The sequence below is a fragment of the Elgaria multicarinata genome, chromosome 4 (assembly GCF_023053635.1).
Source record: "Elgaria multicarinata webbii isolate HBS135686 ecotype San Diego chromosome 4, rElgMul1.1.pri, whole genome shotgun sequence".
In the NCBI taxonomy this organism is placed as follows: Eukaryota; Metazoa; Chordata; class Lepidosauria; order Squamata; family Anguidae; genus Elgaria; species Elgaria multicarinata.
The window spans coordinates 61,412,770-61,525,970 of record NC_086174.1 but is presented as its reverse complement, the minus strand read 5'-3'; the positions used below and the strand labels follow the sequence as shown (position 1 = coordinate 61,525,970).

The window sequence follows — 113,201 nt, the reverse complement described above, 5'->3', positions numbered from 1 at the left end:
GAGGAGGGCAGGGGGGGGGTTACCGGGCCCTGCCGCTGTCGCCGCATGGGCGACAGCGGCAGGGCCCGGTAAACCCCACTTACCTTTCTGGCGGAGCTCCGGATCGAGGCGACGGATCCGCCTTCACCTCGATCCTCTTCGCCATGCTCCGCTGGCCCCCCAATCCTCTTCGCCTCCGCCTTAAGGGCAGGCGAAGCCCCCTGCTCCGCTTCTAATTCGCCGGTCCGATTAGAAGCGGAGCACATCCCTAGAAAACAGTACAATACATTCTAATTCTCAAAGGCTGCTATCTACAAGAACTCTTAAAGCAAATACTTCCAAGTTGGATCCAAACCAGCATGCTATTAATTCCAAGCTTGATTGGTTGCACTGGACTTCCATTTTTCAAACTCAGCAGCCACTTCCCCACAACAAATAGCAAATCCCTTTGGAAACTAAGGAAGTTTCAAAAGCACTTTGTGAGATGGCATGAGGGTCTGCTGTTCAAAGTGAAAACAATAAACCAACTGAGTGTACTCAACAGCTTGGCCTAGTATCTCTTTGGATCTGTAAAATTAGTTAGCAGATACGTTGCATGAGAGCTGGCTGGCCAAGCAGATCAAGAGGTCTTAGCTGAACTTCATGTACTCTGACCAGATCCAGAGTGTACACAAATATAGAAATTACAGCAAACAGTGCTACATATCTTATCTATAAAGTATTTATTTTCTTAAGTTAAACAAACAGTTTTTTCAAGGATGGTTTCCATCTATAAAATGAACAAAGTACAAGCTCTGTACAGCAGATTTTAAAGAACCAACTGAAATGACAGTTCCAAAATTATATTTAATTTGCAAAATGAAATTCACATGTACCATCATTATTTTTGCTTTGAAGACACTAAGATAAGGTTAGAACAGAAATGACATTGCAATTTGTTTCCACATCTCCTGGCAATTTATTATAAAATGGAGCGGGGGGAGTTGTTTGGCTATTTCTTATACCTAAACCACTGACTGCCACTACATATCCTCAATTTCAAAACATTTTCAAACAGGGCTCCTTAGTATGCCCACGTACAAGAGGATGTGTGCAACAGCAATGCTTCGTGCACTGCACCTGAAATCCATAAACTTTTTAAAAAAAGATGAAGTCACAGTAAATTACTTTGGCACACTGTGTCATGTAAACATAGCTAACATCACATTACCATATTTCTGTTTTGATCCAGGGTCCATACAATACCATCACCCACAGCTTAGCCTCAATATAGAGATTCTTTCTGCATAGCATCTCTAGAATTTAAGAACTGTATTCCCATTTTACAATACATAGCTGACATTTAGGACTTTTTGGAGTGGAGAGACATTGTTAAATCTTACTAGGAAATCTGTTTCGATAACAGCCTTCTACAATTTTAGCAACTGATCTGTCTGCTAACTTCTGAATCACAAGAAAAATACATTTAGCCTGATTTTATTCCTGGGGAGTTTTCACCCCTGAAACATTGGATTATAACCAATGCCGTAATTAGACGTTCAATGCTTATGGCCCCAAATATTAAAGAGATCAAAGAATTGTTGTCTTCACCTCAAGCTTTGGTTCACTGAAAAGAAAATGAAGCCTGAAAAATACAAACCCAAGGCTTCTCTATTTTTGCTGCCAAGGTCATATTTAAATAAAATATACATCGGGGCTTTTAGCAAGGAGGAGGGAAATTTGGGGTGGAAGAGGGTGATATTCACACACAGTCCCCTATCCAAAGAAAAAGCATTGTAGGTTCAAACCGCATAATGTCCATACAACATGTCAAAACAGTATCTGCAGAGATCACAAACATGCCATATAAATCCAAATATTCACCGGCCTATTTGAAGTAGGGTTCTGAGACGTTAAAGTCCTTATATGCATGGGGAGCATTTTGTGGCAAATGCTACAGCTATCAAGGAAAATGCAATTTATGGAATACTCTCAGACCTATATAGCCAGAAGAGAACACTGTCAAGACATGATTGCATAATTTGTCTTTGTCCTTTCATAATCACTTTCAAATCCCTTCATTTTACTTTCTAAAATCTTACATAAGCTGTGTGTGTGTTGAAAAAGTCTAATGCAGGGGTTAAAAACAGTCAAAGATGTCTCCTGACATTACCTTGATAAAAAAAATAGCAGATAGATTGAAATGTCTGCTTCTACTGTACTATTTGCACCCAGATTATTTTCCTACAGCCCTGTTTGAAACACTAAAGGACAGATAAAAAGAAAACGCAAGCCATGACACCCCAAGAGCAGGTGCATAACAGCGGCGATGCTGCTGATATTTAGTAGCTAGCTGCTCATGCTTCCATGAAAAGGCTACTGCGGTCTTGTGCTGTCTGTCATTCTGACAACTTTTTAAAAGGAGAAAAAGGAAAGCAAACCGAAGAACGCAACCTAAAGGCTAAATCCTCATAGCTGCGTTATTTTAAAAAGATCAAACTATTTCTTTTAAGACAAAGTAGTCTAGAACTGCCCAACACAAATACCAAGTTTACGGATATCCAGAGCACACGGCATGTTTTCCCCAACTGGAGGTGACAATGCTGGTGAGATGAAGCGTACAAGGCTCTTTCTGCCATTCCGTCACCCTCTATAGAGGTCCGGCATTTCCCAAGACGATGAAGCGCAAAGAAGTAGGCACACTGTACAAAGCAGAAGCATCCAGTGTTTGCATGAACACCACTCAGCAGCACAAACCTGCTTCTTCACAAAGTTTTGTTCTTCTACAACTGTCCAATCCATTTTCTAGTCAAGTGTTAAAATGCTTTGTTGATAAATTACAGGATGATGAAAAATTGATAGAAAGTTGTAAATTTTGACAATATATATTTTTTTATATATATATATATATAATGTTTATATTTTAGAGTCCTGTCATAGAAAAGTCCACGGTCAAATATACCAAGTACACATGGCAAACCTTTCAAAATGATGCTCTGATTTCTGGAATCCACAAACACCGATTTCTATGTAAATGGAGACTGCCAATGATCTTCTCCAAGCAATTTACTCCCCTCCCAACTATTCCCACCCTTCCCCTCCCTCCCTTTGTGTGTTGAAAGCAGTTTTCTACTGTGCATCTGTTGTTTCTAGGGATGTTAATCATCTGCTGTGTAAATACTAGCTTGAAGCTGAACAGGAACTGGTAAGCCTTTATGGTGGAAGAGAGTGAGCCGCGCTGTAGCTTTATTTGATCAGACAATGGCAAGGTCCCTGGTTCACTTGCTTCCCTTTCGTTCACTTTAGTTGTCATTGCCCTACTTTCAGACAAAGATGGAATACTGAGGTATATAAAGTGTCGGTAACGCAATCAAAATGTTGCCCAAGGTTTAGGAAATGAGACAGTACATCTGTGCAAGCCCTTCTACTGCTGTAGATTAAGTGTGAACTTCCACTGCTGCGACAGCGAAGGATTGCAGATTTCAACAGTCAGACCACCGTTTTTGGCATTTCGGCTGTCTAAACACAGGTTACTGCCCACGTGCCTCAGTTTAGCATTGCTTTCAATTTGTTCCCATTTCTAGAAGGAAAGGAAAGTTACTCAGATTAGATCAATGGCGATAAACAAGTCAACATTTACTAGGGTCAGTCTATTCTACAAGTATTTTTCTATCTTGCATATAATATGGACTCCTTAAAGTTCCAACTTTTATTTAAAAGAAAACAAACTTCAAGCCCTCACGTTTTGGAGAAATTGTTGAAAATAAAACAGCACATAAAATGACACAGCTTATGCATCATCTGCAACTATAACCTGCTCCTCCCTCACCACAAACACAGAAGCTTTTAGTGCTAAATCCCTAGACAAAGACTTTTCCATCCTCTGCCAAGGGGAAAAAAGCCCAAATAAGTTGTAAGTATTGGCCAGAGAATTTACAGACTTCTTACAACATCCTAGAATCTACAGTACAACCTACTGAAGCAAGAATTTGACTTAAAGGCTGACAACGTGAATGTTTACTGGGCATGAGTAAGGGAGAAAGGGTGACTGCTGGTTTAACCTCTCTGCATAGTCTGCCTCCTTTCTGGGGCCTGGTCAGCAGTCTCAAGTGATGGTGGGGAAAAGAAGGCTGTGAAAAACTAGACGAAACTGAATGAATAAAACAATAAAATGTTTTGTTTTAAACTTTAAGCTACCTTGAGCACTGCAAGGAGTAGAGTAACATTAAATGAACAGAAAATGAGGACTTTGAAGTCAACTACGGAGTTGTAGTTCTGTAGTTGACTTGTAGATAGTTTTATAAAGCACGGAAGGACAGATCACCCTAATAGATCTGCTTATTTATGTAACACATTTTTAGCTATTCTTTAGCCAAAAAGGCTCCCATGAGCAGCTTACAAATATCAGCAGAAACACAGTCTCTGACCCAGGCTTACGCAAGGAAAAAAAGAATGGGGAGAGAGGTGGGGCGGGGTGGGGGGGAAGCAAGCTCAGGCATCCGTTCTTAAAAGTTACAGTTCTTATAATGGCTGGCTGGGATGGAAAGTTTAGAAGAATTTTACAGAAGGTAACTTTTCACATTCAAATTATTCGTCCAGGGTTTTGAAACAACTGTATGCAGCTGGGTACGAGAAAAGTGACCATCGACTTATGAGACAGCCTGAGCCCACGGGGCTGAGCCAGTGAAAACCCACTGTGCTACACACACACACACACGGATTTCTCAAACATCCATATCTGGAAATACCATTTCACTTGTCCATGGCACTGAGGAGCATTGCACTGATAAAGCATAAAATAACCAATTTCTTCCCCCTCCACAGACTTAAAACTGTCACATTTCAAGCTTGACTGAAAGAGGATTGGAGCTTTGAAACAGGTGACCTATTTCTATAGAACTTAATCGGAGGGATGAAAAGCCTTGCATATTAGAACCTATATGGACAGTACCCAACAAGAAAGTACTGTTGCCCCTAGTACTATTGCCTCTCTGCACTAGATTTCACTATTTTACATTGAGCTTTGGACTGAAAGCATCTCTCACTCAATCGTGTATTTTAAAAAGAATAACTAAAAGAAACCAATGCTTAACTTACATTTTGCAGGCTCGTCCATTCCTCCCTGGAAGGGGGAATCTCAATCTCAATCTCAATCTCTGGACTAACCTCATATTTCAAAAAACATCTCATGGTGCAGGATGTGTGAGTGCAAAGAGAGAGGTGGCAGGATGTGCTGCTCAAGGAGAATGGGAGAGGGAAGAAAAAAGAGCTCCACCATATATGGCAGCCTGAGCTTGCTTGTGGAAGGACTGGTTCATGGAATCAGCTAATGACTTTGAGGCTTTAAAACAGGGTAACAGAACCATCTTCAGTTGTCAGATAGCCCTTGTTCAATCTTCCCCAACCTGGTATTGTCCCAATGTTTTGGACTTCAACTCCCATTAGCCTTAGCCAGTACGGTCAATGTTCCTGAATCCTGGAAATTGTAGTCCAAAACATGGGGAGGGCACCAAGTTGGGGAAGGCTGCCCTAAGTTCATTCACATATGTTGTTCCTTATCCATCTTCAGTCCAATGTGATTGCGTTTTCGGTAAGTTGGAAAACTACCTTAGTAATTACAGGAAGGTTATGAATTCAATATTCAAGGTTCTTGTAGCTTAAACAGAAAATGACTATATAAAAACAGTAAGCCTAAGATTTATTCACACTAGAGAGCTTGCTATAAGAGATGCCAGCCATCAACTCCACTGCTGTCATCAGCCTCACTATAGCCGACCTAACAGGTAATGGGATTCAGTGACACAAACCATATTGCCAGAAATCCAGCAGACAATCTCCTAGAGAACTACAGATGGCAGAGTACAGTCTGCACAGGCCACAGCCCATGCAGGATGGTACCAGGTAGCTGGAAAGAGAAACAAATATATTTGCGCCTGGCTGCAGGTACTGACCTGCCTGGCATCGTTTTCTCTACAGCCCTGAAGTTTTATGAGTGAGCCGGGAGCTCGGTCTACAACAGTAAGGCACAAATCCATATGTTTCACTGACTTGTCCTTCGTTAAGGCCCATTCCTGGAACATAAAGGAAATGATACATAGTTACACCCATGTACACAATGCTTACAAACATTTATATACTTCAATTTACCCAACAGCTATCCAATATCTATTACCAAAGGAAAGCATTTACAAAGGGAGAAATACTTTAGAAGCAAATGTCTCACTTCAGATGCAAAGTGCTGGTATTTTTCACTCTTTCTACATAGCGAGAAACATTTCTGAACTTTGCCACCTTGTGTGAGCCTTTGGAAACTCATTATTTTATTTATTTATTTTAGGTTTTTTTTATCCCATTATTTAATTATTTATTTTAGCATTTTTATCCCAAAAAGGCTCTCAAGGTGGCTTACAACAATATTTCTTAAGACAATCCCTGCCCACAGGCATACAATCTAAAAAAAAACATGACACAAAAGGAAAGGGGATTGGGAGGGACGTGGGGGGAAAGCAAAGCAAAGCAAATTCAAGCATGTTTTATTTGGAGCTGCACAACGTTTTAAGATTAACACGGGATAGTTGTCTTATACTGCCCTCTGCTGGTTCTACAGCACAACAACATCTAACTAGTTGAAACCATCTTAATAACCATACATTCTGAGAGTATGTAAACCTATGTTATTAATAAGTACACTGTGAAAATGTTTTTACATTTCCCTCCACACACAAATATATATTGAGGATCTCGCACCATCTCTGCCTTGTCTTGAGGCATTTTTTTCCTTTCGCTGGAAATCACATGCTGATTACATCATAATCCTTTTCCCTTTTCCTGAGAATGTCAAATGTGATTCAAAGGGATGGCATTATTTCACTTTCATTGAAAATTGTTCTTTAATTAGGTATTGGCTCTGACCCAACTGAGTAAAAATCTACCTACATTCTGCTAAGTTCTGCTTATGAGTATAAGCAGGAAATACTAATTGATCTTAAAAAAGAAGAAGAAAAGGGTTGCATAGCCTATGCTGGGCAACTGGCACTAAATGAAATGAGACTAGGCCAAAGGCACCCCAGAGGAACTCTGAGAGCGACCGGGCCTGTTCAGATGACACTTCAGGCTCTGTGGTTAGCGAAACTGTGGTTCTCGGGGGTTAGCACTAACCACAAGCTGTGCTGTCACACACAAAAGCCACGGTTAGAGCAGCTAACCCTGCTGCAGATGGTCCAACTGTGATTAGGGAGTGAGCAGGGTTCAGCAAAACACATTGCACAAGACACCTTAAACTCTGCTGCCTAACCAATAGCGTTAACCAATATGTCTTCTGAACAGCCCCTCAATGTTATAAAATGCACAAAGCCAGCTCTGAAAAGCTACATGAAGTATTAAATGTTTAATATTACAACCAAGATCTTTTCCAAAGCATAAAATTGTACATTAAAAAAGACACACATTCTTTAGCTTTTATTCCATCAACCCTGTCTAACTTCTCACATGGTATTTTAATGTATGTATGTATGTATGTATGTATGTATTTATATCCCACCTTTTTTCCTCCAAGGAACCCAAGGCAGCATACATTATCCTCCTTGTGAGGATAAAATTATACATTTTATCCTCACAACAACAACAACAACCCTGTGAGGTAGGCTGGGCTGAGAGTCTGTGACTGGCTCAAAGTCACCCATGGGTTTCCATGGCCGAATGGGGACTAGAACCCGGATCTCCAGTTTCCCAGTCCAACAGTTTAGCCACTACACCACACTGGCTCTCGAGACTTAAATCACAACATCTACGGCACAACAATTAGGGCAGTTTTGTATATTAAAATGTTTCCTAAATGAATTGCTGAAAATTGCCTTCCTCCTGGTTCACTCATGGAAACCTCTGCTGGATTGAAGGGCCTTTCATCAGGGGCACCGATGAAAGATAAAACACTCTGTATTACCAGTATTAGTGAAAGTATTAAGCCTATTACAGATTGCTAAGACATATGCATAAATGAATGGCAACTGTCAGATCTCCAAGGGCTAGCGGAAGTCATTGCTAGTGCAATGAGAAGCTAGCAGTTCCTCAACGTTTCGGAAAGAGCGGAAACATTCATTTCCAGCAAGGGGGGAGGTCAGCTGAGCTCACAGAAAGGAGCTCTGCTGACCTGTCCCAATCCAGAAAGTAGTGTTTCCACTCATTTCTGGGATTGCTTTTGGAAGCACTAGTTTCTGGTGTGCTAGCAGTGAGTACCATGGGTGCAACGTAACTACCATAGACACAACAGCAGTATAGGACACTGCTCAATATTAAAACAAACAAAAATCCATAAAGCCGTTTTTTGCCAACCCCAGAAGCTAAAGGTAGCTTTAAAAAAATCATCCTATAATGGAAGTCCAAATAGACAGGAGGGCTGCAGTAATAAATCTACTTACTTTTGAATGTTATGAAAAATTAAAAATCAGGCTGATTTCTCATTTCAGTTTATGAACTACTGATTACTAACCTGGTTTCCCCCGGCATTATGACATTCATAAACGCCAACAACACCATCTGCAAAATGGCCTAAAGTGTCAAGGCAATTGGTTCCTTGCTGCAAGGCCCCAAAAGCTATATCCTGGTGATCAGGCACCCTGAAAGACAAAAGGCCTTTAGTTCCAGCCAAACTTCTCCTAAATTTGAAGAACAATCACACAAAAGTAGCCAATCGGACAGAAACGGTTCCCCAATCATCAGGTTTTAAGACTAAGGGCACCAACCTACGAAAGAAAAAAATCCTGGCGTGCTGGGATTTACAGGACTTTTTTCATCTCAAGAGGCCTAACATTGTACCAACATGAATTTATAAACACCTGAGTGTGTATATGGAAGAGGGATAGGGGTGGCACATAAAACGAGCTATGCAAACACTGGCCACTATCAGCTGCAGCCTGATGGGGCTTTTCCTGTTGGTCAACAGCCTTTAATGGGGAAAAGTTTCGCCACCCCTGGGATAAGGCAGAGACATCAAGGTCTCAGGATGCACTCACAACATGAATGAGCTATTCTTCAATACCCTTTAACCACCTAAGTGTATCCACAGCCCTGTACAACGGGCAAAATAGAGATTATGTCCACTTTAATAATTATGAGTATGGAATGCTTAATTAACCAATGAAATACTTGAGATGATAATATGTGGCTAAAACCAGGAACTTCATGACTAGGACGTAGGCTGGTAAGCCATCGTCTGGGCATATTCAGTCGTTGGGACCCTCTTTAATTGCATATGGGAATATCGATAATGAACATTGGAACTATTGAGACTGGGAGGCACTAGTAATTGTCTGGAGTGGCTAGGCCTAATCCAAAGTGCAGGAATTCCTACCTATTACGTACATGCCAAGCCCCAGCTCTGATCCTTGCAATAGATTGAAGTTAGCATGCAAACGAAGGGACAACCTTCCACGAAATATATTTGATATTTGATAGACATACCAAGTTGTGAAGATATTAGAGTAGATGAAGTAAAGTCACAGATTAAAAACGACAGCTCAAAAGATAAAGCAAAGATGAGAGAAAGTTTCGCAGCCTATCATGAAAAACGTCAACAAAAACACATGGACTAAGGGACTCACCTTAACTCAGGGTACACATTTTCAAGATACCACTTGAATGGTTTACAGTTAAGTCTCTTTCTCAACTCCATTCGGCTTTGAATACTATTGAGAAAAAGATGTTTGTTTTAAATCTGCATTTTAAAAACTGTCCCAATTTCAGTAGAAGACATCTATGAATTATTTAGACAGAGGTTAAAGATGTGGTTATACGTTCATGTTTATAACATTAATTTCTAATACCCCTCTGCCCCCAAAGACTGCAGTCTCAAAATAGATGAACAGGAGGAAGGCAATGATTAGACTTACTTGCCATAAGGTACATTTCTGGCTGAAGGCACTGCTGCATAATAGAAATTTTTGTATTCATCCATCCAGACTTCTGCTGCTCTACGTGTATTTCTGGAAATAATTCAAGATGCACAGTTAATTTTATTTATTTATTGATTTTTGCTCTTGTTAGTGAGGCAGCTTCCTTATTCCTCTGACTACTGCAGATCTTTCTACATGAAGGATATTGCAGGAACAGAACAAGAAATAATTTTATTATTAATTACATTTTTATTCTAGACCTTCATCACATCTCAAAACAGCTTAAAATAAAAACCAAAGATTACATAGTCTTTTCCTGCCATTCCCAGCAACACTTGTGCTAAGTAACCCCACAAGACTGCTGCAGGAGCTGGGAATGGAAAGGAAGCAGCGTTCTTTGCTTCCTTCGGTATTTTCAGCTATCCAGGCTTGCTCCATACCAAGACATGTATTTTTGACTAGGGTTAACTTGCTAAATCTCCAGATTTCCTTCAACAGCCTTGGGCAAGTATTTACCATACCCCAAACCCTATAAATTAGAATTTATTGTGTAAGTGTTCTCAATTTGTAAGATGCTTAACATTTCTGAAGCTAAGTTTCTTCAGCAGTACAGTTTTAGTAGTCATATGGACTAAATATGGGAGAGATTCACAGAAGACATTTGTAGCGCTTCGAAGACCAGGACATATGCCTTTTTTTTTTAATACGAAGATAAACAAGAAAAATGCATCCCAAAACAACATGCCCCATGTGCGCTCTCATTTTACTGTTTGAAAAGGAGTACATTATTGCCATTTGCTATTCCTCTGGGTAAGGATGCAATCCTTGGTCCCATTATTTTATTTAAAGCAGTCACCCAAAGTTACCTTGCAAAAACAGTACCACTTCCTCCTGGGAAGGTATAAGGATGTTGCTTGCGGAACACATGGCCAACCCTGCTGCATGGGATTATTTCAAGGCTCCCACCACACTGCCACACACGGAATGAAATCTCTGTCATCAGAAAAAACACAGAAATGGTTCATATTCTCTCTCTCTCTCTCTCTCTCTCTCTTCCTGCTACGCCCCAAATTGAGCTTCCCTGCCATTCAGCAGTGCATAATGTTTTTAAAATCCCTGGAAATTTCTCTGGATTTTGGAGTATCCAGGAAAAGGGAGTTCAGAATCAGAGCCATGTTTATCTGTCCTTATAAAAAAAAAACCAACCAGACATTTATGCCATCTATATAATTATTAAATATGTCCTCAAAGAAAGAACACTTTTGCCCTTGCAGTTCAAGAAACTAAAACTGTTTAAAATCCAACAATCAATAGATAACCACGATTAAATGGGCCTGTGTAATTACTTGGCTCTGACATGAACACCTGGAAATAAGAACTAATAATGAAAATGTCAGCAATAAAAAATTGATTTGAGATGCTGTAATAGAGAAATAAAATCACAGTCCATCTTAAACTAAGGTGCCAAGTATCCAGTAGGACTGATAATCAAAATTAATTAGCTCAGCCCTCAAGTAACTACTTTCTAATACATTCTTTAATGTATACACACAAAATGATTAAGCCCATAAACTATGTGTCCTAGTTTTAAATATTTAAAATGTGTGGAACATCTTAAAATCCCTGTTAAATTAGACACTTTGGCAGTGACATTTTAATTAGTTAACACAGAATGTATTTTCAATTTGTGCTTGATTTTTCTTTAAGGCTAAGATGCTTTAACATTTTACTAAATTTTGTTTATTGTTTGTACAAAGACTATTTAACTCAGACTCTTCCCTTTCAGTTCTTATTTTTCAACATAAAGCTTCCATTTTAGAATGGGGTCCTGCTATGCCTGAATGTTTGCCAATAATCCACTTAAAGTATTATTAACTGTCATGTTAATCCACTTCAGACAGAGATCTAAAGACCATGAACTCACAAAAATTAGGTTACATTATAATCTGCTTTTTTCTGAGGAAAGATACATACCTAGATTTTCTCCTCCCCATACATCCATCATCATATCATACTTCCCCAGCTCTTCAAAGTAAAGTTTGTCCATTACAAAGAGTCCACCAGCTATCATTGGTGTTCTAAAGAGACAAGGGCAGAAACTGCACATTATGTACTTGCACAGGATAATCAGATACTAAGACTCCAATTGAGTATTTTCTATCCATACCTTCAATTAAACCATTCTGTTCAATTTTAGTCATCTGCACATGCTGCCACACTGGAACTTTCTATCACAGAACTAATGTAGTCAAGACTGATTCTTGGTTAACTACTTAGAATTCCTTAGAAGTGACTATTGCCAGAAACCTGCAAATGCTAGAACCTAGTCTTAAAGTGAGTAGCTTGATACATTGACCCTGTTCAGTGACATGCTAAGCCATGGTGGTTAAGCATTTTGAGCTAAACATTATGGCTTAGCATGTCATGTGAACCATGGCTTAGTGTGCCATGTGAACTATTCCTAACCATGGTGGCTACATGACCACGGTTTAAACATGCTCACTAACCATTTGCTGCAAATTAGCGTATCATCTCAACAGGGTCACTGAATGCATATTAGGTTCTTTGCCCTCTGAAGCTCTTGTAGTGCTTTCCAAACCAATGTAGAACTCTATACCTATGATCAATTTAAAAACAGGACCATGCATATTCTGTGCTAAACATTCTGCAACGTATATGAATTATGTAAACTGTCCAGAGAACTTCGGCTATGGGGCGGTATATAAATGTAATAAAATAAAATAAATAAATAAATGTACATTTGAATATGTTGGACTATTCTGTTTCTTCGCTTCATGAAGAGGGACAAGGAATTACAAACAGCACACAAGTCCACATCATAACAACTTTCTTTCCAACTTCTAAGATTTACACTTTCAGGGTTAGCTTTTTATGGATTAGATGTGTACATTACATTTAAAATAAGAGCTGTGAGTCTTGGGAAATAGTTCTACAGCCACTACTAGATTTGGCACTTGCATAGAATACATCAGGCTGGTTTGCATAATCAGTTTTACCCATGGTGGCTTAACCTCAGTAGTTTGCGGGCACCCACAGGCACCTGTTCTGTAAACACACACACACACACAGGATGCTTTCATGCAAACCTGGCAAGGATGGGTTGTTACTTGGCATTTCGACGCCAAGTAAAAACATGGCTTTTTAACAAAGCCTTTGATGGTTAAACTCACTGGCACATTGTTTTAACTGCTTTTACTGCTTTTAAATTATATATTGTTTTAACTTGGATCATGGTTTAATTTGTTTTCAACTGTGCATATTTATTGTTTTATACTGTATGTTTTTATCTGTATGCCACTCTGAGAGCTTAATGATATAGGGCGGGATATAAATGTTTTAAATAAATAATAAATAAATAAATAACCAGCCAGTCACGACCCATGGGCTATTTTAGGGTTGTGGGTGGTTTGTTAACCACAGCAACAACCTATCCTCGCTGGGTTCACATAACACGAAGACAACTTATGAGGGGGATTGGTTTACAGAATGGGTGACTGTAAACAGCAATGGCTTACTTAAGCTTAATTAAGCCACTGTGGTAAAACTGATCATGCGAACCTGGTCATATTCCCTTTTATGATGTTGGAGAAATGAAAGCACAGCATATGCACATTCTCCTGGCTACTATACATTGAAACATTTAATAGCAGTAAGAATCAAACTAGGTACACCTTAATAATAATAATTTATGTGCTCATTTTATCTTCAGTTATTCTAGAGATCTCAGCAGAATAGCAACTTAAAGTGAATTAATGTAGTTCTCTATCTACTCTAGCAAGCACCATGCTAATTAGGGAGAGCTGCATTAACTCATTGCCTATACTATCCTGGTATGTTGTGTGCAAGAGGAAAGCAAACCAATCAATGTTCATATAGGTTTCAATTCCTCTATTTCCTCCCTTTTTCCAGGTGATGCATCCTCAGCTTACACACGATGTGCTACCATTTATGTTTTGCAGTGATCCGTTTAATATAATGCACTGCCTTTGTTAACAATGAACACCACTACCACAGCAAATCTAAGTGAGCAAAGATGGAAGTTAGCAATTCTAGTACCAGCCTAATATTTTGAACCAACACTTCAAGTTTGCAATAGTTTCCCCCTGAATTGAGCGTTTCACAATGTGCAAAGTAATTCAAGAGCAATCTGCCAAGAATAACTTGGGAGATGGAAACTCAAAGTTACACTTACTAAGAACAACAACATTGTTTTGTGAGGGGAAGGGTGATGCAGGAACATACTTTATGGGAGCAACTGGGTTTCCTTGCCGTGCTCTTCTTTGCTCAGGCGTCATGTAATCCCACTTGAATACCAAATTCCAATCAAAGCCTAAGAGTTTGGAGGTGGGGAAAAGAAAGAAAGAAAGAAAGAAAGAAAGAAAGAAAGAAAGAAAAGGTGTCAGAATAGCACAGGCCAGATATTGCATACATTTGCTTCCTTCCCCCTCCCCTCTTTTAACTAAGTCTCTCCTGCTCTGAAGTTAAATGAGATGGAAATCATAATGTATACTACTGGGGGAGGGGGGGAACACACACAATCAGTGTAACCCATCTGCACACAACTCCAGTCTTTCTCTTTGCTATTTCTTCAGTGTTCTAGTTCATATAAGATGTAACAGGAGCTATGAAGAACACTTCACTTTACACCTGGATTTCAACAGTGCTAAAGCGATTTCTCTTTGAATATGGAAAATGTTATAATTCCATATTTGCTTCCAATTCATAGTTCCTGTCCATGGATTTGTTTTACGTAACTACAGCAGGCCATACACTGCACAATGACAACCAAAACGGTATGCGGTCTTCTCAGATAGAGCTTGCAGGTTCGTATAGCTTCATGCAAAATAGTATGATCACTTACTGCAGGAATGTAGGCATATACATTTCTGTATAAGAGGTGCGGTGCCTTATTGCCTAGTGCTCAGGACTAGTAACATTTTCTCACACAATCCATGCCAAGAGCAGTTTTGAAGCTGCTTTTATAAAGTTTATTATAAAGGGTTTTTTTTAAGTACAGAGGGATGGGTCATAACCACAAATCCACAAGTGCACTTATATAGCTATTTAAAAACACAGTTCTAAGTTACTACCCTTTGAAGCGAAATTGACTGGACCAGAAAGCTTTTCTCTGATTTGGTATGTGGAAATCAGGTGAAATTAGGAAAACTAGGAATCAGGTGAAATTATGATTTGCCTGCTTACCACAAGCTTCTCAACTGTTCCTGCATTTGTACATTTATAAGCATAGCAATACTAGATCAGGACAGTAGTTGCTCCCTTTGCTCTAAAGAAGTCTGCATCTTTGGCATTGGAACTACAAAGACCAACTACATTACAGAAAACTGCTAATACAGAGTTTAGAGAAGACGCATTCCTAAATAAGAGCCAATGTAGTGTAGTGGTTAGAATGTCAGACTAGGGCTGTGGAGACCAATGTTCAAAACCCACAGACATTGAGTTCACTGATTGAACCTGTTGTGTTATTGAATAATTTGCAGAGCGCGTTGCATAGCTGGAAGCACACACAGTGACTGGCAAGAAAGTCTTACTTGAGGAAGAAATTAAATACTCACTTCACTTTGCCAGTAAGAAACGTTACTGAAACAAAACTTTTCCTTTACATAAGGTCATAGAGATTTACAGCATACTTCACCAACAACGACAATGACTTGACAACAATAACTTGACAACAACTTGACAACAAGATGCCTTCGAACAGGGACATCTTAAATACAGTTTCCCCTTGGCTCAATTAACCAATTGTCTCTATTTCAGGTCTTGCACGTAGACCAAACTCTGGACACCTGCTACATTCCAGAGACAATTCTGCCAAGCACATTTAACTCCATAAAGTCCTTTCTTTCCTCTGTGGGGAAAAAATCACCCCAACACTCTCAACCTAGTCTACCTTACAGTGTTGCTGTGAAGATGGGGTGGGGGACCATGTTTGCCACTTTGATCGTCTGGGAGAAAAAGTGGGATATACATGAAAAAAATGCTAAAGAAGAAACCAAATGATTGTAATAATATTCTGCATATCCCACAATAGTGTATTGCCTAATGACTGAATGATTGCTATCAGATCTTTGAATGCCCTAGAACTGATTTTCCAAAGTTTGTTTTAAAGTGCAATCCTACGGTCCCTTGGACCATAGGATAGTTCAGATTCTGAGGTCAGAGACAGCACTCTGACCTCAGAAGGGGGAGTCGGAGATCCGACCCCCCCTCCCCTTCCCCCTTATAGCCAGTGTGGAGAGAACTGTGCTGGCTGCCTCTCCGTAAAATTGATCTTGGAGAGGGGGAAAGGGGGCGTACTGGTAGGCGGTGCAGTGAGGAGACCAAGGAGGGCAGGATAGATTTATCATGAGCCTCCTCCAGCCTCCTTACCTCCCCCTCTGAAGCACACTCACTAGACAGGCTGAAAAGGATGTCTAGTGAAAAATCAAAGAATGGAGGAAGGGGAGGCAAAGGTTGTCTTAGCCGCTCTTCTTGCCTTCAGCCTGGCAGGGCATAGGAATCTTGGACGCCTCAGAGCTAGTGAAAAAAGATTTTATTCTTTCCAGAAGGCAAAATCAACAGACTCTGAGAATATGCAATACACAAACCATATCTAAGCACTATCCAGAAGCATTTTTTATGCTCTCTAGAACTTGAGCTATTGTGTAAGATGCCATTTTATTCCTCTAAGGACAAGAGATTCAGGCAGTGGAAATTACACTCATTTATTAGAAGAATTCCAGTGGTAAAATTACATTGCACCAAGAGGCTTCTAATTAGCATGACAGCAGAAGCAAGTTCAAGATTTTTTTAGTTTCTTCCACATGTGTGAACATGAATTTGTTCTTATAACTCTGCCTCTGTTTAGCAGAACTACATGCTATCAGAAATTATGTACCACTTGAGATACAACCTTAGTTTTTTGCACTTGGATGTTCCATGTCAAAGGCATGTTGCAAACTAATTATTACACTGCAATAGATAGGAGGGCAACATGCTTTGGTCACTAAAATACCTTTTGAATCAGCAAAATGTACTTTTTATGGTGCAAAACATCATTTATCTAAATGTGAGGTTAAAAGCAACTGTTTCACAGTCATTATTGAGTCAGAAGTGGTGTACACTAGAACAAACATTAGGGGGCTCTTCTGGAGCACAAATAAAAAATAAAGTATAAGATATCCTGAAGTACTCAATGAGATTAAAGAAAGTAAACCAACGTGAATGCAGCAGCCCAATTTAATCAGACATGTTCCATTTACTGTGACGCTAATAGCAAATTGTGCACTAAGAACATTTATATGGCATAGCTCAAAAATGTATGGCACAGTAAAGAAGTCAAGTCAACACAACCTGCTTCTAATAGTTATCTAAAACTCAAAGACATACATGGATTTCAATTTCTCCTCTTTGGTCTGACATTTTACTGCAGGTTCCAAATGTATCATATATTCTGTTTCTATAGGTGCTACTCTTGCATATTGGCTTTAAGATTAAGTTCTGAATTTGAGACATTGCCTGAACATTTTTGTTCTCTTGTTGCCTAAGTATTGTCTTCTAGTTTTGTAAAGATATTGAAAATCGGGCATTGATTATGCACTGTACTTATTTTCAATCTGTCAAATTATGTAAGACATCCATTGTCAATTCAGATTGTTGTGGGGTTTTTTTTATTCAATTCAGACAGTGTTATTCAAAAGCACCAGTACTATCAATTTAAAGGCGCCCATTTGGAAGTCTGAAACATAAAAAGCCAGATTAAACAAGCGCACCCAACTTTCAGAAATTCAACAGTGTGAGGCAAGCTATGAATGCACTATAGCTATCATGTGTTTAACTATTTGGATGCATTCACATTTGCGGATACTAAAAACTTATACTCCAGTACAGGTACATACCGCCTTTTAAATCAGCTGATGCCCCCACATACTGGAAGTTGTCCATATTAATCACATCAATTATAGGAGACACAACGCGGGTCTTGTCCTAAAATAAATATTGAAACAAAAAAGCAATGTAAAATACTCAGACAAGGAAGGCTATTGAGCTTATTGATATGGAGAGGAAATGTGTCACAAAATCCAATGAAAGGCATTTAACTTAGATCATTATTCCCTTCAAATTTACATGGTTTTGAACAGAGATAGTCAGGTCACAGTGGTTCGCAGTGTAGTATCTTCCCAAATGGATTACTGCAGTAGTGGCATGTAGGGCTGTCCTTAAAGACAATGAAGAAGCTTCAGCTAGTGCAAAATGTGGCAGCCAGTTTAGCCAGACTAAATCGTATTACAGTGATTCTGATAGAGCTGCACCTGTGGCTGTCTACTTGCTTCCAAGCTCAATTCACTGCTGCTTACGTTTAAAGCCCTAAATGGCTTGGGACTCAAATATTTACAGGAGCGCCACTCCCCATATCAGCCTGCCCGTGACTTAAGACCATTAGGAGACTCTTCTCCAAGAGCCAGTGTGGATCAATAATCTATGCTGCTTCTTTTTTTTTTAAAAAAAAAAACTAACCTCAGCTACTCTTTCCAGAAGAGGCTCCAGCCAGTGCTCATTGCATTCACAGTGACTGTCCAAGAACGTCAGTACTTTAGCCTGTGCTGCATCTGCCCCTCGAACACGGGAGCGCATCAAACCTGAAAAACAAGACCACACATAAGCTAATTGTTTGCATTTTCACTAAGTGATTCAGTCCAAAAAAAACAGCCTACTGACAAAGGTAAAACAATTAGTTTAACTACTACCCTGCTAGTACTACCTGCTCTTGGAAACAGGGTGAGACGAGTAACTACTTCTTGCTACATCCCACTAGCTTGTTTCCCAAACTTGAATCAGAGATTCACCAGATCAAGACGGAATGCAACAGCTTTACAGACAGACCCCACTCAGTGATAGATATTTTGGGCTTCAAGAATTAATGCATGGGCAATGGTCCCTGAAACTTCTCTCAAGCCAGGCAACACAAATCTGGTGTTAAAGAATACATTTGTATTGCTCAAACAGTCTAAGAGAAGCTTCAGCTAAGATGAGGCAAATTACAAACATTCCTAAATACATCCAAGTTATAATCACTAAAAGTATAATGAAAATAGTAGCAAGCATATTGTTAACATAGTAAAACCTAGATTCCTCTCAATCTAATACTTAATATCTAAATTTCATATTTACCCAAAAGGAAGGCCTGGTGGGCAAAACTAGTCTAAGCATGTATGGCAGGTTTCTCATTCTCCCAAGATCTCTCTCCCCAACAAACCAAACTCTGGTCTTTTATAACCCCCATGATGTTGATGACGTCATCCTTAATTTCGGACCTGGCCCCATTTTTTTCCAATGCAGGCAGGTCTGCCACTAACACCAGTAGCACTTAGATGAAGGTATCCCTGGCCAAGCAAAGCAACGTGCTACTTCCAGTACTTGACCAACCCATTTGTGGTAGTGTTCCTTCAATCCCAAGAACACATTCCATTACTCATAGTGATCTCACAACACACACACATACACACACACACGTGTACAACTAGTAACATCTACAATTCCTCAATCTACAATGCATATTCCGCTACAAGGATTCTGGGCAAGATGATCCATTATGTCTAATCCTAATAAATGTCTCTTGTGACAATGGCTAATGCCATCAAACTCAACTTTGCTATAACAATGTTGCCTAACTTCATAATGGCCAAGTTTGAAATAGGAATTTGGTGTGCTTGTACAGTGTGCCAGTATTCCGAACTAGTCCATCACTCCTCCCAACCCATTCATTTCACCTGGCTGTGACACTGTGAGTGAGCAGCAACCTCCAAGATACTGCAAATGCTGTGAAAAGTAATGTCCCAGCATCCCTGGTGCCTGAGACGTTGCTGCAGCAGTATTCTAACATCTAAGGATCATGGTTTGAGATCTTTCTCTCTCTCTCTCTCTCTTTCTCTGCCATTATTGCTGCACCGAAGCAGCCACTGCAGCCGCCATGTAAGATTCAGACACTTACACATCCAGTGACGTCAGAAGGAGCATAATGGGGCTCAAGCTGGGTTCTGAAAACTATTTTTGGAAAATAGTTCCATTTGCCAAGCCTAGTTCTGAATCAAACTGGGATGAAGGGGCTGTCCATTGTATCTTGCTTAGATGTTGCTAGTATTTCAAGACAGAAACCTCCTCTTTTCTTACAGTACTTCTTAGAACACATTCAAGGCAAGACTTAATCAACACCACCTCACTACCTACCATTAGGTGAGAAAATACTAGCATAACTAATATATTATGGGCCAGCTTAGCCTAGCGGTGCCTTCGAATATATTATGAATACGTGACTACTTGCTTTTTACAACCTTTCATGGATACTATGATGTCAGTGTTTCAAACTGCTTCATAAGAAAAAGTGGTAACCTAGTCAGTATTTTTTCACAAAAAGTACCTATGAGGTAGTTCACCTCAATAGGAACAACTGCGAGGCTCTCTAATGTATGGCAGTTCAATAAAGCAATTAGATTATCATTGAACTTCTAAAGCCTTTGTACAGAGGAAACTCTTGATTTAAAAAGGGCTCCAGCACTGTGAAATGAGAGCATTTAGAAAGCGAGTCAGAAGACAGAATCATAAAGGGCTATCAGATTAAATAGCTTCCTCCTTTGTGCAATTCATTACATTTCATTTCTTCCACATACAGTACTTGCAGCCAGAACAGATTGTTCCCATTGTTAACTAAAGTCACTCTGCCTGGAGTTTTAACCATCGTATTTTTCCAAGTCCATAAGCTCACCTTCCCGGCGATCATTTCGAAGTATTCGCACTTTCTCAATTTTACCTAAGAGAGAACCATCCTCAGCTGGGGAAAAAAAGGAGCAACACATTGGTTAATCATTTATTCATCTGAGCACAAGAAAAGCATCTGAAAAGTTATTCATCCTTGCCAAACCACCTACAATCTCCATGTTTTGGAGCTATAGAACATTTGACTTCTGCTTTTCTGGTCAAAACAGCTTTTCAAGACCAATATCTTCTTACATTGATGAGAATTTCAGCTAAATACAATGTGAAATGATCAACCACTTATGGTCAGAGGTCATTCATAACAGCAGAAAGCAAAAGCTTTTGAAGCTATAGACAAGATATGACCCTAGCAAAACAGAGAAATCAATCAGCCCCAACCAAAAAAGAAAAATCTTCTAAAACACAGGTAGGCAACTTGTAGCCCTCCAGATGTTTTGGCCTAAAACTTCTATCAGCCCTAGCCAGCATATCCAACAGTGATGAATTATGGGAACTGAAAACCAAACTAGCTGGGGTCCCACAAGATGCCCATCCTGTTCTAGAGGGATCCAAAACTATTTTTATATATTATATTTAATATTTTAAGACAGAATCCTGTGATCACAGTACTCACAATCATTACTGAAGTCATCTACCAATATGATTTCCTTGATAAGATGTGGTGGACTTTTTTTGAGAACACTAAGGAAAGAAATCAGATGAGCGTAATTATTCAATTCATATATTACTACATTACACTAGTGCCTTGTATGTGAAGAAATAAGTTTCAGGTATACCTGACAACTGTTCGAAGCAAAGCTGATCGTGCCTCATTGTGAAAAGTGATTACTACGCTAGTAGATGGTAAGTCTATCCGCCACTGTTTCCGCTGACATCTTAAAAGACAGAACAAATGATTTCAAGTGTTAAGACTTCTATGTTCAGCAGTTCCTTCTGTGCAAAGAGCCATATAAAAAGATCCACAGAATACTTCCACATTATATTTTCTAGGAGAGGAGCATTAGCAAAATATTTGAAGAAAAACTACCACTGTAAAAAAGAAATAAATAGCGATTCCATTGAAAGACAGAGGGCCTGGGGGTATATATGGCAGATCTATTTGGGGGAGGTCTGGGCTGCCTTTTGTCAGCATGAGAGGGGTGTGTGTGTTATTTTCGGTATTACTGGCATTTGGGTACACTGCATTTAATGCATGTACCATTTGTTTTATGGAGGTCTGCAGCAGTGTTAGTCTTGTGTTTTAAGAATGTTTTTGAAGCACTCACATAGGTGCAAAGTCTGGTTCTGATCCTGGCACTGTGGGTTTTGACACTCAAATATCTTGCACCATCTTTGTCCACCTGCGATCCATGTTGCATTTAGTTTTATCATTCCAGGGGCGGGGGGTGGGGTTGTTCTGGGAAGGGAGACACTTATTAGGATCAAAATCTTACAAAGTGAAAGATCATCCTATGTGGCCCAACCAGTCCTCACCATGGATAAAATCAGGCTGCAAGTCATCTGCACTATGGTACCTCAACAAACAAAACAGGCAGCCTTTAAAGGTATAACAATCACAAACTATTTGTAGTTCGAGAGTGGTGTAGTGCACCATTCTGGTATATTTAAGTCTAATCCTACCAATAATAATATAATATTCCATCTAAAGCTGATCAAAATGAATTGCTTTAGTCCAAGTTGAATTTAGGCCTTCTAAAGTGAATCAAATCCCCAAATATTTATAAACCTACAGGGCCCATATAAAATTAAGCCGCTTAAAAGTCTCTCTGGCAATAGGACTGAAAAGCCCTGTTAATCCTTTGTTTACTCCCCTCCAGAACGAAGCAGAGCAGGTGAAAGTTTCACGCATTTCTGGACCTCTTCTAAACATATGACGCAGGAGCAAGAGAACTTGCCTTTCTTTCTTTCTCCTCCCATGCATCACCTGCCAGGTACTTCTGCCTTTAGTCTATCCTAACACCACACACAAATAGGCTGAAAACTGAAATACCAGACTCAGTCGAAAAGGCTACATTTCTGATGGCTTCAGTCTCTGTAAATATTTGAAAAATACCTGTTTTAATGAGAAGCAGTAAGTAGCCAAGGAGTGGAGGCAGCAGCAGTGCAGTCCTGCAGCTCCATCTTGGGAAGAGGGAGAGAAGGCTGGCATTTTGTTGTATGTTCAGATATTATCTGAGGAAATATCTGAAGTGGTGGATACTCTAGGGGTGTGTGTGTGTGTGTGTCACAGTCACACCCACACCCACACCCACACGTACGTGTAGGATGACAATGTGACAGCCCTGATAGCTGCTACAAAGGAGGAAGCAGTATTTCTGTGGTGAGCATTGGGGAGGAACAGGCACAGCTACCAGTGCTGTGTGATGCTCCTCTGGGGGCATCCCAGATTGCAGGCAGAAAGTCTGGGTCACCACAGACGTGGAAGATCATGGCTAGTCAAGGGGGACCATTGTGAGGTGCGCGTGGATCCCAGCTACGCTAGCTGTCAGCACGGCATGAAACATCTCTGAGCAAAGAGAAGCTCCTGGGCACCAGACCACAACTAGTTTGCCCCTGCACTTGTGCAGACGCCACCAGTTTGTGCTGCTGAGCCCTAGCAACTAGGAGCAGAGAAGTCAGGCATGAAGGGCAAGAAGGTAGGAGCAGGGCAGAGGGAGAGGAGCCCTCCTTTCACTCTCCGGCTTCCCCCCTTCGACCACGAGAAGCAGCAGCCGCAGCTTAGGCAGGTCACTATCAAGGACATGGGTTGGGGGAAGTATGAGGCCACGAGATGGCAGTTTCCAGCACCACTAGGGGAGATGTTGGCAGTGGACAACCAGCCATTTGCCCTGGCTGAGTCAGTCACGCACTGGTGCCTGATGGAGCTTACGGCCCATTATTTCATGATGCCATCCCAAACCCCCTTCAAGAGGACTGCAATGCTCAGCCAGGGGGAAACTATGGGCACAGCTGGGAGGGCAGAATTAATTCACCTCTGATATTTGAACCAACCAGGGTGAGTTCATGTCTACTTGTTCCTCATGGAGTACTTGTGACAGACTGTAGGGACAGAAGCAGCCAGCACTTGTGGGACTCAAAAGGCAGGTTAAAGGTGGCCCCTCCTTTAGACAATGATTCCGCATTGCCAAAGTGGGGTCCAAACCAAATCCTGAGGTCAGTGCACACCCCTAATTAATATCCATGCTAGCTAGTTCAAACTCAGTCAACATCTTCTATGCTTCACTGTCTTGTATTTTCACAAGAAATATCACAAAACGTGCCTTCCTATCATATTGAAAATCAAGCTAGTCTTGTACAGACTTACAATTCATCCTTTTGTTGCTTTGTATTGTTACAGGGCCATCATTCAGCACTATGAATTAATGTAACTCAGCAGAGAATGGCAGGACAGAAGTATAAATAGAGTGAAAACGTCTATGTGATAGCAGAGATTGAACTCTTGACAGCTGCAGCTGAGCAGTTTGCTATTAGTTATTTGTCAGTACAGACCACACTTTTCAGCTTAGGGAATATAAGCTACAAGAAACCTATTTATACAGCAATTTGGTACTTACTGATCATGTCTAGTATCTTGTACACTTCGGTCCATTCGCAGTTTATCACTCTCCACTTGATTAAACTTATTACGGGCATATGGGTCTTGACCAGCTTTGACCATGGTAACTCCAACATAAGCTTCCTGGTCAAAGTCTTGCCACCTAACTTTTCCTAGAAAGAAAAAAGAAAGAAAGAAAGAAGACTGGTGTTAACAGATGTAAACATAAAACTCTAGTTCTGTTAGAACAATCTGCACTTTATTAAAAAATATATATACAGCAAAACTTTCAAATCCCAAAGAGGCCAGGGTCATATCCTTCTATCAAATTCACTCAAAGGGATATTTTTTAGTCATACAATGAGTCTTTAATGCCAGCACTTTATCATTTATTTATTAGATTTCTAATCTGCCCAATAACAGATTACAGAAAATTACAACAGATTACGTTAAAACGTCCAAGAGTAATGTCCTTGCTTGGCACCAAAAAGTTAACAATGTAGGCACCAAGTAAGCCTCCTTGGGGAGGACACTGCTTAAATGGGTCACCACAACTGAGAAGGCCCCTCTCTCTTAAAGCCAGTTGCCTAACTTCCTTTGTGGTGGGGGCATCTGGAGGATGGCCTCTGAAGAGGCCATAAGGGTCAGATCAGGCATATAAGGGAGGAGACATGTCTTTAGATCAGGGGCGGGCCCCACAGGCTGCATGCATCCCCACCCGAGCCTCTCATGCGGCCCCTGCTTTATGAAATTTGGTGGTGGCAAAAAAAGGAGACACATTTAGCTTGATAATAAGTTACATTTGTCCCTTTTAAGCCTCCATTGCGATTTGCTGCCAAAATTCAGCAGCAAATGGCCATTTTTCCCCACTGAATTTGGGTGGTGTGGGGCAGCAGGAGAACAGCCTACGGGCTTGGACCAGGGGATGGAAAGTGGCTCCTCATACCCCAAAGTTGCCCACGGTTGCTTTAGATACTCTGGTCCCAAGCCGTTTGAGTTCTGGATAGCATTTCCATCCATGATACAACCTGTACGGTGTGCTTCGTTCTAAGAAAAGCATATGCTGAGCAAATGCATTAAGATCTAAATCTCAATGCATTTGCTTGTGAAAAAACAAGCAGAGCCAAATTACATGTTATATTAGATGCATTAGTTAATTTAACATATCTCAAGTTTTAAAAAATATCTTCTGCAATACAGACCAGGACCTCCCCCACCCCAAGCAGCTATTTATCTTGGTGCCAATGGCAATCTCCTTCCAGTGCCCAATGGAGGGAGATCTTTATTGGGATTGTGGTGGGTTGAGATACTCCACCTTCTGTGGCAGTATCAGTCCTGACCCCTTCTCCCCAACGATTTCAATGCTATTTTTGCTTAAAAGACCAGTAATTACAATAATGCATTTATTGTAATGTGTATTTTAGTCCTAAAACAGGCATTTTGCCTGTTTGCCTGCATTTGCCTTCTGCGCATCTGGTGGACTGTCTTTCAGAGGTTATAGCAATACAGATATGCTAACAGTGTAATTGGAAATATTTTACTTAACAGTGAAACTTCTTCAGTACAAACAAACTGTGGGTAAAACTCAATCTGAAAAATATGTCTGCTTCCAGAACACAATTACATTTCAAGTTTTAATGTGGTTTAAGGAGTATTTATCACTTTGCAGGCTCAAGGCAATTACTTAGCAGAATCTCCATTATGTGAAAGTTTGTTACCTGTTTATTTAAAACTCTTCTATCTGTCTTTTGGCCTAAAAAAAGCCGTCCCCTGCAAATCTTACAATATTAAGCTCCGGCTATTGGGCCGTATAGAAATGTAATAAATAAATAAATAAATAAATAAATATTAAAATGCCTAAAATTCATTGCCTCTGCTCAGATACTCCACTGAACCCCATGCAACTGCAACCCTCAAAACATCCATCCACTTGATTTCCCCTGCTTGATTAGAAAATCTGCTCATTCCTTGGCATTATTAACATCGATAGGCATGTAGTAATCTGGGAGATAGATAAGACTTCCCTTAAAATAAAATATACTTTTTAATGTACACATTTAACCTCATTTCCCTATAGTTTCCGAGTATCTCGTATACATATTACACAAGGACATTTATAAAGTGTCAATTATATAAACTGACAGCAATAAAATTAATAGTGCGATCCTATGCATGTCAGACAGAAAACGTCCTACAACTCCCAACATCCTCTTAGACATCCTGGGACTTGTAGGAATTTTTTCTGTATAAACATTTATTTATTTATTTATTTATTTATTACATTTCTACACCGCCCAATAGCCGAAGCTCTCTGGGCAGTTCATGAAAATTAAAACCATGAGGAACATTATAAAACAACCAATAATCTAAAAACCCAAATACAAAATACAATATAAAAAGCACAACCAGGATAAAACCACACAGCAGAAATCGATATAGGATTAAAATACAGAATTAAAACAGCAAAATTTAAATTTAAGTTAAATTAGGTATTAAAATACTGAAAAAATAAAAAGGTCTTCAGCTGGCGATGAAAAGAATACAGTGTAGGCACCAGGCGAACCTCTCTGGGGAGCTCGTTGCACAGCCGGGGTGCCACAACGGAGAAAGCCCTCCTCCTAGTAGCCACCTGCCTTAATTCCTTTGGCAGGGGCTCACGGAGAAGGACCCCTGTGGATGATCTTAATGTCCGTGCAGGTACATATGGGAGGAGGCATTCCTTCAAATAGCCTGGCCCCAAGCTGTTTAGGGCTTTGTATGTTAGTACCAACACTTTGAATCGGGCCCGGACCTGGACTGGCAGCCAATGGTCTCGCCGGCCAGTCCCTGTTAATAAATGGGCTGCCCTGTTTTGTACCAGCTGAAGTTTCTGGACCGTTTTCAAAGGCAGCCCCACATATAACGCATTGCAGTAATCCAAACGAGAGGTTATCAGAGCATGGATAACTGTAGCTAGGCTATCTCTGTCCAGATAAGGGCGCAGTTGGTATATCAGCCTAAGCTGATAAAAGGTGCTCTTTGCCACTGAGTTCACCTGTGCCTCCAGTGACAGTTATGGATCCAAGAGCACCCCCAAACTACGGACCCGATCCTTTAGGGAGAGTGCAATCCTGTCCAGGACAGGGCAAACATCACCTCGCCAGACAGATGAACCACCCGCTAACAGTACCTCTGTCTTGTCTGGATTGAGTCTCAGTATTAGCCCTCATCCAGTCCATTACCGTGCCCAGGCACTGGTACAGAACAGCCACTGCCTCACCTGGGTTTGATGAAAAGGAGAGGTAGAGCTGGGTGTCATCCGCATATTGATGACACCTCAATCCACATCTCCGGATAACCTCCCCTAGCGGTTTCATGTATATGTTGAACAGCATAGGGGATAAAATAGAGCCCTGTGGAACCCCATGGCATAAGTGCCACAGCACAGAGCAATAATCCCCCAGCACCACCTTCTGGAATTGGCCATCCAATTAAGAGCGGAACCACTGCAACGCAGTACCTCCAACTCCCAGCTCAGACAACCTATCCAGAAGGATACCATGGTCGATTAGATTGTAAGCCTATGCGGCAGAGTCTTGCTATTTACTGTTTTACTCTGTACAGCACCATGTACATTGATGGTGCTATATAAATAAATAATAATAATAATAGTAATAATAATCGAAAGCCGCTGAGAGGTCCAGGAGAACCAACAGGGTCGCACTCCCCCTGTCTCTCTTCCGACAAAGGTCATTCCACAGGGCAACCAAGGCAGTTTCCATTCCAAAACCAGGCCTGAAACCCGATTGAAATGGATCTAGATAATCCGTTTCATTCAAGAGTGCCTGGAGTTGTCCTGCAACCACCCACTCAAGTGCCTTGCCCAGGAAGGGGATATTAGCCTCCGGGTCCAGGTTTGGCTTTTTCAGGAGTGGTCTGATTATCTCCTCTTTTAAAGAGGACGGTACCACTCCCTCTCTCAAGGAGGCATTTACATAAGATTGCATCCTAACTCACTCATCAATACCAGCATGGCAACATGGACTGCTGTTGAAGTTTGGATTTAGAGTTCATTCTACAATTACTATGGATGCAAAGTCAGCAAGAATGAGAACATAGCTACAGTTTTAATACAACAGGGAGCTACATTCACTCACACCGCTTCAGGCACAAGGTATCTAGTTAACTGTGCCTAGGGAGGCTCAAAAGCCTTGAATCATCCCTGAATTCAGGTTGACAGATTTAAAAAGAAGAATTTGGGTCAGTTTTGGTAGTTGCTGTTTGTTATGTCAGCAAGGTGACACTGTCAATACCTGAGAGAAAAGAAGCTTACTTGTTCATAATATTGGGGAAAACCTGAAGAATCTTTAGCTCTCCACACCTTTTCTAATTTTTTACTTTGCCCCCATTTACCTAGTTCCTCCCTTAGATGTATAGGACTAGAACCTGGATCAAGGCAGCCTGCCTCGTCAGGTTAGACATCAACCGACACAGAGAGATTCGAATAGGAGAAGGAATTAACAGACCAACAATAAGATAATCAATATAAGAGAAGTACTGACTAAATTCTTTATGAGTACATAAATGGGAGTAGCTGACGTTGGGAAAGCAGCCAAACAGGAAATATTAATTATAAGGGGCGCTTGAATTTGTTTTAACCTTTGCTAATCCCAACATTAATTTCATAAATATTTTTCACTTTAAAAATTAATAGAGATATTAAAGTATATTAATTACTACTTTATTAAAAAGGTGAACTGAAAGGCTTGAAGTAAAAAAAGTGTATGGTCATAAATTGTTAGTACAATTAAAGAATGATAACACATATGCACTGGGATGAATTAATTCACGAAGTTGGATATTAATCTAAGTTGAGCGTCAGGAGGCAAGTTCAGGTTTTTATATCCTGCATGAGCTGATGCTGCTTAATGCAGTGAGCTATAATCCCCACATTTTATGAACAGTAATGAGGTCATCAAATGTTGCAGGATTCAGAAAATTCTGTTTAGAGTTTTGAAAGGAATAGTCTTTTAACCCGTTAAAAGTTAATGGCTTTACAAAAGCCCATACTCTTTTCTGCTTCCTTCTGCCTACTACTACACTACAGCCCCCTGTGCCCCATGAAAAACCATTCCTATAGGTTTGGGAACCTTAAAGACTGGCATGAAATGAGGTATGGGAAGCAAGATGCAAAGACAGAAGATAAATGCAGCTCCCAACAAAGGAAATGAGGTGGTTGGCTAACAAGTAGGGGGTCTTTTCTGTTGTAGCACCTCAGTTGTGGAAAGAGAATACCAAAGAGGCTTACCCAGCATCTATGTTTTACTCTTTCCGGCACCAGGTGAAGACCTTCTTATTTTCCCAGGCATTTTAGTCTCTCTCTCTCTCTCTTTCTCTCTCCCTCAATCCACCTTTTTGCCAGCACTTCCAAGCTGCCTGACTCCTCAAACTTTTATTCTTAACAAATAATATTTTGCCCAGTATACTTACTGCAGAGCTCGGCTGGACTGCAAATCTTATGTTTTCTGCCCTGCCCTGCCCTACCCTTCTATTCTCCTATCTCTTTCCTCATTGCCTCTGGATTAATGTTCTCTATTTATTGATGCATTTATTTGCATTAATATTTTTAGGCCACATGTTTGTGACAAGCACATGCAAAGCAACTTGATCATATTTATATAAAATTCTATAACACAACACAAATTAAAATTCAATCAAAACCATTAAAACACACCATAATAGCAGCATCAGTATTATAAAATATCACAGTACAGAGCTAAAACATTATAGGCTTTCATTTATTTATTTTTAAAATGCCTACCTGAATAAAATAGTCTTAACAGCTTGTTTCAAAACAGAATAGAAAAGCTCCCTTGATAGGCTGTTCCTCCTTTGCCCATCCTATGGATGGTAGGCACCACCTTAAAAGAGGCATTCCCTCTCTCACACATAGAGGGAATTCCTCTTCTAAGATAGTTTCTATTTTTAGATAACATATGCATGATCTAAAAATAAGGAACACATTTCTTTTTCTTCAGATTGTTTAACTCACTTGCAATTCCTATATGTTTTATTTAGAAGTAAATCCCACTATGTTCAATCAGGCTTATTCCCTAGTAACTATATTTAGGATTGCAGCCTAAGAACATGTTATGACATGCTCCCACCTTCCAACGCTAGTGTGCTATGATGATTAGTGAGCCATAAATCTGTAAATCTAAAGTGCCACAAAGCTCTTTGATTTTTGTCGCATCTAGCCACACATGATGAAGCATGGAGGACACAGCTTTTTTCTATTCAGAATCTGTAAGTAGATAGTAGAATATGTGCACCTGACTATGGTGTGTCATTCATATTGAAAACAAATTGGGAAGCCTTCTGTGAAATTTAAATTCTAGTAATTATTTCTAAATTTGTATAAAACAGTGTATGCAAATTTGTCCTATGGGCCTGTGCCCCAAATCTTTTCACCCCTGGGAACACACAATATAGTTCAGCCTTTCTCAAATTCATATCTTCCATATGTTCTGGGCAATAGCTCCCATTATCCCCAGCCAACAAGGCTGATAATGTTGCGTTCAGTATTAACTGAGCCAAAATTCACCAAAAATTTGGAAATTTCTTCCTTGTCCCCCTTCCTCAACTGTTGGGAGAATTCTATCTTTGCTACCCACAGAGATTATTTTGCCATTGAGAATTTTGGAAGGCCGTTTCCACTAAGTTCTAAATTAAGAGCTAATTAATAAGCATTTTTGTTTGACTGTGTGCACATTTTATTTTGTTTTGCAGTACCTGCAGAAGTTGTGTACTAGCACAGTATGTCACAGCATTTCCAGAACCACCCTGGAGCAAAGTATCTGACTAGTGACACATTTCATTTTTCAGGGATTGCTTCTGGTAATGATGAGAAGCACAGCCCAGTCGACCACAATGTCCAGGAAAAAAATACATAGTATTTGCTAATTTGTGATATCCCTGAAATGGTATAGGACTTATCAGCTGTGTTAATTCCGTAAACACACATAATTCTTTTAGCAGTGAAATCCAGTACATGTCTACTCAAAAGAAAGTCCCACTGAGTTCAATGAGGCATATGCCCTGTTGAGTATAGGATTGCAGCCTAAAAATTCTTCCATTTTAACATGAGGTTATATCCATGATGTACTATCAATCAAAACTTAGAACTCATTTCTCCCCCTTCGTTCTCTAGTTGGATCCTAATATTAAACATTTTCCTACCCTTGCTATAGATGCTAGTTTAGTCATTTTTACTGCCAGTCTGTATCATGCTTTAAAAGGAACAAGCACTATTTCAGTACCTGGTGGTAGGGTCTCCATGATTTGTGACTTTTCATCTCCATTATTACTGTGTTGATCTTTCTTTTTTAATGCATTGATATTATTTGGGTCCTCCTGGGGAGAAGAAACAAATAGAGATTTGTGATTAAATCCATATTTCAGAAGAGGTTTTCCACAAAGGGAGAAATGGTTACTTTTACTTCTTAGTTTGATTTTAATACAAGTTAAAGTAACAACTTCAATCAAAAAGAGGGACTACTGAGCAAAGGAACATATTCACTAATTACAGATATTCTCTGAATGAGGAACAAGCAAAAAGCAAATATCTACTGCCAAGATTACCATAAAAATGTTCTAAGAAAAAAACAAATGTTGTCATTTATTGGAAAGTTGTAAAATATCTGTTGGTACTGGAACTTGCAGCTATTCAAATAGTGCACAGCAATTGATCCAAAACCATCAAGGGTGCAACCATCTCCAACCTGGCTGGAGGGATGCTTGGGACTGTAGGCCTTTTTTCCTGACCAAACATACATAGGATTGTGCCTTAAGTATCCCGTAGTCAGAAAGGCACATGATAACAGGCAATCAAGACCACATTCCAAGGTTAATCACCGAAAAAATGGGAACAGCCATATATTCTGTTCAAACTATGGGCCTGTTCAGAGAACACGCTAAGCTATGGTTAGGCTGCTAAACCCTTTTTCAGCAAATTGTTAATGAGCACGTTTAAATCGTGGTTATGTAGCCACCATGGTTAGGAATGGTTCACGCAACATGCTAAATCATGGTTCACATGGCACACTAAGCCATATTGTTTAGTTCAAAATGCTTACGCACCATGGCTTAGCGTGTCCTCCAAACAGGGTCTTTTTCTTTGTGTGTTTTGTTGTGATGTTATATTCCACATGCCAGTTTACTTTCCTGATCAAACATCTGTTATTTATTCTGTGTGCTATGGGAAATTCCTTGTGACTCACCCCTCCCTTCTAGCAAAGATGAAATAAGTAAACATTTTGATTTTTTAAAACAATTTTAAGACGCATGGTTTGTAACATGAGCTTGCTGTTTTCTCTGCCATGGCACTCTGATTCGCCATAGAAGGGGTTAGACAATAGGCTTGATGTTTTAAAATATCAAGAGTAGCTTAATGTTTTAAAATATTAATGTCTAAGCCCACTTCTGTGTTCTTTCAGAAACACAAGTATTGGTTCACCACCAGAAATTAAAAAGCAGTCACCGAAACCTACAGATTTCCCCTCTAAGCATCTGGTACATAGGGTTGAACAATGAGTGTAGTTTGAGAATACAGTTCTCTCTATGGGGACATGAACCTCATTAATGTCAGATCCCCTTCAGAGTGATACCAACTGCAAATTGGTCAGGGGGCATGGAATGCTGTATGCATCTGTTTTGGGGGCAGGATTAGCCAGCTAGAACATAACCTGCTTATTTTCCCAATATTTTAGCATTTTACCATCCTAGGACTCATCTACACCAAGCAGGGTATTCCACCATGAAAGCAGTATGAAAATATTTTATAAAAGGCAGGAGCCACACTATTGCTTTATAGCGGTATTGATGTGCACTGACAACTGTTGGGGCCCATGACACATACCACATACTGCTTTCATACCTCTTTCATGGTGTTATATCCTGCATGGTGTAGATGTGTCATGGGACCCAACAGTTGTCACTGCATTTCAGTACCACTGTAAAGCAGTAGTGTGGATCCTGCCCTAGTCTTTTAACTCTGTTTTTAATCTGTATTTTAAATCTCTGCATCGCTGCTCGGTTTTATTCTCATTGTATTTTTATATAGTTTTATATCGTGGTTTAAGTTTCCATATTTTATACTTTAAGTTGTATTTTATGGTTTTAATTTTTGTGAACTGCCTAGAGAGCTTCAGCTATTGGGCGGTATACAAATGAAATGAAAAAATAAATAAATAAGAAACTGTATACTTTAAGCAGGCTCAAGACCATGGATTTATTGCTATCTTCAGTTTAAAATGTTTGACATTTCCCCCCACCCATGTATGTGCACTATTTTACTTGGCACAATGTACAAAGTTAACCAACATAAACCTTTTGTTTTGAAAATCAGTATTTCTCCAATATATTTTCAAGAATTTAAAAGCACCAAGAATTATCAACAAAACTCAGAAAGGAGTCAATATATCTAGTACATGGACTTGCTATCCTTAACTTCATTTCAAATGTGAACTTTTCTTAAGAATCATGCTTTAGTGTTTTGACCTACAGTCATAATTGCTATCTCCAGTAATCATATTTGAATCAACTCTGGTGACCTTTAAGACATTGACCCAGTTTGCACGTAATAGCAATTCCTGGGTTGTTTAACCTATGAATTGCTGCGGCCAAGTAAGAGCAAGCACATTGTTCCCCACACACTCAGCTCTTCCACTTTCAATCAACAACCCAGGAATGCCCTGTTCCTGGGCTATCATTGTGATGTCTGAACCCAGGAACTTTGAGTTGTTTATGGTTTAGAGTTAATCCAACAGCAAATCATGGGCAGGAATTGCCTTTATTACATTTTTAACTTTTGTATATTTCTATTCATATGTTTTAACTGTATAAGTAAAGCTGCCTTGAGGCCCAGTATTAGGAAAAGGGTAGGGTGGTGGTGGTGATGATGATGATGATGATGATGATAGTAATGTGCCATTATGGTTTGTGATTAAGTCTACATATAAACCATAGAAAATGAGAAATAGAAAGATGCTTTGTCATTTTGATGGCTCCAAATTAGGATTTTAGTTGCATCATTTCCAGATATTATTTCATTCAGTATACATTTAAACCATTACATAAAGGAAGTCTATCTGATTAAAACAGAAGTCACCCAAGTTTACTTTTCTGAAATAAAGAAAACCTGATTGCCACTTCAAAGGTTAGTTGTATTTGGAACATAGCAAGCTGCCTTATACCAAGCCAGGCTATTAATTCAAATTTGTCTACACTGACCGGCAGAAGCTCTCCAGGTTTCAGATAGGGCTGGAAAAGACCCCAGCTGGAGATGCCACGGACTGAGTGTGGGGCCTTCTGCCTGCAAAACATGTGCTCTACCAGTGAGCTATTGTCCTTTCCCAATTGGGCTGGGGAGGAGAAAACAGAACTCTGCTTTCACTGTAATTGCAACCTTGAAATTCTGCACTCTAAAATCAGTGATGAAGCACCTTGAAATGACAGTCACAGTGAAAGGGCACCAATATTAGTACAGGACATGGGAAACTACTGCATGAGAAAATGAGGACCACTTACAGAGACGATAATCCAGTATTCAGTTAAATATACCTAAACCCCACTGAAGTCAATGGACTTGGCCATGTAACTGTGATGGGTTGTTGCCATAGTATCTCATTTATTTATAGTAAGTTAATTTACACACCACCTTTTGGGCTGAACCAACCCCAGAAGGCAACTTATAAATTATAGATATTACTGACTATATGGAGCTAACACAGCCACTGTTTTTGATTGCTGGTCTTTCCCATGAAACATCTGAGTGGAGAAAGTAGATGTATAGAGATTACTTCATTATGGTGACCACAATGGTCTCTACTGCTAGAAAGCAGGGAACTTTGAGTCAGGGATACCAGGTGAGAAATCAGACTTTCCAAAGGCAAGAAAGAAAAGAACAACAACTTAAAAGAAAGAAAGAAGAAAGAGAAAATCAACTCAAATCATACCTTTGAGAGGTATGGCAATTTGTGACCTAGAGCTGTGAAATGTTAAAGGAGACAACAGCCCAGAGAGCTTCGGCTATTGGGCGGTATAAAAATGTAATAAATAAATAAATAAATAAATAAATAAACAGAAGCAACCATTTCTCAAGGACAGTCATTAGCAAGCTAAGCCAATTTCTATAAACTCAAGCCTGAAGCAAAAATATAAAGGAAGTTAAGGAAGTTATAAGTATTTAGATTAACTGACAAAGACAGTATGACGCACAAGCCTCACAGACTAGAATAATCCCTGTCCTGCAATGTTCTATAGCAATACATTTACATCACTCCATTTAAGTGGCAGATATAGGTAGGGAAATATTTTATTAAAGGACAATTCACATGTTCATGATTGGAGGAAGTTACAGTCCTCAATTAATGACACGAGAAGGTCAGCACATTCATTTTCGTCTGCTATGTAGTGTCTAAGTTAATAAGAACTTTTAGTTTCAAGTCATAATGCAGTTTAGTATGTCTTCTGTTGGTATACTCTAGATTCAAAGGTAGAAAAGTTTCCAATTTTGGTAGATTCACTTTTTATTCCATTTTTAGCTTACTGTAATACCCAGAGCTAAAGATAATGCAACATGCAGTATCATTTTAAATCAAGGTACTTCGACTAAGTTCCTAAAATATTTTTACATTGTTCCACCAGTAAGCATCTGGAAACAGAAGTGAAATGAATGCATATAGAGGCCTATGATTACATTGTTATAGGATTGTTTGTACTATGGGCTAACAACAAATATCAGGCTGACCTCCACATAGTATTGCTACAGAAGTGGTTGAAATATTCCATGTGGCCCACAAGTTGTATTGAACCTACAGAGAGTTCCCAGTGAGCCAATAGTCCCTCTACCCCAAGCTGCTGGTGGAGAAACAGGTCGCCCTGTTCCTACATGTCTATGTTGGTCTGGGAGAAAAGGACCCTTTTCTCAGATCCCAGCATAGAAAGAAAGAAAACTGCCAGTGGAGAAACAGATGCTCTATTCCTGCTCTGGCAGCTCATGTGAATGAGTGTGAAAAAGAGGGAGGGAGGGAGGGAGGGAGAGAAGAGGGAGGGAAAGAGAATGAAAGAAATGGGGTGCCCTGCTCACTTTTGATTGCGGGCCCTGCCCACACGGTATGGGTCCCCATCACTTTCCACTGAGGGAATGTACCAATTGACTTTAAACATTTTCGCACTCATACAATATACCATGATTTCGGTCAAATACATGCAACACAGCCACCAAGTTATATTTAGCATTCGCTACTGCATTTGGCACTTAGTTGTCAGACAATGGGCTGTTGTTGCCTTTTATAAACAGCTCCTATGCATATTTCTCCAGTCCTAGTTAAATACAATAGGTTAGATCCAACGGTTCCCTTCCTATGATGGAAGGAGTTCTTACATTGCAAGAAAAAGAACCTTTGGATCCAATATCTATGAACTAAAATACCTCTTTTGCATGGTCCTAATTTCCCTGAGCTTCTTTCCAGTAGCAGTAGCTGGCAATATCTAAGGCCATTTCTGAAGGTGCTCCAATTCTGGGGGTGTAGCCTGTCCAGCAGCACAGGACCATATAAGTTTACACATGAATAATAGATAGGCAACAAATATTTAGGCATACATAAATAAAAATAAAAATGTGCATGTGGAGTACATTCTACAGTTCACACATTCTGAAGACTAATTTATTCTTTTGTTGACCGGTAAGACAGAGCTTTCAGCAAATGAAATCTTCAACAGTCAGAAAAATGTTATAAGTGCCTGGGTCAGCTAGGCTCCTAGGATCTGAAATTGGTTTTAGTATAAAGCCATGTCCCCAACATGGTGTCCTCCAGATGTATGCAATAAAAAAGACCTAAACTCTCTTAAGTTACATCTGTAGTTAACTACAGACTGTTTCCTGACTCACCATTATATTTTGCAGTTTAATGCAGCAAAGTTTTCAACGGAGGGTTAAAAACGTAACTGTCTATAATCAGTTGTATCTAAAATGAGAGTCATCCCATATCTGAGAAATTATACACAAGACAGCTGGCTAGGTACTAGGGTTTTCACAGCTGAATTTCTCTATGCTGCTTGGAATGTCAATTATACTTTAAGATTGGCTGTTATAAAACAATGTATTCTAAGCTGTTACATTTACTTTTAGAAAAAAATAGCCCCAATGAGTATAAAAATGGATAGTGCATGGAATTTGGAAGCCTGGGACAGCATATAATTTGCCCAAGAAAAAAGCAATAAATTAAGATGCTGCAAGGAAATTATCCACAAAAAGCCCTTTCATAAAAATCTAAGGATACCGTTAAGACCTGGTTCACATGATACAACAGTTCACTTTGGCTGTTACATCATGGCAGGCGCCTGCAGGTACCATTTTTGCATGGTGCCCATGGGTGCCCAGCTTGCCCTGACTTGTTCTGTCATGCAAACCTAGGCAGAAGGAGTTTCAGGGTTAGACAACTATCAAATAACCCCTCCCCTGGTTGGCCATTGTGGGAACAGATTGCTGGATTAAATAAGCCTTTGGTCTCATCCAGCACAGTCCTTCTTATGTTCTTAAAGGCACCTTAGGATCCAACCAATAGTATTAGAAAAAATGAGCAACAAGAGCAAGGGAAGAAGTGAAGCTATTGGCTTGACAGTCTCTGATTCTACTGCCCCGAGAGCACAGGCAACTCTAAAACGAATTAATATCCCACCACCCAATAAAGAAAAGAAATATTACACAAATCAAGTAGCCATATTTTTTTGTTCAATAGAAGTGAACGCATTTCAAAACTCTCTTGCTTTTGAGAGCTGACTCAGTCCTGGCTCAGGCAGTTCCCATCTGCTAAGTGTGCTTTGATTTTTAATTAACACAAATACATTCAGAAGAAAACACTGCTACAAAAGCTAAAAATAATAGCCATAAAATGATGAGGGGACTTGGAAAACTTGGAAAGTCTTTGTATACAAAAAAGCAAGATAAAATTCTAGGAATTCAAGACAAGCTTTAGCTACCAAATGGGAACATCTCCTGAAGGGTCTGGTCCCCTTATTATTAGGATTACACCAACAAGCCTATGGCATATTTCAGTCTCAGCAATATGACATTTGTTAAGCATTTCACAGTTTTCAGTAGTCATTACAAATCCTCACAGCTATAATATATGAAACTATGACAAGCAGCATGAGCAGAATTCTTGCGCTTCAAGGAATACGTTAGGGGGTTGCAAAGTGGGTCTTCTCCACCTCGAAATTCGAGCCAGAGTTCCACTGAGGCAATTCTCTGCCCAATTTCGGAGTAGCTCCCCTTACTATGCCCTGTTGGATTGCCCATCGGAGAACCACTCTTCAATGGAAATTAAACAAATGCTTAAAGCTCCCTCATTTTTAAAGCTAAAGAGATAAAACTTGGCACGGTGATAACTCTAAATGAGGGCTTTAGCCATGCCAAGTTTGAATCAGATCCGATCATGCTTTGATTTTTAAGAATTTTTAAATGGAAATTTAAAAAATGCTTACATTTGTGTAACTTTTAAAGATAAAGAGATGAAAGTTTGAATCAGATCCGATCATGCTTTGATTTTTAGGATTTTTTTAAACGGAAATTTAAAAAATGCTTACATCTGCGTAATTTTTAAAGATAAAGAGATTAAAATTGGCACGGTGATAGCTCTTAAGGAGGGCTTTATCCATGCCAAGTTTGTAACAGATCCATTCATGCCTTGATTTTTTAGGAATTTTTAAATCCTCCCAAACCATTATCCCCTTTAAACACACACACACACACTAAACCACCCCTGCACATTTATGGAGAGAGTGTTTATCCTTTACTTTGCTGATGCAGAGCTCCACTGCTACTGGTGGAAGTTTCTACTCCAGACCTCTCCAAACTGGTGCCCTCCGGATCTATTGGAAAGAGCCCCTGCACCACACTGGAAGCCCAGACAGCCAACAGGAGTAATAGTTTAACTGAAATAAAGAGCCTGCCTGTGCCTGACTCAAGTGTAGAAGCTTTCTCACTCACGATGCCAGCCAGTCCAGCAGCACTTTCACACTGTGGAAATGTGGATGATTGACTTCTACAAGTCCAAGCAGAAACGTGCTCCCTCCCCCCACTCTCCACAGCCAGAATCAGTAGCCAGTTAGTGTTTCCCACTCCCCTGAACACTGCGATTGGGGGAGTACAGGGTTGCAGACAGAGCTGTGGCAATTCCTAATTGGTTAGGCACAGATGTCAATATCAAAGCTACTCCTCACCCCATTCAGCATCTTCCAAATATGGAGATATTCAATTCAGACACACACACACTCACAAACATACACTAAGATAATTTCAGAGACTTTAGAAGCTCTGATTGGGCACATCTCTGCTCTGATATTAATCAATGGGTTTGGAAGCAATCTCCGCACTCTGGAAGATTGAATGCTCCATGGATGTTCACAGTTACCAGATAATTCCAGGATGGAGAGCACACCCCTAGAATAAATACCCTGTATTAGTACATCAAGATGAATGCAAGGATCTGTCTATATTTAGAAGAACCTGTTGAACATATATATGTACACTGTAAGTAGTGACTTTCCTCAAGTACTAGCAAGAAAGAAAGCCAGCAACTAAAATGGTTAAGAACATGTAATTACCACAGAATACTAAACATGTAATTACCACAGAATACTAAAAGTAGATAAACTAGCGCAAACTGAACCTGGGAGCAGTGGTAAAGTTTTGCAAACATTCACAAAAAACGTTTTTGGGTGAAGTGTATTTTCCCTTGGAATTCTTCAGCAGGGTGTTTCTTTGAGCGTCACCAGGTTTCCTGCTGTAGAAAGGTTATTCTGTTTTGCTTTGTGTATCCAGGGTAGGGTGGGGCAAACATGGTTTGGCATTTGGAGTTCAGATGGAATCTCTACCTTGCACAAAGTTTCTTGGGGAAGTTACTTCTGCTTTGCAGCTAGAGAGGTGTCCACAGCAGCCACTTTGCAACTAGGCCCATGGCAATTTCTCAAGTTTACAAATGTGCCCACAAGCTCCAAAAGGTTGGGGACCCCTACACAATTGTGTGGCAAAACAGGAAGGGATAGCCTGGATTTGGGAATGTACAGGATTTGCGAGTGCAGTCTATCCACATTCCATAACCATTAACGGGAAGTGCATCTCAATGTACATTCTAGTCCAATTATAATTGAATTGGATCTATTGCAGCTTTGTTTGCTCTCACTGTAATCACCACTTAGCTGAATTTAATGGGTTCTCCTATGTCATACCTTTAAAAACTACAAAAATTAGAACAGCAGAGAGTAAAATCAAACCAGGAAGAACCCAAGCAGTTAAAACAGCTTCCAGCAGAGTTAAAACACTTATCCAAATGTCTTCCTAAAACAGAAGGAATTCACAATGTGACAAAAGGCCATTAACGAGGTGGGCTTTCTAAGCAAGGCAGCCTTTCCTTAGGAAACAGTTCCATAGTTTGCACATAGCTACTGAAAAATGTATGCCCAGCTAAACAGGATATACTAGTATTCTCACATGGACCCACACCAGTTGTCCGGTAAGCACAGGTTCAGCATCAAGGGTAGGCATGGCTGGGCACCGGCCAAGGGCACGCAACCCAGAAGGGCCCCCCTGGCAAGATCCCCCTGGACTTCCTCCCTAAGACTAACTGAGGGAGGGGTGCAATTCAGGGTGCCTTTCCCAAGGGGCTTCAAAACCCTGGAACCAGCTCTGAATATGCAAGTATTAATTAGCTGCATAAACACTCCATAAAATTTCTCTGGGTTAGTTCAGTTCTTTACCTCAGAAATATCGCTGTCCCTAATAGCAAACGTGGGTGGTTGAAGGCCTATCAATTTGTAAACGAGACACTGCAACTCAGAAATCAGGTAATAATTTTAGGTACTCAGGGGAACCCTAGATTTGCAGAAATATATACATTTGTAAATAAAATTAACCTCAAAATGGCCTGAAGAACCTGTGAGCTTCTAAGACATATGGAATATTGAGGAGTAGGCTGAAAATAAAAAAAGGAAAGTGGAGAGCTGGGAAAGATAGAATTAGTCTGTGAACCGCCCAGAGAGCTTTGGCTATTGGGCGGTATAAAAATGCAATTAATTAATTAATTAATTAATTAAAATAGTCCACTCAAGCTTCTAACAGCTTATTGTAAGTATCCTGGAGTGGGGTAGTGGGGAGGAGGTTAGGAATGAAGGAGATTGTGTCATAAGGTTTAAAAACGATCACTATCTGCACTATACTAGGATGTCACAGAAAAGGAAAACTGACACCATTCCCAGTTTCCAGTACACACAGGTACACAGGCCGCCTACCTATCTATAATACTGCTTAGGTTTGGGGTGGGTAGCCCCAATCTTGTGCCCTCTAGCACTATAGGGACATAGGAAGCGGCCTTATGCTAGGTATGACTATTTGCCCATTTAGCTAAATTATTTTCTACTCTGACTGTTTGTTGCAGGTTCCACCTGTTAATTGCAAATTACTATATTGTTAATATTTCCAACTCTTTGAAATATTTAACACTTCCTAAAGTATTGTTTGATAACATGGACACCAGTTCAATATTTAACCTAATGTTTATTATTTTCAGAGGAAGTATTGGCAAACTATAACAAAGACTTAACAATTCAGGTAGCAAGTGGCAGAAATGAAAAAACAAAAGAAAAAATAAATGGTACCTTTTAGAAAGCATTATACAAAGTGGTAACTTTGGGCCTGTCACGGACTCTCAGCCCAACCTACCTCACAGGGTTGTTGTTGTGAGGATAAAATGGAGAGGAGGAGGATTATGTACGCCGCCTTGGGTTTCTTGGAGGAAAAAAGGCAGGATACAAATGCAATAATAAATAAATAAATATTTCATTTTTATACCACCTAATAGCCAAAGCTCTCTGTGTGGTTCACAAAAATTAAAACCATGAAAAGCATAATAAAACACTCCGCCACGGCTCGGAGTGCCTTTTACCATCTTCGGTTGGTTCGCCAACTACGGCCTCTCCTGGACAGGCATAGCTTGACCACAGTGATACAGGCATTGGTAACCTCAAGATTGGATTACTGCAACACGCTCTATGTGGGGCTGCCCTTGAAGCTGCTCCGGAAGCTGGAGCTAGTGCAGAATGCTGCAGCTTGCCTGTTGTCTGGAGCTGCCCAATTCCAGCATGTAACTCCTCTGCTGAGGGAACTGCACTGGCTGCCTATTCGCTACCGGGCCAGGTTTAAGGTTCTTGTACTTGTGTACAAAGCCCTAAACAACTTGGGACCAGGATACCTGAGAGAGCGCCTTCTCCCTTACCAACCTGCCCGGTCACTGAGGTCATCCGAGGGCCTGCTCCTGGTGGTTCCACCTAGATCCATCCTCCGATTGGAATCCACCAGGGAAAGAGCCTTCAGCGTGGTGGCACCCCTCCTGTGGAATTCCCTGCCTCTGGAGGTCAGGCAGGCTCCGACCTTGTACTCCTTTCGGCGCCTCCTGAAAACATCTTTATTCCAAGAAGCCTTTCTCTAACATGCAGCCTTGGATTACCGTTATTGCTTCTTTTAAATTTTGTTTTAACTGTTTTTATTCTGTTTTTATTTTCATTTTACATTGCACACCGCTCCGAAATTTTTCAATGGGGAGCGGTATATAAATATTCTAAATAAATAAATAATAAATAAAACAACCAACAGTCTAAAAACACAATTACAAAATACAATATAAAAAACACAACCAGGATAAAACCACACAGCAGAAATTGATAAAGGTTAAAATACGGAATTAAAACAGCAAAGTTTAAATTTAAGTTAAATTAGGTGTTAAAATACTGAGAAAATAAAAAGTTCTTCATACTTTCAATATTGCTATTGAAAATATTGCTATTGAAAGTATAAATGTACTAAAGATTTAAAAAAGCATAATTGGATTTATGTTATTAGAGAGTATGGCAAAAGTATTTTTCACTATGAAATTATAGGCTAAGGATAATAGTAAGCATTTCAAAACTTGCTCAAGTCGACACACAATTATAGGGAAAAAGTTTTCCTTCTATAGCTAGGTCTTTCACAGGCAGAGAAATTATTATTGTTGCTATTATTAAATCAATTAATATCTCACCTATATACAGAAAACCCTAGGCGCCATACAAAGTTAAAACAATTTAAACAAGATTTTATTTAAATAAGATATTTTAGTTAAATATTGTTTCAAGGAAGAGGGGCAAAGAAAAAGTAACAGAAAAGTCTCAGTCTACAAATGACTTAACAACTTCAAAGGCCAAGAACAAGTTGAAGCAAGTTATAAGTTGAAGCCCTGAACAAGAGACAGCGGCCTTCCCCAACCTGTTGCCCTCCCAATCTGCTGCCTACAACTCCCATCATCCCCAGCTAGAAGGGCAGATGGCAGGGATGGGAGTTGTAGTCCAACCCACCTGGACAGCAGAGTGCTTTACATGTCTTAAAGTAAACCACACAGAAAGCCCATTGTCTCCACCACATAGACATCAACACACAGGTCATTTCATAATACACACACTATCAAGAACACTAGATAATGGGGAATCTCAGTCAGGCAACACTAACATCTGCAGTGAAACACTGCAGCCTTTATTGGATAGCCACAAGACCAAGCTCAACTCCTCTTCTCTAAACAAATCCAAGTGCAGTTCAGTAAACCATTGTTAAGTTTTGAACAAGCCAGAAAAGGGCAATACAATTTGGTAAATGTTCTTCTTTCAAAGGTAAGGTTTCAGAATGTCAAAGATTTTAAAAGCTGATCTCCAACATGGATCTTTAAATATCAGCTTCTGGATGTTCCCTGCTTCCGTGATGGGGACTCACAGGGCATGTGCTCCCGCAACGGTACTCCTGAAATTGCGGTATATGTGTGCCCCGTTACGCCGCTTGTGCATGTGGATTGGCAGAAGTGGATGGTGCTGGGCAGATGACACAGCTATGGGGCAGAGATTTTTTTAATGACTCGTGAGGCATGCAAACAAGCACAGATGCGCAGCAACACATGGGGGGATAGGAACTCGGTCGAATATACGCTCCTGCGCAAAGATATGTTTGTATTAAAAACAAAACCACACAAATTCAGTGGTAAAACATGCCGATAGCCATCCAAAACATGTGGCAATGGCAGATAGATCCACTCCCGCACACCTCCAATACCCATGCACATGCCCCTCACAGCTGATTGTTCGCTGAGCCCAGAACTCGCAGCGAACAACAACCTTGCAAAGAGCACGCAACTTTCTTCGCAATGGAAGCGAGAGAGCCAGGAAAATCGTGACAAAAGCACTCAGGGATATTCTGGGAAAACCGAGAGGTGGAGCTGTGATCACCTGAACATCATGCGCCCCATTAGTAATGACTGCGATACAATCCTGCAATAAATGGCTGGTGCACACTCCCCCTTAGAAGATGAGTTTAGGGCATTCTGATAGCCTCAGTAAATGGAAGGATATGTTTTAGCTTGCTTATTCCTGAACGCTCCCAGGTATTTATTTCAATATTCTTCTTCTAAAATTATTAGTTATCAAGGATCAAAAAGTAATTCATGTAACTTTTATAAGTTATTAAAGCTTAACTCTTATGCGGACTTTCTTCCTTTTTAAGTTTCAGGCAGTAAAGACTATTCTTCTCTATTGAGCCTTTGAGGAAATTGTTGCTTATTTCTTCAGCATGCAGTTGGCTAGTTAGTTCTGCTTAGCTTCCATGTTAGTGATGGTTTTATTGGGTCAGGGAAGGTTCTTCATCTTTATCTGTGAGACACCATATAGATATTTTTAATGGAAAGGCATCATGTAAATATTTAATAAAAACAAATAGCTCCTTGAGCATCCCACAATAGAGCTAGTACCCATTTTCCAGCTGTCAAATGAAAGTCTTTGCTTTCCAAAACAAAAAGACAATACATTTTAGAAATTTCTATCATCAGAAAAAAATTGTACCAGCGAAGTGCAGAAGCATTGCGTTATATGACTACACGTGTGCCTTCTTTAAAAATAGATTATCTAACACAAGATTTAATTGAGCTTCCACAAGGCTTGATTTCATTATGTAAGTGAACTGTTCAATTCTTGAAAAGTCAGTAAGAACTGCTTTTTCACAAGATTTTAGAAACAATTAAGTTTCAGCTTGCTTTGGAAGAAATGCAAGTCAGTGTGCCATCAGACACCTTTTTTGGCACCCACCTCTCCCCCTTTTAGAAAAACGAATTGTTTCTTACTAGTAGCTGGGATTTTTTCAAAGCAAAGTGAGGAGCTCTACCTGCTCCTATCTTCTTTTCCCTTGAATGCCTGTGGACTAAACATGGACCTCATTTTTAAGAAATGAAGATGGCAAGTGGCTGCAAACCTTTCAACTACAGTGCACCTATTCTGTGGTATTGCCAGGTCAGTTTCTCAAATTGCCAAATGTACCCATAGGCCTAGAAGGTTGCCTATCCCTACAGAGTCTAGAAAAAGGGTCTGAAGACTTGTTGGAAGGAAATTGAAGGACAAACAACTCAGTTGGGAGGAGGTGACAAAAGTGCACACACATGCCTTATCTCAGGAAACCATGTGCAGGAACCTGCCTGGTTCAAGACCCCTTCCATGGAAGCATGAGCTCTAATACAGCAAAAATGGGCAAGTATAATTCTAGATGAAGGGGTGAGCTTAGAACAAAGCATAAAGATTTGCATACAGTGTTTTTTCGAACAATTGAAAAATGCTCATTACAAGAATAAATAGGTATATCTTCTATAGCAATGAAATTAAGTTGCAGTGGTCCATAAGAAAAATACCAAAATCCATGGTCAGGCAATACCGTTAATAAAATCAATCAAATAGCAACAAAATGTGGTTGGTGCTAATACCTTAATTATGAAGTTATTGCCTCTGACTGTGGATTTCAGAGTTTTCTATATCAGTGTTGTTCTCTGCTTCATTCCACTGAATAAAATCATAAAATATAAAGAAATAAATTCATTATACTCTTTAAAAGAGATCTTGAAGCAGCTTCAGTGTGAAATAGGGCAAAATAATTTTTTATTCAAAGACTGGAAACATACTTCAAAATAAATTACAGAAAGAATAATTCTTTTCTTTTAAACAGGATTGCTTTCAGGAGCGCAGCAGTCCTTTTAATGCCACTGCGGTAGGTAATAAATGCATGTTCCACATTGTGTACTGCTCCTTGAGCAGCTTTATTTACCTTCACTCTTAATAAAGTCCCTAAGTATTTGTGTCCAAATATTATTAAACAAAAACTCCTATCAAACTGGAATATATGTGGCAGCATGCATATCACATAAAAAAGCTATACTAGATTGTTCTTCAGGGCATTTCATTTCTTAGGCAAACTGGTGTTACCCCATGCTCAATTCAGACAGTTGTTACAGGGATTGTTGTTTGTATTGTATGTTACATTGGTTGTTGTATTAAAATTTGGTTTATCGCAGTCATATTTTTATTCCTAAAACTTTCCTTATATCTATTTTGCTTCTCTGTTTTTATTGTTTAAGATAATAAACAATCATCCTGGTTTGGGTGGCAATTGCCCCAAATTGGACTTTGATTCTGAGGCCGTAGCTAGATGGGGCGAAATCCCAGGGTGATCCCTGGGATTGTCCCTATGTGTCCTCATGACGAACAGGGATGATCCCTCCCTTGCCCCAGGATCTCGCCCTCCCCTTTAGCCTCGGTTTTTCCGTGGTCTCAGGCTGAGGCCGAGACCGTGGAATGTGTAGCTGGGAGGAGCCGGGAGCCATGCACGGGGCGCAGTGCTCTTCAGGAGCACTGCGCCCATTGGGAGTAGGGTGGGGGGAGCGGGGAAAATAATTTAAATTTTAAAAATTTCTTGCGCACGAACGTTCGTGCGCTGCTGGCCCTTTAATTAAAAAATGGTGGACGCAACACCTCTCCTTCTGAGGTTGTCGCACATTGTGTGTAAACAGAGGAGGGATCTCATGATAAACACATCATGAGATCTTCCTTCCTCCATCGCATGCTAACAGGTAGGTCTAGCTAAGGCCTGAGTTAACTTAAAGAAATTCAAAGGAGTTTCCTTTCCCCTTCTGGAGATGCCAAAAGCATCTCCAGAATGTTAGGATGGGGAGGAAGGGCTCTCCTGAACAAAGAATGATGTGGTGCAATGGGAGGAGGGACAGGAAAATGTTCTTCTGTGAATTTCCTTAAGTTAACATAGAATCCAAGACTATTTGGGACAAATAAAAGGAAGTACTTCTTCAAAGAGCACATAATTAAACTATGGAATTTGCTACCACAAGATGTAGTAATAGCCACCAATTTGGCCACCAATTCAAAGGAGGATTATCTCAATTCCTGGAGAATGGTATCAATGCCTATTAGTCTGATCGTTGGTCTGATCCAGCATGACTCTACTTACGTGTTTCGTTTTTACCAAAAATAAATAAATAAATAAATAAATAAATAAATTTTTATTTACCAGCCCTGAACCGATGTTGTCAAGCCTTAAATCCTGCAGCAAATGCTTTATGAAATGCCACATAAAAACAAAAGAATGATGGGGCTGGAAAAGAACCTTGCGGGCCAGCTACTCCAAGCACCTGCACACTGGCAGGACCACCAACCCATGTTTTCCTTCTGGTCTTCCTTTCTGGGTTGGAAAAAGTCCTATTTGATAGTTCTGCTGTTTTCTGGAGGGTATGTTCCACAGGTTGGTGCTGAGAGACTATTGTTCCACATGGATTCAACTGAACCTCTCATACTTTTTAACTTCTAGATGAAATTATGATCGAGTGGTATGGAGTTCAGTTTCATAAAACTGTGTAACCAAGATAATTATTGCGATCATAAAGACTTTTTCTGTTTCATTTTTACTACAAACTTTTCCTAAAGCAAGCAAACTACATTGGTTGCACAGCTGCTTTTCCTTAACATTATCTATTCGTAGACTCCAGTATCAATACACAATGAGGGCACAGAATTGGGGGGGGGGGTTGGGAAGGTTAGGAGACCTCTTCCCCTTGCAGGTCCTTCTAACCTCACCCCCACCCCAAAATTGCCAGAAATAAGTGTTGTACATGCATTCTTCCCCTCACGCTGCTGGGATATATTCCCAACAGCACAGAGCAACACATAAGTGTTACCCTTCAGTCTGCCGGGGCAGAAGTTGTGCTCAGTTTCCCAGCCACCTCCAATCTCATGGGATCCCTTTGAGGGCAAAGAAGCAGTGGAGAATGATGGAAATGGAGAGCAGCTTCAGCTAAGTCTTTTTTCCCTTCAACCCAATACCTACCATCCCTCCAACTGCTGCAACAATGGGAAGATGCTACCTCTGTCACTGAAATGGCTGCAGAGAAAAAGGGAGGCTTGGAAGAACCATTCTCTGAGCCAAATCTCCCATGTTCAACTGTCATTGTTTTCCTCTTGCAATGGATCCCTCCCCCCCCGAGAAAAGGACATTCTTTGCCCCACCCACACCCCACCCTCGATCCTCCGTATATTTCTACAATAAAATAAGGATCTAGTCAGAAAAATGGCGCTGGCAAAATCACCACTGAGATTTTTGAAGACAGTTTCAGAGTTTCCTGTTCACTAAAATATTCCTATCTGCCTTGTGGCAATAGGGCTTCTCTAACAAGATTTGGTGTGGCTTCCTCCTCCCCCTGATATATGTGGAGGGATTACTGTTCAGCATTAAGACACTATCATTGTGGGAAATGCATGCTATATTCTTCACATGCCTGCTTCTTCTGCTGACCCACAAGTTGAAAAGCATGGTTAAGGATCAAGAAAAGGTAGGCTACAATTGAGTGCTACAAGCAACCTTTGTTCTACCATCCAATAGCCTAGTGAATGGCTGGGATTTGATGAAACCACAGGTGTTAATGCAAGTCATTAAAATGAAAACCTGCTATTAGTTTTCTCAAGTCTCTTTCATCCCAAGTTGTCAAAATTGTACCCAGCACACAAGTGTACCTTTTTCTTCTTCTTGGGCACCCCATAGAGAACTTGGCCTTTTGCCTTATTTTTCTGTGCCTACAAAAAGCATAGAAAGAAGAAAAGCAACACAAATAATGGTGGGGTGAGCAGGACTGTATCTACAACAGTGCTGAACTGAACAAATACCTAAATTATATTGCTAACCATTAGAACATAAGAGAAGCCACACTGGATCAGACCAAGCTATCAGGACTAGTATCCATTGATAGCCTTCTCTTCCTGAAATTTATCTAACTCCCTTTTAAAGCCATCCAAATTGGTGGCCATTACTGGACCTTGTGGTAGCAAAGTTTAACTATACTTCCTTTTATCTCTCCTGAATCTCCTACTAATCAGCTTCATGGGATGACCCCAGATTCTACTATTTTGAGAGGGAGAAAAAATATCTCCCTACCCACATTCTCCATACAATGCATATTTTTGTACACCTCTAAATTATCTTGCTACAAATTTTAAATAAGTGTTTTACTTCATCTTTTTCATTGCTTAAATTACTCTTCATTGAGTTTTGTCTATGCAAAACATTCAACATCATGCAAGCAAGAAGCATCAACTTCCATCTTGCAATAGGGCACTAGTGGCAAGGTTACCACGCAATCTTCCCCAATGGTGTTCCGTGCTATTCTGGTAGCATTAGAACAGTGAAATCATATGGGCGAGACCCCAAAATGTGGCTGTCCATTATCCTACTACCAGGAGAGGCAACACCAGCATGAGAAATAACCAGGCAATCAACCCCTCCCACATGACATCACTCTTGCAATACTACCAACACAGCATGGGAAGATGACTTTTTGCATTACACAATTCTTCTAATGCAAAAAGAATCCCATCAAAACACTTAGCTCTTCTTCTTGTTCAGATAAATAGTAACAAACTGCAAGAGGACTCAGTATCCACATTAAGGCATTACAAATTGGGGTGGGGGGAAGGAACATACAAATTCTAGACACCCCTCAAACAGGCTTGAAGATGACTTTTAATATGTTGAGACCATGTGTGTGTGAGAGAGAGAGAGGAAGACTAGCAGTTCACTCAGTCCCTTAACCATGATAAAAGTTGGGTCTGCACTGGTTCTTTGGTTTCTCTTTAAACAAGTCTGGCATAAGGATAAGTAAGCCAGTATACACAGCAGTTCAGAAGCCCTAATTCCTTAAGGTTTTTTTCTAAGCTTAATTGGAGGGGCAAATTTTAATATCTGGTTATAGACTGTTAATTACACCAATTCATCAATTAAAGGCTTTTCAAGATGTGTATTTCAGAGAAATCCTAACACTATCGATAGTAGCCAATTAATCTGCAACCTAATCAAAAAAAAATATCTCCTGAACGGTTAAAACACATCTGTGAGGCAGTAATGCTACAATGCTTGAAGTGTTTTTTTCCCCTTCTGACACTATACACTTCTCTTTTCCACAAGAGTACTGCTTCATACAAACAGCTCCCCCTGTGAAAATGGCATGATAAGGCATGTGAACTTTCTATCATGCCAAGAATAAGTGCATTGAGAAGCCACAACATGCCCGTGTCATATTTACAAGGAAAGAGCAAGAAAAATCATACTTTTAAATTAGCATTATTATTGGGGGAATAGTTGTTTCTACATGCCCCTGAATTAAATAGTACACTCTGTGTTTACACACAACACAGCTAAGAGCAACATTCAAAATTGGATCAGGCATTACAAGCATCACTGGAGAATTCCTTGGATTACCTCTGAGGGAATGTAGCCCTTGAGAAAAAGGTTGCCAACAACTGCTATAGTCACCTTGATATGTGTCTTCAGGCTGAAGTGTAATGGATCTTGTTACCTGGTGCCAAATTTGGCCCAAGCACTTTTGCTTTTTACAAAACATACGGAAAGGAGGTCTCCAGATCAGCAGCAACCTAGAAGAGGACAGTGAGCTGAAGCAGCCTAGGCCATGAAGATTGCAACATCTTCCTAGCTAGATAGCATAAGGAAGATGTAGTTATCAACTTATGATATGATACATTACTATCATATCAACAACTGTAGCATTTCTTTTTATATTGTAACAAACTTGGGTTTTACAAAATTTTGGCAAGGAAGCTCAAAAGCCTTTTGCAAGTCCATTATTCGTCACTGATACAAATCCAAATTTGAGTTAAGCTCCTCATCAATAAAGAAAAGGTAATGAACCTGTCAGCTGTGCCAGCTAATTCTCTAACTGTACTGCTTAGGCCTACATTTAGCAACATTCTTTGAAAAGTTCTCAATTGTGATCCACAAAAGGAGCTGGCACGGATGGACAACGAGCTTGCCATAATATCCAAGTAGACTATGGAAGTGCCAACCCTTATTTTTGGCCATTGTTTTTAGAGAGGATTCACTAACTTGCAGCCTGTATAACCAAAAGCTCTTTGAGTCTGGAATCAAGTTTCTTGCAAACAAAAAACCAAAAAAAACCTGAGCTGGCTCCTCTAGTAGTACAAATAATTAATGGTGCAGCTGATAGAACTCTACCATCATCAACATTTCTTGAACTATTAAGCTACTACTACTTTCCCTCCTGCCCCAAAATCATCAAGTAGCCAATCTACAGAAATACCAATCTGGAAGCCTGCCTTTTAACATATACTAGCTAAGTATGGCAGACAAGAGATGGAAGACTGACACAAGAACCAGTATCTAATCTGATTCTGGCAATACAAATCTAAATCACAACTCTGCCATTTGCACAATTTGGAATCTCTTGGAGAAGCAATGTGCTCACTGCCTCCCTCAGAAGGACCTCCATCATCGATGATAGACCACACTGTAGAGAGCAGGTATCTCCCTGCATCCAGACTGGCGTGTCCGTCCTCAGTCAGCTTTGAATGGAGGCAATCCATTCCACAACCAGCTAATGTTGCAGAGAGCTTCAACTATTGGGCGGTATAAAAATGTAATAAATAAATAAATAAATAAATAAATAAATAAAAATTAATGCATCAGGAGCAGCAAATGAAACTTGAGGTGTCTCTATGTAGGACAAGGAATGTAGATTTGTTTAAATGGCAGAAGCTGGGCTATCCATGAATATTTCTGACAAGAATACAAGATGTTTTAATTAATATATCATCTTGAAGTAAAACTCCTATTAAAATAACCTGCTAAATATTAAACACAGTTCTCATCTCTCCCAGCAGATTATTGTATTTTTTAACAATTATTATGTCATTCAGCTGTCACCTAGAGAGAACATCAGAAGAAAGCCAGATGTTTTACTAATGGAATTGAACAAAACATTTAGTAATTAAACTTTTAAAAAAGTATTATGAACTACTTCACTTTGTATATGGCACTAACAGCTGGATAAATTTTATTTATTTATTTATTATATTTATATACCGCCCCATAGCCGAAACTCTCTGGGCGGTTTACAAAAGTTAAATACAGTAAACATTTAAAAAGTAAACAAAATTTAAAAACCATCAGAAACATAAAAACAACAGTATAAAAACAACAAAATCAGTTGACAATTTGTTGAAACCATTATTTAAAAGCTGTATCAGTGGACAAAGCCAATGGCTAAATTTTTATTAGACGACTTGAAAGGTTTTCAGCATTACAGAACAGTGTTTCTGTAGTTATGTAGTCAATGCTATAGCACACTAAACATCTATTGACAAGATTCCATTGAAATTATGAATACTGATGATAGTTCTTTTTTAAAATTCCGCAACAATATTTGGCCACTTCCTATACAACAACCTTTTTATCATTTGCAGCAAGAGTTTAACTCCCTCATGTAAGTTACTTAACTACAGCCCAGATTACAATAATGGTTTTGTGAACAGCCGTAGAAACCAAGTTCCTGTTATGGGTTAAGCACTTTCAACTAAATCAAACTGCTCTGGTTTACCAGTAGTATAGTTTCCAACTCACAACAAAAACACTGTGGCAAACAGCCAGGAAACATGAAATGTAAATTGCTAGTATTAACTAGAATTTGTTTTATGTAATTTGCAAGACAGGAAGGACAAAACATACCATTATTTTAGAGACTTTAAAGCAAACTTGATTGACTTTTATTTTCAAGAGTAATATGTTTTTTGCCAGAACTAAATTTTAAATGTACTACTTAAAAACAATTACTTTAACATCTGAAGCTTCAAGAATATACTCGTTTGGATGAAATCTTCAAGCTATACAAAAGCAGAGGAAGACGTATTAGTCCATAAGAAAACATCCAAATTCCACAGTAAGGCAGTGACTGTTAGAACCAATCAAAGTGCCACAAAATATTGAGCAAGGTTTTGAGTTTTCCAGATCTCTTTATCAGGATAGGCAAAACAGGGCATAGGGGTCACAGAAAAAAAGATGGTTTGATGTTACAACAAAACAGTTTTCACTTAGTCACAAATAAGGAGGAGTGTAGGAAGAGACTGCTGACTCCGTTATATTAGGATTTACTAAGTGCTCACAGGCTACAAATTTCTTTGCTTTTTGAATGACTTGGAGAATACCAAATTTAGCCATTCAGGGGTGATATCTAAAATGGGAAGAAAACTACATTTGATGGCTACTTTCCCTCCAACCACTACATAATGTTACCTGGTTACTTCTATTGTCTTTTTTCTTTTCTTTTTTTAACCTAATATTTGTTGTTTATTCGTTCAGTCGTTTCCAACTCTTCGTGACTTCATGGACCAGCCCACGCCAGAGCTTTCTGTCAGCTGTCAATCTTGAGCTTTGCTACCAGATTTCCTTCTCTTTACTTCTGCTGTCTATCTAAAAACTTACGTGTTTTGCTTAAGGTTGGAGACAGATTCGGGTAACTTTTGGATTTTATAATTTCAAAGATGGAGATTCAAGACATTGGCCTTAGCTAGACCGAAGGATTATCCCAGGCAAATGGAGGGGTATCCCAGGACAAAGGCCTGGTCTAGCCATGGCCATTGAGTGCTTCTTTATCCCAGCAATGCAAGGTGAAACATGAAACCTGCAAAGCACCTAGCAGAGCATAATCCAATTAAGCCTGCAATTGCAGACTTTGCGGCTACAACATCAAGACCGCTTTTCTCTCTCTTATCATTCCCTTAACATCTAGCCTGATTAAGCATTCTGGAGAACCTGAAAACTTGCTCACTATTTTGTGATATTTTTGGTTGATTCTATTGCCCAACTGTAGATTTTGGAATATTCAAGTTATGTTACCTATTCTTTCCAGAACATTTTGCTTAAACAGCAATGATGTAGCCAGAAAATATATTTGCCTTTGGAAACAATGTTTTTCAAAAATATGCAACACACACACTAATTTTGGATTAACTATCACTCTCTGGTTCTCTAATCAACAACCTAAAGTAGAGTTCTCCTTCCACACTGAACTGTTAGGAAAACAAATCCATAATTTTAGTGCTACTAAATTATCTGAATTGAAAGTACAGAAGTATGGCAACAGAGTAACACTGACTTGCAGTAAATGACAAATTCCTAATTCAATCTGTTGAATAAGACACTGGTTTGTCCACTGTTCTCACACTTTTCCTACTGAATAGCTTCAGCATGTGAACTTACATGTCATAAGTGATTGTAGTGAAACTAACCAAACATAGGTTTCCACTTCCATCATCCCCAGCCAGCATGGTATAGCTTAGATGACTGCTAAACATTCATCCATGAGCTTGTTATAAAACAGGTACAGAAGGAAGACATAACTGGGAGAACACTACGCTAGTACCAATCATGAGAACATTTTGGAATATTTCCAAGTAAAGAGAAATCTATTACTGAAGATGTACTTATAAAACTTTGTGGAGTTGTAAAAGTAACCCAAAGAAGCCTAAACTAAAATTATATTTAACAATTTTGAGATAAAATATGGTTTTTCTTACACCATGACATTTTTAAACCATTTTGGAAGAGAGGCTGTAAGAAAGAAGAGGGAAATAATTCCAACACCTTCACAGGTCACTGGAAAACTGCCAGGACTGCCTCATTCAATAAGCCACTGTTCCCCTGCCTGGCAAACATCCATATATGAGAGCCACATAAGTCACCAGCATGCAGCATTAATAGCAAGTTATTCATCTTCAGTTAATTAAGTAATCTAAGTTTTACACACACACACAAAAAGATACTCCAATTTGCAATTCACTCATTTAAGTATTTTTAGCATCACACTTAGTGAGAGCTACCTATGCAGTTTAGGGATGTGATTCCATTTTGTGAGAAGCTCAACAAGAAGCAATGCATCATAGCATATACTATTCCATGCCCTTCAAAAAGACTACCCCAAGCACATCATTAATTTGCTAAAGTATCCACACTACATTTTAGAAGAAGCCATGGTTTCACGAGGATGTGGACAAGGTGCTTGGCCAAGTCCGGCCGACCACCTGTGTGCTTGCCCCTTGCCCCTCATGGCTTATTACATCAAATAAGGAGGGGATCACCAGCTGGGTCCAGGAGGTTGTAAATGCCTCCTTGAGAGAGGGAGTGGTGCCGGCCTCTTTAAAAGAGGCGGTAATTAGACCACTCCCGAAGAAGCCTAACCTGGACCCAGAGGATATTAACAATTACAGGCCAGTGGCTAATATCCCCTTCCTGGGCAAGGCGCTTGAGCGGGTGGTTGCAGGACAACTCCAGGCACTCTTGAATGAAACGGATTATCTAGATCCATTTCAATTGGGTTTCAGGCCTGGTTTTGGAACGGAAACTGCCTTGGTCGCCCAGTGGGATGACCTCTGTCGGGAGAGAGACAGGGGGAGTGCGACCATGTTGGTTCTCCTGGACCTCTCAGCGGCTTTCGATACCATCGACCATGGTATCCTTCTGGATAGGTTGTCTGAGCTGGGAGTTGGAGGTACTGTGTTGCAGTGGTTCCGCTCCTACTTGAATGGCCGATTCCAGAAGGTGGTGCTGGGGGACTACTGCTCTATGCCGTGGCTCCTAAGCCATGGGGTTCCAAAGGGCTCTATCTTATCCCCTATGCTGTTTAACATATACATGAAACCGCTGGGGGAGGTTATCCGGAGATGTGGACTGAGATATCATCAATATGCGGATGATACCCAGCTCTACCTTTCCTTTTCATCAAACCCAGGTGAGGCAGTGGCTGTTCTGAACCAGTGCCTGGGCACGGTAATGGACTAGATAAGGCCTAATAAACTGAGACTCAATCCAGACAAGACGGAGGTACTGTTAGCGGGTGGTTCATCTGTCTGGCAAGGTGATGTTTGCCCTGTCCTGGACGGGGTTGCACTCCACCTAAAGGATCGGGTCCGTAGTTTGGGGGTGCTCTTTGATCCAGAACTGTCACTGGAGGCACAGGTGAACTCAGTGGCAAAGAGCACCTTTTATCAGCTTAGGCTGATATACCAACTGCGCCCTTATCTGGACAGAGATAGCCTAGCTACAGTTATCCATGCTCTGATAACCTCTCATTTGGATTACTGCAATGCATTATACGTGGGGATGCCTTTGAAAACGGTCCAGAAACTTCAGCTGGTACAAAACAGGGCAGCCCGTTTACTAACAGGGACTGGCCAACGAGACCACATCATGCCAGTCTTTTTCCAGCTTCATTGGCTGCCAGTCCAGGTCCGGCCCGTTTCAAAGTGCTGGTATTAACATTTAAAGCCCTAAACGGCTTGGGGCCAGGCTATCTGAAGGAACGCCTCCTCTCGTATGTACCTGCCTGGACCCTAAGGTCATCCTCATAGGTCCTTCTCCGCGAGCCTCTGCTGTGGCACCCCAGCTGTGGAATGAGCTCCCTAAGGAGGTTCGCTTGGCACCTACATTATATGCTTTTAGACGCCAGGTGAAGACCTTTTTATTCTCCCAGCATTTTAACAGTTTATAAATAAATTTTAACTTGGTGTTTTACATTTGTAATTTTGCATTGCTGCTGTTTTTATCTGGTTGAGCTTTTATATTGTATTTTATAGTATGGTTTTATACTGTTGTTTTATACTTTGAATGTTTTTAATTTTTGTGAACCGCCCAGAGAGCTCTGGCTATTGGGCAGTATAGAAATGTAATTAATTAAATAAATAAGGTTGAATATCATGCATGCAGAAAATCAGAGATAACTGGGGATTTCAATCAGTCAATCGTATTTTTTTAATCGTAAACCTGATTTTCAGGAAGTGTTATTTAAAGAGAGAAAACAATGCTGCATCTTGTTCTTTCTTCCACTGAAAAAAGGCAGTGGCTTGGATCCAGATTTTGCAATAGAAGGCATATGATCTAGCAGAGGAATCCTGCTGTCAGAAGTGGGGGAACATATTTTGCCAATTCTCCCCACCCTCTGTAAGTTCCTGCTCTGAAGGAACATCTACTCCAGAAGGTCACTCAAACCCCTGAAATAGATTTTTGGAAGGTACAAGAGGCAAAGGGGGATAGGCAAACGTCACCTCACCCTCAGTACTGCCAGTGGGAGCAGCATCCCAAATGGAACTCCATTCAAGGGATGCTCTGAGTGGTGGAAGCAAAGTCTGGGTCCAACACAATGATCCTGCTATTTTGTCACATATGAATTAAAATGGGGTGAGTAGAAGGTAGATCTGGATTTACTGATAGATGACTGGATGATTTGCAACAGCTTGGCAATGGTTTCTGACTTCCAATTCTTTAACAATGACAACAAATGAAAAGGCTCCTCCATCCCAAATAAGACTACTAAAATGAAGAATACTTGGGGGAAACCAGGAGTAGGTCTGTGGATGAAAACTGTGAGTTCAATTCTTGCACTGGTAACAGTTAATTCTTGGGCTGAGCATTTGTCCAGAGTACCATTCTCCTTAATTCTAAGTGTATGTCTGGCCCCTAAGCCACTATTTTTCATTTGGATCTAACTCACAAAAGCATTAATATATTTAGGGTGTAATTTGACACATTTTTAGACAGGGGGAAACCCTACAATTCCCAGCATGCCCTAACCAGCATGGCTAACTGGAAGGATGCTGGGAGTTGTAGGAGCTTTTTTCTGTCTAACCATGCATAGGATTGTGCCCATAGGGCAATAATTTGAAGAATCACATTGGAAACCACCACACAATTGTTAAGGAACAACTATGCAAAAATTCCCAACAATACAAGATAACCAACCAAGTTGATGCCCATGAGCTAAAACAATCCCTTGAGATAATTATATTTGGTCCCTATTACATTTTTAACATGATCTGATAAATGTTTTGCCCATGTCTTCACTCATAAGGAAAAACAAATTATTTTCATAAATTATTATTTTCTTTGGGTTATTTAATTCAAATATATGTTCTCCATAACAAAGAAGCTCTTACTTCCAGGTAGCACAATCTTTTATTACATAAACCCTGATGATCCATGAAGTGATGTTGTGCAGCAAGATACACTTCTGGTCCCAAGACCAGAATGTCTCAAGAAAGCAAAAGTTGGCCATCCTTGAGAGCGCTGATGTAGGCCTGGTTCAGACAACACGCTAAACCATGCTGCTTAACCCCAAAATGGTTAAAGGAATGGTGGTTAAGCAGCATGGTTTAGCGCAGTGGTTCCCAAAGGGGGTGGTACCACCCCCTTGGGGGCGATGGGATGGCATAGGGGGGCGTTAAGGGGCAGAGGGGTGGCAGGGGGGCACTTGAGGTGGTCTTTTCCGTACCAGGAGTTTTGGTTATAGAAGGAAATTTCTGATCGCTATCCTGCACTATGGAGAGTGATTCAGAAGCTCCTGGTTGCATTTCCAACATCATATCTGGTGGAATGTGGTTTTAGTGTGGTCTGACTACTTCTCTCCAAGCAAAGAAATCGACTCCAGATTACTAAATGTGGTGATTTAAGACTCATGTTAAGTGACTTTAAATCAGACATTGGGAAACTGGTATCACTTCATCAAGCCCATCCATCATATTAAGAATTTACAGAATAATGAGGTAGTCTACCCTAGTTACTAAATGAGATATCTAATATTCTTGCTAAATGACTATCAGGCTTTGAAAAAATGATATCACTGGATCAAGTTCATCAATTATGTTTAATTGAATAAACTAAAAAAATGTAATTGGATTTTAAATAAATATTCAATTAATTGTTATTGTTTTGAATTTTATTGTTATTATATTCCATAGTGGGTAGTTGAAAACTGCTATTCTGAATAATGATTTTTATAGTGTAGGGTAGAGGGCACCGGGCATGAGTTTGTGGAACCAAGGGGGCGGTTACCTGAAAAAGTTTGGAAACCACTGGTTTAGCGTGTTGTCTGAACCAGGCCATAGTGAATTCAATAAGAGACTGAGCTTGAAGCCAGGAAGTGCCTGGTTCTAATCTCACCTCTGTCATGAATTTATTAGATGGCTTTATTAGATTGTGTAATATGGTTAGAGTCCTGGGACCAGAAAGCAGCATCCAAATTCCCCTCCTCAATAGTCACTATCTCTCACACTAGCCTTCCTCACAGTGTTGTTTTAAATATAAAATGTGGGGACTACCTATGCATCCTGAGCTCCTTGGAGGAAGGGTGTAATATAAATATAACAAATATCTTATCCATTTCAGCTTTGTACTAGAAACCAGTAGGCTTTGTACTAGAGACCCTCTCTTATGCCTTATGTTTCTCTATTACTCCCAGTCTTCATATATGTCAGGATACTGTGCATTTTTGCACAGCATAAGAAAGAAATAAGGACAGGTATGCGCACAAGGAGGTGGGGGAGAAGAGTCAGAAACTGGCCGAAATGAGTAATGAACTATAAGTCTCCCTGAGTTCAATTGGACTTACTCACAGGTAAGGGTTTATAAGATTGCAGCCTTACTAACAAAACCTTCACTGAAGGAATCATCAATTTTTATACTCTGTAAACTAAAACAGTCCAAACTTCAGTCTACTAGATTTGATATTTCAGTGTTGTAATGATTTGCTTTATAAGTAATCAAAGTAATAGAAAGATTTATTGAATTTCCTGTTTTCCTGACAGCAGGATTTCTATTCATAAAACACACACAGCACTTCAACTTTTATTTCAAGGTCTGACATCCCACGTTAATGAGCCTTTTACAACAATTTCAAAAGCTATTACATTTACACACCTCTTCCTCTGCTTACAATTACTAAGCCATTCTAAAGGTTGGGATTAAATGTTATGCTTCATTGAGAGAAAATAGAATCCTAAATCACCAATCCATGTATAATTGTTCATTTCCCCAACTTGTGGTCACAGTCCTTCATCACCACTGGACCATTACTTTAGGCTTTGGCTTTTTCCACTTAAGATCTATGTTAAATCCCTTGTCCAATTTTGTGAATATTCCACATTTTCTTAACCCCTAAAACAGCACTTTATACTAAGCTTTGCATACAACTAATCATAAGACCCAACACAACAGCTTTCTTAGCTATGCTAATATATAGTGCTTAAAACAGCCTTTATTTGTAACACCTCTCTGAATTACTCCTTTGACTAATGAGGCCTTTGGTTCTCAGATTTAAGATGGCTATCAATGCCATCTTTGGCACACATAACTGAAGGATCAAGTTAAAATACCTGCAGCTAGAATTTTATCTTGTGCTTCTGTAATCAGTTTAATAATCTTTGAAATCCTATCCTGAACACATTATAAAAATACAGATTTTTTTAAAAAAATATGCAGATTTTCAAACCGCTGGACTGAAATGTACATATTAATATACTTAATTTTAACAAAGTAATCTTAAGATTTCTCGTTACTATTCACCAAGGAGAAACAGAACTGCAGGAGACTTCCTCTGATCAATGTATCTCGCCAGAAATATTACCAGCCCAATGAACTGTCATAAGTCTGACAGGACACAGAAAAAAATTAAACAGTACAGTGCACATACAAAGGCCACAAATTTCTGTGCTGCATGTATTTAGTACTATCCAAATGTTTATAGAAGTATTTCAAGAGGAAAAATCCAAGGAATTGGTAAGGGTCTGCTCTTTATACTCCTGAAATGTGAAGATCAACTAATCTAGGCTAATTCTAGTCAAACCAATCAACATGACACAATGATTTGGAAAAATAATACGCAGGAACTAGATTCAACTGTATTCTCAATATAGAGGGAAAAACTACACTAAGCCACATTATTTCTCTATGTGGAGAGGAGTAATGAAACTATTTCCATGAACTATGAGTGTGTACATATAAACACACAGAAAAGGAAGCTCATGATCCCAGGCTTGAAACCCCATGAACAACTAATTTCTCTAGAAAAATGAGAATCCAAAGCAATTTCTTACCAGCTTTCCCCATTCCCCTAATAACACTCCCTCCCACGCTAATTTCCCCACAAGCTGCGACGTGGCTCACTCCTGTTGGCTTGGAAGCGACTCGTACAATGACGAGTTGGAAACCAGACCGAAGTCCACAAAGAAACCATCTGCCTTTTTTTAAATAAATAATAAAAAAGAACGCGCTTCTACAGGGGGAGACAGGCAGGATATCTTCCCTTTCCTTCGCGAAGAGAGGCGGGCGAGGGAACAGAAGGTAGAAAACCCCTCGTGTTTGGAGGGGAGCTCCTCTTCCCCGCCTCCTCCCCTCGGTCCTCACCTCGTGTCAGTTTCTGGATGGGGCGGAGACGGAAGCGTAACGCTGGAGGGAATCTGTGTGCGCGCGTGTATCATGGGGCGAGAGCTTCACCCTCTGCGCGGACCGAGGCAGCCTTCCCTCCTCTGGCAAACGGCGCCTAGGAGTCTCCACAGTACGAGACAAGGAAGCCGCCTTCGCGCGCTCGGTCACCCCCTTGCCACGGAGGGAGGAAGAAGCCCCCTCACAGGCATACTCATTCCGTAGAGGGCGGCGGGGGACGAGCAAAAGCAGCAGCCCCGGTCGTATTTCATGTGACAGAGAAGCGAGGAGGGGGCGCTGCTTAAAGCCCACACACCGTTCCCGGAGACCCCCCTCGCCGAAGGGACATTTTGGGGAAGGAAAACACGAGCTGGCGGGGGAGGGGGAAGAAAGAGGAAGAGAAGAGAGAGAGGTGGAAATGGGGCTTGTTCCAGCACGCCTCAGGAGCAAACTCCGTGAGGAGAAAATAGCCGAGCAGCCCCCCACCGAAGGAGAAGCCGGGCGGTTCCGTGGACGGGCAAGGCGGCTGGCGGAGGGGAGCCGCGGCAGAAGGAAGGGGGCAGGGGCGGAGGCGCCGCTGTGGGCAAAGCCTCAGCTGGGGCGGAAACGCCGAGGCGAGAATTGCCCCCTTCCTGCTGAGGGAGATGGAGGCGGGAGTAGACCCGAAAGGGAAAGACCGGCAGCCCGCCTGATCTCCGGAGAGAGCCGCGACGGCGCACAGGCTCGCTCGCTCGCTCGGTCTCACCTTCCTGCCGCCTCCGGCGAGCGCGGCGCTTCCCCCCGAGTACATGTAGTAGGCGATGCCCAGCACCCAGAGGAAAGCGAAGCAGAGCAGCAGCCGAGACCTGCGCCGCATTCTCCCGCCCGCCCAGTGCTGCAGCAGCGGCACCAGCCGCCGCCAGGCCAGCAGGAAACGGGCAGCAGGCGCTGCCGCTACCTCCACCTCCGCCGCCGCGCAGGGTCAGGGGGCAGAGGGCGAGAGCGCCCACCCCCTGGCCAATCGCGTGGCGCCCGTCCCCGCGCGGGGCGGGGCGAGGCGCGTCGCCATGGTTGCAGCACGCGAAGCCTCCTGGGGTCCCTCCCAGGTTGTCACCGGGGGCTGGCATGGAGGGGGATCCTCATCCGGCTTCCGGGTGGGCTGGATCGGGACCCCGGGGCTGGCGCACGCTGCGTGGGGCTGCAAGAGAGCCGGGCGGGCAGGCGGAGCTCCGGCCGACGCTTGCTCTTCCTGCAGCGCCGTTGCTTTAGTTACCAAGCCAACCCCAACCCCCCCCCCCCCCGGTTTTCTTTCCTCCACTGTCGTTCCCCCGACTGCTTTTGCCCACACAACCGAACGCGCGCCTGGTATGGATCAGAAGGGCCGGACGGACCCCGCCAACATGGCTTCTTTAAACTTTGAATCATGCCAGGCAGCAGGAGCTCTCTGGATCAGATCGGTACCATCGGCGGCAGTGAATCGCGACGTGCCTTTTTGAGAAGGATCGATGCGGATTTGTTTGTAGAGTAACTCGATGCATGTTTTCTCGGAACTTGAGTCCGGCGGGGCTTTTACTCTCAAGTAACTGGGTTTATTGAAGATTGCAGCCAGAGGTTGCAACCCTGTTGTACCTGCTTACCTTGGAACCCAAGTAAAGCATTGCATTTCCAATTAAAGCATGCAAAGAATTGTACACTGTTTTATTCCTGGCATGGATGGGATAAGTGTTTCTGATTGGAAGGGGGGTACTGATGTTCAAACTGCAACTTTAGTACCCCAGGCCTGTGCAGGGTTGATTTCAAAAGGGTTGTACTCTTCATGGGATGAGGCAGGCAATAAGAGGGAGCCATGACCAACTTGAATTTGATTAGTTAGTCGGCATTGTCAAGTTTTTCACCTGATTTGTTATCTTGACTGATTTGGTGGCTTGTGATTGTTATGAAGAAATAATGACTACAATTAAAAGTACTGAAACAGAAATGATGTAATTTCTATTGATCTATTCTGATGGGTAGAAAAAAGAATGCTCCTAAATCCATTTATTCCAGTAGAGCATAACACTATGCTGGCTAGTGATACCTTTGCATCAACAGTAGGCAATACATACAGACATGGATGTTCACCACTCCTCAATCATATAGACAATGGTCTGTTTGCACAACCGCAGTGGGTTGCAGTGTCCTTATGGTCATTTAGAATATTCAACCCCTGTGGAGGGTTGCCATTTGAACTCAGAATGTAAGCCTATGTGGCAGGGTGTTGCTATTTTATTGTTTTACTATGTACAGCACCATGTACATTGATGGTGCATAATGGCATGGCTTATTGAAGGGGGAACAGCCCTCCAGTAACCCTATAACAGCACATTGGTTTTTAGAGTACCACGAATGACATGGAAAAAGAACCAGTGAGTACAGCCAATCAACAGCTCAAGATAAGGGTGTGCAGAGCTAGATGAGCAGACTGGGCAAAATGAAAATCTTCTTATGGCATGAACTGACAGTTACTCATTTTTAAAAATTAATAGAAAATGAAATGAATGAGTCCCATTAAATTTCATTTGTTGCAGTTATGAAAATCAAGAGGAATTCATACAAGTTCTGAATGAAAATGTGTTTATCATTTGTTTGATTCATGGAGGGACGTAAACAGTGGGGTCCCACAAGGATCTCTATTGGGACCAATGCTTTTCAATTTGTTCATAAATGATCTGGAATTAGGAGTGAACAGTGAGGTGGCCAAGTTTGCTGATGACACCAAAATATTTAGAGTAGTTAAAACAGGGATTGTGAAGAGCTCTAAAAGGATCTCACCAAATTGGGAGAATGGGCATCAAAATGGCAAATGCAGTTCCATGTTAGCAAGTGTAAGGTGATGCATACTGGGGCAAAAAACAACAACAACACTGCACGTATATGCTGATGGGATCTGAGCTAATAGTGACTAACCAAGAAAGTGATCTCGGGGTTATGAAAATGTCAACTCCACGTGCTGCTTCTGTGAAAGAAGCAAATTCCATGTTAGGCATAATTAGGAAAGCAATCAAAATATCATACCCACCTTCTACAAATCTATGGTGCAACCACACTTGGAATAATGTGCACAGTTCTGGTCACCACACCTAAAAAAAAAGATACTATGGAATTGGAAAAAGTGCAGAAAAGCAGAATTACAGTGATCAAGGTGCTGTAGCAACTCCCCTATAAAAAAAAGGTTACAACATCTGGTGCCGCTTAGCTTACAGAAATGGAAAGTGAGGAGAAACATGACAGAGGTGTATAAAATTACTAACTGGCATTGCTTGGGCCCCCTAAGATATATGTCTGTGAGGTAGTCATCTTAAAGTAGTAGGCCAGTGCTAGGCCTCTGAATTAACTTTTAAATGAATTAAATTTGTTTCTTTTTCCCCTCTCTCACCCTCATGACAACCCTGCAAGGTAGGCTAGTGCTAGGTCTGTGAAGTAATTTCAAAATGAAGTAAATTTGTTTCTTTTCTCCCTCTCTCTCTCTCTCTCTCTCTCTCCCGATGCATGGCCAGGGCCGCTTTGAAGCCACCACCATGATTTCCCTTGTAGTTTTCGTTTTCTGTGGAGACAACTCCCAGCATGCCTTTCACAGCAGTGCCCAACTTGCCCAATGGGACTCCTGCCACCGAGGCTCACGGAAAGTGAAGTCTGGCTGAGCCGGTCCATGCTGCACTATGCAAGCTGTGCCCGTAGGTAGGCCATGAGGGAGCAGGCTGGCTGACTGACTGTTAGCCCACTCATTGCAGTTGGTGACGGGCCTGGAGCTGTACCCTCCTTCTCTTCCGTTCCTGATCATGCCTAGCAACCAAGGCATCTGGCCCCAGGTGCTCTCCCTTCAGGCCCAGGATGGTAAGCCACTTCCAGATGATGGCTGCCAAAGCCCGATAAATCATTCCTCCTGCCCAAGGCATGCTGGGAGTTGTAGGCATAAGTCTAGGTCCCTAAATAATGTGGTAATCTTTGAACACCATCTGAGGTGTGGCGGAAGACAACTGGAGAGCAGGCCATCTTAGTTGTGGCACCCTGCTTATGGATTTCTTTTTCCCAGGCAAGATTGCCTAGTGACTGCATTAATGGCTTTTAAGTGCCAAGTGATTTTTAGAAAATAAATAAATTCCAAGGCCTTTTAACTTGATGAGATTTTTTATGCTGCATTTTTTTTTACTTATAAGTAAATCACAACATTCCAAGACAGATGCAAGAATTACTGAATAAAGTTTATACTTTATACCATTGACTATACCATTGAAACAGAAGAATGAATGGAGGAATGACTGATAGCTGAGGCTAGAACGGGCAGCGTTAGTGGCAGCTGGGGAAAGTCAGGTAGAAGGAGAACAAAGACAGTTGCGAGAGGTCAGGAAAGTAGGGCCTGAGTTAGGAGTGAGAGGTAGTAACATGGTTTGCACATACTGACCTGGTTTGCTAACCCATGCTTTATTTAAAATCAGCCACTCTACATGCCAGTCCTACACCTGCCAGCAGTGCCTTTGGTGGCTCGTAGGTGCCCACATCCTCTGAGAAGCGCTTCCCTCCTCTCATTGCTGATGCTGCTCTTCGATAGAGGATTGAGGAGGAGTATTGCAAAGGAGGGGAAGTGAGAGGCTGTCAGTGGACATGCCCAGCTCCAGCCAAGTCCTGCCGGGACTACCTCGGCCTGCACTTCTTGCCCACCAAGTCCTCCATCAGGAGCCTGTACTGAAGGGTTGGGGCCAGCCCACCTACTTGCCCCCCTTCCTTGGGCCTATTTCTGGGCATGCCCAGGGTGCTCCCCCTCCCTCCCTCCCTCTTAAGGGTGAAGGCTGTGCATGCGCTTCCCCCAGTTTCTAAGAAAACAGCCTCTCAAAGTCACACTGTTGTATCTAGTTATGATTTTAAAACCACACATGGCAGGTAGGAGGAGGCACCACAAATGGATGCAGCCCACTTGTGTGGGTTGTTTCCTTTTATGTAGAATTGGGTTGGCTGCTCGAGACTCACCTCAGGAATCACAAAGGCTGGTAAGTCTGACCTCCTGCCCAAGGCATGCTGGGAGTTCCACCTAAGGCATACTGGGCATTGTAGGCATAAATCTAGGTTTTTATTAAATTCTTTAAAAATACTTTTAAAAACCCAAAATTCATGTTTTTAGAATTTTCTGGTACATTGTAGAGCCAGACCCATCACTGTGAAATTTCAAGTTTCTAACTCATCAGGAAGTGGGTAAACATTTCTGGACATACATGACACAAACATACTTTCTGCTTTATATGCATGGTATGAAGAAAGTGGATCAGGAAACACTTTTATCCCTTTCTTATGATACTGGAACATGGAGTAATCCCATAGATCTTCCATCTCTGTCACCAGGAAACCCTCCACCTTGGAGCAGGCCTTGAGGGTTTCAACCTAGTGTTGGGTCATAGAGACAGATTGGGGATGCTGCTGGTGCACCACCCACCCTGCTGCCCAGCATCCTCCCTGACTGAGCTGTGGTGGTCTCAAGAGTGGTGCGCCATGCTGGGGCTGTCTCTGGAGTTTCAGCTTGGGACTTCATGGCCTCCATGACAACCGTGGGGCTGTCTCAGTTTGTCATTGGCCCAACACATGAAGCAGAGCATACCCTTGATTTGGTTTTTGCTCCAAGTTGTGAGATGGGTAGCCTGACGATGGGTGGGGTGGGGTGTTCCAAGTAACCCATTGGATTGGTTTTCTCCTGATGAGATTTGAACTCACGGTGTTACTCCCCTCCTGCAAGGGTGGGCGACCCATTCGGATGGTCCACCCCAAGAGACTGATGGAATCCAATGGATTCCTGAATGCTCTTGGGGATTTTCCAGTGGAAAGAGCTGGTGATCCAGCTGAAGCTGTAGCGTCACTGTGGAACAGTGAGATGTGGAGGGCCATCGACTTGATTGCACCTGAGTGCCCCCTCTGGACCTGTAGAGCCTGCTCTGCTCCTTGGTATACTAGGGAGCTGCAATCAATGAAACACGCTGGACATTGGATGAATGCAAATGGCGTAAGACTCAAAGCGAAGATGACCGAGCACACTCTAGAGTGCATAAGTGGGGGCAACAAAGAAAGCTTATTTTGCTGCCTCCATTGCATCCTCGAGTTGCCATCCAATGGAGCTCTTCTGGGTGGTCCAGGGGCTGGTAACACCCTCCCCAGCAAATGGGGCCCTGGCCCAGTCGAGGACCCACTGTGACCTTTTTGCATCGCACTTTGAGGATAAAATCGCTTGTCTCCGCAGCAAGCTTGACATTGTGTTAGTGCAGCTCCAGTTGAGGTGTCTGATGTCACCATCTGCCCGGTTTTGTGAGATCAGTTCCAGTTGTTGTGGCCTGATGATGTGGACAAGGTGCTTGCAGCAATGCGACCAACCACTTGCCCTCTTGATCCCTGTCCCTCCTGGCTTATACAAGTGAGCTGATGGGGTTTGACTGTATGGGTCCAGGGGGTGATAAATGCTTTCCTTTGGGAAGGGGTGGTCCCTGCAGTCCTTAAGGAGGCAGTAGTGTGACCACTTCTGAAGAAGCCCACCTTGGAGCAGATGGTACTAGACAACTACCGCCCAGTCGCAAACACCCCCTGCAGGCACTCTTGGAGGATACTGATTATCTAGACCCATTCCAGTCTGGGGGCTCATCTACACCAAGCAGGATATTGCACTATGAAAGTGGTATGAAAGCGGTATATAAAAGGCAGGAGCCACACTACTGCTTTATAGCGGTATTGTAGTGCACTGACAACTGATGGGGCCCATGACACACCTACACCAAGCAGGATATAACACTATGTAAGCGGTATATGGTATGTGTCAATGGCTCCCAACAGTTGTCAGTGCACTTCAATACCGCTATAAAGCAGTAGTGTGGCTTCTGCCTTTCATAGTGAAATATCCTGCTTGGTGTAGTGGAATATCCTGCTTGGTGTAGATGACCCCTGAGTTTCAATCTGGTTACAGGACTGAATCTGCCTTGTTCGCCCTGATGGATGACCTTTATCAAGAGAGGGACAGGGGGAGTGCAACCCTATTAACCCTGCTTGAACTCTCATCGGCTTTTGATACCATCGACCATGGTATCCTCCTGGATCGACTCTGTGGGATGGGCATCAGAGACACTGTGCTACAGTGGTTCCGGTCCTACCTACGGAATCGTTTTCGGAGAGTAGCATTGGGTGACCACTCCTCGGCTCCTTGGCAATTGAACTATGAGGTGCCTCAGGGCACCATTTTACCCCCAATGTTATTTAACATCTATATGAAGCTGCTGGGAGCAGTCATTAGGGGATTTAGAGCTAAATGCGATCAATATGCTGATGACACACAGTTCTGTCTCCCTGTGACAACTGAATCAGGTGAGGCTGTGCAGGTCCTGGACCTGTGCCTAGACTCAGTAATGGGCTGGATGAGGGCCAATAAACTGAGACTGAATCCTGGCAAGATGGAACCCCTGTGGGTGAGTGGTTCCTGAGTCTGGGAGACAGGCTCATTGCCTGTTCTGGATGGGGTCGCACTTCCCCTGAAAGTTCAGATTCATTGTTTGGGGGTGCTCTTGGATCCATCTCTGCTACTAGAGGCTCAAGCGGCCACAGTGGCTCAGAGTGCCTCTTACCAGCTTCAGCTGGTTTGCCAGCTACACCCACTCCTGGTCAGGGATAGCTTGGCCTCAGTGGTACAAGCACTGGTAATTTCAGGATTGGATTACTGCAATGTGCTCTATGTGGGGCTGCCCTTAAGACTGCTCCGGAAGCTGGAGCTAGTGCAGAATGCTGTTGTCTGAATGTTGTCTGGAGCTGCCCCTCTCCACCATGTAACTTCTTTGCTGAGGGAACTGCACTGGCTGCCTATTTGCCAGGTTTAAGGTTTTGGTACTTTTGTACAAAGCCCTAAACAACTTGGGACCAGGATACCTGAGAGAGCGCCTTCTCCCCTGTCAACCTGCCCAGTCACTGAGGTCATCCGAGGGATTGCTTTCTTGAGCAAGGGACTTGGGTTCAAGTCTTGCTGGCCAGTGGGGACAGCCATTATTCTTTACCAAAAATGCTTCTGCAAATGATGCCACATAATAACATAACACTATGGGTCTTTATTCATGAAGGCTCTCTATCCCAACACCATGCAGAAAGAGAGTTGGGATGGCCTCTTTCCATTTGTGCACTGTGCATTGGGTAATATGGGAGGGGGCACTGTTGTTTTTATACGGTTGTTTTTGATGGTTTTAACTTTTGTATACTTTTAATGTTTACTGTTTTAACTTTTTAAACCGCCCAGAGAGCTTTGGCTATGGGGCGGTATATAAATGTATTAAATAATGCACATAATGTCCACCCTTCTTCATGAATGAAGAGATACCCACATGCTCAATATGGGACCATAACTGAATACATATTTTCCTAATCAAAAAGGGAGATAGGTACATTCATGGAGCTGAATGAGTGCATCACAGCCCCAATGAACTTTAGAAAACAGCCTACATCAGAGAAAGGTTCTAGGGGTTTCTCCATTTTTAGTTCCCTTCTTGCAGTTCCTCCAGGCTCTGTATCCCCAAATCATTTGATCATATATTTCTTTTTTCTAACCCCAGGCAAATCTCCACAGATCATGCCAGCCTAAGAAGATCAATGTCAACAGATGACATCAGAAATATTTCTATTGATAAAGTCAATTTTCCCAGGTAGAAAGAAAAGAGTTTTCTTTTTTTATCCATGTTGTCACTGGGGCTGCTACTAGAGCTGTTCCAGATTTTGGGCAGTGGATATTTTGGGGGTGAAGATGAGGCACAAAATGAGTTTCCAAATTTCCAAATGTACTCCCCCCCCCCCCATTTTTGTGCTTATTTTCAGTCATTGTATCCCCCCTCTTTGTTGTATCTTTGGCAGCATGAATTTAAAATCTGGGCGTTTTGTTCTTTACGGTATGGCCCTAGCCAATTGGGGATCACAATGTAAGCACAATGACATCATGGCACCATGGAGCCAATAAAATTTGGCTACATGGTGACCTCACTGAAAGCAAATGAGAGGCAAGGGGACATGTCCCTGTTGCCAACTGACCAACACTCCCTATTTTGTTATGCTATTCTGGTGGCGAAATAATTAAACCATCTGTGCACTGCAGCAATCAGGGAACATCAGCCTGGTTGCTTAGGCAAAGCAGGCAAAACCCAACACCTTCCTTTCCAATGCACTTTACTAAGCTGGCTCATTCTAGTAAAAAAAAATTTTAAATCTTTTTTAATAGATGAAAGTGTGAGTTAGGATAAGATTTGAATAGCGAGCAAGAACAAAAATATCTCAAAGGACCAATTCTTTATCCCCCCCACCCTCCTCATGCTCTCCCCCACCCCACCCTCCAAACACACACCAGTTTTGGAGAAGGGAGAGGGAAATGTGTCCCTCTTGTTGCCACTTGGTGTTTCATCTTAGTCCTCCAACAGGATGTGAACTTGTCAAATTAGTGGATTATGTAGAAAGTCTAAACAGCATTTGGCAGTAACACAATCCGGATGTTTTCCCTCTTAAAACAACACTGGGCTTAAATATTGATTGTACACACACCCTGAGTTTACTTAATGATTAGGAACAGGCCCCATCATGTTTGCAAACTACTCTTATTTCATATACTTTGGAGAAGTGAGCATCTTTTATCTGCTGATGAGTTGGTCTTTTATACATTCCCATACTCTGAGGGTCAAACCAGATATAATAGCAGCAGACCTATGTGCTTAAACCCTGATCTTATAGAACAAGGATAAGCAACAGGGTGTCCATGGGCACCAATGCACCCCTTGGGTGTCTTTATTGGCACCCTCCAAGGTGCCCTACCCCTACCAATGAAAAGCAAAACACTTTTTTTTTTACTGGCAGTTGGGATTGCTGTGAAATAGTTTTCTGTTCCAAGGAGTTGTTGAAAGTGTTGGGACTCAGACCCAACTTCTGCCTTGTACTCAATCCTTTGGGCAGGTAACTTGTTCTTTGCCATCCCTCCTATAGCAGCCAGGCTGTTGGGCGATATAAAATTGCAATAAATACTAATACTAATAATAATTTTGCGGTGCTGCCCAAGACAGTTTCTCAAATTGCCGAATGTGCCTAGAGCCCATAAAGGTTACCTACCATTGATATAGAAAATGGAAGATAGGGAGTCCAACTGGGTGTGTAGGTCCCCCAACCATAGTTTACCTTCCTGCAGTCTGTCCTGTGAGATGATTTCCTCCAACCAAGGGCATTTCTACACCAGAGGGAGGGAGTGGGGAGGATCTTGCTGATTGTGAGATCCTCCCCTTAGTCTAAATGCAGGCATGACATCCCGGGAGGAAGGAGGGTGTCGCACCCACCATTTTTTTTAAAGAAGCTGAGCGCACGTGCGCTCCAACTAAATGTAAGTTTTTTTTAAAAAAAAAAGCCCCGACCCTGCTCCCCCCCACCCCCGATTCCTCCTGGCCTTGTTCCTTCCCTCTGCTAAACCCTGCTACTTGTAAGGAGGAGGGAAGAAGCCGGGCCAGGCGGCCACAGCTCCCGCAGTCTCGGGACGATCCTGAGAATTCGGGAAGAATCAGATTTTCCCAGGGAGTAGTTCTCCCTAGGAAAACCCATTCTTGTCCCTCCTTCCTCCCAGGAGTCCCTGTGCATCATTTGGACACACAAGGACTCGGCCGTGACCAGCCCGCATTTTTGGGCTGGTGCAGAAATGGCCCAAGTCTCTCCATATTGGAGCCCAGATGGAGAATAATCACCTCTGGGGACAGAGTGGCCCAGTTCACATGCCATGGCCCAGTCCTGGATTGTTGCTTCCTGCTTGCTCGCCACTTCCACTTTCAGTTAATAGCCTAGAAACACCCCCATTTGGGGGTTGTTTCATGCTATCTGAACTTGGAAACTGTGTTGTTTATGAGTCAATCTAGAGTTGACCAAACAACAAACCATGGGTTAACTCTGGGTAAGTTAAACCCTAACAACCCAGAGTTCTAGGACTGGGGCATTCCTGAGTAGTTAATTAAAAGTGGAAGTGGGTGAGCAGGAAGGAACCCACTCACTCACTTGCAGTGCACATTCACTAATAAGCAATCGTTTGTTAAGCATGGGTTGTTTGATCATCTGAGCTGGGCCAGTGAGGGAAAATGAGTATGAGGAAGGAGGGAGGGTTCCATATACCTCAGCTGTGCACTTCTTTTGCAGTTTCTATCAGACGTCACCTCTGTTTTCTACATGATTGGGGCAGATCCTGGTTTCAGCATACAGATCTGCTGCTGTGACACCCTCTGTTAATTTGGCTTTCACCTAACAGAGCCTGGTGTTTAGAAAAGAGTGAGCCATTTCCTGCAGTTGGCTGCCCTCAGATTTTCATGTTTTCATAATAAGAGGCCATGCCCCGGAGTGATGCATCTAAAAGTCAATGCCATGTCCTGAATAGTAAATCAAGTTGTTATTCTTTCTCTTTGCAGTCATTCAGAGTTTTTAACTCGCTGATCTTCTTGCGAGTGGAAGAACCTCCTTACCCAATTGGAGTGCTGAAACTTATCACTCCAATAGGTCTGTAACACAAGATGTTAATAAAAAGAACCAAACATTTTCAGTCAGACTGGAGTTTTTAAGAGTGAGATCACTGTGCTCATGGCTGGGCCACTGCAGTGTTTCTGTTGTTTTTACAGCATTTTTTTTTTCTTGGCTAGGTTGCCTACAAGCATGTTCTTTAGCGACAATAACAAAAGTGGAGGAGATGTATGGAAATGAAACAGACTGTGCAATGTATAAGTGCACTTCCAGATGGAGGGCTCCTAGCACTGCCAATCATTGCTTCTTGGCTGTAAGCTGAAAGTATTTTTGTTGACTGTCCACACTTCAGGAAGTCTGGCACTTTTTTAGTGTGTGCATCTCACTATGATCTCTCCACAAAGTGGATATACCGTACCTGGGGGTTGTCTTAACGTCATCTTTGCCCCAGGGTGTCTCCAAATCTGCGTTGTGTCAGTTATATGACTCAGCTGCCAATTCAAAACCAGCCCGGGGCAAAGAGGCAAAGATCCACAGCAGAAAAGTCAGAGACTTACCCTGACTTTTCTGCCAAGCTCAGCACAGCTCTTATCTGTTTGTCTTCACTCAGGCATTGTGCTGGTGGGTGTTCCCAGGTGGAAGGCAACCTCTCATTGGTCGCCGGAAGCCACAGGAGGGGGAAGGGTGGTCTCAGTGAGCTTAATGGCCGCCGGAAAGCCCGCATTGTCTCCCTTCATGTAAATAACTTACCACCCTGTAGCAGCAATACTGTGGGGTTTGGCAGCGGAGCAGTGCCAACTCAGTGCTGTGAAGGCAGCCTCCAAGTCGACACTATTGTCTCTTTCCCTTTGCTGAGCCCTCATGGTAGCTACATGCCGCTTCTCCCAACTTTTTTAAAGGAGTGCCTGCAGCACAGGGAAGTGGGTTACACTCCTACCTCCCCAAAAACATGGTTTGAAGGGTGTGTGTGCTATAAATTGCTCCCCGCCCCCAGTCAGTTTCACAACCCATCCAGAAAACCTGCTGATTTGATTTTCTAGTCAATTTCAAGCTCACCCCTTGATTGTTCTCATCAGGGCTAGAAGACAGAAGAATTTTGTAACATCCTCTACCCAACCCAATCCATTCTCTGGCCGTTTGAAAAAGGGATTCTTTGGATTTTTCCAAACCCACTTTCTCCAGAGGGAGAAGGGAAGGCAGCAATTGATACTGACAAGTTGTGTGTCAGTTTTGCTTCCCTGCCTCCTTAAAAATATAAGCACCTCTTGCACAATTTCAGAGTTTCTGTATTTCAGCATAGTGAAATTTCAACATTTAAAAAAATAAACAATTGATCCTCACTAAGGGAATTGTAGACTTACAGCTAGATAGACTTACTCAAGTAAACAATGGTGTATACAATGGGATCTCTCCATGAGTTGTAAATTTGGAGAAGTCTTGGAAGAGATTAAAGGACTTGCTTTGCAGGACACAAAATGGCTCTTCAATGGGAAATACATGGCAAGCGATAGAGAGAGGAGGAGCACCCCCCCATTTGTCATCCACCTTCTCCAGGGACAGCTCCTCCCACCCTGGCTCAGTTGCACATTTTCCTGTTCAGCCCCGCTGAAATGTTGCACAACTGTTCCACTCTTTCCTTCCTTACTGGATCTTTTGCAATTAGAAAAAGATGGTTGCAGCAGTGGAGAAACACAGGCTAATTTACAAATGGCTCACAATGTCATCTGCTCCATAAATTATCTGATTGCTCACGCTGATGACACACAATTCTATTTCTCCTTTTCATCTTCATCAGGTGAGGCTGTGGATGTGCTGAACCAGTGCCTGCCTGAAACAATGGACTGGATGAGGGCTAATAAACTGAAACTCAATCCAGACAAGACTGAGGCCAGAGCTAGACCTAAGGTTTCTCCCTGGATCATCCAGGGGTCAAACCTGTTCATCTAGGTGACACACAGGGGATCCAGTGCTCAGGGAGGGGCGAACCCTGGATGATCCCAGGATAAACCTTAGGTCTAGCTGTGGCCTGAGATGCTATTAGTGGGTGGTTCCTCTGACCGGATGGGGGGTGTTCAACCTGTTCTGGAAGGGGTTGCACTCCCTCTGAAGGAGCAGGTTCATAGCTTGGGGGTTCTCCTAGAACCATCTCTGTCCCTTGAGGCTCAGGTGGCCTTGGTGGCACGGAGTGCCTTCTACCAACTTCGGTTGGTGGCCGAGCTCCACCCCTATGTGGACAAGGATAACCTAGCTTCAGTCATCCATGCTATGGTAACCTCCAAATTAGATTACTCCAATGTGCTCTACGTGGGGCTGCCTTTGAACACGGTTTGGAAGGTTGTGTAAAATGCAGCGGCTAGATTGATAACCGGAACCAGAAGGTTCGAACATATAAAACTGATTCTGGTCCACTTGCATTGGCTGCTGATACATTTCTGAGCTCAGTTCAAGGTGCTGGTTTTAACCTATAAAGGCTTACACAGCTTGGGACCACCATACCTGATGGAACGCCTCTCCCAACATGAACCTACCCGTACGCTATGCTCAACATCTAAGGTCCTCCTCCGAGTGCCTACTCCGAGGGAAGCTCGGAGGATGGCAACAAGGGAGAGGGCCTTTTCATTGGTGGCCCCCCAATTATGGAATGATCTCCTTGACAAGGCTCACCTGGCACCAACGTTGTTATCTTTTCGGCGCCAGGTCAAGACTTTTATCTTCTCCCAGACATTTAACAGCATATGTTGAGTTTTAACTGACTCCAGAACTACCTTCAACCTGGCTGAGAGTTTTAAAATGGTTCTAAATGTTAGCTGTTTTTATGGTTTTGAATTTTGTATATTGATTTTTAATGTTCAGTCTTTTAATATTCGTAAACCGCCCAGCGAGCTTCGGCTATGGGGCAGTATATAAATGTAATAAATCATCATCATCATCTCTTTTTATAAATTGTTTGTTAATTGTAGCAAGGTCTCTCATTGTTCTATATATAATTGTTAAAAAGAGTTTGCCATTTTTGGAATTATCTGGTAGAATTAGTCAACTTTTGGAACAAATTGATTAGCTTTGGAAATATTGGGGGGCTACCAAATCATGAAGATCCGCCTAGCTCTTTTAGAAATTGAGTTTTTAATTGATCTGGCTTTGGCTGAGAGGTCAGAGTTGTTTTAAATGGATATTATCTGTATATTGTCTGTTTTTATGTTTTTATGTTTTTAAATTTTGTATATCGGTTTTTAATGTTTAATCTTTTGTAAACCGCCGAGAGAGCTTCAACTACGGGGTGGTATAGAAATAATAATAATAATAATAATAATAATAATAATAATAATACAAATGGTACATGGTTGTCCTTAATTAAGTTTAGTAGTTTTCTGTCGAGGGACCCTCCCCAGCCCCCCAATATTTTCAAGTACTCCAGCAAATTTGTTAGTGAATTATTAGGGCCAGTACTTTTCTAGGGCCCCAGGGAAAAAAATCAGTTTGTTTATCTGTGCATTTGTAATATTTCCACCTCCCAAGGAATTGCATAACTTAGGCACTGAGGCGTAACATCTGTATTTCCAGAATTGTCAAATGGAAGCATTTGTTTTACTCATTTAAAAAACTAAAGATATATTTTTGCCCTGGGAGTACAGAAGCACATTCTGTCATCTAGCATCAGCCAGGCGACCAAGGGCAACTGGAAGGTTCCCCCCACCCCCAGCCTCCCAAAAGGAACATCATGACAAGGGGGATGGAGACCTGGCTCTGTCCATCATTCAAAGAAGGAACAGCTGCAGGGAGCTGCTTCACCCACCCCTGCCAGAAAAAAAACACTCTACTCCAACTGCCAATTGCCCTGGAACTGAGAGGAAGCGTGCTCTAGCTCCATCCATCAGCCAGAGAACTAAAAATCCCTAGGCTGTGTGTGCATTATAATCTATAGAAAGCCATCGTGAGGATCATTTGATCGAAAGGCAGGGTATAAATCTTCTAAATAAATAAATAACATAGGAAGAGCCCTGCTGGATCAGACCAAGGGTCCATCTAGTCTACCATTCTGTTCACAGAGTGGCTGCCCATGGGAATCCCACAAGCAAGACATGAATGCACTAGGACCTTCCTGATTGTGTTCCCCAGCATACTGTCTCCAATACTGGAGGTAGCATGTCACCAGTGTGACCAGTAGTCATTCTGCAATATCTGCAGAATGATACAGACAATGCTTAACACTATTCAGTGCCTTCAAATGTTCTCTTTACAAAATGAGACCTGTGCTGGGGATGAATCACAACCCAAATTCCACCCCTCTGTTTATAATTCCTTTATTTAAACTCTGCTTTATCATCATGGAATAAGATGCTCAAGGTGTCATCTTATTCCATTGCCAAATTTCTCTGGAATAGTTGAACTAAATTTACCTTCCTATAGTTTGAAGTCATGGCTTACGGAAGTATCTTAATTGGATATTGTTAGCTGTTCTACTCTCTTCTTTCTGTAACTGAACAAGACAGGCTGGGCAGGTTGAAGAGGACGTGTGTGTGTGTGTGTGTGTGTGTGTGTGTGTGTGTATAACTGTGCCTGCACGCACACTCACTCACACATGTTGGTTCTGTGTTCTATCCATCAGAGAAGAAAAAACTGTGGATGGATATAAAGTCTCAGGCTCTGCCATTTAGGAATTTCTCTGGCCTTTCTTCAGTATCTGTGTCACATCTGTAGTACGTGTGTGTATGTAGTTTGCGGTTGTATTGAATCTACACTGTAAATGAAAGACTTGCGTCAATGGTCTGGAGGCAGACTGAGACTTCCCTGTACCTGATCAGTTTATCAGTGACCTCTGACTATTTTCTATCTATTTTCTAACATCTCTCTCAAAATCCTCAAAGATTTATTTATTTAGATACTTTTAGGCTGCCTTTCAGGGCCAAAAGTGGCCCTCAGTCTCAAGGCAGTTCCCAACATTTTTTTTTTTATAGAACAGGTCACAATTCAAATTGAAACTTCATAACAGAAACTATTCATTACACAACCAGCAGTAAAATAGCAGTAACTATTAAAAATGAGAACCTCATAGATCCGCAAAGGGGATGTGAACAACAAACAGTTTAGAGTCAATTTAAAACTAATCAATGAGGAAGCCAAACACCCTTCTCAAGGGAGGGAATTCCACAATAACAATGACACAAGGGCCTTTCTCATTTGCCCAACACTCTGTTGGACCTTACCTGTGGGCTTGACAGCCAGGGCCGGTGCCAGGTTTTTTTGCGCCCTAGGCAAGGTGAGCTGCTTTCACCCCCCACCATCACCGTATCCCCACCACCACCACCGTATCCCCCCCACCCCAGGTAGGCGGAGACAGGTTACCTGTCCCTCGCCTGAAGTCCTCCTGGCTTGGCGGGACGCTGCGGTGGGGTGGGTGGGCAGCTCCAATTCCGTCCATTCGCGCGCCCCCCCCCCCCCAGCATCCCGGTTTGTCTTTGGCTGGGAGCCCCCAGCCGAAACCAAGCTGGGAAGCTGGGGGAGGGCAGTCAGATGGCTCCACGTTCTGACTTTCGATATGTGCCGGAAGTCAGAACGTGGAGCCGTTCTTTCCCTCCCCCCAGTGTCCCGGCTTGGGTTTGGCTCGGAGTCCCCAGCCGAAACCAAGCTGGGAAGCTGGGGGAGGGCAGTTAGACGGCTCCATGTTCTGACGTCCGGCGCGCGCCGGATGTCAGAACGTGGAGCTGCCCGTCCCTGTCCCCCAGTGTCCCGGGTTGGCTTCGGCTGCTGGGCGGGCCGAAGTTGTAAATGAGTCGTACTTACAGGTTCTATTTCTTAATTCCAGCGTGTCTACAGATTCATGTGCCTCGTTCTACTGGTAATTTTCCTCTCCCAACCCAGAGCTGCTGGGTTTGCTCCGCCCACTTCCTGTTCTCCTTCCTTCGCCCCGTTTGCTATCTTATCTGCTTCAGCAGATAAATCACACCAGCGTTATACTGTGCAATCACTGACAATTGCATGCAAAGGACTCAGAAGTTTTCCACCTTAGGATCTGCTTTTATTGTGAAGTACTCCCATGCATCCTGCCTTAAAATTTGAATCAAATTGGGTCATCTGTTGATTTTTTTTTTTTTTACATTTCCTCCCTCTTTGCAAAGGAGCTGAGGAGCGCTCAAAGGATCGCTGTAGCTCCGTGCAGGAAAATTAACAAGGGTCTCTTGGTCCCAGTCCAAAACTCATGACCAGCGGGGCATAAATGCGGCTGTTGCTAAAACTTTTCAATTTGGTCTCCCATCTAAACCCTGACCAGATCCAACCCTGCTTAGCTTCAGCAAAGTGGCTGGCCCCTATACATTCAGACAATTCCCTAGGACTTGCATTAACATGTTTTGGGAGAGAGGGAGTTTGTGTGTGCTTATGACTATTGCCCTGCACTGCTGGCTAGGAATGAGGCAGGCAGTGGGTGGAGCAAACCCAGCAGATCTCAGAGAAGAGGGAGGGAGAACAACGAAAGGATTTAACAATGTGCCCTGCAGTAACGTTACAGCTACAGAGAACCGATACAGAGAACCACGTTAGAAAGGGACACTAGCAACGTTATAAGACTAGTGTAGATCTGGCCCAGGCAGGTTCATATTGGTGTAGGTAGTCCTTCAACAATGACAGGGAGTTAACCTTTCAACACAGGTCAAGTTGAGACTCCTTGATAGGAAACACATCCTGCTATTATAAAAGCCCAGAGAGTCTACGGGCCTGTCAAGGTAACCATTTTCATACAGCACTTAATTCCACATGATGGAACACAAATTGAAGAATGAAGGCAAACTGACAGAAACGGGGCTCACTTTTCCACAAACATCAATGTGAAAAACATGTCCACTCCAGACATTAAAAGCAAACAAAACCACACTGCAAAGCAAAACAAGAAAAGAAACCACAGCTCAAGCTTCAAGAAACAAATGAAATTATTTTGTCAGTGGACTTTACAGGCGATAAACATTATATAAGGATTGGTGAGTGCAACAACAATTTTGGTGAACCACAGTCTCTGAAAAGCTAGCAAAATCACCTCTCTTTATTGCTTCTTGACATTTCCCCAGAGAACAAGTTCACCAGATTATTTACACTTGTGGTTACACATACTTTCAAACCACCCATGCGTGCTTCCAAACAGTTATTCTACCTGGGCCTGTAGATTGATGGTTTTCAGTTTCTGTGGCCTTACCCAGAATGAATTAGACCTGTTTGGATGTTACTCATCCTATGCGCAGGCCCTGGGAAAGTTTTTGCTCATGCTGAAGGTATGTATAGAGGGTGTAATATGCAATCCTCAGAGCCAGCCCAAGATAATTTGCTGTCTGAGGAGGAGCAATGGCCACAGGGTAGTGATGTGTCCTATTTTAAAAAGGACAGACCTCTGTTTAAAGAACTACCAGAGGAAACTACCAGAGTAAAGAACTACCAGAGTCCAAAGCCTCTTTAGAGATAAAGACCCATAAGAAGGGAGGGAGTGCAGGAGCCTTGAAGTTGCTCATCAACAGATCTCACCTGGACAACAGCTGACAGAGCAGGCACACAGGCCACCTGGTTACCATATGCTCAGATGTATTGTATTCCTAGTTAAACTATAATAGGTATTTCTAAATTTGTATCAGTACATATAAATTAGCATATGCAAATGTTATGCTAATCTTTTGCCCACTTTTTTGGGCGAAGCATGTCTTCTTTTTTTGGCAATGTCTAGGCGGCCAGCCTAACTAGCAATGATGGGAGTTAATGTCCAACATATCTGAAGGGGACCAGGTTGAGGAAGGCTGATGTAAAGGTTACTGAGGTCACCACCTGCTAGAAATGCCTTGAACACTAAAGCTTTATGCAAATGCCAAGGATAATTATTGGGTGTAAAATTTTGCATGACAGTTCCATCATCTGCAATCAGAAAGCTCAAATTTTACATGATTACCTCGGAGAATCATGACATCTGGGTCAATTTGCTTTATGCTTTGATTGTAACATGTTTGTATTTTTGATGTAGTGGTTGAGGGTAAGGGAACAGAGGACGTGAGAGGTACTAGGGAGCTACAGCTATACAGGGAAAACTGCAGACGGAAAAGGCACTTTGTCCATGGTCTGTGATTTCCCCTTATTTGAGGCTTCAGAAGACATGACATGCATGTATCTAGCTTTATCATGGAGTTAAAATGAGGTGGGGGCTCTTGATTAGCAGCCAGTCAGTGATTCTGAAGTCTCTTGGGCTATAATAAACATCGTTTTTGAAAAAGAAAGCTAAATATGTTACCAATGTAATAAAACACCCATGTTCTGCTTTGGAGAGCCAGATTCCAATCTTCTGAGTACAATCTCCAAGATGCAGATTTCTAGTGCTATCTCTGGCAATAAATGACTCAGTTACTATTGGCTGCTGATCAAGATTAGTTCTGCCATTGTGAAAACTAACTGTATTAGGCAAGAAGAAAACGAGTACGTCTTTCAGATGTGTCCCACTTACATGTCAATAGTTCAGAGCTTGCAAATTATTTTTTAGCTCAATACATGCCTTGAATTCAGCATATTATCTTAATCTGTACTGTGTGACTTAATGTATATCTTCCTTATTTTCAGCCACAACCTTTGCACTTTTACAATGGAAGAATACCATCCAAGACAAGGATCTCAACTTCACTCACACGGGTAAACCATTTTCTTCCATGGATGGGCCTCGAGTAGCTGTAAGATCCCATCTCAAAGACTGATTATGATAGTCTCCCCCAATGTGATGCCCTCCAAATATAATTCCTATAAACCCCAGCCAGCATGGCTAATGGTGAAGGATTATGGAAGTTATAGCCCCAAACATTCAGAGATGGCATCAGGTTGGGAAAAGCTGTGTTATGACATAACAGCCATTTTGCAGACTGGCACTCCGATTCACAACATCTAAACACAAACCAAACCCTGATGAATCAGCTTCATGGGATGTCCCCTGATTCCAGTATTTTGAGAGGGGAGAAAAATGTCTCCCTATCCACAGTCTCCATACCATGCATAATTTTGTACACCTCTATCATATCTCCCCTTAGCCTCCTTTTTTCCAAGCTAAACAATCCCAGTTGATGTCAACTTCCCTCATAGGGGAGATGCTCCAGCCCCTTAATCGTTTTAGTTGCCCTTGCAGAGTTTGTAATTAGAAGTTGGTTTGGTTCTTTCTCCCTGTTGCAGGGCTAAGAACAATTCACACCCTGCATCTTTTACAGCGTGTCCCTGAGCTTTGCGGCATCCAGATAACTGTTTTTCATGCAGAGGAGCTAGGGCTAGTTCTACACTACTGCTTTATAGCAGTATCGAAGCATACTGACAATTATTGGGGCACAATCGACATTCCATATACCGCTTTACTAGTGTTATATCCTGCTTTATTTATTTATTTATTTATTTATTTATTGCACTTATATACCGCTCCCATAGCCAGGGCTCTCTGGGCGGTTTACAGAAATTCTAAAATTGAGATAAAAACAAGTATACAAAATTTAAAACTCTAAAACACAGAACATACACACATAAAGCATTAAAAACCGTTAAAAACTAAACATGTGGGTGATTAAGATGTGCCGCCATATGCCTGGGCAAAGGGGAAAGTCTTAACCTGGCACCAGAAAGATAGCAACGTTGGTACCAGGCGAGCCTCGTCAGGGAGATCATTCCATAGTCTGGGGGCCACCACCGAAAAGGCCCTATCCCTCGTTGCCACACTCCGAGCCTCTCTCGGAGTAGGCACCCGGAGGAGGACCTTAGATGTTGAACGTAGTGACCGGGTATATTCACGTCGGGAGAGGCGTTCCGTCAGGTATTGTGGTCCCAAGCCGTGTAAGGCTTTATAGGTCAAAACCAGCACCTTGAATTGGGCTCGGAAACATACAGGCAGCCAGTGCAAGCGGACCAGAGCAGGTGTTATATGGTCAAACCTTTTTATTCCTCATGCGTAATGATTTGACACAAAGTATAGATCTGGCTAGGTCTCATGTTTTGCACAGAACAGAGCTCACTTGCAGCACTTAATGAATAAATCACAGCAACCTAAAGAAAGAGCAAAAGGTATGTGGGTACAGAGTCATGCATGGAATGTGCCCGTCTCATTAGTCAAACCCATTGCTTGCCAAAATACAGAAATGCTCATGCGAACTTCAGTTGTATAACAAGGAAAACTGATTATAATACATGGTATTTAGGGCCTAAGAAATAATCAGAGACAGTGTGGTGTAGTAGCTAAGGTGTTGGCCTAGGATTCAGGAGATCCGGGTTCTAGTCCCCACTCAGCCATGGAAACCTACTGGGTTACTTTGGGCCAGTCGCAGACTCTCAGCCCAACCTACTTCACAGGGTTGTTGTTGTGAGGATAACATGGAGAGGAGGAGGATTATGTACACCACCTTGGGTTCCTTGGAGGAAAAAAGGCGGGATATAAATGTAATTAATAAATAAAAATAATAAAGGTTAGATTAAATTATATATTTAGTCATCAAAGAGGTAGCATTACACAGACCTATTGCTAATGCTCTAGGAATTGTGACTGAGCCATAAATGTTGCTGAATTTACTCTTTGTGATCCCCACCCCCACCCCTTCTGGAATACCTGCCAAGTTCTTCTTCTGTGGATCATTTATGAGTAGGCTGGAGCCCGAGGGTGTTGGCCATGTCAGAGCAATAAAGGGCAACATGAGCGTAAATGAAGTGAAGGTTTCCCTTTGCATGACTTTGGCTGTATAAAACCCTCCAAAGATATTTTCCCTTATTACCAAGAGTCCTAGTCTGGCAGCGTTGGTTCGCAGGTGGTATTCCACTGCACACGTGGCATTACATGCTAGGAAGGGCTGTCCCCATTCACTTTGGGGACCCATGGGTATGCTGTCTTGAGGGACTTAAATCAAACACTGGCCCCGTTCAGACAACACACTAAACCAGGCTGCTTAACCACAAAATGGTTAATGGAATGCATTATTAACCATTATTAACCATTTTGTGGTTAAGCAGCCTGGTTTAGCATGTTGTCTAAACGGGGCCATTATTTAAATTGTTTGTTAAACTGTTAGGTAAGAAAATGTGTTGTTATTTTTTTAAAAAATGGGAAGGGTTAGAGCAATTTGGTGGGCACTAACAAAGGTGCCAGGGGGCACATTGGTGCCAAGGACACCCCCATATTACCCATGGTCTAGTTGCATTGTTAGAACCCTTAACTTGCTTTTTTGTAAATTAGCATTCTAGTGTCAGACATATTTCAGTTTCCTATATGAACAGGTTATTGAGCAGGTTCCGGAGGTGTATTGAACCAGTTAGTGAAGTTTTACTGGTTTGAACCAGAACCAAACTTCAGTCACAGCTGAACATGATCTGGAACTGAACCAAAAACAACTAATGCATTGAGTGCCTGGCTCCCTGTCAGCTCTTCCATTGTCAGACCTTTTGTATTTCCACAAGGACCTCTGTAGTTTGACCTGATTATCATTAATTCTATTATTACTGTATACTTCATTCCCGGATGCAACACTTCCTCTGCTAATTATATCAAATAATGTTTACATAGAAAGGCCTGATTATTATCTCAGGAACTCTTTGAGCAATTATTGCAATCATCCACAGAAAAGAGCAGTGGAAGGTCAAATTTATCCTAATAATTTGCATTTAAAGGAAGCTCTAGAAGATATCTCCTCTCACCTTTCTCTTAACTCTTCAAGGATTTTAAGAATCACAATCCTGGTAAGAAACATAATGCACTTTGAATTGATCGGATTGATGCCACAAGCAGCAGAACAGAGAAACTAGTCCGTTGGCTAGGGTGTGCAAGTCCAGAGAGGTTTATATGGAGCAAGGGACCACTTAGCCAGCATACAATGACCTGGTTCACATGTAACAACAAACCATGGTTTAATTAACCACAAACAAACCATGAAGAGAACCCATGGTTTATTGCTGAGTTGTTTAAAGAAGGGGTTGTCATTATGTGAATTGTAAGTTTCACCAAGCTACAGAGGCAGCAAGTGACAGCAGTAAAAAAAACCAGCCTCTTTACATGCCAGTACAGCAGTGCCACAAAGGCAGTTGGGATACAGAAAGGAAACAGATGAAGGAGGAGGAAAACAAACAGCCCAGGGACTGAGAAAACATACCATGGTTTGTTTGATTGGCTGGCAGACAAACCCTAGGTAGTGCAACAAATCATGGTTTAAATAAACCATGGGTTAGTATCACATGTAAACCAGGCCATCATCTAGCACATATTACTTCTGCCTGTGTTAAATCAATGACAAATCCGTTAAAGGGGGTGGGGAAGCAGTGTGTATTCAATATTTCCCCTCCCTCCCCTGTTTCCCCTCCCTCCCCTGTCTGTTATGGTGATTTTAGATTGTAAGCCATATGGCAGATTGTCTTGTTTTGTTTTATTCTGTACAGCGCCATGAGAATTGATGGCGCTTTATAATTATTATTATTATTATTATTAATAATAATAATAATACTTTAAATAGTCCATAAGTGTATTGGTTTGGATCCAGACCTGGGGTACATCTTGACGAGGGGTTTGCCCCGGGGTGGATTCAGAGTGGCGGCAGGTCATCTATATGATGCCGCCACCATCGTGAAGCCATCCAGGGACAAACCTCCAAAGATCCGCTTTAAAGAAGTCGGGCACTTACCCCAACTTTTTTTGCTTGCAGCAAGGCAACAACAGCATCTGCCGTCTGTCACCTTGCTCTGGAGCTGCTGCAGAGGCGTGCCACAGCTGATGGCGATCCCTGATTTGTCACCATAGGCTGGGCCGGGAAGGGTTGGACCAGTGAGCAGAACAGTTATTGGACCACCTCCATGCCTCTGCGGACCATCGTTTAAAAATAATAAATAAAGGGGGTGGATATGGGTTTCCCGTTCCTCCCCCCCCCATTGTTGTTTTTCTGTTTATCTGTAAATGCGGAGTTTCGCATTTACAGATTATTATTTTTTTAAAAAAGCTGCCCCCCCCCGAGCGCCTGTGCAATATCCCGCAGTGCGCATGGGTGTGGGTGCATGGGCACGGGGAGGGGGCAGTGGCTCCTTCACACAAAAACCATACTTCCACTCCTTCCCATGCAGATAACGGGAAGGAGCGCCAATACAGGAGTTCGAGGCCTCAGGGTGTAAATGCAACTCCATCAAGACACAGCCTTAGTCAAACTTAAAGGAGACCCACTGAAATAAATGGGACTGAAGTTAGTCGTGAGTGTTAATGCAGCAGCAGCAGCAGCAACAACAACAACAACTTGTGATTACCTTTTAAATACCTCCTAGACACCAGCAATGTAGCGGCCGCTGCCTCAAAATTTCAGGTGAGATGGCATGCATTGTAATCTCCCTAAATTGTGATTCAATTCTTGGGAAGTAGGGATGGACTCCATGAACTTTGTCTTGACTGGGGCCCAAATTCTTCTCAGGGAACATCCTGAGATTCCCCACAAACAACCCTTCTACCTGACCACAGACCTCAGAGTTTCTCTTCTAACCACCATCTGCAGCTCTTCAACACCTTCTGTCCTGGCCCGAGACATTTCTAAGGCAAAGGGCAAAAAGATGCCCCCTTTCATGTACAGAAGCCAACTAGGCCAGCTGATGGCCACAGGAAAGTGTCTCCCATAGCACTAGAGGGCAGGAGACTAGCTTCGGGGGAGAGCGCACTAAGTGGGCACAGTGCACGGCACACAACGCTCTGTCCTTCATTGCTGTTCCCTGCCCTTCCGCATGTGCCACCACACGCCTCAATCTGCCTCATGGTTGGGCTGGTCCTGCTCTGCTCTGCTTTCAGACTCTTGCCTGTTTGTCCACACAAAACGCATCCTTCTCTCACCTCTCCGCTTTCCCCGGCCACCTCGCTTAACCATTTTAGACATTCACAGTGATATTACAATAAAACAGCTGGCAGCCTGCTTGGGGGGAAAAACGGATTTCTTCAAACCTCAATTGACTTTAACTATAGGTTCTGTTTCCCTAAGATGCCTTCTTCAGCAAAACGAAACATTCAGGGGGACTGGTAATGGAATATGGAGAGAGGCTCACTGGCTTTTGCTCCCTCTGACTGCTCAGTAATTACCAAAAATTGTTACTGTCTGACAGCAACTGGTATTTGGCAGTCGATTCAGGATTGCTCATCCAGAGAAAAAAGTGTAGTGACACTATTCATCCTATTAACATGTTGTCATTTAATTGCAGATATGTCAGAGCCTCTTCAAGCGGCCTCATATTTGCAGAAAGATAAGAAGTGCACATTTGAAAATATGAGACATATTTGTGACATTACAGTACTTTTCTCATATGAAGATACACTGAGGCAAATGCATTTGGAACAGTACAAGAAGGAGGGTGGCCATGTGTCCTACATTACAGAGGACACTCCTTTGTTGAAACAGAGGCCATTTCTACACCGGCCCAATAGTCTGGGCTGGTCATGGCCGAGTCCCTGTGCTCCTGGGGGCAGAGGTGGGGGGTGGGCATGGGTTTTCCCAGGGTTAAAAAACCATCTCTGGGAAACCCGATTCTTCCCACGATCTCGGGATTGTAGGGACTCTTAACATGTGCCCTCAACCTGCTGTGCAGGTGCAAACTGTTAAGGGGTAAAGTGAGGGATTCTGTTCTCACTTCTTACAGTCTTTGATCTTTAAACTGGGCTTGGGCTGGACAATGAGACAACACCTTTAAATAGAGGATGCTTTTAAACTGAGGATTATCCTGTGAAAGCTGTTCAAATAAAGCCATTTTGGGTTTTTTGGTTTTTTAATATAATTTTTTATTTTATAAACTTTCAAACAATACAAACAATACAGTATAAAACACTACCCCATAATACACAATAATACATACTAAACAATTTAATAAACAAAGCCATTTTGGAAAGGCGCTGCACTCATCTGACCAGCTAGCATAGTGCAGTGAATAGGATGTTGAAATGAAGCTAGCAAGGCAGGGGGTCGAAACACTGCTGAACTGTGAGGCTATGGTGCCCATGGGAGCTCTTTTCCTAAGCCTCATATCTGCATGGTGTGTGTCAGGATCTCAGAGGAAGCATGGCATGCAAATTGTCGTCATCGTCATCGTCATCCTCATCACTTGCAAATCCTGGCTTGTCAACCTAATGTAAATGATAAGTTCTCTGCACAGCATTTTGCACAGCTCCTAGTACAACATCATTATCACCGAACAAATGTTAAACAGTTTTTGTACCTTGGGGACCCTTTATAGGTCAAACACAAGTGTGTGTGTGTGTGTGTGTTTAAATAAAAAATAAAATGAACAGTGGTGGAAGTAGATCATGATCCGAAGCTCCCCTACCCCCCCAGCTCTCTCCAGTCATTTGTTCCTTGGGATGGTGGAATGGGGTGGGGGCATATCTTGCAAAGCTCTTTCAGAGTCCACATCAGTTCATAAATCAACAGTATGAAAATAATTTCGGCAGGGCAGCCTGCTACTGTGCAGAAAAGGACTGTTAACTTTATGGCACTTGTGTGATTGCTGCTTCCTTTTGAACAACCACATCAGAGAAACAGACATTATTCAAAACTCATTATCTCACACACCACAGCTATGGCTTAGGTACTTTCTTGAGATGCCTGTGTAGAGATCCCCCCCTTTTTTTAAATTGGAGGTTTTGATGCTTCAGAAAGAAAAATAGCTTAGACAAGGTTTGGGAATTATAGCTTATCAGGTAGCTATTTCACAGAGGCAACTTAGGTTCATGCCAATGTTTCCATTATATAAACCACAATTTACAAGCGTTTATATGACGCAGGCTGTGCAACTATTCCAGTGGGTTCCAAGTGCAATGCTGCTTTACAAGTTCTGAAAAAGGGAAATAGCTTAAAGTTAAATCTTGATTACCTTATTTGAGTAGTTATTTATTTATTTTTCAGCTGCTTGCTCAAACATGTGCCCACAGAGGTGTCCAGGACACTGACTGCCATAACTGCAGGATCAGGCCTTGCGAATTTTGGCTGATAGGAGACAGCATCTGCCTAGAACAGCTTACAGCTTGGCTAGAGGGAAAAGCAAAGACACTGTTCATTCACATTCCTATGTTCCCGGCTAAAATGTAGACATGAATGTGTATTCGCAGTTCCATGTGGCTATGAATCCCAACAACTGAATCCCAGAACATTGCTATCTCTTATGGCTGCAAGGGAAAATATTAAGCGAAGACAGTGTTAAGAGTCCTGCCAGTTGGAAGTTCTAGCCACTCTTCTTAGCCACTGAACCTCCATGATCCAGGAGTTCCATTTATGGTGGCCATCTGTCCTTTTTTAGAGAGGGCAGCCCTTCATTTGAAAGGCTGTCCAGTACAAGTCTGGTTTAAATATAAAGCACCATATAAAAGGTGAGCAGGGTCCTTGAAGTTGCCTTCAACAGTGAGCACCTTCACAGCAGGTACACATGGGGTCATGGGGTCACTGTCTTCTCCACTATAAGATGTACTGTAGTTTTTTATTTAAATTTGAGTAGTTATCTTCTAAACACACCTCTAGCATATGCAAATTTTATGCAGACAGTTTGTCCTCTTCTTTGGTGATGCATTTCTGGGACACCCTAGTTCCATTCCTTCACCAGCTACCTCAATAGTCAGTCTGAGGACCAACTAACACCCTATCCCCCAGCCTGTCTAAGTAGCACCTCTACTTAGTAGTACTAAGTAGTACGCCTCTACTGTATGTTTTCCCCTTTCTGTTATCACCAGGTTCTTTGCATCTTTCTCTACTCTTTACATAGAATAGTCTTGATTAATTAGAAATAGGACACCCAAACCCGAGTCACTGAAGACCACTAGCAGTAGTAGTTCTGGCCTATGTGACCATTTAAGTAACCTTCCCTATATACCAGTGTTGCCATATTTTGATATAGTATAGGGAATTTAATCTAGCATGGTAAACATTCTGCTGGTGCTGATGGGTATAGATTTGTAGCCATTAAACTTCAGTCTGATGTTGCTTTCAGATAGAGGGGTCCTAGCACTACCCATTAGAAGGCATTGTGTAGCTGTTCTGTCTTGGGGTTTCCCCCCTTCTTCTATGGATTTTCTGCAGTAAGAAGAAGTGGTGGGAAAACACGGGAAAGTTATGAATGGAACACAAACGAACACACACACACACATAAAATTCCATGAATGAAGCAGGGCAATGGTCCTATGAAGGCCTCATCTGGAAGCACCCTAACCCTAGTGATTAAGAGGATAAACTGGGAACGCCCCCCCCCTTGTATGCCACAGTAGATCAACAACCATAAATAGTGTGTTTTCCCCATCACTGTACCTCCAATCCAGGAAAAGTTGCACTAGTTGAATTTCTGCTTGCCATGCAGCTGGTAGCTACAAAGGATCTGTTGCGTAAAAAGCTGGCTATCATAGTAATGGCAGAAACTTTGGACAACACTGCTATTTTAAGGTATTTTTGGACAGCACAGAGTCTGCTGCATCTGACACAACCATGTTGGATATTTGGACATTACCTTTCATAATGAGCAGCTGAGAGGCAGTAGCTGCATGTCATACAGTGCATGATTTCCCCCCTCCTTGTTGGTGTAGCTGCATTAAGCACTAGTCACTCTGATTGATGGTTGCAGCTATGTGGATGGATGGATAGATAAATGGGCGCCATGAAGGCCGCATTCTCAGCATGATTAAGTGCAGCATTAATTGACTTGTGCAAAATGAATTTGCCAATTATATTTGTCAATGGATACAAATAAAGCCAGGGGGATTTTATTTACTTGCTTTACTGATTTGTGAACATCAAGTTTGGAAATGAGATCATGAGGAATGAAGGCTTTCTTTGTTCTTGACATGTGATGCTTTCAGATGGAGCTTTTATTATGCCAATGCCTCACTTCATCCACAAAATTTTATTGGGGGTCCAGACGGCATCTTCTGATTGTAACCCTCCCATGTTTTCCCATTGCTTCTTCCAAGTTTTTTTCATACTGCAGAAAATCTATTTGGGGGTGGGGGGAGACAGAATAGCTTCACAATGCCTTCTGATTGATAGTGCTATAAACCCCCCATCTGGAAACACCCATGATTTAATTTGCAGGGAGGAGGGTGTCAGGAGGAAAATTAACAGTTCGTTCCCATACACATTGATTCAGAGCAAGCCTCACGTTCAATGGGACTTACTCCCAGGCAATTGAGTGTAGGATTGCATTTTAAGAGTATATGTATGCTACATTATTTTAAAAGTCAATTCTTTTCCTTAGGGAATCTTGTGAACAGTTGTTTTGTGGGGAGGGGGGTGAGGGGAGGATCCTAATATTTGCTAAGAGAATTCTCAGCACCCTCATCAAACTACAATTCCCAGGTTCCTTTGGTGAACCCCACAGCAGTTAAACTAGCATAAAAGCAATAGTAGTTCATAGTGCAGCTATAATCTGAGACATTCTGGATGTTAACAAAAATATAAAGAATGGGGATCTACTATGTTCAGTTTGCACAGCACACAGACTCAGGTTCAAATCCCCATTGATCTGGTCATGAAACTGGATTGGTGGCCTTGGCAAGTGGTTTTCTGCCTACCCCACAGAATAAATTAGCTAGGAAATGTAAAGGACTTTGTGTGAGAAATATAATAATAATAATAATAATAATAATAATAATAATAATAATAATAATGCAAGTTTGCTGGATCAGACCCGCTGACCTGTTCAGCCCAGTCAATAGGCCAAGGGGAGAGGGAAAGGTCTTAATCTGAGCCAGTAAAACTCCAGACGCAGTGCCAGGAGTCTACTATTCCTTAGTAGATGAGAATAACCATTGAGAAGTTGCCTCTGGCAGGGTATAGGGTGGAACTCAGCCATGATACTATGTTACCCTAAGTACACTCTTGCTGTTTGTTTTTTCTACACCACATTCGTCTCACCAGTTTCCATACTGACACAGCCAAAATGGAGAATCTTCTTGCTGCTCTGCTTCTATAAGACAATGAGCAGTGGAGGCTGGTGGCTCCTATTTTGGTGGGGCTGTGACTCCATTTTGGGTTTTAGTCAGAATCAGCCAGAACTCAAAAGGAGCTATCCAAGTTGCCGAACCTATTTTGGCGGGCAGGCTTCAGCACCTTGGATAGTGCCTTTAGAGGTCTGGCTGGTTCTGACTAAAACCTAGAATCAATATATATGATTGTAAAGGCCCATCAAGACTGTTGTCATTGTGATGTTGCATTCCTATCCAGGTACAAGTACTTTTTTAAAAGTACAAGGTTTAAAATGATGGCACAATCCATAACCACCCTTTGATCTATTTTGTGCTTTCTCCTTATGTACAAGACCATTGATGTCCCCCACTGAGTCACTTCAGTCACACCATCGTTAGATTATCAGGGGCCATTAATTTCAATGCAGTTCATTGCAGATCACTTGCTTGATGCTCTGTAACTATTCTCTAGCGTACATGTTCAAAACTATCCATACCTTGCTTCATATTCAATGTTACGTGATCGCATTCTAGGAGTCCTGCGTCACATAGCAATTCTAAAGCCATTTTGATTCTGAAGGTTAGACAGATTACAGGTTACAAGCCATAAAGCTCTATTTTTGGATCCATTCCAAATGAAGTCATGCTCAAGCAATCCCAGATTATGAGGAGTGTAACAACAGAAAGACTTTTGGGGAAGAGTCTGTTTTTCACTCTGTCGGCATTGCTGCCACACAGACAGACACAGAGAGAGAGAGAGATCCAGAAGGACTACATGTGCATTTCATGTGCATTTAAATGTCTAGCACTTCCATGAGCACTTATAGCTCTGGCAAGTTTATTATTTATTATTTATTTATTAATTACATTTCTATACCGCCCAATAGCCGGAGCTCTTTGGGCGGTTCACAAAAATTAAAAACATTCAAAGTATAAAACAACAGTATAAAACCATAATATAAAATACAATATAAAAGCTCAACCAGTTCAGATGTTCTATGTGCTGAGTAACTATACATTTAAAAGAGCTTATATACTAGATATAAATGGCAAGAGCAGAAATCCTTTTGTTTAAAAAAAAAAGAGGGGGAGAGAAAGGGGATGCTATATACAACTTGATATAATGATATTGGATAACATTTAATACCCTTACCAGTGGAGGTTCTGATTCTAGTGGAGCTGTGAACCCAGAATGGATGCACAACCCCACCAAAATTGGAGCCACCAGCCTCCACTGTCTCTTACAACACAATTCCATCCATGTCCACTCAGACACTTCACTAAATTCAATGGGACTTGCTTCCAGGTAAGTGTGTATAAGATTATAGCGTCAATCTATCCATTCCTAGCACTCCTGAAGAAGGCAATCTGCTGAAACTCAATTGGGCATATTCTACTTTCTCAAAATGCCATGCACTTCCAGCATCATTTAGAGGCTTAAGTTTTCTGACTCTAGTCCCATGGAAGCTGCCCCTTCCCTCTGTTGCTAAAAAGACAATGTAGTGACGGTCACCAATTTGAAAAATATTAGGCAAATTCATGGAGGATAAGGTTATCAATGACGCTGTTCAAACAACATGCTAAGCCATGGTGGTTAAGCATTTTGAGCTAAACGTTATGCGTCAGTGTGTCATGTGAACCAGTCCTAACCATGGTGGCTACATAACCATGGTTTAAACATGCTCATTAACGATTTGCTGCAAAAGAGTTAGTGGCCTAACCATGGCTTAGCGTGTTGTCTGAACAGGCCCAGAAGCTACTAGCTGTGGTGGTTATATGCTACCTCAAGGATCAGAGGCAGTATGCTGGAGAGCCTGAGTACTGCTGGTACTCATGTCCTGCTTGTGGCCTTTCCATTTGCATCTGGTTGGCCACTGTCAGAACAGAGTGCTAGACTAGATGGGACTTTGGTCTGATCCAGCACGGCTCTTCTTATGTTCTGTTAATAACCTTTAGTAGTAATTGTGTAAAAATCACAAAAAATGCTTTTAAAACATTTTATTTTCTTTCTTTCTTTTTCTTTTTTCTTTTCCTTTTGACTTTGAATGTATCCAAAAGAACCGAATCTTACTCCCCCTCCTGCCGCAACTCCGATCTGACTCTGTGCCACAGACACAGGCGGTGGCACTGAGATGAGAAGTCCTAGTAAAACAGAAGGAGCCATGTAGGGCAGAAAAGACCTTCCCCCTGTTCCAGGAGAAAAATTGCACAAGGCTCTTCCTGGGTCTTCAGTTGACATGGACTGTCCAGGGTGTTATGAACACTCTTCCAAATTTACTTTACAACAGTAGCTGTCAGAAAATTGATTTAAAAATACAAGATATGGAAAAGGGGACCCTAGAAGGCCAGTTTTGTCTTATGGACCTGTTTTTCCAGCTTTGAAATGAAGGACACCTTCAAACAAAGGACTGTCCTCTGACAGCCCTTCAAATAGAAGTCATTCCTCTATTGAAGTAGGGTACCTGGCCATCCTGGAGACGTGGAGGACTGCAGGTGCCTAGGCCACTCAACTGTGTTTTTGGAGTTTAATCTAAACAAATCCCTATGTGGTATGAGTCCCACCTTTATAAGAGCCAAGCAATCCAACTGCAACACAGGTTCTGCCAATGGAGGCTGGTGGTTCCGATGTCAGTAGAGCGGTGAATCCACTCCAAGTTTCAATCAGGACCAATCAGATGTCAGTGGGGTGGTGAATCCTCTCTGGGTTTCAGTCAGAACCAGCTTTGCACCTTGGATAGTTCCTTTAGAGTTCTGACTGGTTCTGACTGAAACCTGGAATGGATTCATCACCCCACTGACATTGGAGGCACCAGACTCCACTGAGTTATGCCCAGTTTTTATTGAGGCATTTTAAAGTGGAAATGGAAGGCCTCATTTGCATCTAATAAAAGAGGTGGCATTAGCAGAGAAAATGACTTGTGCTGTACTGTACATTCAGTTACGGCCGGTGGTTAAAATAACGAAACTGATCTGAAAACAATTATTCGGGTGGTGAAGGTATTAATATATGGGTAGTTTGCTGTTTTTAGTTTTCTTTTCATTCCCCCCTCCTCCTCCTCATTTTGAATGTCTTTCTTCTATCAAGAGGAGCATTTGCTTGGTATTGTAATGAACGAACCGTAAGTTTAGATTCTGAATTATTGATTAAAAAAAGACATAGACCTCTTGTAGAATAGCTAATCAGGCACTAGAATACAAAAATGTGTGTATTTAAGCTGTTTTTTTATAAGTTTGAATATTTGAGGGATAGAAAAATGTAACTTCATTGCATTACTAGTGATATTTTGTGAATCCACAAGGTAGTGCTTGGGGAATATTGCTTGGCCCCATGGATTCTCCAGTATGGGGTTCTGCAAGGGTCAGTTTTGTCCCTACATGAAACTGTTCAGGGGGATCATCTGGAGTTTTGGAGTGCATTTTCATCAGTATGCTGATGACACGCAGCTCTACTTCTCCTTTTCATCTTCATCAGGTGAGGCTGTGGATGTGCGGGGTTACTAAGTTTCAACTGAAACTTAGTCCAGCAAGACTAAAATGCTATTGGTGGGTGATTCTTGTGACCAGATGGAGGGTGCTCAACCTGTTCTGGATGGGTTTGTAGCATGGAGGTTCTCCTGGGCCCATCTCTGTCACTTCATGCTCAGGTGGCCTCAGTGACACAGAGAGTCTTCTACCAATTTCAGTTGGTGACCCTATATGGACAGGGATAACCTGGCTTCAGTTGTTTATGCTCTGGTAATCTCCAAGTTAGATTAGTGCAATGCATTCTACGTGGGGCTGCCTTTGAAGTTGGTCCAGAAGTTGCAGCTCGTGCAAAATGTGATAGCCAGACTGATAACAGGGACAAGAAGTCCAAACATATAACATTGGCTGCCTGTGTGTTTCTCAGCCCAATTCAAGGTGGTGTTTTTGACATGGCTCAGGACCACAATACCTAATGAAACACTTCTCCCTGCATGAACTTACCTGTTCACTACATTCATCATTTAAGGGTCTCCTCCATGTGCCTTCTCCAAGGGAGGCTCAGAAGGTGACAACAAGTGAGAAGAGCTTCACAGGGGTGGCCCCTCAGTTATGGGACGATCTCCCCAATGAAGCCTGCCTGGGGATGCCTATGACCAAAAGCAGTCAAAAACACAGCACTGTACTGTTGATATAACTATACCATATTTAGGTGTTAAGTTAGCGTAGCAAGAAAAATAACATTATCACTAGGGCTGCACTGATTCCAGCCACACTGGACTTGGCTTATTATAAGGCACTAAGGGAGGGATCTCAAACCAGGGCCTCTAGTGGTTTGAGACTCCTTACCACCTGCATCACCAGCACTCTGGGCATTCAACTAGTCAGTCAGACCTGGTTTCATAGGCAAGGAAACCTCCTGTCTGCTGTCAGGTGACCTGCCAAACCAAAGGGGAGGTGCTAGGCCCTATCAAGCCCCTTCCTTCTGGGCAGGTCCAGCAGTTTAAGCAGTAGGTCTCATTGAATAACTACGTCCCCTCTCTCCTTACCTTGCATTTGCATCACCTCAACCTTGTAGGCCTTACCTCCCCTCCCCTCATGTTTTCTCCAACTTGGCATTTCATCTTCTGTCTGTCTGTGACTGTCTCACCTCTTTTTGCCTTGTTTGGCTGAACCCTATCTCTGAAATACGTTCAGCACCTTGGATATCACCTTTAGAGTTCTGGCTGGTTTTGACTGAAACCCAAAATCACAGTCCCACCGAAATCAGAGCCACCAGCCTCAACTGCAATGGTCTGTCACAACCCCGCCTTCTATTTCTGGCCCATGTACCAGATTCAGACTCTGTGACCGCCTGTCACAAGCCTGCCCCAGGCCTGACAGTTACTTTGCTACATTTGAGCTCTGTACAGAAATGTCACAGATCTATTGCTGCTATCCCTTGCATATCATGGGTTCCTTACCCTCAGTCCCTCCCTCCCTCCCTCCCTCCCTCTCTCTCTCTCTCTCACCCACAACTGCCAACCAATGATAATACTTCATGCACAGTCTATAAAAGCTTATGCCACAAATAATTTAGAGTATCACAGGATTCCTAACTGTATGTTCTCTTTACTGATTGCAGTTAATACCATTGGTAAACTATCAGTAATTGCAATCAGTATGCAAACCCAACCCAATATTATATTTATTTATTATGTGTTTATTTATCCAATTTGTGAATTGCCCAATAGCTGAAGCTCCCAGGATGATATACATGATAAAAACAATTACAATAAACCAAAGATAAAAACATATTAAAAGATTTTTTTGAGTTTTAAGAGCTGCAACAATTTATTTTATTTTTTAAGAAGAGAGATAAATATCCAAGCCGCTAAAACATGGGGGGGAACTATTTTAAATGCAGCATTAAACCCATTATTAAAAATAAGCAGCAGTTAGAAGTTCTTTAAAAAGGTTTTCGTTGGGTCAGTATGGATACTGATTGCAATTACTGATGGCACAGAATCAATTATAATGGGTTACCAAAGAACCTTCCAAGATACCTGGAACAGAATTGTAAATTTAGTCTTGGAAAGTGCCTCAAAAAGAAGAGAGGATCACACATCCTTATTCTATATCCATAGCCAGTTGTTTGATCTTTTGTGCAGGCTTCACAGTCTGACATTGCCAATGTCAGAGGCTAAGCCAGGTTCTCATTCCTCTGTCTGCTCTTAACATTCAGACGGCACTCTCCAACCATTGGAAGATTTATTTCTGTGCAATAATTAACTCACCAACAGAGCTCACAGAATCACATGCTTTCCTAAGTATTCATAAAACAAAGCCACCAGGCAAGCCTGGAAAAGTTATTCCAACTGGGCCTGCTTTTAAGAGCTAGAATGACAACTGCAGCTGACTGGCATCCATCCCATATTCTCTCTGCTGGGCTCACCATCCCTTTGCCAGAATATAAGATTGCCTTTGTGTTGGGGAACAAACAGCCAGAAAAGGAATGAAAACTCAAACATCTGAGATCTGTTTACCAATGACTGCAGAAGACTTATTAAACACCCTGGAAATCTTGGAGCATTTAAACTGAAGGCAGTCTGGTTGGGCTGGAGGGAAGCATTTGGGCAAAGAAAAAGCTGCTGAAAAGCACATTAGGAAATAACAGGATAATATCGAGGCGGGAGTGAGTTTACCTCCCTTTTCTGGCACTGACTTCCAATGAGGCTGGGTCAGAGACAGATGACCGTAAAATCTACTCTGGCCATTCATCAGATACAGCGCACATTACGGCTGGCCACACAGTGAAATGGTTGCCTGATCTCTCTGGCTATGCAATGATTGCTATGGTGCACCGAGACAGACAACCATTTCATGGTTGCCAGTACCCTGCACTCTACAGTTTATGCTCTTTGTGGTTTCAAGGTAATCAGTTACGGGGGCCGGAGGGGTGGGGAAGATCTCTTTCAGAGCCTTTTGTTTAGTAGTGTCCCAAATAAGTGAGACAATGGGGATCTATTTGTGCAGTGCTAGCTCCACTCTCCAGACAGATGTTAAGTGGTCTGGGGTTAGGTGGCACAACAGAAGGAGGACCCATCAAGCAGCAATTACATAAGGTCAGCAAAAGGTTCCTGCTAGATCAGACCAAGTCTCAATTGAGTCCAGTGTGTTCCGTTTCCAACTCCAGCCAGATATTATTATTATTATTATTATTATTATTATTATTATTATTATTATTATTAATTGCATTTCTATACTGCCCAGTAGCCGAAGCTCTCTAACTAATATGGTTAGTTTCCTGTATAAAGTGAGTATGCTTCAAAATCTTCGGTGGTATTGCAGGGAATATTCTGGGGTGCATGGCTAGGGTTTTTTGTTTTTGTTTGTTTTTTAGGGGAGCACCCATCCGTCCTGCCTAGGGTGGCAAATAGTCCTTTAGCCAACTCTGTCAAATCATGTGCTCACTTTTAATGGAGCCACGTGTTCTGTCTGTACATGATCAATCCAAGGCGAAGTGACCACGGGAAGTGGCTCCAACATACTTCCAGAGAGCTACTATGGCTCCTCTCTTCTCAGTGCTACAGGGATGGGAGAAGCCACGTGTGCTGAATCTCCCTTTAGCATTCACAGGAGGGTCTGAGCAAGCCAAGCATCAAACAGCATGCTTCCATTTTGCAGGCACTTTCACGCTTGTTTTTATGGAAGTGATTCTAATGCTAGATGAAATGTTGTCTGGAGTCTAAGAACTTCTCTACACAACTGATTTATTGCACACTCGTGATGGGCCACTGACAGAAGTTTGCAGTCCTTTACTCAACAGCATCAACCTCTAGGAGGTCTCCTGCACTCCCCCCCCATAATCTTGCTATTAAAAAGTTCAGAGATAATGCAGTAATTAAAATTATTTCAGGATATCTGCAGTGTGTAAAGCCAGCATTGTACTATAATACAGCCACTAGATGGTGCTGCTTTATTGAACATACAGAACACTGCAGAGAGGGGAAGTTTTCAGTTCCAAATCACACGGTCGCCACCTAAAAGGAACCCATCAAAAACCCAGAAAGACTCTGGAAGAAGAAAGCCTGGTAAGGATGCTGGGGGTTTCTTTAATGTAGAAACATCAGAGTGCACAGAGCTTGCACTGGTGTTAAGGAAAGGGTGAACACACATCTCCTAAAGCTTAGTTACTGGCACTAACAGCTTTAAGTTAAAATATACTGGCATCTTGTTTCTAAGCCCTCCCACCGAGATGTGAGGCAATAAAAAGGTCTGCCATACAATCCACAAAACATTATTCAGTAACTAAATGTCTCTTTACAACTGGAGGGAGTGTGAATGCTAGGAGCTATCCCCTAAGCTTAATTAGCCTAACAAAACAAAGCAGTTGCCTATCAACTAAACGGACAGTTTCTCCACTGTGCCAGCAGGACTTTACTGAATCCCTCCTTCAGGGAGGATCTTTGAGTTGAAACCTCTGGTGAGTGGCTACCCTACCAGACTACCTCTCACCTCCTCTCAACTCTGGCCGCTTGGCCCTGCATTGGACTCTGGGATCTGTCAACTCTGATATTCCCTCCCCCTCCAACAAAGACTTAGTTCCTGGGGGAACAGGAAGATTTCTGAGCCTGGGTAACCTGTCCGAAAAGCTCCTGGGAAGATTCATCTTTGACTCCTGAAGAGTCTTGGAGAATATCCTCCCCTGCTTCCTATTTTGGCTGATGTACTTCTGGTTCTGGTTCTTCTTCACTCTCCTAGTCCAATTCAACCCCGAAACCCAGTCATCGTCCCCACTAGGGAGAACAAGCCTGATCCTGCCACCTGGTATTTTTGCCCCCACCCCCTTGTTTGGCCTTCAGCCCCACCTCCTTCCCTTCAGCTCTGGTCACCACTGGAATGGTGACACACACACCCAAGAGCTTCTCTGAAACTGAATTTAGCCCTCGAACTGAAAGATATTCCCCAACCCTGGGTTATGGGCTGCACATGGATCTCATGACCAGCACGTTATAATATGGTGCAAGAGACACAGTAAGAGGTTATGGGAATCTCCCATGAAGACATCTTCTATGCTAAGGAAGAAGGCAAAGGAGTAGAAATGTATGCATTTACTGAGATACTAGTCATCTGACACAGACCCTTCACTTACTATGCAGCATTTGACTTTCAAGACAAACACATACCATCGCAGAGAAACATTCGTGTTTCTCTTCTTGTCACATCGAACATACTCTTGAAAGTCAATCTAATACTTCTAGTGGAGCACCACTAATTTCAGAGGTGACATTTATCTATAACTCTAATGACAAAGCCAATGCTTCAAATACACACGGCACATCCACTGTGCACTCACAAGTCTCGCAAATAAGAATGTAACCATCACTGTTCTAATTTCTCCACTGTCAGTCCAATTTTTGTTTCCTTCCCATTACTTTGTCAATAAATCAGATCTAAAGGAATGCTCTTGTTAAATCATTTCCCCCCATTTGGGTCAGGAAATGTATTTATGCTGCACATGTCTAAGACAATTAGCGAAGCTTAGCTTTAAATATCTACCAGCCTTTGCCATTTGATTATTTATTAAGTGTTTTAAAATGGTACTATTATTTATTTATTTATTGCATTTTTATACCGCCCAGTAGCCGAAGCTCTCTAGGTATTGCACAATAGCTAAACAACAGCCGAAAGTGAAAGCAGACATGGCAAATTATATGGGGAAAGCCTGAGCAAAGGATGAATCTTTAAATGCTTCTGGAAGCTGATGATGACAGTCAGAGCCAGGTGGACGGATGCCTCCAGAATCATTTTCCTAGAGCTCTTCTGAGGCTCTCCTGAGGAACACCAGCTGCTCTGCTGAGAGCAGAGTTTCGGCTGCCTTCCATGATGGCTTGAATGCAGCATAACAAGGTTATGCTCGTGCATTGAAAAAAGCTCTGACAGACACCAGCAAATACATTTCATTCTTTAAAGAACCATACTGGAATCAACAATGCCGTCAGATAGATGGGCTATTCAGTGAGAAAGTCTGTTTACCCAGGACAGTCCAGCAAATGTAGAATCTGTACTATGAAAATTTATTCAGTGTACCCTTAGAATGATTAATCAGAATTCCTGCTTTTCTGCGGTATGCAGTTATGAAGAGGAATCATTCTAAATGACTGTAACTGCAAGATTTAATATTCCATCCATTCCATTCACTAGATTGAGGTTTCATACTGTGCCTTCAGTTTACTGAGAGGGGAAAATACTCTAAAATTCTGGCTGATCAATGCTTTTGTGTGTGTTTGTGGCCAGAGGAAAACTGGAGATATTGTCTTGCTTTTTTAAATCAACTTTTGATAGCTAATCAATATTAAGAGGCTTAGGTAAGATTTTTCTTTTGTCCTTTGACAAATACATTACTAGTAGGACATTTTTGTTGCATTGGTAGCCTACAGGATTCAATATCAATTTGTACAATCAACTCCTTTTCCCCTGCCAGGGAAGCCTGCTTGCATTGGCTGCCTGCATCTTTCTGAGCCCAATTGAAGGTGCTGGTTTTAACCTATCAATCCTTACATGGGGTCGAGACGGCAATACCTGACAGAGTGCCTCTCCTGGCTTGAACCGCCCAGAGAGCTTCGGCTATTGGGCGGTATAAAAATGCAATAAATAAATAAATAAATAAAACATACCCATACGCTATGCTCAACATCCCATCCAAGGGAGGCTCAGAAGACAGCAACAGGGGAGAGGGCCTTCCCAGTAGTGCCCCCACCCCAAATTATGGAAGGATCTCCCCGACGAGGCCTGCTTGGTCCCTACATTACTATCTTTTTGGTTCCAGCTCAAGACAAGCATGTGGTGGGTTGTTTTTTTAATCTATCCTGGATTTGTTTTTATGGATGGCTGATTGCTCAAAGTTACTTTTAGATGTTTACTGTGTATACTGCCTGTTGTATCTTGCCCTTCCGTCTTGAACAGATCTCTTGTGCTGCTGACCACTGAACCCACGACAATAGACTGCTTTTGGACTGCTCTTTTGCTGGACTGATAAAACTGGATCTGAATTTTTGCCTATTGACTTTGCTAAATGGACATGACCCTTGGCGTCCCCAAGTCTGAGCCTGACCAACCCATGGCAGGACACTATTCCTCTACCCATGGGAGGGAGGAGGGAGCCCCCTCTGTAACAGCCAACTCGATATCTGAAAGAGGTGGGAAGGAGAGAAGGGGGAAGTATAAGAGGAGAATGGTCCCTATCACATCCAAATTCCTTCTCCCCTCAAAACCTGGAGCAAGCTCTGAGAAGAGCTGGCAGGGAGGAAGAGATGAGATACTGGAGAGACTGTAAAAGTTAGTAGGAGAAGCTTGAAGTGAAAACGAAATAGTGGAGAGGAAGCCTATGAAAAGGACAGATCAAAGCGATATGCAGATAAATTTACTGAGCATGGATTGGAAGGAAAACCGAGGAGACCCACCATCAACACAGCATTGCAGTAGTCAGCCTCTTTGGAGCATGAGAAATATAGAGATGATAAAAGCTATGTTTATGTTTTCTTATTAAAGGACAAGGCCTACGAATTATGTTTGATTAGGGGGGAAACTGAACAAAAACAATGGGTTCTTCTATGTTGCAATAGAACCTCGGATCCCAGTCTCTCGTCTTTGTACCAAGCATGTTATAATCATGTTGAAGAATGGGTGGTAGTGTCATAAATCCTAATCTGTGGGTTTTTAAATATATGGTCTGTTTCTGCATCTTTGCTCTGACATTTTCTTTCTTGCAAGCAGACATACCTGTCTAATGCTTTCTTGCAGATTCCATTGAATTTGCCTTTTATTTATGACTAAATAATAACAAAAAAACTGGAGCATACACTTGAGAACTAGTATGTAGTTCAGTTATTATGATGTCAGCTATTAGGATGTCTACTGTTATGATGTCAGCTATTCCTGATGTCTCTCCAGTGAGCAATTTCTTTATACATATTTCCCCTGATGTTTTGCCTGCCAGCACACCACGTTTTCAAATGTCAGGTGCCCTTCTCTTCCAGTATTTAACAATGTACAGATCAGTCAATTGGATTTAATGTTCTGCCGTCTGGCATTTAAAAATCCAAGATGAGGCTCATGTGGAATCAGGAAACACCTGACACCATGGAAGTACTTTCATTCAATGAAGTGCTGTCATTTTGTTGACTCTCCTGGGTAAAAGGCAACACAGTGAAAAAACAGTTGAAAAGAGGAACAGACACTTGAATCGCCAAGTGGTTGGAAATGAACCGATGACATTTTGAAAGAATCTGAAGAGCAAACAGCAAACACCTTCTCCAGTGCAGGAGAAAACGCTGGCGTACTACTGCTGCAACTCAAGTACGTAGTGTCCTTCTTCTGGCTTGGCCATTGAAATGAATGGTGATTTGTGGGACATCAAGAGTCCTGCTCAGGCATTCTCTTCAACAAATGAGGGATCGATATGTGTCTGTGGGTGGGTGGGTGCACACTCAAGTCCCACCCCAATGTCCCCATGCCTGCAGGCTCCTCATCCGACTTTTGCACATGACTTGCAAAGTTCTGAAGAGGATTTCTAAGTGTGTTTTCTGAAGTGTGTTTGGCTGAATGCACTTAAAAGCCTTCACACTATCAGGAACCCTAATACCCCAGTTTACAAAGATTAAAAAAACATTAAAATACTGTATACAATGCTTTAAAAGCATTTATATATTGCTTGTGTGTTTTATTAAATGCTTTTAAAGCTACTGTATTTTAATGTGTTTTTTTAAATCTTTGTAAACTGCCCAGACAGCTGTGGCTGTGGGGTATTATAGAAATGCAATAAATAAGTAACCGCAACAAGGACAATGACGACGGCATAGCAGTCCACCATAACCATAGGCAGATCCAGGAGCAATTAAAAAATCATCGTATGCTGCTAAATGCCCTAGAGCATTCCACAGCTGGGAGGGGGGGTCACCACTGAGAAGGCCCTCTACCTCCTTGCCGCCTTCCAAGCCACATTTTTGGTGGGGTCTTGTTTTATTAACCACCTTGGGGGCCTTCACTGGGGTCAAAAGAGAGTTTTTAAAATATGGTTGGCCATTTTGGGAACCAGGAGGCTGGACAAGCTAGCCCTTTGGTCTGATCCAGCTGGGCTTTTCTTCTGTTCTTATTTTAGGAAGCAGTTCTAAATGCAGTCAGAAAAAAGAGGAAACAGCAAATTTTTGAGTGAGCTGTCATGAAACAGCGCCGGGAAGCCGTGATGATGCGGTTGCTGTTGGAGAACTGAAGCTACTTCAGAACAGAAGCTACCTGTCTGGTGGTCTGTCTGCTCTATATATGGATTTCTAAATAGAGATATTTTAAAGACCACTATTTTAGATTATTTGACAAGTCTGCTGCTGCACGTGTGGAACTAGGTCCAGGCCCATGACCCCTCATCTCTTCACAAGGGAACTGTCTCTGCAACCCATTAACTATGAAACTTTGTTCACTATATTCATTGGGGCTTGAATTCATTTATTTATTTTATGTATGTATCTGTTGTTAACATTTATATATCCCATCTTATTTGCTAAAGAGCGATCAAGGCAGTGTACAACCATTTGAATCACTAAAGTCCTAACACAATAAAAAGCAAGAACATTAAAACAGTAAAACATTCAAGCAGCTATGTAATTTAAGAGGCTAAATTAAAAGGCTATGTCTTCTTACCCTTTATAAAAGCCAAAGCAGTAGTTCTTGAAGGAGCACATTTTATTGTATGGGAGTAACACAGCAGAAAGCCCTTTCATGCCTGCCTGAAAAACAATCCTCTGCACTTAAAGAGGCCACTCTTGCAGATTTTGGTAGTGGGCAGGCACCAGAGATAAGTGGTCCCTTAGATAGCCAGGTCCTAAGCCATTTACGGTTTTAAAGGTTAAAACCAACACCTTGGTCAGGCCATACAGAGGAAACCTACCCTAATATGTCCATATACATATTGGGAAACAAAACTGAAGGATGGAAGGACTTATCTAAACATTTTCATTCTGAAGCTTAGAGGGTGGCTATTAGAGGACGGTCTTCTTTGTGGTGGCCCCGTAGTTATGAAATGCTTTCCCCCAGGAAATCTGCCTGGCTTTAAAGCGCTTTATAACAGTTCTGACAACTGTTATAAAGTGTTATAAAGTATAACTGTGGAGCTAAAACCAGCCAAAATCCAGTGACATGTAAGAGGGATTAATTAGGACTTGGAGAGCAAAAAGTCATCCCACCTGGCTGGATCTACACTACTGCTTTAAAGCGCTTTATAACAGTTTTGACAACTGTATATGGAGTGTGTCCTGGGCCGGATCTACACTACTGCTTTAAAGTGCTTTAAAATGCTTTATAACAGTTTTGACAACTGTATTTGCAGTGCGTCCTGGGCCCTAACAGTTGTCAAAACTGTTATAAAGTGCTTTAAAGTGCTTTAAAGCAGTAGTGTAGATCCTGCCCAGGACACACTCCATATACAGTTGTCAAAACTGTTATAAAGCGCTTTAAAGCAGTAGTGTAGATCCAGCCAGGTGGGACGACTTTTTGCTCTCCATGTCCTAATTAATCCCTCTTACATGTCACTGGATTTTGGCTGGTTTTAGCTCCACATATGTGTTTTTACCCATATTTTATCAGGTTTGTTTTGCATAGTATTTTTGATCATATTGTTTTTTGTATCTGTATATGTATTTTTATCACGTTGGTTTTGGATTGTTGTGTTTTTAGATCTTTGTATGTATTTTATTGCTATATATAAACAACTGTACAATGTCTAGAGTAGGGGTGGCCAGAAGTTAGATCTGGATCTACTGGTAGATCTCAGGATGATTTGCAATAGATCACCAAGGATTACTGACTCCCAATTAGTTAACTGTAGCAGCAACAGAATGACTCCTCCCCTCCTAAAATGAAGAAAGCTAAAATGAAGAAAGCTTGGGGCAACCAGGAGCGGATTTTTGTGTGGAGAGAAAGTGAGAGGTACTTGCAACAAATTCCTAGACTAAAAATTCTTTCATTCGAAGTGTGTGTCTTTTGATATAAATTCCGGTTGGTGGATCACTGGATTCAAGTAAAATAGAAACTAGATCCTGCAAGCCTCAGGTCTAGAGAGCATATACAATGCAGGTACAGCGTAGAGTTTGAAAAGAGTTTGTTCTATCCATGTTGTGTTCCGTTACACCGAACGGAAGGAGAGAGCAAATACATTCCACCAGTAACTGTGGAAGTAAGAAAAAAGGGTGAGAGGAAGGGGGGAGCAAAAGGAAGAAATCACAGGAAACCACATAGTAGACTATAGAGATCCTAAGGCTAGCTGTAGTCAACATTTCCATGAGCTAACTGACTGCAACACTGCTCCCTTCCAGTAACTTGTAGACGACATTGCAGTATTTCCAACAGATGCAAAACCAGTGGTGCAGTGCAGAAACTCAGGGCCATGGGCCAAATCCAGCCCTCCAGAGTTCCTTAGACGTCTACACTGTCCTTTAGCCCCACCCCCTTTCCCCAAACTGTTTGGAGGTTTCCCGGCATTTCCACAATTCCCTCTCACGCTAAAAGGTCAAAATGTCTCTCGTAAGGCTTAGTTACGGGCTTTAAGCTAAAACTGTTGGTATTTTGGGATCATCCCCTTTGGCCCCACCCCATTTTGCCTTCAGCCCCACCCATCACTGGAATGTGGTCCCCAAGAACTTCTCTGAAACTGAATGCGTGCCTTGGGCTGCAAGGGGCTGAGCAGTCTTGGATGGGTTTGGGGATGTTTGCCCTACAATGTGCTGCTTAACACCATGGGTTGTATCTAGTTTTAATCATGCTTAGAATAGACCCCTTGAAATCAAATGGACTTATGCTAGTCACAACTGACTTAGGTCCTATTAATTTCAATGGGTCTGCTTCAAGTATGACTAAAGCTGGATCCAACCCAATGTGTTTAATCAGAGATGTCCCTTCAGAAATGCAGTCTTGCTGTTTGTGTCTCTTCCCTTACAGAGCCAGGGGCTGTCTATACGCCCTATTTACCCCATGGTGGCTACGCTCCCTCCTGCCATGGAGATTAACTGTCTCACCCCACAGCTGCGATGCCACAGGGTTTTAAGAGCTCCATCATACCAGCGATTTAGTGCACTTTAGGGTTGTTCTATTTTTGCCGGGCAGAAAGGCAGTCTGGTTGAAGTACTCATCTGACAGGACCTGCTTGTATATGTCTTGTTAAGGGGGGGGGGGAGGAGCAACCAATGAGCTGGAGGAAGAGAGAGAAGGGGTGGGATGGAGTGTAGTGGAAGAACAAACCATCGAAAGAGCAGCGCTTATGCATCGGAGGTAAAAAACACACAGAGGTAAAGCAGGGGGCAGGGAAACTACGTGTGATGGAGCCCGTAGGGAACATGGGGCCAAAGCAGCACTGTGCAGACACACACACACACAAAGGAGCATTGTATATAAATATTTTTGAACGGGAGGGGAAACCAAAAAAAATTAAATAATGGAACAGGGATCATAAGAACATAGAGTTAGTCTTAAGAACAGGAGAATTAGAAAGACAGAGAATAAATTATGTACTTTGAACTGTAAACAAGGCAGCCCTCTCCTCTTCATCATTGTGCTTTAAATCTGCATAATACACAGCTATCAATATGCCTGGGCTCAAGAGCTGCTTCCTGACTTTTGATTTAGCTGTTCCTGACAGCCTACACTCCAATCTCTTCTTTCCTTCCAGCAGAGAGGAGGGCTTCTGTGTAGTTTTCACCTCCCAGGCTGATCTCCTTTCAGATGCCCTTTTGGCTTGCATTTGTCCTGCTGGAGCAGATTCCAGTCACAGAATGTCCAATCAATTTCCTTCTTATTGAACTGTATTTCAGTTCAATAAAACTCAAACTCAAACTGCAGTTCATTGGGGGGGGGGAGCTTTTGTTCAAGGTACAGAAACACAAGTCAGAAGCTTGCAGCGTGCCAGCCAGGGCCCTCTTAAACTATTTTGGTGCACAAGGCGAAGGTGCAATATTGGCACCCTCCTTCCCATGCTACCACTATTAGTTTCTGAACCCCATGAAATGGGTTCATGGGCAGGGGACGGACATGAGTTTCCTGGGATATTGAGATCTACTATTTTTAATTTCTTTCTTTAACATGGAAACATTTATCCGTATATTTCCCTCATGTGAGCGTGGCAACGAGCTGAACCAATCAGATGCTGCTTTGGGGGGACAGCCTTGGAGCAGTGAGAGGGCAAGCCTCTAGCCACCCACTTCGCACGCACACCCAAAGTTATCGAGCTGATTGGCTTAGGGCTCCAGCACATCTACTTTTTCCCCCTGGTTTATCTCCACGATTTCTAGCTCTGTTTCATTAGCCCATCAAGCTAATGACCCCTTTCATGTGGGTTTGATGTATCACGCTATACCGATAAAACCTCCTTTTCACTTGTTTGCTCTTCTACCCAGCCCTGCTCCACCCCTTCCCCTCTGCCTCCAGTTCATTGGTTGTAACACTGTGATGGGCGTGGGCTCCTTCCCTCCCCCCCACTCTGGCTTTGTTGTCTAGCGATTTACCGATTTAACGTTTTATCAGCTGGGCTCCATTTCAGCAAGTTGGAGTTGGAGCAGTAAAAGTCCATTCAACCGACTCAGCACAAGTCTGTTGGTTCAACATGGTGCTGGAAGAGGAGAACCGCCCTGCCCTCCTCTTTCATCAGCAACCTCTCCCTTCAAAGCACACACACCCCACAAAGGAAATAGTGAGAGGACAACAATACATTGAGGCTTAAGGGAGCATTAAATCCACTTGGGGAAAATACTCCAGACTTTCCCTGCTCTAGGAAAATATGAAAAAAGGGGAGGAAGAGGCTGGGTGTTTGTAGAACAAGCACGAAATTATCTGAGTGCCGTGCTGCAAAACGCAAACTAGGCATGACGACAGTGCAATAAAATGCTGGTGTGAAGGAGCCCTTAGCTGACTGCCTCTCTTGCTAGGTAACATACTGATTTAAAATGGCATGCAGCTGCAGCCTGGACTTCCCAATGCAGCCATTTCCTTTACTGCATACCAAGCCTTGTGCGGCCACCATTGCTACAGCCTGCGTGAGGGTTGCTTGGTACCATAGATCTCTTGGTGCCCTAGGCACCACTTTGCGTACTCTAAAAGCGGCAATGTCACCAGATATTTTACAGGATATTCTGCCTTTAGAATGGGGAGGGGGAGGTTAGTCACACTGTCTGCTGAAAAGAGAACGCCAGGAATTATTTATTTATTTATTTATTTATTTATTACATTTTTATACCGCCCAATAGCCGAAGCTCTCAAGATAATGCAATTTGGCTTGTGACTGGTTAAAGTTGGGAAGCCACTGGAAGTGATAACACCCTACCATCACATTTTCTCCATGTCATCATACTGGGCTCACTAACACACCTCCTTGGGATTTAAAGTTTTGTCGACTTTTTAAAACAATTACACACATTCATGGAGGATAGGCCTAATGAGCCTCAATAGCGAAATCAAGCCTTCTTGTTCAAATGCAGGGTACCTTTAAAATTTTAAATAATCGATTTAGGGGTAGGAGGCAAACAGTGACGTCTAACAGCTGTTCCCGAACCTGGTGCCCTCCAGATTTTTCAGAGAACAACTCCCGGTGTTCCTTATCGTTAGCCATGAAGGCACACATATAAATATGTCTGCCCATCATGGTCAGTCCAAATTGCAGGAGAAACAATAAAGAAGAAATAAACATGTAAAGTGAATGAATACTGTAAAGAAACAATAAATTCCACTCTTATCCTTCAGAGAGTTTTCAGAAAATCATGTTGGGGGATTATATTTAGACTCTTTGGTAATTAAATTGTGGGGTTTTATATAATTCTATTTTATCACCCCCTACCATGCTACATTTACGTGAAATCCCTGGAGGAGATCATCTGGGGATTTGGAATGAAGTGTCCCCAATATGCCAGTGACAACACAACTCAATTTTCCTTTACAGCAAACCGCTGTGTCACTGTTTGGTTCTCAGGTGCCTGTTCAGAGTCAGTAATCGACCGGATGAATAACATGAAACCCAATGGCAGAATTGCTCATGATGGATGGCCAAGGAAGTGGTGGACCTACTTGCCTTGAATGAGATTACACTCCCCCTGAAGGATAAGGGTCAAATTTTTGAATTTTTCTGAATCTAATTTTGTTCATGGATGCTCAGGTGGCAGCTGTGCCTCAGAGCTTTCCAGCAGTTTCAGCCGACATTGCCATTGCACCCTTCTCTGGATCACAAAATCCTTGTTATGGTATTGCATGCCCTTGTAACTTCTTGACTCAACTACTGTAATGCACTCTGCATGGGACTACCCTTGAAGATTGTCTGAAAACTTCAGCTGGTCCAAAATCCATCACCACGTGGAAGAAATGTATCATACCAATTCTGCAAGAGTTCCAGCAGCTTTCAGTTTCTGGGCCAAATTCTAGATGTTAGTTTTAGGAGTTTTGCCTTTTACACACTGGTCCAGGATACTTGAAGGAACATTCTATTCCATTTGAACCCTCCTGAGAATTCAAATCAAGTGCCTCCAAGCGGCACTACCTAGAAGTGCCTTCTTGGTGGTGACTCCCATCGTATGGAATTCCTTCCCTAGTGAAACCTACCAGGGTGCATTCTGAGCCTTTTAGAATGGCAGTCAATCCCATTTTATTCTTCCAATATCTTAAGGGCTTTGTTCCCATCTCTGTTTTTGTCTCCTATTGGTTTTACAGCATTTTAGTATTGTTGTGTATTTAAAATTGTGTTTAAAAATATTATTATATAAGGAGCTTGAGCTGTTGTAATCTGCTTCAGGGCTCAGTAAACTTTTTATTAAATCTTACATGAGAAAAACCATAATCATTTCATTTGCTGTAATCCCGAAAATGTCTGCTCAGATTTCTAAAATTTGGGATAAAAACCTTTGAAAGAGAAAAGTTTAGCAAATGTCAGATAGAGACAAAATACATTTTTGATTGACACAGAAAACCGTGGATCTGGCATCAAACGATTTTTTTTTCCTGGAGTTACAGTTCACTAGACGAGTGTCAGTGTGGATTTTTGAAAAGTAACATGCCACACACAAACGTAGTTTCCTTTTATTTAATAAGGAACAAAAAAAATTGCACTGTGTGACATTTTAAAATGAATTAGAGTGACATCGCTTTCCCTCTGTCTCTATGATTTAAACCCCCCAGAGTGAAACTTTGGTTCAAATAAAGTCAATGTTTCTGCTTCTCTTGCTTCTGCTATCCTGTTCTCACTCACCGCAATATATACAGTCTTTCATGGTTCCATTGCTGCACTACTGCTCTCTTAAGGCAGAACAGACAAGCCAATAGGAGGAGCAAAGCCCCAACTTGGGGAGGCAGCTTCTACTTCACTGGATCCCATTTAGAGGTGGTGGTGAAATGCTGTACAAGACAACATCCCATGGCTGCTTTTACTAAACGTTACCTGGAGGCTGTCTTCATGGTGCTGGGCTGTCAATACTCCCTCTGAAACCCCACACTTCCCCTCTCCAGGGGTGGCGTCGGGTAATCCTAATGCCAAAGAGGGAGCGCGTGGGGTTTCTGGGTGGCCGTCTGGGAACCAAAGCCACCCTCACCCTCTTCCTGGTGGAAGGCGACCAATCGTCGCTCGCCTTCCACCAGGCACCGTCCCTGGATTGACCCCCGGAGCAATGTCAGACGACGGAAATGCTGTACTGATGTTGCTCTGATTGAAAAAGTCAATCCGCAGCTTCGCGGAAAAGCCCAGTGGTGGCTGCAAACTGTGCCTGCGTCGCCTAACTGACACAGCACAGATCCGCAGCCACCACAGGGCTTCCCTTGTGTATAGACAGCCCCCTGGAGGTGCAGGAGGAGGAGAGAAGGGGAGGTGTCAGTATCATGAACCCTACCAGAGGCAGCTACTCTGACTCTGATCTAGATGATGATGAGCCAATGCAGGCCCTGCTGCTGGGCCTGAGCCATAGCCTTTCTGCCAAGAGACCCTAGATCCTCAAAGACTGCAGTGCTGAGCCTGAAGTCCCCAATGAACTGTCAGCCTAACTGCCTGGGGCTGTCTGCTCCCCATCAACGGATCACTAGTGCAGGCGATGAGCCAAGTGGGCAATAGTGGCGAGGATACAGAGTGCTAGGCTCCAAGCCACTAGGTTGCCCCTTTAAGCCAGAGAGGACAAATTTCTTTTAGTCCCCATTCAATTTCAGAGAAGCTCTCGGGGGCTACATTCCAGGGGTGGGAGGGTCCAAAAGCTAAAGGGGGTGGGGCCAAAATGCAAACACCACCAGTATATTTCAGCTTACGCCTCTTACTGCCAGTAACTAAGCCTTAGAATCATAGAATAGCAGAGTTGGAAGGGGCCTACAAGGCCATCGAATCCAACCCCCTGCTCAATGCAGGAATCCACCCTAAAGCATCCCCGACAGATGCTTGTCCAGCTGCCTCTTGAAGGCCTCTAGTGTGGGAGAGCCCACATATTGTTTCCGTCAGGCTTTTAGAAATACTCTGGGCCTGTGTTAATGTATTGGATTTTATTTTTATTAATTTATTACTGTGGTGTGTGTGTTTTTAAAAAATATTTTTAATTTTACTGTAGGTTTAATTCTATTTTAACTTTTGTAAATTTATATTAATATGTTTTAATTGTACATGTTTTAATACTGTAAACCACCTTGAGTCCCAGTACT

General features: G+C 42.0%; 1 protein-coding gene across 2 annotated transcripts; it reads right to left on the bottom strand.

Annotated features, from left to right (window-relative positions):
- Nucleotides 1-686: 686 nt before the first annotated feature.
- GALNT2 (polypeptide N-acetylgalactosaminyltransferase 2) lies at nt 687-62,605 on the bottom strand. 2 transcript variants are annotated; one of them, XM_063124393.1, is made up of 16 exons: nt 62,406-62,605; nt 31,473-31,566; nt 24,194-24,347; nt 21,416-21,514; nt 21,253-21,320; nt 20,629-20,694; nt 18,384-18,505; nt 17,765-17,852; nt 14,112-14,199; nt 11,823-11,926; nt 10,715-10,841; nt 9,846-9,938; nt 9,558-9,641; nt 8,447-8,573; nt 5,910-6,029; nt 687-3,538 (listed from the first exon to the last, which is right to left on the bottom strand). In XM_063124393.1, the coding sequence occupies exons 1-16, from the start codon at nt 62,514-62,516 to the stop codon at nt 3,383-3,385; spliced, it is 1,701 nt and encodes a 566-aa protein (XP_062980463.1). In that variant the 5' UTR covers nt 62,517-62,605; the 3' UTR covers nt 687-3,382. The 2 variants fall into 2 exon arrangements, with proteins under 2 accessions (XP_062980463.1, XP_062980464.1); XM_063124394.1 differs by lacking the exon at nt 62,406-62,605 and adding an exon at nt 61,403-61,456.
- Between the last annotated feature and the right edge of the window lie 50,596 nt (nt 62,606-113,201).

What these genes read in the sequence shown, in the direction of transcription:
- GALNT2 (XM_063124393.1), bottom strand. Translation starts at nt 62,516, where the DNA reads ATGCGGCGCAGGTCTCGGCTGCTGCTCTGCTTCGCTTTCCTCTGGGTG. An exon ending in AATGTGTACCCTGAGTTAAG is followed by an intron (nt 8,574 to 9,557) that starts GTGAGTCCCTTA and finishes TTTGTCTTTCAG; the next exon opens with GGTGCCTGATCACCAGGATA. An exon ending in GAGAAAACGATGCCAGGCAG is followed by an intron (nt 3,539 to 5,909) that starts GTCAGTACCTGC and finishes CTTTCCTTCTAG; the next exon opens with AAATGGGAACAAATTGAAAG.